Source organism: Myodes glareolus, chromosome 16 (assembly GCF_982192425.1).
Source record: "Myodes glareolus chromosome 16, mMyoGla1.1, whole genome shotgun sequence".
Lineage (NCBI taxonomy): Eukaryota > Metazoa > Chordata > Mammalia > Rodentia > Cricetidae > Myodes > Myodes glareolus.
The window spans coordinates 30,950,942-31,095,120 of NC_142041.1; the positions used below are offsets into that span (position 1 = coordinate 30,950,942).

General features: G+C 43.6%; 1 protein-coding gene across 3 annotated transcripts; it reads right to left on the reverse strand.

Moving 5' to 3' along the window:
• Positions 1 to 16,540: 16,540 nt before the first annotated feature.
• Positions 16,541 to 83,215, reverse strand: Melk (maternal embryonic leucine zipper kinase). 3 transcript variants are annotated; one of them, XM_048420187.3, is made up of 18 exons: positions 83,050 to 83,214; positions 79,303 to 79,398; positions 77,265 to 77,350; positions 74,776 to 74,892; positions 72,776 to 72,919; positions 71,331 to 71,399; positions 69,290 to 69,382; positions 64,237 to 64,335; positions 52,759 to 52,827; positions 51,304 to 51,402; positions 43,216 to 43,302; positions 34,929 to 35,036; positions 30,189 to 30,299; positions 27,126 to 27,357; positions 23,694 to 23,790; positions 22,361 to 22,529; positions 18,972 to 19,075; positions 16,541 to 17,099 (listed from the first exon to the last, which is right to left on the reverse strand). In XM_048420187.3, exons 2-18 carry the CDS (start codon positions 79,358 to 79,360, stop codon positions 16,922 to 16,924), a joined length of 1,920 nt encoding a protein of 639 aa, XP_048276144.2. In that variant the 5' UTR covers positions 79,361 to 79,398; positions 83,050 to 83,214; the 3' UTR covers positions 16,541 to 16,921. The 3 variants fall into 3 exon arrangements, with proteins under 3 accessions (XP_048276144.2, XP_085533332.2, XP_048276145.2); XM_085677206.2 differs by lacking the exon at positions 51,304 to 51,402 and having other exon boundaries at positions 83,050 to 83,215; XM_048420188.3 differs by lacking the exon at positions 43,216 to 43,302 and having other exon boundaries at positions 83,050 to 83,215.
• Positions 83,216 to 144,179: the final 60,964 nt, after the last annotated feature.

Below are 144,179 nucleotides of genomic sequence, written 5' to 3' on the forward strand. Positions count from 1 at the left end.
GTGTTTATTTCTCTTGGGCATTTGTTTTGTTTTGTTTTGTTTTTAGACAGCGTCTCACCACGTAGCACAAACTTCAGCCTCCTGCATGCTGGGATTGCGGACCTGTAACACCGCAGCTGACATTTACAGGGACTGTCTTGAGCCCGCAGATCACGGACTCTAGACTCCAGAAGAAGCAGGGTCACCATTCCCAAACTCCTTCACGGGTCTGAAGGGCGGGTGAGCAGTTCCACCAGGGAGATGACAGGATTCTGCCGCAGGTCTTGTGAGAAGGGACACTCCTCCTCGAGAGAGACTGGCAGGCCTTCTCTTCCTGCTCCTGAAGGCAGAGGTGATGCTCTGAGCTGCTGCAGCCACTCTGTGACCATGGGAAAACACATCACCAACACCGTGAGAGAGGTGAATGAAGCAGAAAGCGGGTGAGAATGAGGAAAACCTGTGCTAGACCAGCTCTGAGCATCCTCACCGGACCTCCTCCCACAGCCAACAAGTCCCTACCAGTTCCCTTCTCACTCCACACCCCTCTCGGGCTCTTTTCTTTTTTTTTCTTTTTAATTGTATTTACTTAGAAGCATTCAGAATGTCAACAAAACAGCTGCAATTTTTTTCCTTTTGCAATTGCAGAGTGGTATTCAGTTAACAGAACAATTATCTTCAAATAAGCTGCATCAGAAACAACTGAATATAAAAAAAATCAAAATTAAAAGGAAAACTACTGTGCCCATACATAACTGATCTGCGTCGTGCACCAACAAAAACCTGCTTTAGATTTCCATGTGAATTTACATCTCCAGGCTGTACCAGGAACAAACACAGGCTGAAAAGACCACCAGGACAGACACATTTGGCAGTGTATTAACTGTACAGAAACAACAGAAACGGCAAGATACGGCTTCAAAACAAATCTTACACAGCCCTACATCTCCATTTTTTTCTCATTAAAAGGAGTGAGTTGTGTACATGGGTATTAAACGCTTTATAGATGAGAAAAAAATCTTAACTAGAACCAACTTATTTCGTCGTCATCTTCCTCCTCATCTTCCTCTTCCTTCTTTTTCTTGCTCTTTTCAGCCCTGACCACCCTGTTTTCTGCGGCGTTGGGTTTTCCTTTAGGTCTGGAGGCAGCAATATCGGCTTCATGTTTTTTCTTCAGCTTGGCAGCCTTCTTTCCTTCGGGCTGCTCGTCAATTCCAGCAGTGCCGCTCCACATGGCTCCCAGTTTCGTCGCGAATGGGTGCTCCAGGGGGCTCTCCTTTGATTTGGGGCGACTCTCAGAACGGCGCACTGGGGTTCTTGAACTTTTTTCTGGTCTCCCGTTTGGGCGGATGTAGGTTTTCATTTCTCTTTCATAACGAGTCTTGGGAGCCTTTGCCGAGTCTTCATAGCCGCTTTTCTTCAGCAGTCACAGTCCCTGCCTCGATCTCCGAGACTTCTTAGAGAACCCTGAGGAGTTGGCAGAAGCGTCCATCGGGGCTTCTGTGCTCGCTCCGGCAAGCTTGCACAAATAAGGCGTGTGAGCTCCCCAGGCTCTCCTTGCCCACATTTAGTTGATTTTCCTCTGTGAGGCAGGGCTGCTCAGGGTCTGTCAGCTCTCTCATTGTCCCTCCTATCTTGGGCTAGTAATGCCTTCCTGTTTAACATCTTCCTGGTGGGATGCCTTAGTTTGAAGACTCAGATTTCAAAGAACTTGTTTATCTTCTAATCCATCATTTCAGCCACTATCATGAAGGAAACTTTGTGTGTACATCAGTTCAAAAACTCTCTGTGACATTATGAACAAAGTAATACATGAGAAAAGTCTCCATTAAATCCAAACTCCAATTGTTTGGATGTCTAAATCATATGCAAATTTTGAAAAGTGTATATGGGAACCCAGCAGTGCTGTTCAGATGGGGCCAGCAGCAAAAGGATTCTGGTACTGCCCACAAGGGCTGAAGGGATGGGGTCATTTCACATCTTTTTAATTTTGTTTCTGTTTTTTTTTTTAATTTTTGTTGTTGTTGTTGTTGTTGTTAATTTTGTTGTTTTGTTTTGCTTTGGTTTTTTTTTTTGTATTTTTTGTATTTTTGAGACAGGGTTTTCCAGTAGGTATGGAGCCTGTCCTGGAACTCTCCCTGTAGACCAGGCTGGCCTTGAACTCATAGAGGTCCACTTGCCTCTGCCTCCAGAGTGTTGGGATTAAAGGTGTGTGCCATCACCGGCCAGTCCTTAACTTTTTTTAATATTTGATTTTTTTAAATATTTCTAATTGTGTGTGTGAGTGTGTGTGTAAAATATCACTATAGGGGTGCGCACATGCAGGAGCATGCATGTGGGTATATGCACACAAGTACAGGTGCCGTCAGAGGCCAGAGGTATTGGGTCCCCTGAAAGAAGCTACAAATGGTTGTGAGCCACCCAACATGAGTGCTAGGAGCCAAACTCAGGTCCTCTGGAAGAGCACTTAACAGCAGAGCCATCTCCCCAGCTCATGTTTTCTATTAATTTTTAAAGGATTTATGTTGTAGAATATTATTTTAAGATGTGTTACATTTGTTTATACCATGGAATATTTGTTTAATGATATAAAGATGTGTTGCATACTTTTATGGTGCATTTGTTTAACTCTGTGAAACTATGCTACTTTGCCTGTCTAAAACACGGGATTGGTCTAATAAAGAGCTGAACGACCAATGGCAAGGCAGGAGAAGGGATGGGTGGGGCTGGCAGGCAGAGAGAATAACTATGAGAAGAATTCTGGGGAGAGGGAACTTGAGGAGCGGGATAAGGAGGAGGACTCCAGGGGTCTACCACTCAGCAAGCCATGGAGAAAGATGGAAAGAAAAAAATACAGAAATAAAGAAAGGTAAAAGCCCAGAGGAGAAAGGTAAATGGGCTAATTTCAGTTAAGAAACGCTGGCTAGAAGTAAGAATAAGCCAAACTAAGACCGTGCATTTGTAAGAAAGAATAAGATTCTATGTGGTTTATTTGGCAGCTGGGTAGTCTCCCAAAAGAGCAAAATAAATAAACAAAACAGATTTATTTTATTTTTAATTGTGTGTGTGTGTGTGTGTGTGTGTGTGTACATGCTGGCATCTACAGAGGCCCGAGGTCTCAGATGCCCCAGAGCTGGAGTTACAGATGTTTATGAGCCACCTGGTGTGGTGCTGGGAAGTGAACTTGGGTCCTCTGCAAGTGTAGCAAGCACTCAACCCACTAAGCCGTGTGTACAAATTTGTTTTCTACTTATTCATTCATATTTTTGTCTGAGACAAGTTCTCAATATGCTACCCTTGCTGGCCTAAAACTCACTATGTAGACCAGGCTGGCCTCAAACTCATTGAGTTCAGTCTGCCTCTTCTTCCTGAGTACTGGGATTAAAGGCATGCACCACCTTGTCTGGCCTATTTTCTATTATTTTTAAATGGAATAAAAATACAACTTATTATATGTCAACCCAAAACCATACACAAATTTCCCCTAAAATCTTAGCTGCAGTGTAAAGGAATGCCTTTACTTACCCACGGGCTAAGATAATAAGATGGGGGTTCCTTTCCCAGGACATTCTCACCCTCTTCTGGCCGGCTCTGGCACTGCACACACATGGTACACAGACACACAAGCAAACACCTATGCACATACAATTAAAAAACATTTTTTTTCAAGACAAGGTTTCTCTGTGTATACCTGGCTGTCCTGGAATTTGGTCTGTAGACCAGGCTGGCCTCAAACTCAGAGATTTGCCTGCCTCTGCCTCCTGAGTGCTGGGATTAAAGGTGTGTACCACACTACCTGACCTTTTTTTTTTAAGTTCAAAAGTAAACAGTCTCCCAGACAGCATTTCTGTGTGAAATGTGTGATCTTTCAAGGACAAATCACTGAAAATGCAGGTGTCTGTAGTGTCTTGTCAAAGAAAACCTGAAGTCGCGTTGTTTTGGCAATGTCTTCATGAAATTCTTCTCGGTTGCCCTCTTGTACTGAGAATGGTTTCAGCTGGGTACTGCGGTGTGTGCCTGTGAGCCCAGGACCTGTGGGACCAGGGCAGGAAGGTTTCAAATTTGAGGCCAATCTGAGCGATGCACTGAACCCTGTCCCAAAAGGAAAAAGAAAATCAGTATGGTAACTGGCTCTTTTAAGAAGTTTGTGTCTTGAGGCTGAGAGTGATCTGATTAAAAGCACGGGCTGTTCCTGCAGAGGACTTGACAGATTCCCAGAACCTTCGGCCAACTACCAACACCTGTAACTCCAGTTCAGGGGATCCAGCACTTCCGGCCTCCTCAGTACCTGCATGCATGTTCATATTTTACACACACACACACACACTCTTAAACTTTAAAAAACAGAATTTAAACATTTTAAAAGGATTTCTGTGTCTTCTACTGAACAGTGAATATTAGTTTGTCTGTCTTAAGCCACTGACAGTAAGTGTGCCTGGCCCCCAGGCCACTGAGAGGTGTTTTAAGAACACACATGTGCGTGTCCTGCCCTCCTTGGCTGAGCCAGACAGACTGGCTAGGGTGGGGCTCCCCGTCGACTTTATCCCCGCACATCGCTGATGTGTATTCATAGCCGAGGATCATTGCTCCAGGCGCTCATAAGCATGAAAGCCTCCTGAAAATCATAATTACAAAATCCCCTAATCTCTGTTTCATCTGGCGACCAGGAGGCTCAGCCAAATTTAGTTCCAGTAAATCTCTTACTCCTGGCTGTGACTTTCCCTTCTTTCTCCAGGCTTCCAAATGGTCTTTGGTCTTAACTCACTTAAAATCCAATAAAGTCCCAAATCATTTGTGTCCAGTCACTGGGCCTTCCTCCAGCCTGACCAACTACTCCAAAACACACACACACACACACACACACACACACACACACACACATACACACACAGCTACATGACTGCATTTGATGACCTCTCTCCTTTAGAAGCCGGATTGCGGTGAGTATGCTCTACGGTGGTTAAAACCTAGACTGATTCGTTGCTCTAATCAGAAATATCAAACATTCCTATCCCCTCGCTTTCTGTGGTTAAAAACATACTTTACTTTGTAACAAAATACGTGGCCACACTTGAGCCTGTCTATCAAGCCATTCAAATGTTTTGTGTTCTTCCCGTCAGTTCTGACAAAGTGAGATGGAGTTGGACACCCTGTGAACTGTCTCTGTGCTCTAATGTGTGAGCTGCGCTTCACTAGAGGGGATAAGATAATCCGCTGTCATTTCTGTTTTGATCATATTCATTTTGGGCTGAGAATTTATTCTCCCTGCACCGTATCGCTATTTATGGGCTGCAGCCTCCCGCTTCTGCATTCCCCAGAGAACGCACCATTAAAACTCTTAATGTGACACCTCATATTTTAGTAGACTAGAAAATAGTTACAATTTTAATTTAAATTGAAATGACTATGTAATGGCTGGACAAATCAGCTTGAGCTCCCCAGAGCTCTTAATTGTGATTCTCCATTGTTTTGTAAGCATAAATGTCTTCTCCGAGCTCGCTCTGAAACACTCTCTCATGTTTATCAGCTGCTCCAGCCCATTCCAAACTCACTTATTTAATAATTTTCTATGGTGAACAACTTCATGATTAAGCTTTAATGTTAAATATAAATGGTTGGAATAATACGCTTTATCAGAGAATTCAGGGGGGCAAAGCAGATCCGACATGTAAGCGATGGTGAGCTGAAGAATCGAGCGCATGAAGAGGAGACGGCATTCAGCCGAGAACAAAGCGGATTTTGATAGCTCAAATACGTGCACATATAGGATGTAAATGGCTGACACAAATGTCTAGATTTCCTCATGCAATGAGACGTGGCACTCGCTGACAGAGCGGCAGTGACTGTATCTGGTGTAACCTCATTTATGAATGAGGGATGCAAGGCTCAGAAAGGAGAAGTGATTTTCCCCCCCCCAAATCAAGTGACTTATTAGCCAAGATCAGGCTCAGAGCACAATCAGCAACGAGAATTCTGCAGGACCGTCACACAGGTATTTCCCAGAGTCCTCTTGTCCCCCGGTACTCAGGTGCCAGACTGAGCGGCAAAGTGCATCGTTGCCTCCCACGAAGCTGGGCTATGCTGAGGCATTTCATGCGATCTCATGCTAAGCTTCAAAACTAGGGCTGGTCTCCATAGCTCGGTGGATAGTGCTTGCCCAGCATGCACAAAACCCTGGGTTCAGTCCCCAGCACCACAGAAACCGAGTGTGGCGGGGCACGTGGTCAAACAAAGCACTCGGGTGACTGGAGAGAGATGCTCAGCAGACCAAGATCAGCTCAGGCTACACGGTGAGTCGAGGCTAGCTTGGATACACAAGACCCCGTTCAAAAATTATTCAACAAAGCCCGCGATACAAGAGATGAGACGTGATTTTTTAATCTTGCCAGGCAGTGTCAAGATGTGCTTGGTACACACACGAAAGCTGGAGGGATACAGGCATGCTAATCCACGAAGCATTCCATGTTGAGGACCAGGAGAAAGAGGCCTCCTAGAGAAATTTGGCAGCGTGCCTATCAAATATCAACTCAGCTCCCTTGAATCGTGTTGGAGGTTTGAGGCGATGGCTTAGAGGCTAAAGCCCTTGCTGCACAGACGGAAAGACCTGATTCAGATCTCCACAGTGCACAGAAAAAGTTGGGCAGGCACATATCTCGGCACTCAGAAGCCAGAGAAGGAGATCCCACAGGTAAGCTGCCTCACTAGACTATCCGGAACTGGGGAGTCGTGGCTTCAAGAGACCTGCCTGAGTAAGTAGGGTGGAAAGTGATCAAGGAAAGTGATTGACGTCCAGTGTCAATCGTGGCCATCCACACGTGAATGCACACACACACACACACGCATCTGTGGACACATGAATGTGCACACACACTCATCTGTGGACACAGACATGTACCCACACATGTATGAACACACACAATTCCTAATACTGTGTAAGGTATGCGTGAGATACCACGGAACCCCTTAGCACAGCACACTTTCGTGGGAGGCTACGAGGAACTTTGCTGCTAAATTCAAACCCAAGACAGAAAGGTGGATCAGTAGTGAAGAGCGCCGGCTGCTCTTCCCTAGGATCCAGGTGCTTGACTCCGAGCTCCCACGTGGCAGCTCACAGCTGTGTGTAACACCAGTTCTAGGGGCTCTGATGCCTTCTTCCGGTCCTGTAGGGGCCAGCATGTGGTGCACACATGCACACACAGGAAAAACACCCATACACATGAAATAAAATAAAAATCTTTTAAAATTTTTTTTTAACTAAAGAACCATAATTGCTGACTCTTGGGGTTCAGAGGAAACTTCAAGGGATTTAAGTCATCACTGGACGCTTAAGTCTCCTGTCAAGAGTCCCAGGGGACCCACTCCTACCTAAGGACCCAGGACAGGGAGTTTGACATTTTCAGGACAAGCATGTTTTTTTTTTTTTCCTTCCAGAAGCTAAAGATAAAATACCACTTCAGATGGAGCCAAACCCGGCTCCTTACCACCATGTATTTGATTCTCTTTGTACCCCATGGGTTCACCCGGAAAGGGTCAAATCCGTCTTCCACACTTGCTCAGATTTTGCTGGGTGACCTCCATCCCTTGCCCCATTCCTCGTGGCACACAGATCCAAGTCTCTGGACAGCCCACCCCACGTTCCTGAGTGCCACATTGCCAAGAGTGAAGTGCGTGGTCCGTGCACAAAGGGAATCTCTTTTCGTTTTCTTTTAAGTAGTTCATTTTTGCAAACATCAGGGAACAATTTCCTGAGAGGCAGTATGACTTATGGTGGCAAAGGGACAAGGTTATCCAAAGCCCAGCGCATCAGACCTTCCGGGAAACCCTTAAGTGAAGAATGCTTGTCTCCACGAAACCTTTGTCATTTAAAGGGGACAATGACTATCTGCAGCAGTCAAGGTCCCTGTTAAATCTGGCAAGGCTGGGTAACTGGAAGCAAGGGTGTCTCATGCAAGGGGACCCTTTGGTCTTTAGCGACATCATTATCTGTGGGTTATTATCATTACCACAAATACTAATACAGTTTATTAAGAACTGGCAATGACCCAGGGCAAGTGAGTTTAAGTTCATATTAGATCCGTTTTCATTAGCTAAAGGAAAGAAGAGAATGAACAAAGGGCTATAATGTGAAAATCTAAAGCAGGAAAAATGAAAAACGGTTAATTAAAAAAAAAAAAGGGTAAAGAGAAAGGCGCCAACTGTTTGTCGTCAGAAGCCATGATGGATGGAGCATCTTGTCACCCTGGGCTTGTCCCCTATGATTTCTTCCCACCTCACTCTCTCTCTTAAAAACAATTCTCTCGGCTAAGGACATGGCAGGGTCAGGAGAGGGTGAGAAGGGAAATGGAGCTTCATGTGGAGGCCCTGCCCCTGAAATCCTGAGAAAGTTCCCACAGCCCCACACAATACCAAAATTATCATTAAGCACATTTAAAATGTAAAAATAAAATTAGGATATTAAACCCTGGTGGACAGCTCCTTCTCTAAATACCTCCTCCTCTTCTTTTTTCTCTTGTTTAAACCTCAGACACAAGCATATTCAGACATGGCAGACACAAGCATATTCAGACATGGCGGCCCACGGCCTCCTGGCAGCTTGTGCGTCTCAGGACAAACCCAAAAGCTCTACTATCAACAGTCACACTTCTAAGGAAGCCTCCTGGGAAGTTCGCCTTTCTGTTCTGTGACTGTATCTAGTCACTCAGGTGGCTTTCCATGCCAGCTATTTTTCTCCATAAAGGGAATGGCTGGGGTTTCTCAGAGTGTAAAACCCAAAGCAGTAATTCAGAACAGCAAGGAAATCAGCAGAACCGGTACTGAATGGAGGGAATAGACGCCAGGTCTGAGGGTCCTTGGAAGGAGCCCTGCATTTGAGTCTGAACCATGGCACGCAGTGAAGAATGTCAAGATGCCTTAGGGAAGCCACTTGCCTATCTTGGCTGAATCTGTTCTGCCATTCAAAATTACAGAGGCATTCTGGATCTGCAGTGTCTGCTAGGAGGGACCCGAAAATAGGGATGTCTGTGAGGCTTATAGAAACACATCCAGAAATAGACAGTGACTCATTCAAGGCCACAAACCAGAAACAGGTCTGGAGACCCCATTTCCAGGGGTCTTTCTGCCAATGTGCACTTAAGAACTCCACAGTTGGCCTTGGGAATTTTTTCACAGTACCTCAAAGTGGGGATCAGAGTCTCTGTCCAAGCCGTGTTCGGAGGTACATAATGTCTTTAGAACACGGGCTTAGAGTGAGGGCCCTGCAGAGCGGAGACACTCATGTCCCCATGTGCGTGGACATTAGAGTCTACCAGGGTTTCTGTCACCAAGACCTCCTACAAACCTCTAAGTAGAAGAATAGCGTTTCCCACATCACACCAAGTAAAGAGTTCAAATCCAGTAACTACTGGCTAAATACACGAAGTAGTTAATCAAGAATTATATCCAGTTAGAAGTGGTGGCTCACACCCATAATTCTAGCACTTAGGAGGCTGAGACGGGAGGTCAGCCATGAGACTGGCCAGCCTTGGTTACACAGTAAAGGCCAGGCCAGCCAGACTACAGATTGAGAACTTGTCATATCTACCGCACAAAGAATGAATAAATCCACAAAGGGTACGCGGCGAGCTGGCTGATCACCGCAGGGTGCGGACAGCTGGATCTGCTGTAGAGACACTGAGAGCTGGGGTAGGAGCACACTCATGCAGTCAGAGGGCTGGGCTTCCAGCTCTCTGGGCAAACCTCCGGACGTTCTCACTGTGCCTGCAGCCTGCCTTGGAAGAAGACACTGTTTTGTGGGACACCCGGTTACTCCACATCACTCTCTTAGGACATAACAACTTCTAGAGTTACCTGCCACTCCAGACATCTTAAAAATTACAAAAAAAAAAAAAACAAAAAAAACCCTCAAAAGTCACACATTCTCTTAAACTCATGGCATACACCTGGCAGTGTGGGTCCGAGCGTTATTGTACTTTTTATCCATTCCAATATTTCAGGCTTATTTTGTGAATTCTGGCCACGTATATTCACTCATTTATCCAACCAGCCCCGATCCCTTTTATCAGAGAGTTGTATTGGAAACCCAAATCTGTGTTGAGTGTGGTGACATTCACCTGTAATTCATCATTATTGTAATTGCGCTCAGGGGGTGGAAACAGAAGGATCAGGAGTTCAAGGTCAGCCTCATGGGGGCCAGCCTGGGTTATATGAAACCCTGACTCAATAAAAATAAATACATTGCTGGATGTAGTAGAACATGTCTTAATCTAGAGTTCTGTGAGTTCAAGGCCAGCCTAGCAAGTATCATCAGCCAGGGCTACATAGTGAAAACCTAGCCCAAATAAATGGGTAGATAGACAGACAGACAGGCAGGCAGGCAGGCAGGCAGGCAGGCAGGCAGGCAGATATTCCAATATGTAGCCTGCACACGGTCCTACCACACAGTCCATCACCGGGTGGATCATTCTAGCTCCCTGTTCTTGCTCATCAGTACATTTCCCCTCTAGCAGTGAGAAACCTGGCTTTCACCATCTGCCATTCATTTACTTCAGTGTTCAATTCGAGCACACACGATTCTAGTGCGTCAAAATTGCTAACTTGGGTCTCCATGGGAAGTAGCCTTCTCAACTCGCGTGCAGTGTGTGGCTTCTTTTGCCTTGTGTCTCGCAGACTCTCATTTCAAGTCACTCAGGTGAGCATTCTCTCAGCCCGTCCGCGAGGTTGCTTCACAGATTTGTCGGCAGGGAGGAGTCTCTCACCCCAGTATATACCGCTCTCTGGGGTCTCCGAACCTTGTGAGTGGCTTTGAAACATAAAGATCCACTTTCTGTGGTACAGAGTTCTACAGGTTGTTGACAAATCCAAGTGTCCACCCCATAAGGATGGACGGATTCCACATAGGGGTTACCACCTAAACGATCCTGCGCTCGGCTACTCAAGACCATCAGCACTGGCGCCAATGGCCACAGGCATGCCTCTAGTTCCGACATCCTTTCTTCCTGTAGCCTAATCTCTCTGGCCACATCTTCTAGCACAATTTAGAAGTGACCAGTGTGGACCCGCTTGCATTATATTTGGTCTTCAGACAAACAACATCAAGTCTTTCACCACCAAGACCTTATCTCAAAATACAACAAGAACTTTTAACGAGGATATGATTTAGAGGCATGTTTATTAAATTCCCAATACAAAAGAAAGTAATAAAAATGCTCAGGTATTTGTAAATGCTGAAGCTTTATAAGGTTAAAAGCCAAAATAAGTAAGCCAACAGCTACTTAGAAGTAATTCCTACCACCTGATAGGGGATAGAAGGAGAAATGTAGATTTCAGGGTCTGCTTGGAATCTGCGACCTACTGAGCACACTGGGCATGCAGCCGAAAGCTCGGGCTCAGGAGGCCCACAGTGCAGGCTTGAGGGGATGACGGTGACTGCCCTCGACAGTCTTTCTAAGGAGAGAATAATCCTTGTTGAGGAAGGTACCACCTATGGTTCTGACAACCTTTAATATACAATATCTATCATTCAATAAATAATTTCTAAGAAAGATCAAAATAAAGATGGACATGGTGGCGTAAACCTGTAATCCCAGTATTCATTTGACAGGACAATCTGGGTTCAAGTTCGTCCATGGAGTTCAAGCCCAGCCTGGGCTACAGGAAAACTTTGTCTTAGAGAAAAACAACAACAAAAAGAAAAGAAAAAGAAGCACTAGATACATAAAGATACATGTTTTAGTTTTAGTCTTTTTCTTTCTTTTTCTTTTTTTGTTTTGGTTTTTCTCTGTGTAGCTCTGGCTGTCCTGGAACTCGCTTTATAGACCCTGCTGACTTCGAACTCAGAGATCCGCCCGCCTCTGCATCTCAAGTGCTGGGATTAAAGGCATGCACCACCACTGCCTGACTAAAGTACATCTTTTTTTTAAGAGAAAAATAACCAAACCCAGTCATGCAGCCTGAAATCTCAGCTACTCAGGAGGCTGATACAAGAGAATTGCAAATTCCAGGCTAGCCTGGGCTATGAAGTAAGCTTAAGGCCAGCCTGAACAACTTCCTGAAGGCTTCTCTCAGAATGAAAGCAGGCTGCAACTCCAAGGTAGAACGTTTGCCTGGCATATGTTAGGCCTGGGCCTGGTTGCCAGCACTGAAAAGAGGCATTAAAAAGAAGGAGAAAAAAGACTGAAACTGTAGCTTAGAAAGAGAGTGTTGCCTGGCCCTGAATCCTCGCCACCAGAAAAACAAAAGCAAAACTACCCTTCTAAGCAAAGACTTTAGATTTAAATCATGTTTTTTAAATAAATAAGTTTAAAAGTTAAAAAATACGATTTCTACATTGAAGAATCAACAGATTGGTACGGCTGCAAATTAGACATAAGGGAAGACAAGTGAATGAATACGAAGACAAGCCAGCAAAGTGGGGTACACAGAGAAACCACAGAGGGTGCAAGAGTATGGGAGACACAGTAAAGGTATGAGTCACGTGTGCCTGGAGTCCAGAGGGGGGCGCTGGGCTCAGATAGGGCGCTCGCCTAGCACACACAAGGCCTGGCTTCCATCCTGACTGAAAAGGGGCAGGGGAAGAGAAGCAAAACCAGTATATTAAAAAGTAACATCTAAAAAAAAATTTAAGATAATAAAATATAACAGAAAGGTCTCAACAGAGTTCAGACAACATAAGTTTCAAGGGAAAACAAAATCAAATAATTACATCATCAACCTGGAAAAAAAAGACAAGAAATATTTCAGCAGGCAGAGAAACACAGCAAGCAACACCTCCAAAGGAGAATTCAGCTAATGTCCCTCAAAATTCCAGAGTCCAGGTGACACGGGAGCACATGCTGACAACAGGAATTCTGTACCCGTGGGAAAAGCTTAAAAATGAAAATACAGTAAATACATATTCTGACAGACAGACAGACAAACAAATTTATCCCGGAAGAGCTGCGCTAAAATCAATAAAAAGGGTTCTTTATGCAAAGGTCAGAAGCCGAAATGACTGTAGCCAAAAACATGAAGTGCGGGAAAGGACAACAGAAAGGGCAAATGTGTAGGTACGCATAACTCTAGAAAACACAGTAACAGGCAGGCATTCTAAACTGCAAACGCTGGCAGCACTGAGGTAAGGGGCAAGAGGGGTAACTTAACTAAACAATTAGGTTTTCATTGCTCACAAAGTCCTGCGGGGACTGCAGCACACTAATATGGTATGCTCACTAAGGAGTCAACAGAGCCGGAGTGGCGCTTCAGTGGGTAAGAGCACTGGCAGCACTGGGTTCAGCTCTCAGCACCCACAGAGCAGCTCACAAACACCTGCAACTCCAGTTCCAGAGGATCTGAGGGCTACTCTGGCCTCACAGGGCACACGGTATGCACGTGATGCACAGATATACGGGCAGGCCAAACACCCCCACGTCGAAAATAAATCTTAAAAAGGAGAACTAGTAAGTGCACAGCAACAGGTAGTGAATAACACAACGGGCAGATGAGACGGAAGTGCATATAAAAGGGGGAAGAGTCAATAGTGAAGAAATGGCTGCAGGTCAACCATGTCAGTGATTGCATATAAAAGGGGGAGGAGTCAAAAGCGAAGCAATAACGCAAGTCCTTGGCGGCTGTGTGGCACAAGCCTCTAACCCCAGCACTCCTGAGACAGAGGCTGGATACTGATCTACAAAGTGAAATCTAGGCCAGCTAAGGCTGCATCCTGTGAGACTCAGTCTGGGAGGGAAGGAGAAAATTCTTAAGGCTGGGGATATAGCTCTGGCAGAGTGCTTGTTTAGCAATGGGAGACCCTAGGGTGAGTTTCAAAAGAGGCTGCCAGAAGTACTTTTATTACTGCCACTGTTTAGGTAAAATTGTTTTAATTCACATGCTCAAATCTAAGAGAAACCCATACAACTCCCTCAGTTCATGCAGAAGGAAATCTTCTAAGTCTTTTTTAGTCACAACATTATCCTGGTGTCTGGGTTTCATTTCCTGTCAACGTGACAGAACACAGAGGGGAGGAAGGGTTTCTTCTGGCCGAGGTGACAGTCTGTCACTGCAGGGAAGTCACAGCAGCAGAGCTCGAGGTATCTGACCACACAGCATCCAGTCACAGCGGCAGAGCTCGAGGTATCTGACCACACAGCATCCACAGTCACAAAGCAGAGAGCAAATTCAGCTCACCCTCATTTTCACTCAATCCAGGACCCATTCCAAGAAACGGTGCCACCCAGTTAGGGTGGGTCTTTCCACAACAATCAGCACAATGAAAACATTACCATAAGCCTGTCCAATCTCCTGCCAATTCTAGATTCTGTCAAGCTAACATCACAAATGGAGGTCCTAGCCTTTAAAATTATGGTAAGAAATGAAAAAGGGGGAATACAGATTGAAAAGGCAGAGAGCGGATGTATTCACAAACAGACAGACAGCTACATACACTAAAAACACGTAAGAATCTACCCAATGCTGAGTGGTGGTGGTGCTTACTTTTAATCCCAGTACTCGGGAGGAAGAGGCAGGAGGATCTCTGAATTTGAGGCCAGCCCAGTCTACTGAGTGACTTCCAGGGTAGCTGGGGCTACACAGAGAAACCCTATCTCAAAAAAACAAAACAAAACAAAACAAAAAACTACCCAAAACTACTGGAATATGTAAGTTTAGAAAAGTCACACACTGTTGTTTCAGAGGATCCAAGATCAATTCCAGCACCCACAGTGGGTGGCTCACAACTGCCCTTAAGCCCACCTCTGAGGAATCCAATACCCTCTGACCTCCAAGAGTTCCTGTGTTAACATCCACAAGCCCACACACATAGTAACAACCTGTTTTAATGTTTAAGACAGGTAAAAATGGGTCTGCGAAGAGCCAGCAAGCAGCATTTCCCCCACGGTTTCTGTCTTTGAGTCCCTGCCCTGATTTCCCTCCATGATGAATTGTGACCTGGAAGTGTAACCCAAATCAACCCTTTCCTTCCTTAAGTTGCTTGTTGGTCATGGTATTTATCAGAGCAACCAAGTGAAACTGGTGTAGAATTGCATGAATTGTGCAGAATCGTCAATCTGTACAGACAGAAAGCAGATGTGTCCATCAGGGCTATGGGGTGAGGCGCTGGAGAGTCAGTCTTTCCAGAGACAGCTTGTCCCAATGAAAATCTTACAAAATTAGATTGGGGTGATGAATGCATAACGACCAATTAGCTTTATTTTTCCCCATTTTCAAGTGTGCATGTGTGCACAGGTGTGGGTGCATTTATGCACATTCCATGCAGAGTCCGAGGTTGGTGCCAGCAATCACCCTGCATTACTCTGCAACCATATTCACTGAGCAAGGTCTCTCCACCAAACACAGAGCTGGCAGCTTGCTCTGGGGATCCCACCTCCACCTTTGGAGGCTGGAATTCCAGGCGGGCATATGCAAGGGTTCTAGAAATCCTATCTACGGTTCTCATACTTGGATGGCACATGCTTTTACCACAGAGCCACCCCCAGCCCTTATTTATTTAATAAAAAAACCTTACACTTATTACATGGAAGAGAGGAGGGGGAAGGGGAGCATGCGCATAGAAGCCAGGGGACAGTTTTCTCCACCACGTGGCAGGGGTGGGGTGGGGCAGTGTGGCAGGAAACACCTTTACCTGCCGAGTCACGTCACTGTCCCAAAAGGGGGACGCTGTAAGATGTAACTTACGCTGTAAGATGTAACTTACGTGTCAACAAAGCTGTCACTAAACTGTAAAATCCTGCAGCAGTCGTTTTCCTTGCCCAGGCCACTCTCTCCAGCTGGGCACTCACGTTCCTTCAGGCCTTAGTCTTGGCTAAATCTCCAACTCATCTATTGTCTCTTAATAGTTGACGTCACTTCCTTTTCCCTTTAAAATCTCTACTCAGCACCACCTGAAAAGGCTTTGCTTTTGCACACACTCTGTTCAGAACACCATACTTCCCACTCTGTCTAGTGTATCCCTGTTGGTTTGTCAAGAATAAATGCTGTTTTTTTTTCCCCCAAGACATCATTTCTACCTTCGATCATGTGTCAACACTGAAAACATCTGGCCCTCGTGGCAGATTCTGAACTCCCTGGTTTGCTAGGCAGCACCAGCTTCAGCTCCAGGAGCACGGGCTGGGAAGCCCTCAGTAAATGTTTATTGAATAAATGAATGACAAAACACTCCCTCTCTACTGACCAGAAATAGTGCTATTTTTTTCTCCAACTAGTTTAATTGGTAAAATCCATACAAATGTAACTTGAGTTCTGGTCTTTAGAGACCAATAAAATGAAATAAAAATACAAATTTGGGGCCAATGTTGAGTCTTAGGGAGATTACCATAAAGTAACATTTCATGGGGCCTGCAGTTTGGATACTTATCATTGTTGACTGGACATACTTACTGAAGTCAATACGCTTTTACACCACATATTAAATGTGTTGTTTAACTCTGGTAACCACAGCTGTGACATAGTTAACGATCTCAATAAATCCTACTTAAATCAGAGACAGGAAAAAATTATGCAAATGAATTCTTATCTGTTTTTCTGCCCAAGGCATATTTGATAACAGATAAAACACACTCCAAATAGTCTCTACTTAACAGTCAGCAAGCCATTTGAGGTTTTATTCCAATCAAAATTAGATACAAAGAGAAGCCTGGTATATTTACAAATGGTTTTAGTGCAGAAAGAAATTGTACAGAACAAGTCACAGGAAGAGCTGGCATCCCTATGGAAGTGAACAGAGAACAATCAAGTTACGAACACACCAAGTCGCATGATTTAGAAAGAGTAATAAAGAATGACAGAAGGGTTGGCTGCCTCAAATTCAGTCACAAAATAACATTTTTTGTTGAAAAGGCAAAAAGGTCTTGGTCTTGAAGACAGCTATTTAGAAATGAGCTTGCAGTTCCAACCAATCACAGGGTCTTCTTGTGCGCAGCATGACATCCACGTTCATCCAGGCAGGATCCATTATTTACATCTTGCAGCTAGACAGGATATCTTCCACCAATCTCTTGTAAACCCAAGCATCACCCTTAAGCCGCTGCCTCCTGATGCCCACCACGTCCGGTTTCTGGAGCTGGCACACTTCTAATTCAAACTGCATTGTCACTTTGCCAAAATCAGACTGCGTTTGACACTTTAGTGTGTAACTGAAAAACATTAAGATAGCAGGGAGTCAGCAAGAGGATAGTGTTCTGGATAATGCAAGAGGTTTCTAGACTTCTAAGAGCTGGTGGGAAGTGAACCATTATTTCACTCGAAGCAACAAATTCTCCATACAGTTTCCAACTGGCCGAGCTATACTGTAGGGATGAGGTGTGACGTGTCTTCTCAGAAGAGCGATGATCCGAAGAGTAGTGTGAGAACGTGACCAGCTTCTCCCTCAGCCACAGAAAAGCCCTTCTTAAATAGCTGTACAGAGCATGCGTACCTGGGAAATCTGGCATTTTTTATGTGGCCTTTTTCAACAGGAATGTGAGGTAGTTTCCACAATATTCCCAACAAAGGAAAACAAGGGAGATTTAGAACATTCTTACCTCTGAAACTTGTGACTCTCACTTAAATAAAAGCTGAAGCAATTAACCCTCTAGAAAGAGATCTACCTTATCCAGGTGGTAGAGGCACTTGACTTTAATCCCAACACCTGCAGAGGCAGGTGGATCTCTATGAGTTCAAGGCCAGCCTAGTCTACAAGAGTTAGTTCCAGGACAGGCTCCAAAGAAAAACCCTACGGAGAAACCCTATCTCAAAAGGTGAAAAAAAATCTGCCTTGAAGACTTTTCTTATACAAGTTTAGAAAATATGACCGCTAGCTATAACACTTTCCAGTAAAAACAAAAGCAGGAAAACAGTGTGCCACCATGCTGGAAGCATAGGGCATATGCAGTCAAAAGATCACATAATCCAATAAAAAAAAAATGGAGTACAGACCTAAACAGAGAACTCTCAACAGAGGAATCTAAAATGGCTGAAAGACACTTAGGGAAATATCCAACATCCTAAGTCATCAGAGAAATGCAAATCAAAACAACTCTGAGATTCCATCTTACACCTGAAAGAATGGCCAAGATAAAAAACACTGATGACAACTTATGCTGAAGAGGTTGTGGGGTAAAGGGAACACTCCTGTATTGCTGGTGGGAATGGAAGCTGGTACAACCCCTTTGAATGTCAGTGTGGCAATTTCTCAGAAAATTAGGAAACAGCCTTCCTCAAGACCCAGTAATACCACTTCTGGGTATATATCCAAAGGATGCTCAATCGTGCCACAAGGTCATGTGCTCAACTATGTTCATAGCAGCTTTGTTTGTCATAGCCAGAACCTGGAAACAACCTAAACGCCCCTTGATCGAAGAATGGATAAGGAAAATGTGGTACATTTACACAATGGAGTACTACACAGCAGAAAAAAAATAATGACAGCTTGAATTTTGCAGGCAAATGAATGGAGCTAGAAAACATTATTTTGAGTGAGGTAACCCAGACACAGAAAGACAATTATCACCTGTACTCACTCATAGGTGGTTTTTAAACATAAAGCAAAGAAAACCAGCCTACAAACCACAATCCCAGAGAACTTAGACAACAATGCAGACACTAAGAGAGACATACATAGATATAATCTACCTGGGAAGTAGAAAGTATAGAATGACAAGATCTCCTGAGTAAATTGGGAGCATGGGGACCTTGGGGGAGGATTGAAGGGAGAAGGAGAGAGGTAGGGAGGGGAGCAGAGAAAAATATCAGTTAAAAAAAAAAAAAACACCACTGGTAAATGCTATAACAAAGCAGAAAAATTAAAGGACCTAGAGGATTGTCCTAAAATAAATGGAAGTCCAGAGTTCCCAGTTCTGAGATGAAAACCTAATCTTGAAAGTGGTGACCATGAGTGCTTTCAGCTCGAAAGAAAATCAACCCCGCGCAGTGGCACTAGCACCGCAGCTCTCTGGAGAGGGACGCGGTGGGAGGCGGGAACAAAGTGCACGGCAGGGAAATGAACAACGGTGCAGCGAACGACTCACCCTTTCTGGACGAAGTCCACGTGCTTCTGGGGAAGCACAGCCATTATTTCATTCAGGAGCTGGTCAGGGTTCAGCAGTTTGGTTGTCGTCACATTATAGTGCAGCTGAGAGAGGAGAGAAGGGGTGGAGTCAAACCACGCTGACACAAAAGCCCAATGCCAACTCCTTTGCAAATGGGAACTCTCCAAGAAAACGCTGCAAGAACAGGCCGCCGAGCCAGCTGCTTCACTACAGCAGCGGCGACTCAGGGGAAACTGTCTTCACCAGAAACTATTGTATTATCCCCATTAAAAAAAAAAAAATTGTGCCAGGCATGGTGATGTAGCCTTTAATAACAGCATGTAGGAGGCAGAGACAGAGCTCTTTGAGTTCAAGACAGCCTGATCTAAAAAGCAAGTTCCAGGACAGCCAAGACTACATAGAGAAACACTGTCTCAAAAAAAAAAAAAAGTGGTGAGTGGTGTGTGTATAGATACGATGTGTGTGGCGAATGTGTAGATACTGTGTGTGTGAATTCAGAGCAGGCCTGCATGAAGATGTTTCTCTTCTTTCCCCTTTACGTAAGTTCAGGGATTGAACTCGGATCATCAGCTTCCATAGTGACACCTGTACCCACTAAGCCAATCTCATCAGTCTCATGTCAATTTTATATGCTCATTTTCCTTTCTTACCACTTTTTAAATTGCATGTCAGTGTGTGTGTGTGTGTTTGTACGTGTCCATGTGTACACACAGTTCTGGCTTTAGAGTCAACAATACAGGAAAGGTGTTGTTGAATCTCTCCATGGCCAAGGAAAGCTGCCGAGGTCAGGCGTGTCAGGGGTGTCCCTGCATGGAGGTCCAGAGAGGCCACTGTGTGAAGCTGTGCAGGTGAAGCCTGGCTTGTGTTGGAGACCCCAAGATGCTGGAGATGCCAGACTGGTAGGATGCCTGCCCAGGAGAGGTGCTAACAGGGAGTGAACCAGCCCAGGAGAGATGTGCGCTGAAGCTAGCAAGGCCAGAAGGAACTGAGTTCTAAGAGCGCTCTGACATCAGACGTGGAGATGCAGAATTTGGAATTTGCCTTGCTGGTTTTTGGTCTTTGGTGTAGAATTTCCTCACTATGTTCCCTTTCCTCCCTACAATAGTACATTCTGTGCCACTGTATATTGGAAGTATGTGATCTGCTTTTAATTTTGATTTTACATGGGGTAACAGTTAAGAGCTTGCATGGGTCTCAGAAGAGGCTTTGAACTTTGGATTTTTACACAATATTGAGACTGTGATAGACCATGGAGACTGTTGAATATGGACTAAATACATTTTTTCATTATGAAATGGCTACAAGCCTCTGGGTGTCTAAAAAAGAATGGGCCCCCAGAGGCTCTTATATTTGAATGCTTAGTCACCAGGAGTGGAACTATTTGAAAAGATTATAAGGTTTGGGAGGAGGTGTGGCCTTGATGGACAATGTGTGTCACGAAGGAGAGTCCTTGAGGTTTCAAAAGCCCATGCCAGGTCCAGTAGCTCTTTTTTCCTGGACCTGCAGATCAGGATGTAACTCACAGCTACTGCTCCAGCATCTGCCTGCTATGCCTGCTGCCATGCTCCTCACCGTGATGATAATAGACTAAACCTCTGAAACTGTAAGCCAGCCCCCAGTTAAACACTTCCTTTTATAGGAGGTGCTTGGTCATGGTGTTTCTTCACAACAGTGACTGAGACACTGCTAACAGCTTGTTTCTTTTCCTTCCCCCATCAAGTATATTGTCTACACCAATATATTATACTCTTTAAAAGTGTAACAGGGTTATTAAACAAGATGCAGACCTCTTAGTCAGACTGTTAACGGACTTCCAGCGTGTCTCCCCAACCTGTCACTCACCATTTTCCTTACACATACTACAACTCAAAGTTCAAACTAGGGCTGCCAAGCTGAATGAGCTGAACTCAATCCCCAGGACCCATATGGTGGAAGAGAGACCAGACTGGCCTCCACATGGTATGCATGTGCACACACAATAAACAAATGTTTTTTAAAATTTCAATTAATTTCCCATGCATGCAAATATTTCATGAGAACCTATAAAAGTATCTATGTGTCAGGGACTGCTCTTTATTGTACCAGAAACAGGATGACTAAGCTCAAGTCTCCAACCTGAAAGCAGCACTTAATTTCTCTCAGGATATATATATGCCTTCCATATTTCCCTACTTCTATGCTGTCCTGTGATCAATCTCTGTGATTCTGAATTATATGAAATATATGTTCTCTGAAGAGGGTGACTAAATCACCTTTGCATTCTTTAAAAAATTTATTTATAGGTTATTATGTTATGTGTATGACTGCTTTGCCTGCATGTCTATACACCACATGTGTGCCTAGTGTCTACAGAGGCCACAAGAGGGCAACCTATCTTCTGAAACTGGAATTATGGATGTTTGTGAGCCACCACATGGGTGCTGGGAACTGAACTCAAGTCCTCTACAAGACAACAAATGCTCTTAACCACTGTGCCTCTCCAGGCCACCTCTGCATTCCTAAAGCCCACCACATAAAAACATGCATGTATTAACTATTCAAAAATGTGTATAAATGAATAGGCAATTTAAAATAGGTAATTTAAAACAAAAGCAGTAAATTTATTTGATACTCTTCTCTCTATTTTCTCCTATCTATCTAGATATCTATCTATCCATCTATCCATCCATCTAGGTTTTTCCTTTATTTTTGAAGATTTATTTACTTATTATGTATATAGTGTTCTGTCTGCATGCATGCCTGCAGGCCTGAAGACACCAGATCTCATTACAGATGGTTGTGAGCCACCATGTGGTTGCTGGGACTTGGACTCAGGACCTCTGGAAGAGCAGCCAGTGCTCTTAACCACTGAGCCATCTCTCCAGCCCCACATCTAGGCTTTTCAAGAAACAGTTTCTCTGTGTAGCCCTGGCTGAGACCAGGTTGGCCTCAAACTCAGAGATCCACCTGCCTCTGTCTCCTGAGTGCTGGGACTTAAGGTGTGCACCACTACTGCCCAGCAATACATTTTCTTTTTAAAAATCAAAAGGATGAACTGGCAAGATGGCTCAGTTGGTAAAAGCTCCTGACATGCAAACCCGACAACATCTTGTGTTAATCCCTGGATCCCACACTGGATGGATGAGCAGACACACACACACACACACACACACACACACACACGGAGAGAAAAAAATGCATGAGTGCAACCAGGTGAGGGAGTGGTAGTTGCACATGCCTGTAACCCCAGTAGTTAGGAGGCTGAGGAAAGAAGATTGCCCTGGTTTAAGACCAGCCCGTGTTAGAGGCCCTGCCAAAGAGCTTGGGGTTAAAGAGACATCTAGTTAAGAGTCAGCTTCCAAACTTTTAAAAGACTCTGGACCACTTACCTTGCGCCTTCTTGGACCATCTTTGGCAGAGCCCCTCTTCTTGCTTCTAGTAAGTGCAGTAAGAACCTTATCCAGTCCTCTCTCAAGGCTTCCAAACACATTGGTTCCTTTCCTTTTAGGGGTATCCTCCATATGCGCCTGGTTAAGATCCACATCCATTGAGCGGCACCTTAAAAACAAACGGAGCACTAGTGCCACTGTCCTGCCGCTCTCGCGGCTCCTGCGCCTGTCCCTCTACAAGCCCCAGGGCTGGCTGCAATAGGTGAGACACAGCCAGAGCACCTCAGTTCTCTTTGGGGAGGGGGAATAAAGCCATCTCCCATAGAAAGAAGTTTCCCCTCCCACCAAACTACTTATCCTTTCACTTTTGTTATTTATTTGGAAGATAGCAGGGACTGAACCTACGTCTTTATTTATACTAGAAAAGCATTCTACCATAAGTTCTATCCCCATCCTTCTTTTTACCCTTTATTTTTGTGACAGGTTCTTCACTAAGGTACCCAGGCTGGCCTTGAACTTGCAATCCTTCTACCTCAGTCTCCCAAGTAGCTGGGATTCCAAGTTTATGCCAAGGCTCAGCTCTTCTACTTTTTTATTTAACTCAAGCATAGGAACATGCAATATCAATACAATGAACACTCACATGTCCTCCTAGAGTCAACAACTACTAATATTTGGCCAATGGCTTTCTCTGTGTACACAGACAATACATAGATTCAGTCCCTGTGCACGCCTGCCCAGCTACCTGAAGGAATAATACTTTACTCTGAAACACTTCTGTGTACACCTCCAATGAGTGAGACTATCTTCTTACCCAGCCATAATATCAAAGACATTAAAAATAAAAAGATAATAACCGCAGCATCATCTAATAGTTTATATTCTATTTCCCCCAAATAAATCATGCATCTAAAAACAACTGAAATGCAATAAAGGCTCACTTATGCCTTGGGGTTTTTCACCTAAGAGAAGTGAGTGGTTTTCTCTGTAAGCCAAATTAGTGTGTTTACCACCCTGGGGAGTGTGACTGCTAGTGCACACCTACGCTCTACCAGCAGAGTCGCACAAGCAAGTGGGCCTTGAGGAAGGAAGGCCCGGCCATAGGCAGGGAGTCTGTCTTCCAGCTTCTGGTGCTTTAACTGAAGGGGTCAGTCCCATAGCTTATCAGTTCATTACCCCGCCCCAGGAAGGAGCAACAGCCGCAGCCCGTCAACTAGCAACAGGTGTGCAGCTCCAGCAGCATCGTCTCCACTCCCTGTCGGGATTTCCTCATTGGTGAAGAGCAGTCCCATGACCTACACTAAAAAATGGGAGTTTGAAAAGCAATACTCACCGCCTCTCAGGGCTAATGACACCCGTTGTTAATGTGTCTGCCCCTGCGGAATTCCCTGGTGTTCTGACTGGGGCTTCTCTCAGGCACTGGTTTCTAGCTATTAAAAAAAATAGCAAACACAAACCATGTGTAGCTGACAACACCTCAATCAATAATACATCCATCACTTTTCTCATTGACTCCAAAATATTGGTACCACTTGGCCAGTAAAATTGCTGGCTCTAATTATGTAAGGAAAATGTTTCCAGATGATCGATGTTAAGAACGAAATCACCTTGTGCTGTAAAGCATACCTTTAATCTCAATGCTCAAGAGGTGGAGTCAGGATGCTCCACAGTTCAAGGCCAGCCTAAGGTGTATAACACCCTGTCTCTAAACAAAACATCCTCAAAAAAAAAATTTGCCTTACATGTAAAGATTTAAAACAAGACTTGAATCTTACTGCAAACTGAAGCATACTGAAAAGTGTTAATTCAATTCACAACCCCATTTAATTCCTATTAGGTAGAGAAACTGATCCCCTCCTAAATTTGAAAAAAATTAGCATGAGTTTTGTTAATGTGACTGTATCTTTATTCCAGAACTTTGTGCCTTACCCTCAGGCACAAAGTCTGATTTCATGTCTGCTGGGGATGAGCAGAGCGGCAGAGCACCCGCCTAGCACGCCCAAGGCCGTGTTCAATCCCCGGAGAAATACAGACACACAGGTTTTATCTATTTTAGTGGTAACAATGATAATAAACTTTTAAGGAAGGGTTGTTTTGCTTTTAACTACTAAAATCTATTCTCTTGAGTTTCACAAGAACAACAGTATTTTTTTTAAAAAAAAAAAAAAGCTGTTTTTAAAAAGTCTTTGTATCCTAAGAGAATGTGCTACAAATATAGCAGCAGACCTGTGACAACTACCACTGCCTGGACTACATAGGAACTACCATTCGTGTCAAAACAAAAACAAGAAAACACAAGAGCCAGGTGGTGGTGGTGTGTGCCTTTAATCCCAGCACTCGGGAGGCAGAGGCAGGCAGATCTCTGCGAGTTCGAGACCAGCCTAAGTCTACAAGAGCTAGTTCCAGGACAGGCTCCAAAGCTACAGAGAAACCCTGTCTCAAAAAACCTAAATAAATAAATAAATAAAATAACACAAGTAAGATGCGCTAGTGGAAGCTACCAAGTACACTGTCACCCCTTGCACTCTGTGGAGGCTTTCTGTTTAAAGACAAACAGCCAAACAATATTAAGCTTTTCACTAACACACTCTTGCAGGGACAAGATGTGAAAACTACATTTCAAACTACCTGCATTTCAAAACCTTTAGAATCACATTAAAAGCATCAACAATAAAAAGTATAATAAGAAAAGATTATGTTGCCAAAAGGTTTTTTGTTGTTCTGCTTGTTTCTTTTTAGTTTCTGTATGAGGCTAGGGAAACCCTGAGTTGGTAAAGCACTGACTACAGAAACATGGAGACTGGAGTTAAAGTCCTTAAAACCCTGCTGGAAAGAAAACTCAGTCTGGGTTGGACTGGCATGAACTTCTAATCCCAGCACCGGGGAGACAGAGACAGACGGGTCCCTCAAATCTGCTGGCCAGCTCAGCCCAACTGGCAAGCCTCAGGACCCACTAAGATTCTGTCTCGGTAGTGTAGGGGGCTCCTTAAGAATGACACTCAAGACTGATCCCCTGCTCTACACATGCGCTCTCGCTCTCTCGCTCTCTTGCTCTGTCTGTCTTCACCAGGAAGTAGGAGGATAAGAATACAAGGTCAGCAGGCTAGAGAGACGGCTCAGTGGTTAAGAACATGGCGGCTCACCATTCTGATACTCTCATACAAACACACATGCAGGCAAACACCAATGCAAACAAAATAAAGTTAAATAAATTATTTTTAAAAAGAAAAAGAATTCAAGGCCAGCTGGGCAGTGATGGCACACTTTGATCCCAGGCAGAGGCAGGTGGATCTCTGTGAGTTCAAAGCCAGCCTGGTCTACAGAGCAAGTTCCAGGACTGTCAGGGCTACACAGAGAAACCCTGTCTCAGAGGGACAAAAAAAAGAATTCAAGGTCATTTTCACCACATCCTCACAATGAGTCTAAGGTTGGTCTATGCTACATGAGACAGTCTTAAAAAAGCAAGGATACATAAAATTAAAAGACAACACAATTATAGTAAGAGGGGTAACAAAAGAGGAATCTTTGCTGGGGGAAGATGAAATGGCAACCACCTGAGGACTCATGTTTGGAGAAGACTGAGCTGATGAAATGAAAAATTCCATTAACACAATAATGGAACTCTAGCAAATATTTAAGCAAAATCTTCCACAATGTCTTCACGTATAATATGATGACCTCTTGAAGTGGCTGTCAACCCTACTAGCAAACTAGAAGCACGAAGGGAGAAGGGGCTCAACAGAAGTTCATTCACATGGCAACCTCAGAGCTGAGTCCAATAGGATCTCAGTACAGCACAAGAGAAGGACACGATTGCTGCAGGAATGATACATTAGCTGCTGTTGTTAAACTGACACAGACAATAGATCAAGGTCAGTAAAATTGCTTCCAGCTCTAGTTTCTGTCTTCGCTCAGCTACGACCCTACCACACACACACAAAGTCTGCAGGAAACATGACAGAGCTCGGCTGCATACATGAACCGCTTGTCTTAGGGGGACCTAATCCCAGCAAAGTGGCCTTGACCTGACACAGCAGAACGTGTCCAGATGACACCATGTGTCCTGAAAGGTTAGTTTAAATAACTGGTGGAGAGTCCACTGAAGAGGAAGCCAAGGAAAAGAAGTGTCGTGTTGCCTTCTGGACTCTGGTGGTCCTGCTGCAGGCAGGACAGGACCAGGTTACCATGAAAGGACCAGATGGTAAGAAGGGCTCAGAGAAACTCCAGCCTGCGTCGTCCTCAGGGGGAGTGAAGAGGCTGAGGCTGCACACACAACCTCAGCACAGCGCTCCACTCCTGAGTCTCAGGCCCCACACTGTGGAGACATGACAAGCTCTAAGTTGCTATCCTGTGATGCTGTGATTCAATCACAGATGGGAGAGAGGGGCTGGAGAGATGGCTGAGCAGCTCAGGATACTTGTGCTTCCAGAGAGGACCAGAGTTCGGTTCCCAGCACCTACATCAGGTGGCTGACAAAACCTGTAACTCCAGTTCCGGGGGACCCACCACCTTCTTTAAGCCTCCTCAGGTAACATCCTTCTGCCCCAGCCACACACACAAAGCTTATACACACAGACATAAATGTAAATTATTACAAGTTACACACTACCTCCAGTCCGGCCGATGCCAGTACATATGATGGCAGCTGACCCGCCCTGGAAGCCAGAGTACAAGGCTGGTTACCTCCAGAAGTCCGTGTGTTCATTACAACAGTAAGAATCACATTTGAACCTTGAGGTCTCTGCACAGTTCTCTTAGTAAATACCTTTTGTAGGCGTCGTGTAACGGTTTGGCGAAGTGAGCATTTCTCTCTTATACTGGTTCTTACTAACTGGAGTTCTTGGCTCAGGGCACACAAAGTGCTCTTCATCCTTCACAGCAGACTTGGGAGTGTACACATTCTCTTTGTCTTTTAATTTATTTGCCAATGCTCTGCATACTGCAGGAGTTGGTGACTGAGATGCCTTATCATTTGACTCTGCCCAGTGCTTGGTAACCTGGAGGGAAAGGTACTAAATAAAGCAGATGTCGGAAGAAAAGCCAATTCTTTACTTTATTCTTTAATAAGCAGCAAGTCAACTTGCACTGCTCTTATTAAAATAAAATGCCATCAAGAGGACTTTGCGGGACAGCGGGACACATGACAGTGTCTTTAGGTCTCCCGAGCACAGGCAGATCAACATTTTAAAATGGGAGTCTTAACACACTTAAGATTCCAGACAATGCTGAGAAGAATCACACATAGCCTTCAAGTAATGGTTCTTATGCCCACTTTGTATTGGTTTTGACTCTAATATACACCAAAATAAGTTTTCTCAGTGATTAGATCCAAAAAAAAAAAAAAAAAAAAAGGAGGAGGAGGGAAGAGAAAGGAAGGAAGGACAGACAACTGACTGAGTTAGGGAAAGTGACTGCTGTGACCAGAGAGCCTGCACTCTGACCCCGACACCCATGGAAAAGCTGTGTGTGACAAGTGTGTCTAAACCCTCATACTGGGGCATGGGAGGATGGAGACACAGAGAGCCTGCACTCTGACCCCGACACCCACGGAAAAGCTGGGCATGACAGGTGTGTCTGTGGATCCCTGAGACACAACAGATCCCTAAAGCGCAGTGGCCAGCCATTCCAGTCAACTGGTGAGCTCAGGACTCAATGAGAGACCTGGTCTCACAAAATAAGGTGGAGAATAACAGAGGAAGATACAAGATATATACCTCTGTCCTACAGACACATGCGTGTGCATGCATACACACATGCACGCACATACTTTAACAGAAATGACATGATTATAAACAGTTTTTAAAATTTAGGTTGGATGGTGAACACTTTAATCCCAACACTCAGGAGGCAGAGGCAGGCGGATCTCTGAGTTTGAGGCCAGCCTGGTCTACAGAGTGAGTTCCAGGACAGTCAAGGCTACCCAGAGAAATCCTGCCTCCAAAATTTAAAAAAAAAAAAAGCACAAAGATTTAATTATTTTATGTTATGAGCGTGGGTGTGTGTGTCCATGCACCACATGTGTGCAGTGCACATGAGAACAGAAGGCAGCACTGGGCCCTGGAGCTGGAGTCACGCCAGTTGTCATCTACGCTTACACATTTCCAGCCAGACATGGTGATATTGGTGGTATACCTTTATAATCACAGCTATTCAAGAGACTGAGGGAAGAGGATCACTTGAGTCTAAAGTCTGAGGCTAATTTGGATAATATAGTAAGATCCTATCAACCAACCAATCAAAATAAACCCAAAATATAAAAGCAACTTGAGCCGGGTGGTGGTGCCACAAGCCTTTAATCCCAGCACTCAGGAGGCAGAGGCAAGCGGATCTCTGTGAGTTCAGAGGCCAGCCTGTTCTACAGAGCAGGACAGCCAGGACTACACAGAGAAGAAATCCTGTATCAAAACAAACAAACAAAAGAACAAGTCTAGAAAATACTCTGATAGATTATGAAGGGTATTAGTCCCAGAAATTAAAAAAGGATAAAAATAAAAAGCTCAAACAGGAAGATAAGTGTAAGGAAATAATTACCCATAACACAGCTTATCACAGCAAGCCTCAAATCTGAGCCAAGGCGTTTCAAGCAATATTCATGGCCTCCTGTGTAGTGCCTGCTGCATTTGTGGCGCACAATGCACATGCTGACTGCTCAGGATGCAGGCTACAGTGAAATCACATGATACAATACAGGCGAATACAACCAGGAAGACCTTAAGCTCATGACATGCTAATGTTAAATTAATCTTTGATCTTTTTATACTCATAAACATTTTGCTGTTGCCAAATTTTTCTCAACTCCAATATTCACATCAACACGACCGCATGAGGCTAGGACTCTAAAGAACTATAGTGTAAGCATAACACCACAATTGACAGAGAATCAACAGAGATAAAATTATTTACAAGAACTATACAGAAATTCTAGAATTGAGAAGTATAGTAATTTTAATTAGTTGGGCATGGTAGTGTATCCTTTCAATTCAAACCTCAGCAGGCAGAGGAATGAGGGAATCACCGCTGTCTGGGAGCTGCACTGCACGTTCTAGGGGAGCCAGCACTGCACAGTGATAGTGAGGCCCTGTCAAGAGACAGACAGACAGACAGACAGACACAGAGAAAGACGGGGGCTGAGGGGTGACGGGATGAACACAGAGAGAACGGAGGGGAGAGGTGACTGACTCATCAGAATAATCCAGTGCTCTCAGGAGCCTTTAGAAAGGGAGGCAGCAAACTGGAAGCAGGTGGATCAAATTACTCTGAAGAGCAGAAAAAAAGAATAAAGACACGATGATAATGGAGCAAAAAAAAATGTGAAAAAATGGTCCTAAAGTCCCACATTTAGTGGAAAACTTTGAACCACACACCTAAAAAGTCCAACAAACTTAAAGGAGGATTAAAACAAAAAGTCATCAGAAAAGGAGAAAAACATATCTTTTGCTGCCCTAAATTAAGAGAAAGAATTCATATAAAGGGGCATGAGGGACTGGGAGAAAGGCAATGGAATTACTGTGTCACAGTTTCTGACGGCTCTACGTTGTCAAACACATAGAGCTAAACACTGAAAAGGGTGAACTTCAACTATTCGACTATATGCAAATTATACTTCATTTAAAGGGGGGAGGGGCAATAAAGAGTTCCAAAATGGAATCTTGGTTTTCTTTTAAATCACTGACTTCTCTTTCATTACTATTCCAATAATCTCTCATTAATGTCTTCAGTGGCTTAGAGATTCAACAAATTTATAAGCACAGAACTTGATCTCCTGTAGACTAGATGTGTTTATAATTAAGATACGCATTCTGCGTTAAGTAGTAATAAAACTACCCACCTGTGGTGTCTGGGGAGCTGATAAATTATCTTCACACAGTTCAAAGTCTATTAATCCAGCCACACAGTTATCAGCACTTGTGGTCATATCTTCCAGGCTCAGATTCTTTGACTATTCATTTAAAAGGCAAAAGAAGTTAGCAAAAACAACATCACGATCCAAATTTTACAACAGCTCATACCAGGCCCAGGGAGGAACCCTGGAAGCAGGAACAAAGCGACAACCTAGGCGTTCTATGGAATATAATTTACTTAGCTTATCACCACTACACAGCAATAGTCAACAGCTCATTTGCAGACTTACAAATAAAGTCCCAATGAAGCAGAAGCTGGGAAGGACGTACCTCCTAACACTGAGCTTCACTTGTAAGAACAAGTCACAGGACCAGTGCGAGGGTTCAGTAAGTAAAATCACATGCCCTGCAGTTCTGGCGACCTGCGTCTGGTCCCTAGACCTCACACAGGTGGAAGAGAACCAAGTACACACAGTTGTCCCGTCCTCCAAATTCATGCCATGACATGTATACCCACCCCTACACTCTGAATCAAAATTTTATTTTTTAACTTTTATTTTATGTATATGTGTATTTTGTCTGCAGGTATGTCCATTTACCACATACGTATATGGTGCCTGCAGAGGCTAAGAGGGTATCAGATACTCTGGAACCGGAGTTACAGACGGTTGTGAGACACCATGAGGCGCTGGGAATCAAACCTGGCTCCTCTAAAAAAGCAGCCAGTGCTCTTAACCACTGAGTCATCTCTCCAGCCCCATAAATAAGTGAATTTTAAAAGCACACAGCATAGCTCATCATTTTGGCCAGGAGTATTTACTTTATGGAAGATTGTTCACAAAAAGGACACTTGGGGCCTATGCTGACACTACCACCAGAATCCCTTCATCCTTGCCCTACACAAACTAAGAGTACACTAGACACAGCCTCACCATCTCGTTAACCTGAGCAGGCAAGTTTACTTGAATTTTTAAAACCTACATCCCTATACCCAGACTTAGAGCTAATACAGTTCAAGGCCAAATCTTCTCATATCTACATTACTCAAGCAGGCAAGCCTTTTGCCTTCTCTGTCTACTGTGAGAGTTCTCCAGGGCTGCCAATTACTATCAATGAGAACTCTTTGCATAGAGTGCCAGACTGAGAAAAATGCTGATGTTAAGTTAGGCCCAGTGGGGAAAGTTCAGTGTTGTATAAATGATGGCTGGGATGGCACTACCTACAGTAGGCAAGAACTATGCACAGCATCTCTGACTGAACAATTCTATACACAATTTTTTTTCTAATTTCACATTTATTTGTGTGTGTGTCTTTCTGTGTGAGCTCAAACATGGAGTAAGAGGACAACCTGACCGGTACCAGTTCTACCCTGACATGTAGGACCTGGCCCTCAAACTCAGGTGCCAGGTTTGCCATGTCCTTTACCCACTGAGCCATCTCCAGCCTCACTGGATACATTTTTCAAAAATCATTGTTTTGCCTCTCTCTTGGTCAAGTCAATGGTTCCCCATGACCTACTCCAAAGTCAATCACTGTGATACAGCATTTCAAAGTTCCTCAGAGTTTAGCTCTTCCCCATCAGACAAGTCTGGCCACGGTCACCAGCATACATCAAGCACAATTTGGTACCTGAGCTCTGCCATCATATTTATTTTACCCCAGTCACATCACTATGCTCTCTCTTTTCCATTTTTTTAAACTCGATCTGATCCAGTTTGGATCTCCCAATGGTGGCCATTCCTATTTTCCAAAGTCCCCACAAACACCACTTAATCTGGAACCCACTGACTGAGGTATAGAGTCCCTGTGTTCCTGTGCATGTGTACTTTGTCTCTGCCTCCACATGACTACTCAAGAGCAAGTACCACACTCAAAGAGATCTGCTCCCCAAACCCACGGTTCCTGAGCCACTACTGCTGTGACCCCTGAGTCACACTGTACCACAATGGTACACAGAAGTACCATCAATTGACTGGTAAGTCAGAATTACTTATTGTCTGTCTGCAGCCGGGCGATGGTGGTGCACGCCTTTAACCCCAGCACCCGGGAGGAAGAGGAAGGCAGATCTCTGAGTTCAAGGCCAGTCTGGTCCACAAGAGCTAGTTCCAGGACAGGCACCAAAACTACAGAGAACCCTGTCTCGAAAAACTAAAAGAGGAAAAAAAAAGAAGACACATATTGCCTATCTGCTAAAAAACTGGTTCACTAGAATGACTGTCCATTATTAAGAAAATATTCACTATTTAGTAGATGGAAGATAAGAATAAATATCCTAAGATCTTCCCACATTGATACTTTATAGATCAAAGAAGCCATCCACTGAGACCACGCCAACTCAAATACAAGAAAATCCAATGGCTCAGGAGAATGTCCCAAGTATCTTAACTGTGGTGAGTAAATTAAAATGTTTAGCTAAAGTAACTATTTTAACTGTAGAGGTAAATAATACCTTTCTGTAATAACCTTGATCAAAAAGCCCATACTTTAATGTCCCAAATGGCCCTGAAGGGCCAAAGGATTCAACCAAATTAATAAGAAAGGGAACGGGTTGACTTACTAAGTCAAAAGACATGGGGTGTTTGCCAGCCTATCAAAACCCTCCAAACTTAGACAGAGCACCAGCCTGGGAGTGAGACTACCTCACTTCACAGATGTCACACGGGGCCCAAATGCACCGACACTCTAGTCCTGAGCTTGGTCAAGAGATCAAGAAAGGAGAAAAGATAGAAGATACATAAGGTCTAGCAAGATCCTAACTAACATACCCTCAGACCCACAGCTCACGACTGACAGGCAATAAAACACAAGCGCTAAAGTAGTTAAAGGAAGTTGCAGACGAAAGATTCAGTTAGATCAAGAAAGCAGTAGTTTTAACTTATTTAAAAACAGTTTCGAGATCTAAAAGAAAAAAAAATTCAGGTCCATTTGAATTATGTTAAATCTAAAAAGAGGGTCAACTGTGGCTCTTTGAGGATAACAAAGAAACATTTTCTGAATTCTTTTTTTCCCCACCCTGTGATTCTAGGGATCAAACCTAGGGCCTCAGGCACGCATGCCAAATGAACACTCCACCACGGAGCAACAGCTGCTGCCCTAAGGGATGTTTTTCTAATATTGGAGTATTAAACTGCAATCTGAATTGAGGGAAGGTTATATTACAAAGTTCACACCCAGATTTAACAAAGTATTCAGACAGTTGTGGTTGCTCGTTTTACAGATAGGGTCTCTTTGTAGCCACAGGCTGGCCCGAATTCATATATGTAGCCTATGCAGGCTACGGACAGCAATTCTGCTGCTTCAGTCTACCAAGAGCACAGTTAAATATTAAGCAATGGGAGGATGGGGAGCAGACGCAGAGAAATAGTTTACTGGGTAAAGGTGCTTGTCCTTAAGCCTGAGGACTGAATTCAATGCTCAGAGAAAATCAATTGTCAAAATTCTCTAACCACCAGCATGCTGTCTGTCTGTCTCTGTGTATGTATGTCTCTCTCCCTCTCTCTCTCTCTCTCTCTCTCTCTCTTTCTCTCTCTCTCTCTCTCTCTCTCTCTCTCTCTCTCTCTCTCTCACACACACACACACACACACACACACACGTAACATAAAATAAATGTCAACTATGGAAGAGAGAATCAAATGAAAACAAATGTGAGCATCTAAAAGGATGGAGATGTTGCTTGCATCTCTGTAAATGTTCACAACAGAGCAAACAAAAAAAGAATCACAACTTGTTTAAAGCCAGCTCTCATGGAGTGAACTTACATGGCACAAGCTATAATAACTGCAGAAACCTAGATCCCAACGGTAACATAAACATGAAAGTGTTAATATTAGAAGACATCATGTCACATGAGACATAATGTATCATGTATTCACAGGCCTGACCCACTTAAAGGCCTGTATTTACAAGGGCAAGCAGAGACAGGACAGACACAATAAAGATTAAATCTGGGGCTCCGGAGGTGGCTCAGTGATTAACACTGGCTGCTCTTGCAGAGACCCAGGTTCAACTCCCAGTACCCACAAGGTGACTGACAACTGTCTGTAACTCCAGTTCCAGTGGATCTGATACCCTCTTCTGGCCTCCTCCAGCCCCAGGCACAGATAATGGTGTACACACACACACACACACACACACACACACACACAGAAAGACAATCACTCATTCACATAAAAAAGTACATCTTTGTATTTAAAAATTAACTATATCATCTATAGCTAGTAGGTTTATAGTAAATCCTACACTTTCTTTTAGTTTATCTATTTCTATAATAATCAGGATGTGATTTTGTGGAGAAAAAGAAGGGCAGAGTAAGAGAGGAAGTGACTTTTTAGTTTTGTTTGTTTGTTTTCCATGACAGGATTTCTCTATGTCGTTCTGGCTGTCCTGAAACTTGCTCTGTAGACCAAGCAAGCCTCAAACTCAGAGATCCACCTGCCTCTGCCTTCCAAGTGCTGGGATTAAAGGTGTATGCCACCGCCACCAGGCTAGAGGAACTTCCAACTTTGAAAGCTCAGAACTCCCATGTTTCTCTTCCAGAGTGTTTACAACAGTTGAAAAGAGCCCAGTGGTGGAGTGTTTGCCTCAAGTGGACAAGGCCCAGGGCTCAATCCCAGGTCTTGTGTCTGGCTTGCTGATTGATACCCATGGCATGATACCCGTGACGCATCGCTCATGCACAGGACTGCTGGTGAGTGAGCAGTGTTCACACAGGGGCTCAAGAACTTGCCTTTGGAGTGGCGCTGGAGAAAGAGGGAAGCTGTAAACGAGCTGGCCTCCCTCGAGACTTCTTGGCTAGAAGCAGAAGGTAGGTGGCTGTGAGGTGATCATACTGCCACTGAAGGAAAAAGAAATCAGGCAGTTAAGACACTTGCAGTACATGAGGAAATAGTATTCTATTTTATTTTTTTTTTAATCCAATAGGCATTCAGAATTTGAAGTCAATAGCTTTGCAGAGACGTGGTATTTAACATACCTTTATATCTAAACAGTCCTGCACAGAAAGAATTCTGAACACCTTAAAAGCTATTCTGTTACCAATTTCATATCAGTTAATTTCCTTTGCAGTTCTAATTATTTTATCTTCAGGTACTTTCTTACTATGAAAAAAAGAATTCTGCTCTGTTATAACATCTTACCTACACACATCTAACTTCTCCTCCTCTGGTAATTTTTAAACAAATCATTTCAAATTTGCATCATTACAAGTTTATAAGTAATTTTCACAACTAAACAGAGACAATGTTCTAAATATTTCATTGCTATGTTGATACAACCATTCAAAATAGAGAGCAAGAGGTGGCCAAGGCAGTACTGGGGCCCTGCCACACCAACAGTTAACTGTTTAATTGTGAGATGTAGGGCTTAGAAAGTAGTTCAATTAATCTAGCACGTACAAGACCCTAGTTCAATCCCCAGTAGCACAAAATAAAAGTAGACAAGATGTACGGGAAGTGGTACCCAGGGTATCTGGGACAGGAACAGTGAAGCAACCAGAACACTGGCTATTTACTAAGTATTACATACATATTTTAACATCTTACTAACAGTCATACTGACTGGTTATAAGTCCAGCAGCCAAACCAAAAAGAGTAAAAGACAAAAAGATGCAGAGACAGAGTGTAATGGAGTGTCCTGTCCCTTTATGAGACAAGCCCCACCTACTCTCTCCCCTTCCATGGCTGAGGCAGGCAGATCTTTCTTCCTGCCTGTAGCCCAAGCCCTCCCTTTCTATCTCTATCTCTATCTCTCTCTCAGAGGCAGTTTCTGCCTCTCTCCCTTCTCCCCCCCTTCTCTCTCTGTTCTTCTCCCTTCTCTTCCATAACCCACTAAATAAATATCCAGCTTCACTCTGCATGGTGTGCCTATCCATCTCGGACCCACTGGCCCACATGGCCTGTGGGCCACTCCAGGGTTCCCTGCCTGAGACCTGGCTGCCTTCGTGACCCACTATGGTCTCACGCCTGCTGCCCACTGCCGCCAGTCGGGGACCTGTGGGGGCCTGCAGCATTTTATTTTTACCATTACACAGAGGAGTAAGAAAGATTCGGCATTCTTGTTTCCTTTTTGTTGCTGAACTGCGTCGTTCCTAAAATTAATTTATTTAAGCTCATCATTTATAATTCCCCCACAAATTCTAGTATCTCATCTCTCAACATTCACGGTACATCAGCTAACCTACCTTCTCCCTTCTCCTAGAGACATTCTGACATGTGCCACCTGTCTAGCAACTTTTTCTCCTCCACTCTACACGTACCCTTACTTCCCTAGATTCAAGCATTCTTTCTTGATTGACACTCTTGTGGTAGAAATCATCCTCCAGTAACTTCCTGAGGGTTGACAGGAGGTAAGTGTTTTAAAAAACCTCGCCTGTCTGATATATGACAGCATTCTAGCCCTATCCTTGATTCTGGTTTGGTCAAGTAAAGTTACAGACCAACAATAATTTTCATAGTTTAGGAGGCACTATTTCTCTTGATTGTGATGCAGCTATTTTTAAAGGTCTCCCTAACTCCCATGACTTTGACTATAGTCTCTGAAAACATTCATGGTCCTTCCCAGCTTTCTGAAATTCCACTGGAAGAGGCATTAATTGGTACACGTTTTTATCCTGTGTGCTAACTCCTGTTTAATGTGTCGTTTTCTTTAGTGGTTCTTCCCCCTTCACTATTTAACCTTCCTCAGCATTCTATTACTATTAATAGTAATGAATATGGTATAGCTTCTATTACTATTAATAGTAATGTATATGGTATGTCTTTCTTACCTCTTTGTCTCTCGGTTCTACTTTTGAAAACATCACCTTAACTTTATTTTCAAACATTTCTACTAAGCTTTTCATTTCTAGAAAGTTTAGAGTTACTAGGGCTAATGCTTATAATGTTGTTTATGAGCCAGGCAGTGGTGGTACACCTTTAATCCCAGCAGGCAGATCTGAGTTCAAGGCCAGCCTGGTCTACTGAGTGAGTTCCAGGACAGCCAGGGCTACAGAGACACCTGCTTTGAAAAAAACAAACAAACAAAAAGAAGAAAAGTTCTTTATGAATGCATCTTATTTCTGAGAATATTATTCTTGACTCATCTCCCCATTTCCTGTATTATCTATTTTATTTTATCTTTACATTTTCTTCCTTCTTCCTTGTTAGATGTCTGCAATCTTCTGCTGGGATCAGGGAACAGCTGCAGAAAGCATGAAGTAGAAAGAGTGACCTGGCATCCTCACTGCAGATTTCCAATCAGCCTCAGACTTTAGCACTCTTGGTCCCCACAGCTTTAGAGGTTGCTGGTACCACTGAATCCTGACCCTACTGGGGAATTCTAAGGTACATATCAATTTCCTTTGTTACCACTTCCCATGACAAACACTTAACCCTCAGCTTTCTCCAAAGCTGTTTTGTCAGCTACAATATTGACATCTGTTTCTTTTATATATATATATCCTGGGGAGCTTTTGACTTTTAAATCCCTTTTTGTTGTTTTAATGAGACTTCAGAAAATGTTAGCTGATTCAACATAATAAAATCAGACTATGAGCCTCTGTTCCTACAAGAAATGCTAAATCTTAATAATGATGTAATATTTACTATTATGAAGTACTCTCAAGAAGGGCATGACACAAAGAGGGTCCCCATCAACACTAGTTTTGTCAATATTGTCTGTTAATATTTTACAAAGGCTCACATGTAATTATGACTTAAAGTTTCATGCCGGCCCTATCTGTCTAGAAAGGGAACAGAACACTGCATGTTGTGATAGCTGTGGTGGACTTCTACCTTTACTGCAGACACCACAGAGGAAAGGAGCACAGAGAAGACTTTAGAGAAGGAGCTGCAGATCTAAGAGAGGGAGGTAATCACAAGCATCCGTCATTTTCCCTGGCTTATAGTAAAGATCCCACACACACCTATTGTGCCACTTTTGAGAACATACTAAAAACTGTGTAAGAAACAAGCTACACTTCAGTGGAGGAGCACGCGCCTAGCAAAGCTGAGGTCCTGGGTTTAGTCCCAGCACCTCCAGAACAAAGGGAGTGGGATGTCACTAACCAGTCTAAGCGCTGTGAATAGTGCTGAGTTTTAGACGTGGTGTAAACAGACTTCTGTTCAGCTCAAAGAGTGTCCCTGTGTCCTCTTGTGAAATAACCTCACAACAGCTTGTGCATCTTTCTAAACCTGCCATACCTCCCTCTTTCCCTTGGGCGGGGGGGGGGGGGACATCATTTTTATAACTTTTGGGCACTAGGGACTTTCTACTTCTTTTGATAGGATGCCCAGGGAGGGGGAGCAGGAGAGAAGCCAACACAACTACTGCCTCCTGACCTAAGTCACTGTCTTTTGAAAGCAAATGTCTGATAATGACAGGTGTGCCTGTTAGAGAGAAGCTTCTATCTCTAGAAAACGAAAATCACTTTTAAGTTTTTTAAAGTTTATTAAAGGTTTACCTGGAAGGGGGCTAAACATCTGGAGGTCAGAGAATCCATAGTCTCCTTCTAATATGTAGGTCCCAGGCGCAAACTCAGGTTGTCAGGCTCACAGCAAGTGCCGTTACCCACTGAGCTATCCTGACAACTACCCTCCCTCCCTCGTTTTTTTGAGAGGGTTTCTATATAGCCATGGCTGTCCTGGAGCTTGCTATATAGACCCAACTGGCTGTGAACTCATAGAGATTTGCCTGCCTCTGCCTCCTGAGAGCAAGAAACAAAGAGGCATACCACTACATGGGGGGGGCTCTACAACCCTTTCTAAACTCTCAGTTAAATGTTAAGATCAGCCGGGTAGTAGAGATACACCCCTTTAATCCCAGCACTTGGGAGGCAGAGTCAGGCGGATATCTGTAAATTCGAGGCCAACCTGGTCTACAAAGCAAGTTTCAGGACAGCCAGGGCTATACAGAGAAACCCTGACTCGGGAGGGAAAATATGTTAAGCCCACAGGCACCTGAGCTAAAGAGAGATAGCACATGCAATCCTAAGTGAAATTCCCAGATGTGTGGCTGTTCCCACAATCCAGAGCCACTCAAGCCTGAGAACGGGGAGAGGTACAAGAATAAAAAGCTAAAAGCTTGAGCACACTATTAGGAATCTTAGGAGAGACATAATGAAATTGCTCAAATTGTAAGACATTGGAGAATGACTATTTCATATAAAAATTTAGTCATTAAAAAAAAGTTTAGAAGCCATATATGCAGGCTCAAATGTATAAATGTATGAATCCCAGCACTTAAGATGCTGAGGCTGGAAAGCTGAAGCCAGTCTGGGCCAGGCACAAATTCTAGACTAGTCTGGATTACAGAACAAAATCTTGTCTTAAAAGAACCAAGAAAAGAGACAAAGTACTTTAGTGTGTTTGCAGAGCTTGAGTCTGAGAGTAATACAGTTTCTTCTCTCTCTTCACAAAGATCATGCCACACTGGCATGAGCTGCATGAACTAATTTGTCGACGCCAACATAAAGGCAGCTCCACAATGCCAGTGATGGGTAGCCTAAGTCAACTCGACATGCTAACCAGAGCCATCTGAAAGGAAGGAGCCTCAATTGAGAAGACGTCTCCATAAGATCCAGCTGTAAGGCATCTTCTTAATTAGTGATTGATGGGGGAGAGCTCAGCCCATTGTGAGTGGTGACATCTCTGGGTTGATAGTCCTGGGCTTTATAAGAAAGCAGTCTGAGCAAGCCGTGAGGAGCAAAGCCAAAAAGCAACGCCTCCATGGCCTCTGCATCAGTTCCTGCCTCTAGGTTCCTACCCTGTTTGAGTTGCTGTCCTGACATCCTTTGATGTTGAATGATATAGAAGTATAAGCCAAAAAAAAAAAAAAAAAACAACTTTCCTCCCCAACTTGCTTTTTGGTCATAGAAACCCTAAGACAATATTTAACAATTATAACAACCTTAGTTGATCTCCAATTTGGGTTTTCCAAAGCTCTTTAAATTGGAAAGTAAAAGTTCAGTGTGGTAGCACAAGCCTTTAATCCCAGCACTGGAGACAAATGCAGGAGGATCTTTAAATTCAAGGCTAGCCTGGTCTACAGAGCGAGTTCCAGGATAGCCAAGGCTACGCAGAAAAACTGTGTCTTGAAAAACAAAAAAGAAAGGGGGAGGGGGTGCCTCCAGACATTGTCAAGTCCTCTGAAGGGAAAAACCATTTCTAATGAAGAGCTGACCAAGACTAATACTTGTCATGCTCAAATGTACAATGAATCAATCACTTGGGGAATTTATCTTAGATTCTGATTCAGTAGGTCTTTGGCAGACCTAAACTTCTCAGTTTCTAATAAGCATCTAAGGAAGGGCAAGGCTTGACCTGGACTGTATTTTTGATTACAAGAACCTAAAACAATACTTTTCAACTCCTAGCAGTACAATGCAACCACTCGGGAAGCTTCCAAAAGGTTTTATGCTTAGGCAATACCACAGACCAAATAAATCATAATCTCTGGAGGTAGGATTTAGGCATTAGGATTACTCTGAAAGTTCATGGTTATTCCAAGACATATGTACAGCTGAAAAATTCTTCTAAAATGAGGAGACTCAGGGGATAAAGGCATCTGTAGTCAATCAAATCTGGAACCCACATGGTAGGAAGAAAAACCACCAAGCTGTCCATGGACCTCTACCTGTGCCCACGTGCCCTCTCCCTCCCCCACCTCCCAACACACACACAATAAATGGAAAGCAGTACTAAAGAAGAAGGCTGTGAGACAGGCATGATGGCTCAGACCTGCAATCCTTGTACCTGGGAGTTGGTGGCAGGAGGAGCAGGAGTTCAAGGTCATCCTCAGCCCGGCCCAACCTCAGAGTCTGCAACACAAAATTATATTCCTTGGCAAAGTCCTAAGGATGATCATGCTTATCTTTCAGAATAACTGACAGAAACTTTAAAGAAATTAACAGCAGAAAATAAGTTCTAAAATGCCTTAACATCTCTATTTTCTGCATCAGAAGGAATGGAATTAGCTCAAATTTCACTTTTAAGTTTGAAAACTACAGAGAGAATTTTGAGAGGATACCATTTGAAAGACTTTTTCCAATGATGGTGAAACTGATTAAATGTTGCTTTTAAGAGGCAGGTTTTAAACAAGTGTCATATTCATTCAAACAACTTTTTTTTCTAGCTAAGATGGCCTGGTATCTGATATCTTCTGAAATATCCCAGCTGGCAAAAGGAGACATGTGCTGAGATATGGTCAAAACTGGTTTTCTTTTCCCGCCTGTGGTACCAGATCTGATCCCAGGGCTTCACTCATGGGAGGTGAGAACTCTACATTAAGCTATATTCTGCATTAACTGCCTCTCCCATGCAATAAAAAGCTTCTCTGAAGTCAAGTGCAGCACTAATCTTAGACGGTGGCCAGGAGCTGGGCTTTCATTCATTTTTGAGATAGGGTCTCAGAATGCAGCACAGGCTTGCCCAAGTTAGCATCAAATTCCTTGTCTCAACTCCCCCAGTACTGGAATTACAGGTGTGAGCTACCATTCGCAGTGGTTGGATGGTTCGTTTTTGAGATGCTCACACTGACGTAGCACTCTTCCTGCCTCAGCCTTCGGAGGACTGGGATTACAGGTGTGAACCACCAGGCCTGGCATTAAATATAATTTTTAATTAAAGGTCATCCCAAAGCAAAAGCATGTAAAAATTTCCAATCTGTACTCTTAAAGACTAAGGAGCTGCCCCGTTCTGTACACATACTCCAGAGCCACTGCACTGCAGCACTCTCAAGAGCTCCTTTACTTCTCATCGCAAAGCAGCAAGGCTCTGCTTCAAAACAAACTGTTTAAGGTTTCACCTGCACAATGGAAAACAGAAAACAAATTCAAAGAACAGGTGACGAAGGATACAGTGTTGAACCAGGAGCAAGGAGAGGTGTAGTCTTGCCATCGTCTCAAGATGAGACTCCAAGCAGTGAACGCCTCTATCTCTAGAAAAAGACCGCGGGTTTAGCCTAGATATCAAGGGCCCAAAACAGCAAAAGCCATCTAATATCAGAAATCTTGCCAATGACTTCATAGCATCCGTCTCACACGCTGATGACCAGCACGCTGCTACAGGACTGCTGAAGGAGGAAACTGCTATGAGCTGGACAGTAGCAGATGGCTGCAGTACCAACACTGGGAAGGCAGAAGCTGGAGACTGAGTAGAACAGCCTGAGTGACACACAGCTCCAGATAAAGGCCAGCCGGAGGCACACAACAAAACTGTGTGCGTGTGCGTGCACGCACATGAGAGAGACACACAGACAGAAAGACTGACAAAAAAAGACTGCGTGGGGCATATTATGAGGCCTGCTACCCGGACTACATCCAAGCCCTTGCTCAAAAACAGAACTTTTGCTCTTGTTTTGTTCTAGTGCTAGAAATAGAACCCGGAACTTCAAACACACTTCTACCACTGACCAGAGGCTCAGCCCTTGAAAAGAAATGTGTAAATATGGGGTTGGTTTTTTTTTCATGTTTATAGCAGAACCAGATTTCTGTTTGTGAACTTTAAAACAGTGAAAGGCAGAAATACCAATTCTCTGCAGAGAACTACCAATTCATCTGCTCAGATCCTCAATTATTTGTTCACTACATTTCTCTAATCAATATCCAAAGTGCAGTGTTCACAGTTAAAGAGGACATCCAGGGTTGGCGAGAGAGCTCAGTGGGTAAAGGCACTGTCATCAAGCCTGACAACCTGAATTCAATCCTTGGAACCCAATGGCAGAAAGGGGAAACCAATCTACAAGCTGTCCTCTGAGTCCTACACATTTACTGTAGCACGTGCTCACCACGAACACACACATAGAGTAAGCAATAGATAAACGTAGAGACTGTTGTAAGAGACACAGAGGACACAAGCAAAAGCAAAGAAGTGCATCGTACATAATATAGTCAGCGCCTTGCTGAAGTTCAGGGTGCTCCCATGGGTTTTAAACACTCTATCACTATCAATGTACTAACAAAATACAAGGAGGACGATAAAACAAAAGCTACCACCTTTAAGTTCATGCTGTACCAGAACTTACCAATAAATATTTCTTACCAATGAAATTAAATCCTCCATTGTTTGCCTGTTATTGCGGTGATGTACAGAAAGTTCTGTTATGCAATCGTCGTCAAGGTGAATCAACTACAAAACACGGTTTCATAAATAGTTAAGCTTACAAATAATTTCCATTGAAACTAAAATCAACATAATCACTTCAAAAAAATCCAACAGCAACATGTGGAAAGAACATGAGTTTGTCAAACTTTTGGACACCTATCAACATGCGTGATTTGTTTCTTTTTGCAGTGCTCAGACTGGAAGCCACAGTCTCACGTCAGTTAGGCAGGTGTTCTACTGATGAGCTGCACCCACTCGTCCTCGTCTGTCCACAGGCAGTCAGAGCCTGACAACCATCCCAAGATCTCTGCTGGCTTCCATACCCCAGCACCTGACTGTTAGTGCTTCCACGCTGCAAAGGATCACAGTCCTCCCCATGTCTACTGCAAGCCCTGCCAGGCATTATCTTCAGAGCAGCCATGTTTAAAACTCAGCGTGGACACAAATAGTCAACGGGTGGCTCTGACTTGTATCCTGTTGCACTCTGGGTCATGTTTAGGTCTCCACAATCCCAGGAGGTCTTGTGATAGATGTGACAAACACAACACAACACCCATCACACTCAAGTGAGCACAGCATAATGCTGAAACACACTGAAATTCTCTCGGCTTAAATCCCAACTTGCCGTAAGGACAACAATTACAAGTCTCAGATCCCTGAAAGGTGGCACCTCACTAAGAACAAAATGACAGGAATGACCCTTTCTGAGCTGGAAAATACTCAGAAGACGGAATGTGAAGAGAATCACAGGAGCAAAGTAAGACATTCTCTTTTCAACAGCTCAGGAAGTAATGCCTTACTTTCTGCTTCAAGTCTGCAGGGAAGCTGAAACAGCTGGGGCGCTCAGCCTCACCCTGTCACCTAAGTCTGTCCCCATGGGATCTCCAGCCACTGAGTCAGTGCAGCCTGACAGCTCACAGGCTTTGAGATTAGACACATCTTGGTTTTAACTGTGACATTACTCTATAGCCGTGTGACCTTAAGTATGCCACTCCACCTTCATGAGCTTGTTTTATATCGGTAAAAGAGAGATGGTGCATGCCTTGCCACTGACGTAACACATGGGAATACTCAAGTATAGCATCTAAACAAACAAAGCCTCCCAAAAAATGGTTAACTATTTTTATTAATATACACAATCCTTTTTCCTCTTTACCTTGAAAACCTTTCAGAAATTGAAATATTCTTGTTAGGCCACTTTCCCCTCTAAATGAACTACTTGGACTCAGATACAGCAGTATCTCATGCAGAACACCACACGAGTAGCAGTGAGTTCAAGAGAAACGTATCCCACCATCGTGAATGGAAGAGAAACAGAAAATACGATGACCTTTCTGTGGTCCAGTGATTCTGTTCCTTAAAAACTGGATGCTGAATCCTAATGACCAACGTGATAGTGTTAGGTTTCGATTTTGGAAAGTGATTAGATATGAGTGGGATCCATCCTCCCAAACAGAAAGAAGCCCCAAAGGCATCCATCCTTGACTCCTTCCACTATGGAAAGATGATACAATGTGAAGAATTACCAACTACAAACAGAAAAGCAAGTCATCACCAGATACTACATAGGCCTTGATATTCTGTTCTAAGAGGTTTAACACACTGAACAGACCAAGTCAAACTTGCACTATTGGCTGGACAAGAACAAACTCAAGGGTTATATATATTTAAAAAACAAAGTACAGACCACACAGATTTATACCAGTGGCCCTGGAGAGCTCCAAAGTGCTAAGACATGTATTCAATGTGATACTTTAACCTTTGTGACTCTCTGATCACAGATTCTTCATTTAGAATGATTTCAACCTCAACCCTAAACACTTCAACACTCAGGTGGGCATCTTCTTAGGGATATCACAGCTCAAGTAAGAAGAGATTTACTGAGTTCTTTTCAGATCCTAGCTGTCCCCTAAACAGAAATACTTCTTCGCCAGGTATGGTATCACCTGTAATTCTAACACACTGGAAGTTAAGACAGCAGGATCAGCAAGGTGGTGATGGCACACACCTTTAGTCCCAGCACTCAGGAGACAGAGGCCAGAGGATCTCTATGTTGCAGGCCAGCCTGTCCTATGGGGCTGGAGCTCCAGGACAGTCAGGGTTCCAGAGAAAAACCCTGCTGAGAAAAACAAAAAGCAAACGAAGAAAGAGAAGAGATCAAGAGTTCAAGGCCAGACTGGGCTATATAGCAAATTCAAGGCCAGCGTAAAATACTTAGAAAGACCATATTTTCATTTTCTATTTTAGATATTTATTTATTTTAACTTTATATGCATCCGTGTGCCCGAGTGTATGTATGTATACCTGCATCCTAGAGTACAAAGAAATCAGATCCTTTGGAACTGGAGTTAAAGATGGTTGTGAGTCACTACATGAGTGCTGGGAACTAAACCCAGTCCTCCACAAAAGCAGTAAGTATTCTTAACTGCTGAGCCATCTCTCAAGCTTTGGGAAACCCTAATTTTTAAAAGAAAAAAAGAAAAGGAAAGAGAGAGAGGGAGGAAAGAAGAAAAAAAAAATCAACCAGACCTGGCATGACGGCATAGTAAGTAAAGGCCTCTGTCACCAATCTCAATGGCCTGGGATTGATTGCAGGGCCCCACACAGGAGGAGGAAGAGCCAATTCCTCTGGCCTATTCTCTGTCTCTCTGTCTCTGTCTCTCTCTCTCTCACACACACACACACACGCAAACACACAAATAAATGACAAAAACCACGCAAAACCTTTAAAAAGACAACCAGCCCATCTCTCCCTACCTCCCTATCCTGCACATCCATGCACAGGAGAAGCAGGACAAGTATGAAGGAGGCATTTTATTTTCTGCTGGCCTCCTGAACTAGAATAAAAAGGATGGGGTGAAAAAGACCCAGTCTGAGAAAGACCCTCATTTTAAACTGAGTCTTCCAAAGAGACTCAGTACTTTGATGATGCTTTAAATTCACAGCTATGCATACTCAGGTTAGGGACAAAAAAAAAATGCATGTCCAAAAGTAGACAATTATTTTGGATTATCCGTGCCTGCTACATTTCCTGTTCACTAGGGCAGAAAATGGAACTGAATATAACTTCTATTTGATACAATACTTGGGTACTAGAGCTGTGCATGAAAATGGCATGAGATCATGTGTAGAATTATTACAGCATCTATGCCTTAAATATCCAAATAAATCAGAATTATTTTTATAGTTCATTCTTGATAACCCACTACTGAAAGAAAAAAGCAAATACTTCAAAAGGCGACAACAATCCTTAGACCTCTTCTATTTACAACTCACTTTACCCCGCCACAGCTCAGTAAGGAGGCAGAGCAGTGAGTAAGCTGATGGGTAAAAGTACTCTAGACAGACAGGACACTGACTAAAATACCCAGATTCGGGGTGATGAAATGAAGAGTAAGAAAAGTCAGTTATCTGCCACCCAAGACTGGCACTTTTGATTCCTGGCCCAGACTTTTCAACCTCACTATGCTACCTATCTTTGTTTCTGTTCCTGGCCCAAACTTTTCTAATATGCCATGATGCTTCTTATCTATGATTCTGTTCCAGCAGACACCAGACAAGGAATGTTTGCCACAAGGTTGCAGACAGGCAGGATACAGGCACCAAGCTGTAGCACGAATAATAAAAACCCAGAGACAGATATTGAGGTTCAATTTGAAGATCAAAAAAGCAAAGCAGCCAGTTTATGTGGGATTCCCCTTCGTATGCTGTGATTACCACTGGTTAATAAAGAAACTGTCTTAGCCTGTGATAGGGCAAAAGATTAGAGCTAGGCAGGGAAAACTAAACTAAATGCTGGGAAAAGGAAGACGGAGTCAAAAGAAGCCATTAAGCCGCCACAGGAGACAGATGCAAGTCGCCAGGCAGAATCTTGCCAGTAGGCCACGAGCCTCGTGGTAAAATATAAAATAATAGAAATGGGTTAATTTAATATGTAAAAGCTTCCTAGGAATATGCTAGAGTAATGAGCCAACCAGTGATTTAATGGGCCATACAGTTTCTGTGTGGTTATTTAGGGACTGAGCATCCAAGAACAAACAAGTGGCCTTCCTACAACAGCCAGCCACTGGCTCTTACTGAAAATGGATGAGATCCTCTCTCCATGAATTCTAACACCCCACTGACTTCCTCCTGTCTCTTCCCTTTTATATTCATCTCTCCACCCAGCCATATCACACTTGTCTCCACCTCCCTAGTACTGGAATTAAAGGTCTGTGATCCCAAATGCTGTGATCACCTTTGTGTGAGCCCTTTTTCTCCTTTAGACAGATTCAATTTTGTGCAGCCCAGGGTGGCCTTGAACTCACAGAGATCCACCTGCCTGGTCTCCTGAGATTAAAGGTGTGTGCCACCACTCCCTGGCCTGTATAGCTGACTAGTATGTCTGCTTTGCACTCTGATCTTCAGGCAAGCTTTATTTATTAAACACAAATAATATACCACTATACCAAGCTTAATCCAGTTGACCTCCAGGTCCTTTCCATGCTGCAGCCCTCCTGTCTTGATTCAAATTTCTATACATACTAGCCATTCAACTATAGACACGTTACTTCAAGATCATGTATATCCTTTGCTCAGTCTACAAAACAGCCCCTGCTCCAGAAAGCTAGTACAAAGCCTGAATGAGTTAGCAAAGCCTATGGAATAATAATGCTTGGCCCTAAAGTACTATCCAAAGAGTTCGACCCATATCATTCTGTAGTAAAACATAAAGCCTGAATCTTCTAATAACATACTAGTGTAGTGCTCAACAAATACTAGAAATGTTTAAAGATTTGTTTTGATTGTTGTGTATGTATGTGTCTAGGTGCCTGAGGGGACCAGGTACCAAGATCCCCTGGAGCTGTAGTTACAGGAGGTTGTGAGCCACCACCTGCTAGGCATGCTGGGATGCAAACTTGGGTCCTCTGCAATAATAGTAAACACGGGCTCTTAACCTCTGAGCCATAGTTTTGTTTGTTTGTTTTTAAGACAGAGTCTCACACTGCAGCTATGGCTAGCCTACAACTCATTAGATAGCCCAGACTGACCTCAAATTCATGTCAGTCTCCCTGCTTTGGTTTCCCAAGATCTAGGATTACAAGTATGTGCCACCACATCCAGACTAGCAGTTAAATGTTTTCCTTTCTTTTTCCCAAGACACAGTCTCACTATGTTTCCAAGATCAGCCTCAGATTTGTCATCCTCCTGCCCAGCCTCCCAAGGAGCTTAGATTATAGGTGTGTGCTACCACAGTTGACTAGCAATTATATTAATATGTAAATAAAACTGTATACCCTGGAACACTCAAAATTATGTTTACCTTATACCACGCCCCAAATTTTTTAAAAAAAAATAGAAAACAAACATACAAAACCTCTGATGTTTAAACCAGAGACTCCTCAAGCACAGTTAGGATCTGAAGTTCCAATCCAGCCTTGGATTCTCAAATTCAAACAAGCGTACCTTTTCTTACATGAACAGCAGTATATTCTATCCCATTAGAATCACGGCTCAAAAGACATGCAATGCCTTCTACACATGGAGAAATGATGACCCCCAATGGTTGAACACAGGCATTTGCACCCCCCAATCTCTACCTCACAAAGGGCAAATCAGATTCCCTGTTATTTCTGCTGAACTGCTCGGATACTCACACTCTTGGGCTCTCAGCATTGGTAATCTCTAGATTAAGCTGCATTTACTCAATTGATAGCCACTACATCATGGTTGGCCAGGGAGACTATGGATAAGAGGTACAGTAAGAGTTAACCATCAAAGCATAATTAGGAGGAGTATGAGTTCACCCTGTATGGCCCTAACAATGGGAAGAGTAGAGGCTTGAAGTCAAGTTCACTTTTCTAAGATTGGCTAGCTACTGGGAAGAGTAATTATATTCACTGATGTGATTATTCCAGAAAGCGAATGCCCCATTTGTCTACATGTGACATGTCTGAGACATACCCCCTAAACTATTCCATTCCATATATATGCATGTCATACACCACTGCAGAAGTGGAGAAAAGTCTCAATTATCGGCAAAGGTTACAAAAACACTCCTCCCTTTTCTAACTACATATAAGATAAGGCTGTGTGTGTGTATGCAAATGGTGCATATATGGTATAAGCATGTGTGTGTGTATTGTATGTACCTGTAACAACTCAGAGGGCAGGAATTTGAGACCAGTTTTCAAGTGTGACCTACAGTCTCCTGGGGACCTCCAGGGGCAGCACTACTTCTATAATAGTTCTATTTCTGACATTTTACAGTGCTGACATTTGAACTGATGGCACAAAACCATGACGGAAGCTGGAGTTCCTGGAGAAATCAACTGTTCTCCAGTTTTGTCATGCACTCACAATTCCCCCAGTAAGCCAAAGCTATTAAGTCCTTGATGAAGCAAAGAAAAGAATTCTATTACAATTCCACACTGAACATGTGTGTTTCTAGTATAAGATGGGAGTGTCGAGTACAAAACCATTGCTGTCTGGAGCAAAGCACCTATGTGAGTCGGGTAAAGCCTCAGTGAGCCACTGCAGTCATGGAATACCACTTCACTGGTTATTCAGATTGGGATATTTGGGAAATACTTTGTCAAAGTCAAACAAAGTAAATTAGCTGATGGCATTTGTTGCCAACAATGCAATTTTATCTTTCAAGCAAAATTTAAGAATTTTAGAAAACGTGTCTGTCACACAAGCTTGACACATTCCGACACTGAAAATGTTTTCTCCAATGAGATTGGTAGTGACTTTAGGGACTGCGGGTCTTTTTAATGCTGTGTTGGAAAAGGTGTCAGCATTAGAAAATTTGCACCATTCGGCACCCAAATATTTTCCAAATGACCAGTATAGAATGGTACATGGAGAAAAGAGCCCATGAAAAGACCAGTAGGTTTTATGGAAGAGTCCAAAGTGCTCGCTGCTGTGACTTCATATTCCACCTACTAAACTGAGGGTTAGAGAGGGAAGGTCCTTGGTACTCTTGCTTAGGACCAGGGTTCGGTTCCCAGCACCTGTACGGTGGCTCACAACCATCTGCAACTCCAGTTCCAGATCCCATCTTCCTTTTTGTCCTTCTTGGTCACATGGTGCACACACATATGTACAGGTATGCAAGCACCCATACACATAAACTAAAATAAATACTTTTAAAAAAAGAAAGAACTACACTTTAAGGAATGATCAGAAACTATCTGAAAGGGCTATTAAAGGACTCCCCCTGTTCCCTCTCTGTCTGGGTGAGGCTGCATTTTCTAAATGCAGAAAAGGAAACTATACAGGTGTCTGATATTATGCCAGACCTCACAGAAGCTTGTAAAGACATCAATATGACACTCCTTTGTCTATTTTTCAGTATTTTTTTCTTCACAAAAATATTTACTCATGATATGTAATGGATTTATTGACTGCTTTTTTTCTTTTGAGACAGTCTCAGTATATAGGCCAGGCTGTCCTCAAACTTGCAATCCTCCTGACTCAACTTCTCAAGTGCTGGGACAAGCATGTGTCACTGCATTCAACTGTTACTGTTACTTTTGAATGAATTAATAAATATAAAGGGTACAAAAAATTCCTCAAACTCAGATGTCTGAAAATTGATGTGATTTCATTACTACTCTGGGAATCAGGGCTGGTTGAACCTATTTCTACGGATGAATAAACAGGTTAAGCAGAGTTAAATAACTTATTCAAGACTCCCAGAGCACTGTTCACAATCCTGACTGCACATGGCAAAAACCTGGGAGCTTTTAAAAGCACTAATTAAGTATTTTAGGATGAAAAGCGGGGCCTGCTGGTGATGTGGATGCTCTTATCTCCTACCTACTGGAACCAGAGGCACGTGTCACTACTCCAGGTTCTGGGTGATTCTCATGTGTAGTGCAGGCTAAGCAAACGCTCACTGGCACAGAGAGTGAGTGGCAGGTAAGATAGGACTGGGCTGGAAGCCTCTCAGCAGCAATCCAGGTAATATATCTTCTCTCATATTCAGAGGAGATCATTGCAGGTCCTGAAGTCACACAAACTTCTGGGTTTTATACTTACAGGCGTCTTGCTTTGCCACTCAACAGGACAGTTGTAATCTTGCATGATCCAGGGATGGTTCAAGAGATTTTTCATAGAAATCCGTTTCTTTGGGTCCACCTAGTGGCCATTGAAGCACATTTCAAACAGAGACTACAAGGCTCCTGGGAGCTCAGAATGCACCAGAACAGATGTAAACGTTATCATCACAAACAACGCTGTCAAAGACCTTAAAATGGCCTTGGAATGAATCCTTTAAAAAGGCAATTGAGGCAAGAAAACTATAGCAACCAACACAGGCCTACAAGATAAATGTTTAACAAACACGAACTTCATTGGTATGGACATTATTCATGAAGTTCAGTCAATCTATTGTATGATGTAATAGTCTTTTTGCTGGAAAACCTATTCATGGGAAATATTCACCAGTTTAGTATTCAAGCAAGCGTAGTACAGGGCATTCACACTGAATATGCAATCTCTACTTCCGATTCACTCACAATCACAGAGAACAAGCTGAAAAGCACACCTTTCGTTTCCATTTGTGAAGTTCAAATGTGAGGAGAGAAAAATTAATCAACAAAGATTAAGTTTTGGGGACTAGAAGAAAGGCTGAGGCATTTTTCAATCTCACTATGGAGATTTGGTGGTCTGGTTCTACTTAATCAAAGTGGGTGAGCCTGAGGTACATTTTAAATTAAAGGTAGAGATGACTTAATCGATGAAAAACTAGAAGATGTTCAGGGAACATAATAAATAAAATAATTCACTATTTTCCAAGTATTTCCAATTCATTATATCCAAACTACACAACAGAGCAGTGCAGTAGGCTCAGACTCAGCCCTCCATTTTACAGACCACAGTTTAGAAGATGGACTCACTGACTGACTAACAGGGTGAATCCCTAGACTTCAGCACTCTGCCTTTCCCCATCAGCCCATCAAACAGTCATTCTCAACGTGGCCCCAAACCATCAGCATCAGCACCATTCAGGAGCCTTTTGGAAATGGGAGTGCTTAGTCCCTGCCTGAGATCTGTTATATCAGACAATGTGTTTTAACAGGCCCACCTGGCAATTCAGATGCACAATGAGGTTTGAAAAGCGCACTAGCTCACGAGTCAACAGAGCACACATCCGTCCATCCAAGCGTTTGTTCAGTAGTTTCTACATGCCCAATGTGCAAGAATAGAAATAAGAAAACGGAGAGGAGAGCAAAAAGCTCAAGAAAACAGAATGATTATTAAATAAACAAATAAAGGTTTAAGAAAGTACACCATCAAAGACAGGCAAAGTCTAAAGCAACTGTGCTTACAACATAATTACAGAGGTACTCAGAGCGGATATTTACAAGATACATGATAAATGCAATCCTTTTTAAGCTAACAATGATAAATGCAGCAGTCCCACAGATATATTAAAAGTTAAATCAAACGACTACAGTGGGATTCTATTATTTAAAAATAAACAAACTTTACCTGCAGCATCTGTTGGAGAAGCAGAATGCTACTGGGAGAGAGCCACTTAGGAACATCGTATTTCCCTCTCTACAAAAAAAGGAAAGAAAACATTGAAGACAATTTTGCTCCAACCTGCCTTGCTAATATTCTACTGTAGTTAAATGCTACATTTTGCTTCTGTAACTGTCAATATTTTGCCAACTACAAGATTCGGTGAACATTGTCAATAAAAACAACTCCCAGTTCTGGACAGGAAAACAAATCCAGTAAATTAAATACTATCAGCATCTCTAAATTATTCACATGTCATAAAAGGACTACAGTACTGAGACTATAACTACAATTAACAGTGAAACACACACACACCAGGCTTAGAAATCCACATTGATTACAGGAACAGCAGAAAGAATACATTTATTTTATATTACCAGAGCAAACAGGAGTTGATCACCTTAGAGCAATCATCAGCTGACATACAAGCAACAACAAAACGTACTTGATAGCAGGACATGTGTGTAAAAATAGGTCACAGTGAGCCGGGTGGTGGTGATGAACACCTTTAATCCCATCACATGGGAGGCAGAGACAGAAGGATCTCTGTGATTTTGAGGCCTACCTGGTCTACAGAGTGAGTTCCAGGACAGGCTCAAAAGCTACCGAGAAACCATGTTTCGAAATCCCCCCTCAAAAAAAAATTAGGTCACAGTGGACAGGGGGTGAACTCGGTGGTAGAGTGTTTGCTGGCCTAGCGAGTGTAAGGCCTTGGTTTGGTATCCCGCCTGAAGACAGAACCAAACAAGTCATTAACACACATGATGTACAACTCCCAATCACTGAACTGTCAATTTCTTATTTAAAACATTACTATTGCATGAATATGTGCGTGTGAATGCAGCACATGTATGGAGAGCAGAAGGTACTGTGGAGCTGGTCCCCTCCATCCCGCTTTGCCGTGGTTCTGGGGACTGAGCTCGGGTCAGGTCTGTGAGGAAAGTGCTGTCACCCATCTCCCAGCCCTCTAAAAGATTCCCTAGGCAAACATCTTCTGAGGGATGGAAGAGACGAGAGAGAGAAATGCTTACAACTTGGCGAACTGGGGCAAAGCCAGGAAACTGTCAAATTTCTTAATGATGCTATAATAACAAGTTAATTACTTGAGAAAACCTAAATAAGTTGAATGTTGCTGGGTGGTGGTGGCACATGCCTTTAATCCCTGCGCTTGGGAGGCAGAGTCAGGCAGATCTCAGTGAGTTTGAGGCCAGCCTGGTCTACAAAGCAAGCTCCAGAAAAGGCTAGGACTGTTACACAGAGAAACATTGTCTCAAAAAACAAACAAAAACAATAAGCTGAAATGTGTAATTCATAGCATGCATGAAAATTAACTTCAACCAAATTAAATGCAAACAGAATATTTTAAGAGTAGTTACAGAAAGCAGGGGAGGTTGTTTTTAGAATTTTTCCCAGACAAAACAGTAAAACCAAAAACTTTAAGACTATCATGACAAAACAAACATGTGACATTTCCAAACAGCAAAACACTAAGAAGAGTAACAGTCATCAGGAAAAAGACTTTGCCGCCTAAATGAGAGATGACAACTTAGTCACATAAAAGGCCTGCAAGTCGCTAAGGTGCCAGCATTACACCTGCTCTTCTGCCCCCCAATGTCAGACCTCTCTTCCACTCACATGCACATTCAACTCATCAGCATCCGAGCTGTGCTCAAAAGACAACACAGCAATCTCATCTACACCATCATGAGCCAGCCTCTTGTGGCACATCCAGACTGCAGCACTGTCCCCTGAAGTCTAGTCTTAGCTCACTCCCACTTAGACTCTAAAAATAGTGGGGCAAGACATGTCGCCTCACTACTCTAACTTCCCTGTGTCCCCCAGCTCGCTCAGGGTGGTCTGCTTCCTCACGTCCACCCCACTTATTGCTACCTCTCAAACTCATCTAATGTCCCACTCTCCCTCACCACACTAGTCACTCATGAAAGCTGTCTGCCTTGGGCCTCAGTTCCCAGGGTTCCCTCTGCCTGCCACACCTGCACCAGATGACAGCAGAGTGTGCTTCAGTGGTGACCACCCTGCCCAGTCCGTGCTCACCACAGCACCTCATCACAGTCATTCCGACTTGCTTTACAGCCCTTATGACCACCATCAGTTTCTATTTTATGCCTCACTACATTCAAAACCAAGCTCCTTACTACACATTTTGCCATTCTGTTGACCTAGAATAGTGTCTGTCTGGCCTTAGTGTGTATAAGGTGCTGAATTAATATTTTTTGACTAAAGGAACGAAGTGGACAAAAAAACATAGACTCTAAAAGAAAACAGGCATAGAATACTAACAGGACATTTAAATGGCTAAAAGCATGAACTTGTGCTCAACTAATATAACAAAAAAATTAAGGGCTGGGAATGTGGCTCAGCTGGCAGAATGACTGCCTAACATGTACAAGACCCTGTTCAGTCCCCAGCACTGTATAAAACTAGGCATAGTGAGACACTCACCATAGGCAGTATTTTCTGTGCCACCAGCCAGTTCCCAAATAACCACACAGAGATTTATTATTAATTATAAATGTCCGGCCAATAGCTTAGGCTTGTTACCAACGCGCTCTTACAACTTAAATTAACCCATATTTCTTATCTATATTTTACCACATGGTTCGGTACCTTTATTCAGTAGAGCATTTTAATCTTGCTTCTCGTCATGTCTCAGACCAACAGACCCTCCTTCATCCCAGAGGGCTCTCTCTCTCTCTCTCTCTCTTTCTCTCCTCAAGTCCCACCTAACCTCTTCCTGCCTAGCTACTGGTCATTTAGCTCTTTATTAAACCAATGAGAGCAACACATCTTCACAGTGTACAAAAAGACTATTCCACCACAACTCACCTGTAATCCTCGTACTTAAGACAGGAGAAGGGGAGTTCAAGGTCTCAAAAAACAAACAGGAGTGGGGGGGGCGGAGGCACAGTGGGTAAAGGCACTAGCCACACAAGTTGGACAACCAGAATTCAATCCCAGAAACCCACATTTTAAAAATCCTTGTGTGGAGCTATAACTGTAATTCCAGCACTACTACTAGGAGACAGTAAGCAGAGACAGAGTCACCCAGAAGCCTACAGAACAGCTAGCCTGAATTACATGGCACAACAGCAGGAACAATGAGAGACCGTCACCAAGGTGGAAAGCACAAACCAAAAGTTGTCCTCTGCCTCCACAGATCTGCCTTCATGTACACACACACACACACACACACACGCCCACCTCAGTTTCTGATCAGAACTTGCTCCCCTGCAAGTCACTCATTGGTCAGACTCTGTGCTAGCTCTGGGTGGCCTTTCCCCACGCTAACAGTTGCAGAGTTGCAGACTGCTGTTTACTCCCTCACTCCTTAATACCGGGCTGGTGCCCACTCCAACTGTGGGAGAGTAAATCAGTTGTGCTAAGCCACTGCCCTTAGGTTTTCCTGCAGCTTCAGTTAGGGTCTCACCTCCCAGCATCCTCCCGAGAAGAGGTCTGGTTCCAGGTTCCCTGCTTTTCTGATACTCCAAAACAGGCTCATAACTACCAAAGTAAAAGAAATATTATGCCCTTAAACTAACATTCAAAAGCAAAAATAAAATAAAATAAAATAAAAATAAAAAAAAGCAAACAAGCAAAAACTTAGCTAAAAGCAGGAATGCTCCAAATGGCATGTACCACACAGCTGGCATGAGGAAATGCCCTGTGCTTTGCAGGAGCATGCAGGGTCAGGGGATACTCTTGACCTCTACTAAGTCAGGCCGGAAACGCTGCTGCACACTGCAGTACTATAGCACTCCACCACCATAGTAAAGAATGATTGCATCCCAAGTATCAACAACAGAGCCAAGGCTGAAAACCAGTTACAGAGCAAAATGTTTTAACTGGCTAGAAAAAGACCGAGAGGCAGGCAGTGCTTCTTCCGCTGTGCTGTGCTATAAAGTCCAAGGAAGCCTACAAGAACAGAGAGGGGTGATTTGAATAGTAAAATATACATCCAAAGAGCAATCGGAAAAGACCTCAGGGAACAATGCCACTGAGGAGGGCACCTCCACAGAAGGCCCTGTGCCAACCAGAGCTGCACCCCTAAACCCTGCTTCTTTATTTAAGAGTGATTACCTTGCAAACGAGAACAGAGCAACAGGAGGTGAAAGCTAAGTGGGAGGAGGAGAAAGATCTATGGGCAAAGAATAATCCTGGGGATTCTAGCAGTCTTGAAATGGTTCATTTTGCACATGGTACTAAGGCAGGCAGGCAGTCTCTCCAATACACAATGACAGCACTATAGTCAACTCTATAAAATTATAAAAATATAATCTCATAAAGAGACAGCTCGTTCATTTCCTTTAAATTTGAAAGTAACAACTGATAAACAGTTTTACCTTTAGGCTATCCAACTCTAACTTCTAAATTACATAGACTAATATGTGTGTACCAAAACTGAGGTATGGTCATGCTTGTCTTCAAATACAGTGATAGCAAATAAACAGATGACTTTACTAAGATTGATATGCAATCCCTAAGTAATCATGCTGAAAATGGAAGCTCAGCATTTTGGTTAACATCACCAACAAATGCGAAAGATAAACAAAGCCCACCTCCTAAGTAAGTTACACAGTATGTCAAATACTGCTGGGCTTTTCAGTCAAGACCTGGGGGCTGTAAGAGTCCCAAGTGAGAATTTTTAGAACATTCTAGGCAGATACATACTGTATGCAAGTGATACAACACCTTAATTAGATTCAACCAGCAGACTGCATTACACTGCGACTCGGAACAATAGTTCTGAGCCAAGATTACAATAAATTTCAAAATCTATAATGTGTGAAATTAAATTCCACAATAATGCATAAAAAAATCCTAATTTGAATCAATTTTCAACTTGCAAATACATGAAAAACTAAAAAATGAAATTCAGAGTAGAAGAAAGAATGCACAGTATTAGTAAATAATATTAATTAGGAAGGCCAAATTCCACCAAATAAGAATTAGACATTTTCTACCTCATTCATGCCGCTGCAAAGGCACTCAACTTGCCAAAAACAAAACCTTGGATTTTACTATTAGGGCAAAACACTTTCATATTATTTTAAGGTAAGTTTCAGCCCCCCAAAAGATTTATTCAAGATCTACTAGTGTACTCAAATAAATAAATAAATAAATATGCTGATTAAACAATAGTAATAATTAATAGTGTTAATGTCACATCTGCCGTGTGAATGTGAATTTGCAAAACAGCAAAGGAAAGCAAACAGCATAGTGGTCTAAGATCCAGTCAAGTCAGTAAATTAAGAACATGATGGACCTAATGTAACTTGGTTTCCACAGACTATGAACCATCACTTTTACAAAAATCTTGGTAGTCTGAATAGGGTTCAACCTACAGCTGAATAGGCAAACACTCTGGTGAGCCTGTACTGCCCAGTGCACTTTTCCTGCTATCATGCGTTTGTGTTAACTACAAATAAGTGTGCACACAGCCATTTGTCTGTTTCACCACACAGCCTGGCACCAGGACAGTCGATTCTGATGGCCCACTGAACTGTTCTTCCTGCAATGGATTTGGGGTTCCTGGAGGAAAACTGAGTAATCTCAACCCAGTTAAGATTCTGTTCCCTCAAGCCACCGACCAGGTACATCTGGAAACCACTGGATAGCATGTGCTTTGTTTTCTCTTCTCTCCAATAACCAACACCAAAAGCACCAAGATGCAGACCTTGGACCTGTTGCCAGTGCTGCTAGGTTTCCACCATGTGTGCTGAACTTCATCACTGCAGTGCAAATGGTGCCAGATGGACATTTGGATCCTTCTTTTGACAATCTTGGGCTTCACAAGAGGTCTGAGGACAGCCATGATGCAGAGAAGGAGATGGATGGCACCTCCAAAAAAACAATGCCAATAGAGCTCCGTTTTTTTGTGGGGTGGGGAGGAACAGGGTCTCATGTAGCCCAGGATGGCCTTAAATTCACTATGTAGCCAAGAATGACTCTGAATTCCTGATACGCTGCCTCTATCTATCGCGCACTGGGATCACAGGCATATGCCACCACTCCTAATTAATAAAATGCTAAGGATAGCACCCAGGACCTCATGAATGCTAGGCAAGCACTCTACCTAGTGAACTACATCTCCAGTCCTTTTTTGTTTTACTATTTTGTTTTGTTTTGTTTTAAGACAGGGTCTCATGTAGTCACTAAGTAGCTGAGGATGGCCTTGAACTCCTGGCCCTCGAGTGACCTCCATCTCCTAAGGGCTAGAATTACATGTGCCATCACATGTCCTGCCCATTCAGTTTTTAAACAATTTAGAAATAGTAATGGCACAACGCCAACTGTCAGTGGCAGTTATTATTACATGACAGAAGCAGCAGCATTCAAAACTTCAACCTAACAGTAAGGAAAACACAAAACAAGAGTCAAGGAACTCAGAGCTCCACAGAGTTGGAATGGACTCAGAAAATTACTGGAACGCTGTAACAATACTGATGAACAAAATCAGAACTAGTCAGGATGCAATGCCATCCTGTCAGTGGAAAAGCTGACGCATTCAACACCTAATGGGAACAAGGAAAGTGAACTTGTAACCATGGTAAACCTGATACGAAGGGATGCCTGGGCGCATTCTGGTCAATAGGTGCAAAAATAAGCTTCATGTGGAAGTCATGTCTCCTCTTGGTGCCAGTGATTTTTGTAAACAACTACAGAACTGAGAAATCGTGCTCTGGGCTCGGGCAGTCATAAGACCCTGAGGATGTTATTGAAGTCTCTACCTTTGCTTCCTCCACTACAGAAGGAAACATAACAGACACTGTCTTCTTTAACAAAACCTGGCCAATCAGCACAGCTCCCAGATGTCAAGTGTTATTCTCGTGACAAAGGAGTAAGACACACACAGCAAGCATTTTCTTTCTTTTTGGGCAACCATGTGCCAGCTAAACAAAGACACACAGCCTACATGACAGAAGGCGCAAGCCCTTGGAGAACAGTGACAGAAGGAAAACAAAACTTCACCAAGTAACAAGGAGAACCCTAAGAAAAACATACTACACCTGGAAAGTGGAAACAGACAAGAACACTTGACAAAACCGGGAACATGGGGGTGGGGGGAGTAGGGAGGGCTGACGAGGGTAGAAGGGGAGTGGGGAGGAGAACTTGAGGGAACGGGATAGTCAATATGGGGGTAGGACAGAGATGAGAGCAAGAAAAGAGATATTTTGATTGAGGGAGCCATTATGGGGCTAGCAAGAAACCTGGCACTAGAGAAATTCACAGAAATCCACAAGGATGACCCCAGCTAAGACCCTAAGCAATAGAGGAGAGGGGGCCTGAACTGGTCTTGCCCTGTAGTCAGAGTGATGAATATCTTAAATATCACCATAGAACCTTCATTTAGCAACTGATGTAAACAGAGGCAGAGATCGCAGCAGAACACTGGACTGAGCTCCCAAAGTCCAGTTGAAGAGTGGGAGGAGTGAGAATATGAGCAAAGAGGTCAAGACCAAAATGGGTACACCCACTGAAACAGTTTACCTGAGCTAATGGGAGCTCACCAATGCCAGCTGTGGTGTAGAAGGTCCTTCTGCTTATGTGTTGCTTTTATTGGTTAATGAATAAAGAACTGTTTTGAGCCTATGGCAGGGAAGAACAGAACTAGGCAGGGAAAGCTAGGCAGAGGTAAAGAGATGTCATGTAGCCCCACTGAAGACAGACACCAGAACTTTACCCAGTAAGTCACAGCCATGTGGCGATATATAGATTAATAGAAATGGGTTTATTTAATATATGAGCAAGCCAATAAGAAGCTAGAGCTAATGGGCCAAGTAGTGATTTAAATAATACAGTTTCTGTGTGATTATTTTAGGGCTAAGCAGCTGGAAACCAGCAAGTGGCCCCTTCTCCAACACAGCTGGACAGGGAAGGAACCAGCATAGGTCCAAACTAGTCCTTCTGAATGTGGGTGACAGTTTATGGGTGGGACAGACTGTGGGATGGCACCAGGATTTATCCCTACTGCTTGTACTGACTTTTTGGAACCCATTCTCTTTGGATGGACACCTTGCTCAACTAAATGTATTAGGGAGGGCCCTGGACCTTCCCCAAAGCAATGTGCCTTACCCTCACTGAGGAGTGGATGGGGGTGGTATGGGGGGAATAGCTGGAGGGAAGGGGAGGAGAGGAGGGAGTAGGAACTAGGATTGGTATGTAAAATAAAAAAATGGTTGTTTTATTTTTTAGAAAATAGATAGATGAATGATAGATAGATTAAAAAAAATTTTAAAAGATAAAACAAAAACTTCAACAAAAAGTCTAAAGTGCATGCCATAGGCATAAAAATTTCAGCGCAGCTCCAAAACAGAGAGCCCTTTTTCTGTATACCTACAGACTCACAGCTGGCTGGTACAGTTACCTCCCCACTCTCCACAACGGCTCACTAAAAATGTACCATCCTATCTATAAAGTACCAATTCTCGCAAAACAAGTTTAACAACACATTAAAGGGATTATATACACCAGGACCATACAGTCTCTATTACAAGGTCTGAGGACTGCTCAACAGACCAAATCAAATTAAAAAACTATACAAAAGGGAGAAAAACACATTTTCATCTAAATTGATATAGAAAAGCATATGGCAAAATTTAACACCACTCCATAACAGCACCTGACAAAAAAGGAATAGACAAGAACTACCTCAATTCAACATAATGAAAACCTAGGGTTACCATCACATGCCATAGGAAAACCCTGAAAGCTTTCCCTCTAAGACTAAGAGCTGAGTGTATAATCTCAGCACTCAGAACAGAGTGTGGCAGAAGGACTGCAAGGATTAAGGCCAACGTGGGCTACAGAATGAACTCCAGGACAACCTGGGATACAGTATGAGACGTCACCTCAAAATTACAAACCTTAGCTGGATATGGTGGTGTCTGCCTTTAAGCCCAGTACACCAGTGTGAGAGGCAGGCAAACAGAGCTCTGTAAATTTGAGGCAAGCCTGGTCTATATAGCAAGCTAGCCAAGGCTACATAGTGAAACCCTTTCCCAAAAATAAAAAACCATGAAGCACACACACAAACAAACAAACAAACCAACCTGGGGCCGGTGAGATGGCTAAGCAAGTAGGGACTTGGTGCTTGCCAAGTCTGACAACTCAAGTTCAGTCGCCAGGATTGACACCTTAGAAAATAATTCCACAAATTGTTTTCTGACCTCCACACTTACACAGTGACATTGCCCCCAAACAAGTATATAACTGAAATTTAAAAATAAAACTTTGAGATCAGTCTAGGCTATATAAAACCATGTATTTATACATATACATATACATACATACATACATATACACATATGTATGGGGGGCGCTGGTGAGATAGTTCAGCTGTTAAGAGCACTGGATGCTTTTCCAAAGAATCTGGGTTCAATTCCCAGCACCCACATGGGAGCTTCACAACTGTCTGTAACTCCAGTTCCAGAGGATCTGACACCCTCACACAGGTGAAACATAATAAAAAAAAATTAAAACATTTATTCAAAAAGAAACTCAACAGTTGCTAAGTTTCACCACTTCTATTAACACAGTACAGGAAGTACTAGCCAGAGCAAGTAGGGAACCAAGAAGTAAAACCTTTACATGATTCAAACTGAAGAGATACATAAAGCAAAGCCCCCTCCCCTCCTGGTTTTCTTCCACAGACTACAGCAGCCATCAGCTTCTAGTATTTCCTGCCACGGGAAAAAAAATAAAGACGCTGGGCTTTGCTCTGTTTTCAGACTGACGATATGCTTTTTCAATTAGCACTGTATTGTTTTAAGTTTTTATTTTATTTATTATTAGTGAAGTGGGGGGAGCACTTGCCACGGTGTTTAAGTATGAGTCAGAAGACAACTCTGACAACTTTCAGGGGTCAGTTCTCTGCTTCCCTCAGAGGCTCCAGGAAGCACTTCTTCCTGCCCAATCATGCTGCCAGTCCACTTAACAACACAGCTTAAATACTATTTTATTATCAATATTTGACGAGGTCCTTCATTCTCCCCCTCCACTCACCCCCAGACAGGGTTTCTCTGTGTAGCCCTAGCTGTCCTGGAACTCACTTTGTAGACCAGGCTGGCCTCGAATTCACAGAGATCTGCCTGCCTCTGCCTCCTGAGTGCTAGGATTAAAGACATGTGCCACTACCACCCAGCTCTTTTTTAAATCTATAGGTGGTCTACTATTAATATCTACTGTAATTTAACAAGAATGTTTTTCAAAAAAAAAAAGAAAGAAAGAAAAGAAAGAAAGAAAAAGGAAAGAGTCTTTTACAACTTAGGAGAGAAGAAAAATTATTGATTAAAAGAAAAAGAAGAAGAAAATTAAACCCAGTACCCTTAGATTTGACATTCCAGTGACTTACAAGCCAACTAGGACTGGCATTTCAATTCTGTTGACTTGGGGTCTCTCCTTACAGAAAGGCTGGACTCCATGGTCCATCCAAAAACTTCTCAACATTCCTCCCCACATTTTTCCCATCACTATGCACTTGCTATACTGACCACTCTATCAGAAAAGCACTTTTTATAAACACCCTGTCCAATTCTTACTTCTAGGATTTCTACCAAATTCTTTCTCAGCTGCTGCTTTTACCCATATCCCATTCTTCTACAGCATTCTTTGCCCTTTCCTTTATTAAACAGCCTTGTGGTTGACTCCAACAAGAAAAGACCCTAGCAGACAGTCACCAAGTTTCATCCTCCGTCTATATCTTGTCTCCATACGCAGACACGTGCATGAGTGCAAATACGAACATACACATGTATTCACATACACATAGACACACATAACGATCATACACATGTATTCACATACACATAGACACACATAACACTTACCAGGAAAAGAATCTTATATATTTCTTTCATTTTGCAGCAGCCTAAACATGGAACACTTTTAGCTTGTGTTAAATGTTTCAGTTAATGTGTGCAGGATAGATATATATGTATGCATGCATGTATTAAACACGTACCTTGGTAAGTTTTCAAACACTGAATATCAAAAGAGTGATTGGCATCCAGAATAAGAAAAAGCAGCCATTCAGGCTATGGTGATGCACACCTTTAATCACAGTACTCGGGAGAGGCAAAGGCAGGAGGATGAGGTCAGTCTGGTCTACAGAATGAGTTTCAGGACAGTCAGGGATATCCAGAGAAAGCCTATCTCAGAAAAATTACAAAAAAAGGAAGGAAAGAAGGAAGGAAGGAAGGAAGGAAGGAAGGAAGGAAGGAAGGAAGGAAGGAAGGAAGGAAGGAAGGAGAAAAATGGAAAAAGCAATCTCCAACTCCATTCCTTTTAACCATGGCCAAATAACACCTCAGTCTTAACTTCTAGCAGCCTGGAATATATCTGTCTTTTGGTACTTTTATCCGTGGAAACATACAATAAGCAGCACAGACAACTTTTATTCTGAAATTCTGTACCCACACTACTCACCATAATCTTCTTGTACAAAGCCATGACATTATCATCATCAAACGGTAGAAATCCACACATAAGCACATACAAGAGAATACCCATGCTCCAAACATCTGCCTAAGAGGGAGAAAAATAGCATTAAAATACATTTCAAAAAGAAAGAACATAAAAAGAATCACAGAATCTTCACAAAGCTGGAAAAGAACTAAGAACCGGCCAATTCAACTTGCTCATTCTACAGAGAGTGAACACGAAGCCCAGAAAGTCCAAAGTCACTGACTCAGTGGAAGACCTCCTGGTTTTGAATTCAGTATAGTCCTCTAGGCACATGCTAGTATTGAATAGAAAATAACTCCTAACTGGTTGGAAACTGAGCCATGACAAACAAACGAAGCCAGGTCTCTAATTCTCAGACAGTTTTAAGGCTACCAGGGGCTTAAGGTTACATATGAAGATTATGTAAACATGTAGAGAGATGGTAAAAAACAGTCTGAAAACTTCCTAGCCATCTGCAAATGTAATTAAGCTGTGCTGTAAAATCCTTTGTACATAGAGAGATCTTAAGAAAACTCAGTGGTTGACTTTTCAAACATGTAGGCTAGCACCACAGTACTACAAATCCTAAACTCCAAAGGAAGTTTACATCGTTCCGAGACACCCTTGAGTCTCAGGAGTCCTGAGCTGTAACTATATATTCAAGCAGCACTTGGCTTTGACCAACAATAATGCCACATTATTAGTCACGGCTCCTATGTTGGCTGATTTTGGTTGTCAACTTGACTACATCTGGAATCACTAAAACCAAGGTGCAGCTGTGTGATCAGATATCTGAGGTGGGGAGACCCAGCCTAAGTCTGGAGCACACCTACTAGTTGCAGCCTACACAGAAGGGCGTGGGAGAAGGAAGCTTTTGCTTTTGGCTGCTCAGCCTCACTCTCACTGACAAAGGTGTCTATCCTGCTGCTGTGACTGTTATTCTAGCCAGTATCGTCAGAATCCCAACACAGCTCTCCTCAGACTCTAGCACCCGCCAGACTGAGACTGCAAAGACACCCAGCCTCATGGACCAGACAACTACTACATTCTTGGCCTTTCTGTTGAGAGACAGCCGTTATTGGATTACAAAAATTATAATCTATAACTCAATCTAGTAAGTTCTGTTCCTTTAGAGAATTCTACCGCTGTTCACTTGCTGGGGAAGTGGTCCAGTGACAGAGTGGCTAAATGTGAGTCATCGCTTTCCCCCTCATTCGATCCTTAGAAAGCTGTAAGAAATAAGGACTGTAAGTAAAACCAACCTAGGCAGCATCTAGGTGGTACACATGCACTAGATAACCGGTAACCTAGACCTGTCCACTGAATCACAGCAGACAGGACTCAGTGACAATGCTGATGTGAACAGTCTGCCTGTCAAGTCAACTAGTGATCTGTGTTGCAAGCTGTGGCGACCAGAAGTTAGCATGTATGCCTGAGAGGTGTCAGATATTTCGTTTATTCAGTTGAGGCAATACAGAAAATGAACACAGCCTTTTCAAATACCAGGAGCGATCAAAACAGATTATGTCTGAAACTAAAAGATGAAAAAAAAGTATAGGAATGTGTCCATAAAAATCTACCATAGCACACTGGAAACTAGACTTTCCAGTTAACTCAATCAGGCATCTCCTGTTTCAAATTAGGTAAGAGAACACACTAATTAACTAAAATCATATGTGAAAGCAAATGTAAATAAGTCTATCAATTGACAAGTAAAATAAAAATAATTGGGTGAAGAAAAAACTCTGAAACATTTCCCATGAGAAACTTGTAAAAAGCCTTTAGAAATCCTACCATGGAACATCCTAGGCAGGACAAACATCAGAATTACCTCAATTGTTTACTTTAAAATGAAGCACTATGCCAGGCGGTGGTGGTGCACACCTTTAATCCCTGCACTCTGGAGGCAAAGGCAGGTGGATCTGTGAGTTCAAGGCCAGCCTGGTCTACAAGAGCTAGTTCCCAGCACCACATAAACTGACTCTGGTGGCACACATCAGCCATCCCAACACTTGGGAATAAAGACAAGATCAAAAGTTCAAGGTCATCCTTGGCTACTAGCAAGATCACAGCCTGAGCTATATGATACCCTGTTTCACAAACAAGCTGGGCATTGTGGCGCACACCTTTAATCACAGCATTCAGGAGGCAGAAGCAGGGGATCTCTGTGAGACCAGTTTGATTTACATAGTGAGTTCCAAGTCAACTAGAACTACATTGTGATATCCTGTGTGTGTATGTGATGTGATGTGTGTGTGTCTGTGTGTGTGTTGTGGGGTGGGGTGGGGCTTAAGGAAAAGGAAGAAAGCCTAAACATTTTCCAGATTTCAAAAGAGTTCAAGACAGCCAGCAAGATGAATTTATGATGCAGCAGGTAAAGAAGCAAGCATGCTGTCAAGCTAACATCATAAATTCAATCTCTGGGACCCTTATAGTGGAAGGAGAAAGAGAAAACCAACTCCCATAAACTGTCCTCTGGCCTTCATCTGCATGCACAATATGTACACACATACACACATCCATGTAAACAGAATAAAGCTATAAAGAGCATCCCTGGGACAAGCACACACTTTACAGGGGTCTGCAGCATAATGACTCACATCTGTACTCCCAGCACTGGTGAGGGGAGGATGAAGCAAGAACACCCAAAAATTCAAGGCTAACCTGAGCTACATATGAGTTCCAGACCAGCATAGGAGACAAAATGGGTTTGGCTCTGTGAATAATTACCTTCCAGACAGGCATGAGAATGAGAGTTTAGATTCCCAAAGCCACATAAAAGCCAGGTAGTGTAACTTCCAAGCCTAGCACCTGAAAGTCAGAGACAAGGAATTCCCTTGTCACGCTGGCTACCAAAACTAGTTGGAATTAGCCAACTAGAGTCCAGTAAGAGAACCTGCCTCAGTAATGTAGAAACTATGAACCTGACATCCACTTCAGATTTATGCACACAAATGCATGTACAGCTATAAACACACATGTGAATATATACATACATACACCAAAAAGAAAAAGTTCTTCTCAGGAAGCTGAGGCAGGAAGACCTCAGGTTGGACAATTCAGCTTTCCAACTGAAAATACAAGACCTTGTCTCAAAATTTAAAAACAAACAAACAACAAAAGCTAAAGGGGTTGGGACTCAGGTCAGTGGTAGTGTTAACATATTCAATCTCCAGTACACTATAAAAAGAAAAGATCCCCCCTGACCTTCAGGAAATACACATATATAAAGCTACAGGCAGTACTCCAGTTACTGCCCAGGCTGCTGCTTTCTTGCATCAGATTCAATAAACTATCCTCCCAAAATAAATACACATTTTCTCTGCAGCTTCCTAAACAAATAAATGGATGAACGAATAAGTAAATAAATAAGTATTTTCCCTGCCACTGCCAAGTCTCCCAGTGGCAGGGACTCAGGTGCACTCAAGATTCAGCTTCACCTCACCCCACCGCCATGGCCAAACGGCACTGCTGCTGAAGGTGTGATGGACAGCTTTACAAGAAATGTTCAGGACCACACTCATCCATGAAAGCCCTGCACGTGAATTCACATAACTGCCAAAGCCTTAGACAAGCTCGAAGCTCATCTCTGTGTCTGCTTCCAATGTGATATGCCTGTGTATGTCAAGACGACGAAGGCTCTTTATGCTGAGCACCGAATCAACCTAAGTTACTGAAAGCAAGAAACTAAATGAATGCAACTATGATACCCCATAAAGCTATATAATGGGTAAGGACTACAGCAAAGAATCTCAGGCCAAGAGGCCATGGAAGAGCACTTCAAATGCAAGAAATGAACAAATTAAAAATTTGGCCCATTTAAAATAAAAGAGCAAACAAAACAGGGCTGGCAGATGACTTTACAGGTAAAGGCACTGCTCCCAAGGCTGACAAGCTGAGTTCAATGCCTGAAGCCCAAATGGTGAGAGGGCAGAACTAGCCGCTGAAAGTTATCCTCCAGCCTCCACATGTACACTGTGGCATTCGCTGCCCAATATACACACAAAATAGATAAAGGATGTTTTTTAAAAGAGACAATATATTAAAAATAATAAAATGGTCGGGCGGTGGTGGAGGTGGTGGCGCACGCCTTTAATCCCAGCACTCGGGAGGCAGAGGCAGGCAGATTTCTGTGAGTTCGAGAACAGCCTTGTCTATAAAAGCTAGTGCCAGGACAGGCTCCAAAGCTAGAGAAACCCTGTCTCAAAAAACCCAAAAAAAAAAAAAGAAAAAAAAATATATAGAGATATATATACACACATACACACAAATAGTTATAAAGATATGATGCTTGATTTACATTCATATGGTTTTAAAAAAGGATCTGCATAAAATGTATGTTCTAAGAAAAAAGTAAATAGAGGAAAATGTAAATAAATACAAATTTAAATAAAAATATGCCAAAGTTCTTAATTCTATTTTTATACAATACTTTAAATTTGAGATGAAAATGAATCCACTAAAAATATACAAAATCCCATCTACCCCTGTTCCAAATTAAGCAAGCTGGTATTTCCAAAGTCCTCCCACACAGCACTTCTCCCCAGAGATGTTTCACAGGAAGGTAGATTCTGCAGGTAAAGAAAGCTGGGACCAGCTCGCACCTGTGCTGTTTCCCCTCCAAAGGTCCCTGCTATACAAGAGTGTATGCAAGAGAGGAGACGTTCAGCCCAGCAACTCCTAAACTTCTGAAAAGTCATGCTTTATTTCTTTACAACACTAATGCCAGCAACACCTGAGCTCCAGAGAATAAGACAGGCTGCCTACAACTTGAAGGATCAAGTGCAAACGAGGCAAAGCCAGGCTTTCTGAGCAAGGACGCGGACAGGACCGCTGGCCTGGGGTGTCAGCTACACTTGAAGGACAGTTTTGTTTTTCTTCTGTGGTAATGAACGTCTTTGAAAACTGGGTGTGCCACCATAGAGTTCGGCCACACCTAGCTTACCCTGCCTCACACACTACAGCACACTTTATACAAAAAGCAACTGTAACAAGGATGACAGAAAAAAAAACCCAAACTCATCAGGACAATTACCTCTGATCCAAGATACGATTTGCCTTGTATTAGTTCAGGTGCTGCATAAGCAAGACTCCCACAGCATGTCTGTAGATGGTAGTCCTTGTTGCCCTACCATAAAATAAAAATGAAACTTTTTAGTTATGGCCACGAAGAATAGTAAGTCTCTAGTTAGGCACAATGTATACATTTGTAAGCAGAGGACCAGAATCAACTACGTAGAAAGTTTGAGACCAGTCTGGGTTAGACAAGACCCTGTCTAACAAAAAACAAAAATAAACATTAAATTTTGACAAAATCTCCCTTTTGAATTCAAAAAAAGGCTAGATGAAGAACCATCCCATGCCAGGTGTGGTGGCACACATCTTCAATACCAGCACTTAGGAGGCAGAGGCAGGCAGATCTCTTGAGTCTGAAGCCATCCTGGGCCTGGTCTACAGAAGAAGTTCCAGGACAGTCAAGGTTACAAAGAGAATTCTTGTCACAAAAAACAAAACAAACAAATAAACAAAAAACTCTTCCAAATAATCAAGAGATTTCTGCAAATGCTCTTTGTGTATATGCACACGCACATATGCCAACTGTGAGTCTCTGGATTTCAATACCACTCGACCTCACATGAACAAGTCCTTTTTCCCCTTAGTTAAGTCAAATCAAGTCCATACTTCCCCTAGATATTTATTTGCATAGTAACAAACCTCACATCCATCCAAGCACCCAATATTTCCCACCCCCAAGTATTCAAGAAATACCCACCAAATTCAAGTCCCTATCTTTAACATCTAATCTTTACAAATGCACAACAACTTCCTTTTTGTTCACAGGAAGAAAAAGGTACAGGTAAGTAGGAGGCTCTGTGTAAGGCAAATCCCCGCCTTAACTGGTGATCTGAGGACCTCCTCTGCTCTCCCAGAGGCACAGGCCTTATGAAAATGAAGCTGCTGCTGTACTCCTGTGCTGAGCCCTACAGGGGGCAACGACCTAGAAACCTTAAGATTTTGTTTACAAATGAAACATAGCCAGAAGTGAGAGCCCCACGGAGGCTGAGGCCATCCTTCCCACCACCCCCATTTTCTTAGATGGTGTCTTTGTGAGTTGGATCTGTAGCAGTCATTAAAAAAAAAAAAAAAAGCTAATGAAGTCTTCCACAAACATCTCCACCCACCTCCTACGGAGAATGCAACTTATCTGTCAAAGGATGATCTTTATATGCTTTATGTCTGTTAAAAAAAAAAACAGAGAGAAACTGCCTCCTGAATCATCTGCTTCCCAGACACAAGCCTCCACTGGTAATCTCAGAATAGACATCAGTGGGAGAAGAAAGAATCAGACATTCAAAACTGAGGAGGCAAAATCTGCTTCCCCGTGCTAATGCTGAGGGGCAGGAAATCATCATGGGACTACAAGGCCTGAGAGGAGCCTGCAATTTCAACATTCTTAATGAGTGTAGACAGCTCATTTTAGCAATGGAGTACCATCATTAGAGAACCCGGAAGGAAGCCTCCAACAAGCAGCCACACAGGAGACCTGCTACAGACAGCAGAGCGGAGAAGTTCAAAGTCACCTCAGAGAAGTTATGCTAGAGAACACCAGGACTTGTCTATGGAATGCAAATTAGGGGCATTTCAAGTGGAATAAATATAGAAGCCCATGGCCATCCATTCCCCCTCTTCCTTCACCTCAGAGTGTAACCAATCCTTAATTATATAACTATCTGTGTAATAAAAACTAGACACACACCAAATACCCAGCTTCTACACAAATGATCAAGGCAGCACCTAGCGGCAACATACTCAACTGCAAACACATGACTTAGTATTCATAGTATAATGGCTTCATGTTACCTGGCATTACAATTGACCCCTGTGGGGACAAATCCTAGACCTATAGTGGTGGCTCACAATCTTGATTTCACCTCAGAATTATCTAGCAAACTTATAAAACTACCAGTGCTAAGGATAAAATTTTCAAAATGGATATAACTAAGTTCAATAAAGATTAAGTGAAAGTTAGTGCAATATAACACCAACAGATACGTGTATTTTATTTTCACACTTACCTTGGGTTTTGCACAGAGACCAAAGTCAATCAGCTTTAATTTATGATATTCATCAAACAATAAATTTTCCTGGGAAAACAAAGATATTTTGATAACTGTATTCTGATTTCCTTATATCACATGCCACCTTTATTTCTAAAACTGATTTAGTTGTTTTAATTTGAAGCTGAGATCCAATGTAAGTTAAATCACTGAAACCTAATGAAAAGATTAGAAAAAAAATAGAGCTGGGAATAAGCACACACCTTTGACCCTCATACTCAGGAGGCAGAGCAAGCGGATCTGTTTGAGGTCAGTCTGGTCTATGTAGTGAGTTCCAGGCCAGCCAGGGCACATAGTGAGACCCTGTTTCCACCACCACCATTACCACCACTGAAAGAGAGAAAGAGAGAGGAGAGAGGGGGGGAGGGGGAGAGGGGGGAGAGGGGAGAGGGGAGAGGGGAGAGGGGAGAGGGGAGAGGGGAGAGGGAAGAGAAGACAAGACAGGGAACTGCAGATGGTGCTCAGAGAAAGAGCACTTTCCCAGCATGCCTGAGGTCCTAGAACCACAAAAAGAATGAAAAAGAGAGAGGCCTAGGGAGATGGCCTAGGTAAAGTGCTTACTCTGCAAACATGAGGGAGCTAAATTCAGACACCCAGCATCCATGTAAAAAGCCAGGCATGACAACACACACCTCTCTAATCCCAGCACTGGGGAGGCAAAGAGAGGAGTATCCTGAGCCTTACTGTCCAGACAGTCTAGCCAAAATAGCAAGCTCTGGGCTCAGTAAGAGATGGCTTCAAAGAATAAGATCAAGGAGGAAAAACTATTCCTCCTTAGTATGCTGAGGCCAACTACAAGTGAAGACAATTTCTGCCAAAGGCAAGTTTAAGACTAAACAGAGCTCAGACTGAAGACTGAGGTGTTAAACACATGAAAAGGTGGTAACACCGCCACAGACCTACTCTAGGCCCCTGACCCTGTTCGATGAGCTACATTAAATACATACTCAGTTATGTCACCCACATTAGAGCATAAAGACCAGAAGACTGCTCGCTCACATTTTTCTTCAGTCCTTTAAAATTAGAATCTGTCAATCCTACTGAACTGCTCCCTTCTGAGAGAAATGGTTTGAAATTAAAGGAATATAATCTCAGCATTTTAGGTGGCTAAAACAGGAGTATCTCAGCCTGGGCTATATAGACAGATGTTGTCTCAAACAAAAACAGAACACTGAACAGAAAATGCCCAATGGCACATTGTTCCGAGGGATAAAATCTTAATTCCAAGGGCATCCCATGTCACATACAACTGACAGGTGAGAGAATGTTAAGAAAGAAAAAGAAAAGACAGATTCTGATCAAAACAAAACGACTAAGGAGCAACACTGGTGGGTTTCTAACAGAACACACGGACACCTGGCACGCTCGACTCTCAGGTGAGCATTTGTGACAGGGCCACTTACTGGTTTGAGGTCCCTGTGGGCATAGCCCTGGCTGTGCACATAAGCAACTGCAGACAGTATCTGACGGAAGACGACTCGGGTCTCCTCTTCTGACAGGCGATCCTGGGAGATGATGTAGTCGAACAGCTCTCCTCCCGGACAGTACTTCAACAGCAAGATCACACAGTTACAGCTGACAGAATCACTTCCCAGAATGGAAAGTAAAACCACACTGAAGTCAGTATTAGCTCAACTTTAAGGCAAGGGAACTGAGTGAGCATATCTAAAACTACACTCTCAGGATCCAACAATTCAGTAATTGTTCCAGGAAGGAGAACAATAATTCTTCCCTTGAGCAATTTTATTAGCAATAAACAGAAGTCAAACCAACTACCAATGTGATTTTTCAAAAGCTCACTCAGGGCTTTATATTTTTATAACAAAGTACTAAAACTCATTCTCAAGTTAACGTACTCGCATTTAGTACAGTCATCTAAAATCAAAATTGAAAAGCAGCAGTAATTATTGTTTCTTCAGTAATTACTGCTGGTCACTGTCCAAAGACGAGCGATTTTCAGTCTCTCACAAAGAGCCCGTTAGGGGCCAAGAGGACGGCTCTGTGGGCAGCGCATGCTGAACAAGTATAAGGGCTGAGTTCAGATCCCTGAGCACCCACATAAAAGCCTGCAGTTGGCAACACACATCTGAAGCCCCAGCACCAAGGAGGTAATGACCAGCAGATCCTAGGGCTCCCGGCCAGCCAGCCTACCCTAAACAGTAAGCTCCAGGTTCAGTGAGAGGCTCTGTCTTAACAAGGGAAAGAACAATATAAAAAGACACTCTTGAGTTTCCACATGCACATATGCAAGCACACATACTCACAAACACAGGTGTCTGCCACATATGCATACATACCACACCACAAAACACACACATGTAGGAGGCATACAACAAGTAATTAAGAGGAAGGGCTTACAAAGTCCCCTCTCCAGGATTTATACAGTTAATGATTGATAAGGGAAGAGAAACATTTTCTTCAGTGATGTAGCCACTGGTAAGGCACCCACAATCTTATATGCAACCCTCAGAAAATTCACTGGGTTATCAAAAGGAAAAAAAAGACATGGAAGTAGAAGCGGGGATAGTTAAGAAGAGGAAGGGGACCAGTGATAACAGAGAGAAGGTAACTGAGGATTAATATGATCAAAAAACATTATATAAGGGGCTGGACAGATGGCTGAGATGTTAAAAGCACTGGCTGCTCTTGCAGACGACCTAAGTTCATTTCTCAGTATCTACATGGCAGCTCAAAGCTATTTATAACTCTAGCCCCAGGGGATCCAACACAGTTTGTAGCCTCTATAGGCAACAGATACACACATGGCACATACACAGACATGCAGGCAAAATATTCAAACATAAATACATTTTATATACATAAACATATATGCATTAAATGTCACAGTGAAACATATGTATAGTAATATATACTAATAAGAGGCACAAAAAGAACCATTGAGATGGCCTTGATCCCAGGAACCTACAGGAAGGTGAAAGAACCATTAAGTCATTTAAGGAATAGCTTTATCAACTTAAGCAGCCTAGAGTCACCTGGGAGGAGTCTCAGTGAGGACTGTCTATACCAGGTTGGCCTGTGGCTATGTCCGTGGCAGATCATCTCTATTAAGTTCATTGATGTGAGAAGTCCACTCTGGGTGGCACTACTCTCTAGTCAGGGGTCTTGAGCTGTAGGAAACTTCGGAAAGCAAGCTGAGCACAAGCAGACAAGCAATCATTTCCTTCTGCTCTGTTAAGTCTGTGCTGCACTGACTTCCCGGGACCCTGGACTGTGGCTCACCCGTCTCCTCTGAGCTACTTCTTATGAGGACTATTTTATCATGGCAAAGGAAATGAAACAAGAGCAAACATTGTTCTAATTTTTCAGGTAAGAAGATGTAATTCTCTCTCAACTACTGAAAAAGCGAGAAAACATTTTTGGCTGCCTGGGACCCACCACTAACCTCAAGAACCATGAATATTTTGTTTTTTGTCTCCAGCACATGGTAGAGCTGACATATATGCTGATGTCTCAGATTCTTCAGGGCATCGATCTCAGTTTTGACTCGGGGTAAATCACTCTGACAAAACAGCAGTTCAGATAAGCAACAAATTTCTTGGCAAGTGTTCCAAGCATCAATATCAACAGTTTTTAATAAGAAGAAGGAAAAGCTATCAATAGCTAAAACACGCTGCTCAAAAATACAGAAAAACATTACAAAATTAGTGCTCTGAGGATTTTATGAAGGCAAGCTCAATGTGAGTGGCAATTTGTCAGTCTGAGTGAGTGGAGATTAGCAAAGCCCACACTTAGGAGTGCCTGAGGACACAAAGAGGACCCCCACTGAGCACTGTGGCACCACTCAATAAGCCGAGGCGAGGATGGGACAGAGGAGACGTCCATTAGTAGAGGCATGCTCTCTGTTTCCTGGCCTCCACTGAGGCACATGCTCAAACCATCACAATAGCCAACCTCACTCCCGGGCCAAAGCAGTGGATCCTGGACAGAACTCAGTCTTGCCCCCTTTTACATTTTTCCCCTCACGGATTTGTCACAGTGACAAAAAGCAAACTAATGGAGTAGGTCAAGAGCACAATGCCCACAATCCTGAAAGAGTCTGGACTACCGTAGAAGGTGGCCATGCCAAACAAACCAAGTACAGAAACACCCACTAGCAAGGCCTGAATACAATCCTAGCAGGCTTGGGGGAGGACTGAAAACCTGAGGCCAAGCTGGGTTACAAAATGAGCTATAGGTCAGTCTGGATTAAAGAACAAGAAAGGAGTCTCAAGTAAAGAAAAGGAATTAAACCAGGCAGTGGTGGCACAGGTCTTTTATCCCAGCACCTGGGAGGCTGAGACAGGTAGATGCAAGTTCCAGGACAGCCAGGACTGTTACACAGAGAAACCATCTTGGAAAATAAAACAAACAAAAAGAATTATAAAAGTACTTTTCATATGGCCTTGACTAGCCTTGAACTTGCTACGTGGACCAAACTGACCTTGCACTTAGAACTCCTGCTTCTGACTCATGAGTCCTAGGATTACAAGTGTGTACCGCCATGCCTGGATCCAGATTACTTTAAAAATACAGGTCTTTACTTTATAAATGTGGTGTATATGTGTGTGCACATGTGTGCAGATGCATGTAGAGACCAGAGGTCAACATTTTAGATGTCTTCCTTAATCACTACCCATTTATTTTTCTGTGACAGGGTCTTTGAACCTGGTGCCCCCAATCAGCCTAGATGGCATACACCTTGCCAGCACTAGGATTACAGATATATAAAGCAACCACGCTCCCACTCAGCTTTTTATACGGGTGCTTGGGATCCAAATTCATGTTCTCATTTTTTTTGGTGGTGGGGGGGAATAGTCAAAACAGGGTTTCTCTGCATGTAGTCCTGGCTGTCCAGAACTCACTGTGTAGAGCAGGCTGGCCTCGAACTGAGAGACTCACCTGCCTCTGCCTCCCAAGTGCTGGGACTATAGGTGTGTGCCATCACCACCAGGCAATGTTCTCATTCTAATATAGCAAATACTTTACCAGCAGAACCATCTCTTGCTTTTTAAAAGAATTTTATTACTATTTTTAATTATGTGTAAGTTTGTGTGTGCATGTGGGTATGTGCACATAATTATACATGTCTCCGGAAGTCAAAAGAGTGGGATCCCCTAAAACTGGAGCTAGACATGGTTGTGAATGCTGGACATGGGTGATGGGAATTGAGCTTGCATCCTCTAAAAGTGCAGCAAGTGTTCTTAACTGCTGGGCCATCTCTTGAGTCTCCAGATCTTTACATTTTGTTATGCAAGCAAGAGGGCTAGAATTTGGAGTCCCAAAAATCACATAAATGTCAGCTAGGTATGGCACCTCGGCTCGCTTAGAATTTCAGCTTCAGAATAGAGATGGGATCCCCACAGGAGGCTGTCTAGCAGGACTAGCCACATCAGCAAGCTCTGGGTTTGACTGAGAGACCTTGCCTCAAAAAAGAATAAAGTGGAAAGCAATCAAGAAAGATTTCCAATATCAACCTCAGGCCTCTGTGCACGGGCATATACATGCATGCATACCTACACATGTACCCACACATATGCCACGTATATATACATATGAAAAGATATATACAGCATACCTTCACATGTGCCCACACACATGCCATGCATATATACATATGAAAAGATATATGCATTTCTTGGCAGGGTGTGATGACACACACTGGCAATCCTAACACTTATGAGGCTGAGGCAGAAAGATCACAAGTTGAAGGACAATCTTGACAAAAAGTAAGTTCAAGACCAGGGCTATATATAGTGAAACCTTGACTCAAAGTAACTTTTTCAATGTCATGAAGGATAAAAGATCAATGGACTATAACTCCCATATATAAAAGTATCACAGTGGCGTTCATCATTTTGTGTAATTAAGGAAAAGAAATAATTTCAAACTTACCCCTAGTGCATTTTTATCCATGATTTTTATAGCTACCATTTCTCCAGTGAGGATATGACAGGCAAGTTTGACCTTTGCAAAGCCACCTAGATATAAAAAAATGGATAAGCACAGATTTCTTAAAAGGCTCTTTCAAGTCATATTTTCCTAGATTTGTCTTTCTTCTGTCATTTCCAACAGGTTAGCTATGACTCCAGATTCTTTTCAGTCAATGTTTCTAGATCAGCAATCAGCAATTCTAAACAGTCAATGTTTCTCAACCTGTGGGTCAAAAGACCCTTTCAAAGGGGTTGCCTAAGATAATCAGAAAACACAGATGTTGATATTATAATTCATAAAGCTACCAAAATTACAGTTATGAAATAGCAATGAAATAATTTTATGGTTGGGGTCACCACATGAGGAACTGTAGTAAAGGGTCACAGCATAGGAGGGTTGAGAACCACTGCTCGAGATGGAGGTTTTTCCCACATGAACAGTAAATAAAGAATAAATGATAAAAACGTAGGGGAAAAAGAAACCTCACTCTTTAGAAATATGCTCTATGGGAGTTAGAGAGATGGCTAGCAAGTTAAAGTGTGCTTGCCACTCTTACAGATGACCAGAGTTTAGCTACCAGCACCTACATCAGGCAGCTCAAAACTGTTACTCCAGCTCCAGAGGATCCAACACCTTCTTCTGGGCTCTTCAGCCACACACACACACACACACACACACACACACACACACACACTACTCACACACAGATCACACACACACATAAATATAGTAAATCTTTTCTAAAAAGAAGAAATAGACTTTATAGTTAACACTGCAATTACACTTTATTAACATACTAGAATACAATATAAAGTTACTGAGACTGAAGACAAATTATATAAAACTGCACTGAGCTTAAAAACTATGAAGGTAGCCAGGCAGTGGTGGTGCACACCTTTAATCCCAGCACTTGGAAAGGCAGAGGCAGGAGGATCTCTATGAGTGCAAGGCCAGTGTGGTCTACAGAGCAAGTGCCAGGACAGGCTCCAAAGTTACAGAGAAACTCTGTCTCAAAAAACATTAAAAAAAAAAAAAAAAAAAAAAAAACTATGAAGGCAAGCAATTATGTTTTAAAACTGGGTCAGTGCTAATTAAACAGCTCTAGTTATCTGAAAGATGTTAATACATTCAAAAAGAAGTTTCTGATAGTCTCTTCCACGGTCTCCCCCACTGTTTTCCCCGGTTTCTCTAGCATTCCAGATACAACTCATCAGCAAATCCTACCTGCTTATCTTGGGGAAAACATACCAACAACTTCCCTGCGGGAAAGAAACAGTACTGACTAGAAATTACGGTGTCTTCTCTGAGCAGGTAATGCATGACTGTGTCTGCATGTTCTCATGAACATCTGTGCACTTTGCCTGTTTTATCGTATGTTGTAACTGCCATTCTAACCACGCTGCCATCATCTCCAGGGTCACTCTCCTCACGGCAATTGCTTCCCCACAGCAGTTCACCTCTGTCCTTGCCCTCTCCCATCCAATGCCTTCACCCTCAAGCAGCCAAGACCAGGAGGTCAGACCATGCCTTAGCTCAAGCGCTACCCCTCCACCCCTATGGCTTTTGTTTACACTAGAAGTCAAAGTTCCTTTGCAATGACCTATGAGGCTTTCTCTAATAGTCCACCCTTGTTCTGTTCTGCTTATTAAAGTAGGTAGAGGATCAGGTGAGATGGCTCATCAGGCAAAGGCACTTGTCACACAGGCCTGGCAACCTCAGTTCCAGACCCCAGAATCTATATAAAGGTGGAAGAAGAGACCCTACTCCACAAAGTTGTCCTCTTACCTCCACATGCATGCTGTGGCACGTGTGCCCCACACACATCATACACACAGACACACACACAACAATAACGATAAAATAAATTGAAATTTTTTAATTCTAGGTAGAAAAAATTTAAGCTACATGAATTATAATAAAAAGCTCATAAAAACCCAAATAGACCATAATCCAATTATTTTATCTGTATTCTGCCTCCAAGAAAAAAATTAACAATTACCTGTCCCAATAGTTTCATATAATTCATAGTATTTGAGAAGTTCATCATAATCTTTCATAGTCCACCTGAAAGTTTCTTCAAAATGACCAAAAGAATCTGTAAAACAGGAAAAAATTTTACATCAACAATAAACAATAAAAGAAATATCACCAGATCATCTCCCCGCCCCCCAATTTTTTGAAACAGGTTTCTCTGTGTAGCCTTGACTCCTGGAACTCACTCTGTACACCAGGCTGGCCTTGAACTCAGAGATCTGCCTGCCCACGCCCCCCAGCACTGGGATTAAAACTGTGCTCCACCACCACCAAGCACCACCTCCTATATTTGCAACTAGAAATAAAAATAAATCTTAGGCATATAAATGACAGTGAAGCACTAATTAGTCATATTAAAAACAAACAAACAAAAGCCCCTGCATTGCTGCCTCTCACCAACCATACAAATCAAATCCAGATAAAGACTTAAATATACCCGGGGGTGGAAATCCCTACAATCCCAGGACTTGAAAGACGGAGGCAGGAGCACAAGGTCATCCTAGACCACAGAGCAAGTTCACTACCTGGGCTACAGGAGACTACCTTAAACAACTACAAAATCCACTTAATACCAAAGACAAATTAGCTCAATGGGTAAAGCCGCTTGCCACCAAGCCTGACCCCGGGGTCCTCCGTGACAGAAGAGAGACCAACTCCCACAGTTGTCTTCCACAACACACATCCAAGCATACACCAAGGAAGTAAATAAACGAAGCTAAAAAAAAAATTCAAAAAACTACCTTTCCTCAAAAAACAAAACAAGACTGAGTTCAGGGGCATACACCTGTAATCCCAGCACTTGGGAGACAGACAGGAGGATTATTCTGAGTCTGAGGCCAGCCTGGTGTACACAGTTTCAGATCAACTGGGAAAAAAACTAAAGTGTGGTGTGTGTGTGTGTGTGTGTGTGTGTGTGTGTTCAGAATTCCTATACAATCAAAGACACCACCAAAAAAGAAAGCAGAACCATGTATGCTGATACCTGCCTACTATCCCAGGACTGGGGACACCAGAGAGGAGGATCTGAAGTTCCAGACCAGCGTGGGTTACACATAAAACACTATATTACAATGGAGGGAAGCAGGAAGGACTGAAAAGGCCCTTGGCAGCTAAGCGTGCTTACTGCTCTCCCAAGTTAAGTTCCTAGCCCCCATGTTGGACTGCTTAGAACTACCTGTAACTCCATGTTCAGAGGATCCAACACCCTCCTCTGGCCTCTGCAGGTACCAGCATGCTATATACTCATGCAGACACATACATACACATACATGTTTTTTTAACTTTCAAATCTATACTTACTGTGTGCATCTGATAAATATGTACATGGGTGTGCACATGCCATAGCATGCACGTGGAGGTGAGAGGACAGAGCAGCTTTGTTCTCTGCTGCCCACAACCACATCTCACCCGGCCAGACTTTAAGGGAATATGTTTAATTGCCTCATTAACCCAGAAATCTCTTAATGGCCATTTGCTGATAGAACAAATTGGGGAATAAAATAAAACAACATCCTCCAAAGAAATGGAAACCCAGAATTAAGGAATTCCAAGACAAGAAATACTAGCAGTTTAGAGGTCAAGACGTGGGTCAGTAATTCCTGGGATCCTGTTCAAAGGGGGGGGGGCAAGAGAAAGGAAATGGGGGGTTGGGGAGATATAAATCTGACTGAAGAGCTGTCTGCTACAAAGTAGGGTAGCAAACCCTGCATGGAGACTTGGGTCTGCAATCCCAAAAGTCTTATATTTTCTCCATAGCCCAGGCAGCTTTGACCTTCCACACTTCCTGCCTAATCCCACCACACACACACAGGATTACGCAATGTACCACCAGGCTTGGCTCGTAATTAACTTCTTCACGGATTTCTCCCAAAGGCGTTTTAAACTTTCAGCTCCTAGGAAGAGATTGACTTGTACAAATACTAAAACCTTTTTTTTCCTGCCTACTTTCATCCCTCAAATCCTATGTCTTTAAGTAACACCATTGTGGGGCTGGATTATATCTATTAAATCCAGGGAAGGACACTTTTGTTACTATTAAGAAAACTAGTGATGCTGGGTGGTGTTGGCACATACCTTTAATCCCAGTACTCAGGAGGCAGAGGCAGGAGGATCTCTGTGAGTTTTAGGCTAGCCTGATCTGATCTACAAAGGTAGTTCCAGGACAGCCAGAGCTATTTGAAAAACCCTGTCTCAAAAAAAAAAAAAAAGAAAGGAAAGGAAAGAAAGAAGAAAACTAGTGATTATATCTACTATATTTTACCTCTACATGTTGAGGGTATAAAGCTGATATGTATCTTCTAGAAACTGGAATATCAAAAAGAAATTCTTGTGATTGGAGATGCCTGACTGTCCATTAGTGTGAAAGGAAACCCGACCTTCAGCCCGGTATCTGAATGCCCCTCCGGATGTGGTGAAATAGAAGAAATGGGGTATATATAATAAACTTCTGAGGAAACAAGGCACCCGCTAGATTATGAGAGATTTGTGATGAAACTATAAAACACTGTGGGCATGTCTTTATACCAGCACTTGGGAGGCAGAGGCAGATGCATCTCTGTGAGTTCCAGGTCAGGATGGACTACACTGAGGGTGTTTTGCTACTAATACTGTGTAATTTGGGCCATGCTATCACTTACTACACAATACATGAACTTGCCTCATGTGAGACACTGATCTGATCATTTCAAATGGGAGTGCAGAAGGGCTTATAGTTTGACCTTAGAATACAGCTGAGTAGTCTCCTTCCTTCTTTGTAGAAGCTTCTGGGAGAACAGCCACAGAGGGATTCATTCTGGAAAGCATTTAGGGACTAATCCGTCCATTTAGTTGGTTCACAAGAGATTGGCAGGAAAGACCCACTGTTTCCATGAAGGTGCAATCAGGAGCTGTTTTGATTTCTCTCACACCAATCGTGAACAAAAACAGGGACTCTTAAACCTCTAAACATTAGAGGTCATTTGGAAGCCCCGCCCTTCCTCCTAGTTAGATTTCCACTAACTACAGAAATCTACCGAAGGCGAGACTAGAACACCCACTCACCTCACCCTAGTGTGAGTCTGCTGCCTGGGACGCCTTCTCTGAGAAGGTTCCCTGTTTCTCTCCACAGCCTCGTTGACAGGAGCCATCTTGCTGCTCCGGCTACTGCTACAGCCTCGGAGCACCCTTACAATATGTGCGTCTCCGGCCACTTGCTTAATTGAGGAGGTGCAAGATGAGGAAGGATTTGGACTCTGAAAACGGGGATCACGCGCTTCCCTTTTAACTGGAGCACCCCTGGAAACTTAGTTGATCGACGGTAAAGTATCCCAAACTGAACCGCTTTTGCAGACAGTCAGGAGCACTGAAACAAATGTAACTCCCATCTACAGCAGACTCCTGGGTGTCAAACGCTCTGCCAACTTCATCAAAAACTCCGGGAGCCGAGAATGGTGGTGGCTATATTCCCCAGCTCTCGGGAAACTGAGGCGGCAGGATCCAGAATTCAGGGACCGCTTTGGCTACAGTGAGATCGAGACGAGCCTGGACTACACAAGGCTACGTCTCAGAACGACAGAAAGAAAAAAAGCAGCAACCACCACCACCTGTGAAAACCCTGGGTCGAAAAGTCTAGAAGTTCTCAGAGACCAGCAGTGGTGGGCGGAACCCCGGGAAAGCTCCGTCTCCCGGCTGCGCCCCATAGCTCAGAGCCCGGTTCGCGGACCGTAGAACTGACCTGAAGGGCGTCAGGCTCGGCGGGACCGAACCGGACAGAAGGTCGAAGCAGCCGCCGCAGAACCCAGCAAAGCTGAAACAGAAAACAGTCGGTGGGAATCTTTACGGGATTCAAGTTCCAGCAGCTTCCGCCCGCCAAGGGAATCAAACCTCGCGGGCCGGAAGAGGCGGGGCCCACGGGGACCGGAGGTCCGTTCCCAGGGAGGCGGGGCGGGGCCACGAGACCACGGGGCGGGGCAAGATAGGCTTAAACTTCTTAGGGCTACTGGACTCGCGCTCAGGATCAGAGGCGGCGTGATGCTCCCTTGAAATCCTGGCTAAAGACTTAAGACCTTACCTCTTCTTTTTTTAAAGGATATTTTTATTTATTCTTCGACAACAGCATACATGTAAAAATTGTATGTTGATCACATCCGCCTAAATCTCCCTTCTTGTTCCCCACACCACACAGAAAAACCCTCTTATCTTTCTGTTCTTTCTTTTTCTCTTTTTATCTTTTTTGTTTTGTTGGGTTTTTTTTTCTAGCTTGCTTCTACTAACTGCAGCGTGCACGAAAAACTTTCCAGAAGACAACAACCTGTTAAACTTTCACATAATCAACTTTCGTGTGTTCTTAGGTTTTTATTGTATTCATTTATTCGTGTGTGTGTGTGTGTGTGTGTGTGTGTGTGTGTGTGTGTGACACTTCACACGTGTGGAGGTCAGAAGACAACTTTCAAGAGTCGGTTCTCTCCTTCCACCGTGTGGGTCTGAGTAATCAATCAGGTTGTCAGCTTGTCAGCAATCTCCATCAGCCACTGGGCCATCTTTCTCCTTTTTTAATCCTTTCTGATTCATGGGGACCCAAACGCTCCATGTCCTTGATTATTCTAAGCAATAATTCTAACCTTGAGCTACTTTTTCCCAGACCACCCATTTCCTGATTCTTTCTAAAATCTGTTGCTATGCGTTAGAAAACCTTAGGAGCTAGGAGCTGGATTAACTATCCATGAAGATGCTAGCAATAAGGCTCAGCAGATAAAAGTGCCGCCAGTCCTGATCACCTGAGTTCAATCCCCAGAACCTCTGACTTCCTCTTCAGCCCTCCACCAAAAATAAAGAATAATTTAAAAGAAAAGAAAAGCCGGGTGGTGGTGGCAAACACCTTTAATCCCAGCACTTGAGAGGCAGAGGCAGGTGGATTTCTGTGAGTTCGAGGCCAGCTTGGTCTACAGAGCTAGTTCCAGCACAGCCAGAGCTACACAAAGAAACCCTGTCTCAAAAAAAAAAAAAAAAAAAGAAAGAAAGAAAGAAAGAAAGAAAAAGAAAAAGAAAAATTTAATGTACAATAAATATCCAGTATCCCAATAAAAGTATTTCTTATCATGTCATTCCCTATTATACCCAGCCATGAGCTCAGAAGTTTTCTGTTTCCTGTTTGGTCATTATAAAACTTTGATAGTTATATAAGAGGAAACTTCAGCGAAGAAAATGCTTCCATCAGAATGGCCTGTGGGCAAGTCTGCAGTGCATTTTCTTGACTACTAATAGATGTAGGAGAGTCCAGCCCACTGTGGGTAGTGCTACCCTGGGCAGGAATGCCAAATTGTATTTAAAAAAAAAAAAAAGCAAGATGCGCAATTCAATTCGCAGAATTCCTCCATGGCCTCTGCATCAACTTCTCCCTACAGGTTCCTGCCTTGAGTTCCTGTTCTGACTTCCCTTCAGGCTGGGCTCCAAGCTATAAGCTAAAATAAACTATTTCCCCACAAGGTTCTTTTGGCCATGGTGGTTTTTCACAGCAATAGAAACTAACTAGTACACCTTTGAACAAATGATGCTATGACTTGATTTTAAAATATTTACAATTGAGGGCTGGAGAGATGGTTCTGCCATTAAGAGCACTGACTGCTCTTCCAGAGATCCTGAGCTCAATTCCCAGGAACCACATGGTGGCTCACAGCCATCTGTAATGAGATCTGATACCCTTTTCTGGCATGCATGCATACATGAAGGCAGAACACTGCATACATAATGAACAAATATATCTGTAAGAAAAACATTTTCAATTGAACCAGGTGGTGGTGGCACACAGCTTTAATCCCAGCACTCCGCGAGCCTCTGTGAGTTCAAGGCCAGCCTAGTCTACAGAGCAAGTTCCAGGGCAGGCTCCAAAGCTACACAGAGAAACTATATCTCGAAAAACAAAACAAACAAAAACAAAATATACTTAGAATTATATTTCTTCATCTTAATTTGCGTTGAGGATAGCATAACTACCTGCTGGCTGCAAGTAATAAATCTTTCTCCACTCCAGCTTGAGAGATGGCTCATAGGGTGAAGGTACTTGTTGCCAAGACTGATGACCTGAGATTCCTGGAACCCACATGGGAGAAAAAGAGAACAAACTCCCACAAACTAACCTCTGACCTCCATATATGCGCCAAGTGTATATTCTCCATCCCTCAAAAAAAGTAATAAAAACTAATAAATCTTTCTCCACTCTTTAAAAAAAAGTATATTGATGGGGGGAGGCATAGGCATGCCTGTAATCCCAACATCTCAGAGGTGGAGGCAAGAAGATCAGGAGTTCAAAGCTAGCCTCACAACGTAGAAAGTTTAAGCCCAGTCTGGGCCGCATGAAACCCTGTCTTTAAAAAGAACAACCAAAAATGGTTATTATACATAAAGCGTTTCCTTTGTAACTATTCAAGATTATAATGAAAAGTTCAATGCCTAACTTAAAATTCCAATATGATTTTCAGTGAACATGTTCAAAATAGTTTGAATATCAGTGCATGAGAAGCAATAATTAGCCAGGTTGCGGTGATAAAAGCCTTTAATCCCAGCCCTCAGAAGGCAGAGGCAGGTGGATCTCTCTGAATTTGAGGCCAGTCTGGTCTACAGAGCTAGTTCCAGTACAGCCAAAGCTACACAAAGAATCCCTATCTAAAAAAATAATAATAAATAAATAAATAAATACCAGAAAAGAAAGAAAGAAATAATAAGTGTACAGCAGAGAAAAACAGCCCAGTCCAAGAGGGCAGGAGCCATGAACCTCTGTGCCAGAAAATCAAAGCCTGACCTTTTGTGGGCCTGTTTCCTTGTTTGGGCAATGAGAAGACTGGATTCCTATTCTGCTACTTCCTGTTCCCAGAGTGTCTAACCGAGTGTGGGTCAGGCCATTTGGAACGGAACCCATCTACCAATAACACTACCACTAATGGCAGTAATAAAACCCACTACAGTTTCCAAACAGCTAATGTACATGTACATGCATCATTCCTAAACAAAAGTCCCTGTATCTGTCACACAGGATAATTTGTGTTCTTCATTCTCTTCTCAGTCACCAGCACGTACCCTTTGCCAGGCCCTTTTCAAGGCACTGCCAGAGAAAAGAAGAAAAGAGATGTGGTTTCTGCCCAAGGGAGCTCAAAGACAGAGTGCGAGACTCATAAACAAGCAATTCGCATAAAGAACCAACTAGAAGTACTATTGTGAGTGTATGCAGCCAGCCACGCAGGGTAGAGCTCAATCAGGAGCAATTAATTCTGATCAGAATTGAAACATTCTAGCACTAGATCTTGAAAAGAAAATGAAGAGAGAGAGAGAGAGAGAGAGAGAGAGAGAGAGAGAGAGAGAGAATATTCTCGAGATAGGTGGAGTGATAAGTTTGCAGAAGCACAAAGCAAAACACGGGCTGGTAAGGAAAAGCAATTTGGACAGAGCACAGGACGCAGGGAGGGGTTGGTGAGAAAGAAGAATCTTTCCAGCAGAAGACACAGAGGATGTACAAGACAGAAGAGCTGACCCACAGGGCCCCAGTCTGAAGGGTTTTGATGTTAGCCTACACTCGGGGGATGCTGGCCTGGAAACAGAGCTATGTGGATATGCATTTCAGAGAAAGCCAGAGCAGTCACTCAAACAACAGAAGAGTGGGTCTGGCCTCCTAAGGCAGAGGGCGTAGGGGCTGTCTCATGGTAAATGGATGCCTTGAATCCTTGTGCCCAAGTGTGGCTGCATCATGGGTAGGACAGGAAAGAGCTGCAGTGCCCACTCTGAAGGGAGTGTTTATAGCGAGACTCTCTGCCTTCTGAGGTCAGACTGACCAACCTCAGGCTGCCAACCACACCCTGAACTTCATAGCCAACCCAATTACAAGTGAAAAACCACACAAAATTAAGATTTGGGTCATAGTTCTGTTGGGAAAAAAAAAAAGATGGCATATACACCTACGCACATGTGTTTTGTGGGCGCAGGTGTGATGCAGATGTGTTTGCAGGCACCAGATATCTTCTGCAACTGCTCTCCACGTTAATGAAATCAATTCTTTTCTAAAGCTGCTTTACAAAATAAAAAAAAAAAAAATCTGGGTTTAGGGCTGTGGAGAAGCCTCAGCAGGTGAAAGTACTTGCTACCAATGACCTGAATTCAACATCCAGAATCAACATTGTTGAAAGAGAGAAATCATCCCCATAAACTACCACACACACATCCCTAATTGTTGGTAAGCAAATCAGTAATATTTGCAAGCTGGCAGTGGTGGCACGCGCCTTTAATCCCCACATTTTGGAGGCACAGACAGTTGGGTATCTAAGTCCAAGTTTACCCTGGTCTACAGGACAGTCAGGGCTACACAGAGAAACCCTATCTCAAAAAGCAAGCAAACAAACAAAATATTATATGGGCAGCCTTCAACTCATCCCAATCAATATTTGATAATCACTCTTAAGGAATACTTGTTATACAAGACCATTTCATTGTCAGAATTTTATAGTATTTGTATATTAAGTTATTTTGCATTTCTCTCTGCGTGTGTATGTGTGTGTGATAATAAATGAATAATAAATGATAATAAATAAATGAAATAAAGAGCTATTTCAGGGCATGGCTGAGCATGGTAGCACACGACTACAGTCCCAGCACTCAGGAGACCAAGGAAAAGAGACTACGGTGGTGAGTTTGGGACAGCTCAGGCTATGTAGCAAGATCCTATCTCAAAAAGAAAAATATTTAGGAATTTCATTTAGAAACAACTTCAGGAATTTGCAAACTTTTCTAATTCTGGCCACTGACTATAATAAACAAGAGTAAATGTCCTAATTTGGGACCTTTAGAAATCTGACATGTTTGTAGGTACCCTACATTCGGATGGGTCACAGTGTGTCCTCTAGTGCATCTCTGAGCATCACCCTTCATCCTTATCACAGTAACTACTTACAAGACAACCTCTGACGTTGGGCCTTCTCTCCTCTGCCTCCAAACCCTCTGCATTTCATTCTACCCTCATGGCATGAAGACTCGTGCTAGAATAGAATGAGTCTGGGGGGTAAACCGAAGGAGAGGAGACCCTATCTAGGAAGCTGTAGGGAAGTCCTCCTGCATGCTGGAGTGTTAATTTCCAGTGGTTCAGTGCTTCGGGTTCACCCGCGCTCTTTAAGTGACCCCTCACCTATACTCTGCAAACCATATAACTCATTGGTTCCCCAAGTCAGACTTTGGTGGAATCCTAATCTGATCTGTCATTGGTGCTTTATGAGGAGAGTAGATGTTTATGTCTCTCCAGGGAGCAAGTTCTCAAAACAGAATAAAAAGTAAACATCTAGAGATGCTGCTCATGGCTAAGGTATCTGCCTGGCCCGTGTGAAAACCTGAGGTATCGTTAGCCCTGGAAAAAAATAATTAAAGAAGCCGGGCAGTGGTGGTGCATGCCTTTAATCCCAGCACTTGAGAGGCAGAGGCATGTGAATCCCTCTAAGTTTGAGGCGAGCCTGGTCTACAGAGTGAGTTTCAGGACAGCTAAGGCTACACCGAGAACCCCTGTATTGAAAAACAAAAACAAACAAAAATTAGTTAATGGTGGTACATGCATGTAATCCCAGCACTCAGTAAGCTGAGACAGGAGGAACATGGGCTCCAGGCCTGCACAGAGTGTGATCAAATCTAACCTTTCTCAAGAAAAAAAATAATTTAAACAATTCCCACTTTGGGGCAGAGAATTGGCTTCCTTCACAGGTAGTTTGTACAAAAGCAGTAAGAAAAATGTCCAGTTGCACCTCTAATAGAAATGCAAACTGAAACTTTGATAATGAACCATGTTTTATTAATGAGTTATTACATATTGGTTTAATAATATTCTGTGTTAACAAGAATGCATAAGGAATAGTGTATACAGTGTTAATAAGAGTCTGGCAATTGGCAGTGTGACTCTTGACTAGTCTGATATCTACCAAACTTGAAAAAGCAAGGGACTTTGGTGCAGGGATTTCAATTCTAGTTATTTATTAAATAGATATTTTTCTTCACATATGCTGTGGGACAATGATCTTTTACCCTGTAAAGATTTGTCAGTTGTATTGCTTTAATAGAATACCGATTGGCCAGTAGCCAGGCAGGAAATATAGGCAGGGCAACAAGAACAGGAGAATTCTGGGAAGAGGAAAAGTTCATTCTGCAGTCATCACCCAGACACAGAGGAAGCAAGATGAGAATGCCTCACTGATAAAAGGTATCACGTGGCTGACACAGACAAGAATTATGGATTAATGTAGGATGTAAGAGTTAATAAGAAGCCTGAGCTAATAGGCCAACCAATTTATGATTAATGTAGACCTCTGTGTGTATCTTTGGGACTGAATGGCTGCTGGACCAGGTGGACAGAAGCTTCTGTCAACACACATAGACAAAGCTAATCAGCATACCACTGTCTTTGTTTTGAAAACAATTCATGTAACCATCACTAAAGAGATGGTTTGGTTTCATCTGGTTTCATTATAGAGCCCAGGCTAGCCAAAAGTTTGCTATGTAGCCAAGGCTGGAATCACAGGTGTATGCCGCCATGTCTAGGTAAGGGAACAGTTTCAACTAAATTATAGTGAATATATCAAAAAGTTTAGAAAAAGTAAGGAAAGGTGTCTGGAGTCAGGGTGATGGATCTATGGTTAGAAGTGTTTGCCAAGCAAGCCTCATCACCTGGGTTTGATAGTCAGAACTCAAATCAAAAGCCAGATGCCAAGGCACATATCTGTGATCTCAACATCCTACAGTCATATGAGAGAGAGAGATGGAAGAATAACCCAGAAGCTATGGTTCTGCTAATATGAAGTAAGTAACAGGGGCAGAAACAGGAAAGACTCAGCCTCAAAACAAAGGTGAAAGGTAAGAACTGACTCCCTAAAGTCACCATCTGACCTCCACAACCGTCAGGCACAGAGGACCTCTAATATGGGTAAGGGTAGCACACGGACCAACTTCAGTCTCCTCCAGAGGGTTGTTGGGAGAACAAAATGAGTTCTCAGATACCCTGAGACTCATGCCTGACAAATGCTAAATGCTATGAAATAGTTTTATTCTATTTATTTTAATTTATGTGTATGATTGTTTTGCCTGCTTGTGCAATGTATGCCTGCCTTTTGCCTGTGAAGGTCAGAAGAGGGCACTGGATTTCCTGTAACAGAAGTTACAGATGGAAGTGAGCCACCACACAGACACAGTGATGTGGTATCCCTGGATAGCCGTTTGGTTTGGCTGGGTTTGTTTTGTTTTTTTTTTTTTTCCTTAAAACAGGGTCTTGCTATGCAGCTCTGGCTGCCCTTGTACTCACTATTTATCAAAGACTGGCCTCAAACTTTCAGCAACCCGTCTGCTTCAGCTCCTCAACTGAGAAGATTATAGACATGTGCTGACATACTTGGTTTCAATAATCCTGGATGTTGTAAGGCATGAGGTTCTTGGGCTCAGTGTCTTCTAGCTATTATAATGTGCCACAGAGTCCCAGCATTGGTTTACTCTAAAAAGTAGCTTGTTATGTTCTGTGCAGCTGAGTTGATGGAGTTCTTGCCTAGCACGTGTGAATCCTAGGTTCTCTCCCAGAGACTGCATAAGACTGAGTGCCTAAAATTCCAGCAGTCTGGATGTGGAAACAGGAGGATAAGAAGTTCAAGGTCATCTTTGGGCTTCACAGTGAGCTAAAGCCCCGTCTGGGAGACACAAGACCCTATATTCGAAACAAAACAAAACAAAACAAAACATAGCTTGTAAATGTTATGTTAAAGAAACATCGTGGTACCAGGCATGGTAGCACATACGTGTAAACCAATCCAAGCACTTTGAAGACTGAGGCAGGAAGATTGCCACAAGTTTGCAGCCAGCCTGTTTTGCACGGCAGGTTCCAGACCAGCCCCAGGTACATGATGAGACCCCATCATCTATCTACCTACCCATCTAAGTAGTGGTATGGGCTGGATAGCTTAAGGAATATAGCTCACTGGTAAAGTCCTTGCCTAATATACAAGGTCCCGGGTTCCATGTCCAGCACCGCAATGTGTTAGGGAGTGGGGTTTATAATGAGTCGTAGGAAATTCCTAGGATTGTAGGAGATTCCTAGACTGTCAGAGAGGTTTCTTTCGTGGCTATAGTTCACTGTTACCACTTGGTGGCAGCATACTCTAACCACCAATTCCTTAGAAAGCTGACTACCTTAAAAATGATTATGGGCAGGAAGACGACCATCATTATGTAACTCCCGGTGAACGTGTACACCGCAGCAGCATCCAGGAAGCAACCTTGTCGTGAAAAAAGAAAGCCAAACCTGAGATCTGGGAAAGAGCATGTGCTTATCATGAGTAAGGCCATGGGTTCAAAGGCTCTGGATCCAGATAAGAATTTACAAACACACACATGACATATCATACATGAGCAGGTCATAGGACAACCGTAAGAGTAGGTTCTTGCTTTCCACCTTATTTGCTTTGACAAGTCAAAGTCACTCTCTCTCTCTCTCTCTCTCTCTCTCTCTTCCTCACTCCCCCTCTCCGCTCTCTTCCTCTCTCTCTCTCTCTCTCTCTCTCTCTCTTTCTCTCTCTTCCTCACTCCCCCTCCCTGCTCTCTTCCTCTCTCTCTCTCTCTCTCTCTCTCTCATATATGTTTTGCATGCATGTATGTCTGTATACCATGTTCATACTTGGTGCCGGAAGCTAGAAAATGGTGTCAAATCCCCAGAACAGGAATTACAGATGGTAGTGAGCCAGCACGTGGGTGCCAGGCATAATATCTTGGTCCTCTGGAAAAGCAGCCAGTGTTCTTAACTATTGAACCGTCTCTCCAGTCCCTTTCTTTTGTTGTTTACCACTTGCCTACCCCAAGCTACATGTCTTCAGAGCATCCAAGGATTATCCTCCCATCCAAGGGCTCCGCCTCCCATCTCTTTGTAGCAGCCCCCGAGAACCCTGGTAAAGATAAAAGGACAGAAAAGACTCCAGAAAGTCTTCCCCTGACCTCCACACTCGTGCCGTGCCATCCACGCCCCTCCCCCATCTCACCTTCACTCTTGTGCTGTGATATCCACGCCCCTCCTCGATTGTTTTTTTTGTACATGGTTTTGCTACATTGCTTTGACCGGCCTGGAACTTGATATGTAGACCAGGCTGGCCCTCAGACCCTAGCTATCTACCTGCCTCTGCCTCTTAAGTGCTGAGATTAAAAGCAACACCCAGCTCCCCACAACTTTTTTAAAACGGAGTTAAACCTGTGTGGTAAATAACCACCTGTACCTTAATACTCGGTGACAGAGGCAAGAAGAGCGTTACTCCAAAGGCTATATATTGAAACCCATTTTAAAAGAGGAACAAAACAAATTAACTAAATTTGTTTTAGCTGGGTGCGATCGGCCTGTATTCCAGCACTCAGGAAGTAAAGGAAGATCTTCACAACGTCAAGGCAAGCCACGACAATGCCGTGAAAACCTGTCTCACTGTTGTGAGGGGCTGCGGGCAGGCCTGCTTTTCATCCCACACGGCTCCTGCATGGCTAGCTTCGCCCCAAAAATAACAACACACAAACTGTATTCATTTAAATACTGCCTGGCCCATTATCTCTAGAAAGTTAGTTACTGGATAACTCTCACATCTTGACTAACCCATTTCTAAAAATCTGTGTAGCACCATGAGGTGGTGGCTTACCGGAAAAGATTCAGCATGTCTGACTTGGTGGCTGGCTTCATGGCGTCTGTCTCATTGTCCTCTTCCCAGCATTTTGTTCTGTTTACCCCGCCTACCTAATTTTCTGTCCTATCAAAGGGCCAAGGCAGTTTCTTTATTGACCAATGAAAATAACACAATAGACAGATAACCCTCCTCCATCAAAAGCAAAGAATAGTGACCGGTGGTGATGCACACCTTTAATCCCAACACTCAGGAGGCAGAGGTAGGCGTATCTCTGTGAGTTTGAGGCCTGCCTGGTCTACAGAGTAAGTTCCAGAAAAACCAAAGCTACACAGAGAAACCCTCTCAAAAAAAGAAAAAAAAAAGAACATAAAGCAAGAAAAAGGGCCAGGGGTAATGCTCAGAGGTAGAGTACTGGCTTTACAAACATGAACCCAGTCCCCCATGAGCCAGGAATGGTGGGGTGCCTGTGACCTCCACATTTGGGAGAGAGGATCAAGATATTCCTTGGCTATCCAGCAACTTTGGGGTGAGCCTAGGCTACATTTGACTGTAAAAAAAAAAAAAAAAAAAAGACAGTACATCTGAGATTAACTTTAAGATAATTCAGAAAGAGGCCAACCAGATAAGAAGGGAGAAGCAACATTGGCTAAGTGCTGTGGGAACTCCTTCAGCCAGTGGCCTTTAAGATACAGGCTCATTTTGGGTGTGGTCTCATGTATTATAAATGCAAACGAAAAGCGTGTGCAGCTCTCTTGGCTGCTGGGTTTGGTTCCAGTTCCCAGCGCACACAGAGGACTGCAGATCACTACTCTTTCTGTGAGTTTATCCCCAGATAAATAAACCTTTGTTATATTCCATTCCGGGGTATTGTGGAAGTCTTTTCTATGCCAGCAGGCTAAGAGTTAACAATCGTGGAGGATAAATTTTGACACTTGCAAGCTTGTTATCCTCGCTACACAAGACGCCATCTGAGAACTTGTGGGAGATGCAGAGCCCGGGGGCCGTCTTCTGATCTGCTGCACAGAATCTGCGCTGACCGACTCCCGGGCTCTATAGGCACACTGAAGCGTTGAAAGCCCTCAGGTGTTCTTTTTCTCTTTTGGGTGTGTTTGAAATTTCCACAATAAAACATATAAACCGTGGACTGGCGGGATAGCCCAGTGGAAAGGCGCTGGCTGCCAAGCCAGGGCACCTGAGTTCAAGCTCCGGAATCCACTCGGTATATGTCAGGACCGGCCCAGACATAAATCATTTCTCGTATCAGAGTGGAGGTGTGGGAATAAATGAAGACACAATCCACATGACAGTATGGTGAGGGAATTTCGGTGATCATTCAAATCCTGAAACCACCCGCATTTATTTTTCAAACAGCTTTTATATCAAGGTAAACTGAGGTGGAAGGTAACAGACTTCATTAGCACTGTTTCCTAGGTAACGAGGAATGACTTAGGTCATGTCTTGTCTATACCTATTTTGTCATGTCGACTGAAAATACCTCTTCCCCGGGCAACCTTCTAATTTACAATAGAAGGAGCAGAACAGCATTAACATATCATGACCACTTGTTAGGAGGGTGTCAGGTTGTTTTACTATCAAAGAGCCAGGTGACCACCTCCTGTATGGAAGGTGCAAATTGCCTTGTAGGTCCCTTGAAATTCTCTGACCACCAGACAATGTAGGAATGAGCCCGCATCAGGCCCAGTCTGGCTCTGCCTAGTGCCTATGGATCAGGTGTAAACACTCAGTTACTCCTCCAGCACCATGTCTTCCTGTCTGCCACCACTCTCCCTGCTTTGATGGTCATGTACCAACCCTCTGTCACCATAAGCACCAGATTAAGTGGTTTTGCTTTGTTTTGTTTTATATGTGTCTTGGTTCATGGTCTCTTCACAGCGATGGAAAACAGGCTAAGATCTAGTCCAAAGCCAGCATGGACTACACAGTGAGAACCTGTCTCAGGAAGAAAGGGAGGGGGGGGGAGGGAGGGAGAGAGAAGAGAAGAGAAGAGAAGAGAAGAGAAGAGAAGAGAAGAGAAGAGAAGAGAAGAGAAGAGAAAAAAGAAAAAGCCAGGCTTCTAACTCCCAATCCCATTCTTTTTCTGTCACTCCACCATATTTCTGGAAATTGAAATGTGGCCCAAGCATCTGTGGTTTGCTTTTATAGAATTTGGTTTTCTTTGTACTTTTTTTATATATCTATATGGTTTTGTTTTTTTTTTTAAAGACAGGATCTCCCTATGTAACCCTGACTGCTCTGGAGTTGGCGTGGTAGTGAATATTTGCCTCCAACTTGGAGTGATCCTCCTGCCTCTGATATCTCGGTCTCAGGATCACAGATGCATACCCACAATCCTGGATACAGTTAAGTTGTTATTACTTTGCTTTTAAAAATTGTTTTTTAGTGTGTGTGTGTGTGTGTGTGTGTAGAGGCACATATGGAGGAGGCAGTTGGTTCTCTCTTTCCTCCCAGGATCCTGGAAATTGAACTCAGGTCATCAGGGCTTTTATCTGCTGAGCAATCTAAGTGGCTCTATTATTTCCTTAAGCTATAGAGTTTCTCTGTGGTTTACAAAAAAAAAAAAAAAAAAAAAACAGCCATTTTCTGAATGTCTAGAGCATTTTCCCTGTAAGAAAGCAAACACTGTTACCCTTGATTAGAGACCAGTTCTAGGTGCTGAAGAGGTGGCCTGGTGGTGAGGTTATGAGCACAGGTTCCTCCAGAAGACCCACATTTCATTCCCAGCACCTATCTGCTGGCTTGTAACCCCCTGTAACTCCAGTTCCAGGGGATCTGATGTCCTCTTTGAGCCTCCGCAAATACCGGGCACCAAAACCACCCATAACATGGAGGAATACAAGCCAGCTTGGGCTACATTTTAAGTGAGATTCTGTCTCAAGAAGAGGAGGGAGGAAAGGAGAAGAGAGAGAGAGAGAGAGAGAGAGAGAGAGAGAGAGAGAGAGAGAGAGAATATAATTCCTCTCTGGGAAATTTGATGTGGATTAGACCAAGGCTGTTGTTTAAACTTTCCAACATATTGTAAGAATTTAAATATCAAACTTCATACTCTATGTCATGCCCAAAACTCTGGCGAAAGGACTTCAAAGCAGGGACTGAGTAAATTTAGGCAACAAGACCTTAACAGCCGACCACTTCCGGGCTACGACAGGTTGGCTGCCGCTCAGAGTACCATGAGTCTCTGCAACTTTCAGGCCAGGACGGCACTGTGCACCATCACATCCACCCCAACAGGAGAGATTCTGAAGAAAAAACTGTCAAGTCCGTTTGTTCAGCCCTGGGAAATTCTTCTGAGCCTCCATGCATGAAACCACACCTCGGGACAGAAAGGGGCTACTCTTCTGCATTGGGGGTATCAGAGCAAATTGGACATGCTTTCCCACCCCTCCCCCATCCCACCTGCCCCCCCTCCCCCGTGAGCACAAGCCTGCTTAGTTTGTGGGCTAGACCTTGTGCATGCTGAACACATGCTTTGTTGCTGAATGACACCGCAAATGCCCAGTAATGACATTCTTCCCTGTCACCAGCAGTCTGTGCTTCTAAACTGACAGAATCTCCCATTACACTCCATTTCCATCATTCTGTACCTACTCAGCCTGCTTCTCCAAACCGTTTCTGAATCCTTCCCACAAATAAGTCTAAAAATTTCTGAACCATGTGTACAGGTATAGTCATGGCAAACATATTATTGTTTCTTTCCTTCCTTCCTTCCTTCCTTCCTTCCTTCCTTCCTTCCTTCCTTCCTTCCTTTCTTTCTTTCTTTCTTTCTTTCTTTCTTTCTTTCTTCCTTTCTAAGCCAGAGTCTTGCTATGTAGCTCTGGGTGTCCCAAAATTGCTATGCAGACCAGGCTAACCTCGAACTCACAGAGCCCTGCCTGTCTGATCCGAGGGCTGGGATTAAGGACGTACACCACCACACCCAGCCATGCATGACCTCACTTCTTGGTGCCAGTTTTCTGTGCTCATCACTTTTTGTCACATAGCAAGACATCTAAGCAAAACAACTCAAAGGAGGAAAGATTTCCTTTAAGTGGAGTGGGGCAGGCATTTGCACGTGAGTGCAGGTGCCGGTGGGGGGCAGAAGAGGGAGTTAATTCCTTTGAAGCTAGAGTTACAGGTAGTTGGAAGTCACACAGCGTGGGTGCTGGGAGCCTAACTCAGGCGCTCAGCATGAACAGTGTGCACTTTTAAAAAATACTTTTACTTTGCATGTTTACCTGCATGTATGTATGTGTACCACATGAATGCCTGGTGCCTCCAGGAGGCCAAAAGAGGAAATTAGATTTTCTGCAGCTGGAGTTAGAGGCAACTGTGAGCTGCTATGTAAGTGCTTGGAATCAAACCTTGATTCTCTGTAAGAACCACTGAGCAGTTCTGCAGCCCCGGGGAAGATTTGGGCTCATGGTTTCAAAGGTGACCATGGACACGTGACTCCATTGCTTCTGAACCCATGAGCCAGGAGACAGAACCCCAGGGCAGGAAACTTGTCAGGGAACAAAGTGACCCACTTTATGGTAGACAGGAACCAGAGAGAGGACGGCATAAAGAAAAAAGTGGAGAGTAGACACACCCTTCAAAACCCTGCTCCCAGTGCCCTTCAAAACCGTGCTCCCAGTACCCTTCAAAACCGTGCTCCCAGTGAGCCTCATTTTCCCGCTCATTCCATTATGAACTCACAGATGGGTTAGCACACTGGTGAGCTTAACGACCTCACAGTTCAGTCCCCATACAATGGCATCACCGGGCTTTCAACAGATGCCTTTGGGGTGGATGTTCCAATCCAAACCCTAATATTATTATTTACTCCGTATCCCACAAGGAGTGGCCTAGAAGCAGAATAGGGAAACAGAGATGAAAGAAAAGGTTTGATTCCTGGGCAGATGCAAATTAAAAAGATCTTGAGATGGAATTTTACACCAAAAGATTAACAGTTCCAAACACTGGCAAAGGTGGGGTAACCAGAACTCCCATATACTGTTGGGAAGAGCACAAAATGAGACAATTTCTCAGATAAACTGTCCAGTATTTCCTATGAACTTAAACATCTACTTACTCGGTGATTTAGCAACCACCCTCTCAGGAGATAAGAATATGTCCCTCACAATGTTGAATGATGCTTATGTTACTTTACCATACTTCAAACTTGGAACAAATCGAAGGACACGGATAAACATATCCACACAATGAAATACTACTCACCCCGAGGAGAAACTATGATTTCACACAAAAACATATAAATCAAAAAGCCTCGTTGAGTGAGGGCAGCACGACACATACTAGATCATGTGGGATTCCGTGTTCATGACGTTCAAAGGGGCAAGACTGATCAGAAATCAGAACATTGCTTTCTGGGAAGCAGAGAGGATGGGTATGTAAGTACTAACTCAAAAGAGGTAGGGGTGAGGGAACTTTTTGCTCTGTGTAGATGTGATATGTGCATGTGAATGTATATGGAAGGGTGTGTGCATGTTCATATACGTGTGTGTGTGTGTGTGTGTGTGTGTGTGTGCCTGCCTCTGGAAACTGGAGGTCAAACTTGTGTATCATTCCTCAGGAGTACTCTATGTTGGGTTTTTGTTTTGTTTTGTTTCTTAATTTTTATTACATTTATTTATGTATTGCAGAGGTACTGATAACCCCAAGTGTTGGGATTACTGGTGTTTGCCACCACACCCAATTTTATGAAGCTGGGGATTGAACCCAGGGCCTGACTCATGGTGCTAAGCAAGCAAGTGGAGCTATGTTCCCAGCCCTCCACTTCTCTTAAGACAGTTTAATGTAGAATACCCAGTGTATTAATTAAAGTTCGGTTTTGGTTCATTTATTGCTGTGGAAAAAATTGCTCCCGAAAGTGAGTTGCATTAAAACAATCACTGGTATTTATTTTCTTCCATAACTCCTGTAGACTGGCATATCAGACAGGTCACACAGCTTGCCTCTGCTCCATGCTGTGTGGGATTTTGCCTGGAGTACTTGAAGGCTGTGAACTGGACTCACCCCAAGGCTCCTTCTCTTATGTCTTGTGACTTATTCTGGCTGTCAGCTGAGACCTTACCTGGGGCTCTTAGTTACCACGCCTGTATGTGCCCTCCTCAAATGCAGTTTCCTGACACAAAGCAGTGGAGTTTCCAAAACAAGGGTTAAGGAATAGGAGAGTGATAGAACCTGGGCCTTGTTGTGCCTTAGCCTCTGAAGTCTCAGGCAGCAATCATGAGCCTGACCTACACAAGAGGTGTGAGCACAAAATCCATCTATTTCTAAGAAAGGCATACAGGCCAGGCAGTGGTGGTGCATGCTTTTAATCCTAGCACTCAATAGGCAGAGGCAAGTGGGTCTCTGTGAGTTCAAGTCCAGCATGGTCTACAAAGTGGGATATACACTGAGAAACCCTGTCTCAGGAAGGAGGGAAGAAAGGAAGGAAGGAAGGAAGGAAGGAAGGAAGGAAGGAAGGAAGGAAGGAAGGAAAAGAGAAAAGAAAGGCCTGCGGTATGGTAGTTAAATGGGTAGAGCCACCTTTGAAAAGCACGAGAAACTGCAGATCCTTGCCAGTTCAGGTTACAGAGAATCCAAACCTAAACCAGCTTCAGCAGAGGGAATGTGTTGGCTCACATGCATAAAACCCCAGTGGTAGTGCCCACTCCAGACCAGGCTCAAATGACCCAGAGGATGCCACTAGAACTGTTTCCTTCCATCTCTGGGTCCAGCTTTCTCTAAGCTGGCTGGAGCCCTGGATTCTCCTCAGGGAGGCAAGAGGCTGCCCGAGCTCCAGCCATACGCCTTGTCTTGTTCAGTTACTGCAGAGAAAGAGACTTCTGCCTCTCTTCACAGGGCATAATTCACGCAGATGTCTTGCAAAGTGAATCTTTTCTCTTCTTTTCTTTTCTCCTATTCTTTTCTTGTTTTGCTTTGTTTGTTTGTTTGTTTCGGTTTCTTGAGACAGGGTTTCTCAGTAGCTAAGGAGTCTATCCTGGAACTAGCTCTGTACGCAAGGCTGGCCTTGAACTCACAGAGATCTGCCAGCTTCTGCCTCTCAGGGACTGGGATTAAAGGCATTAAAGGCATATGCCACCACCACCTGGCCAGAGTGGATTTCTTTAGCTCAAATTGTCCTGACTTGGCTACCGGGCCCATTGTCGAATGGCTCGCTGTCCTTACTGGAATATTCTGTGTGAACTGGGTTTAGGCACTTGTCACATGCCCACCTCTGAAGCTAGAGACGAGGTTAATCAGCATCACTGTAAGCCACAAGTCTTCTGCAACAGAGATGAATTCAGCTATGGACACCAGGAGGGGTAGCAGGAGATCATTTTTCTCACGTGTTTAGATCCACACAATCCCCGGTGTTGAGATCCACACAATCCCCAGTGTCAATCGGCGTCTGAGAAACTGTGACTCTCTTGATCTTCTCACCTTTCTCACAGATGGGTGCCCACGTCTAGTCACGGTGTCTACCTAGCTGCCGCTTTGTGTCCCTTGTGCCATGTAACACTTTGCCACTGCATGTTTTAGGGTGGCTAGAATAGTAAGGGTGGGTGGGGCAGGCAAACGGGACTGTGAGCTGGAGGTCCAGCCCGCATCAGTAACTGCACATGGAGATGCATCAGCTTCACCTGAACCGTGCATTGGCAATGTCTCTTTCATTGCAAAACAGGGTGGGGGCACTTACCATAAGGAGGTCACTACCCTAATCTCTTTTCATTCTCAAAGTTTTTTTTTTCTCCCTGCAGGAAGTCAGAGCAAAAAGAAACCAAACCCTACTGTCTTCTTAGTAATAATCAAGTTCTGTAGACATTTAACTATTTCTTTTTTGAGGGTATCACGTAGCCCATGCTGGCCTTGAACTCCTGATCTTCCTTCTCCTAACTCCCAAGTGCTGACTTCACAGGTATGGACGACAACATCAGACTTTTTCTTGTTGGGTTTGTGCTTTGTTTTCGCAGTGTTGATCTTTGTCTCCCTTCTTTGCCTCTCCAGTTATTCCAACTCTATTTCCTTAGTCTTTGTGATTCGGAGCCCTCTTGCATGTTTTACATGTCTCTGATCCTGCCATCTGAGCATTTGAGAAGCCTCATTTTTTTAAATAATAAGAAAATGTAAGGCCGGGCAGTGGTGGTGCAAGCCTTTAATCCCTGCACTTGGGAGACAGGCGGGAGGATCTTTGGGAGTTTGAAGCCAATCTGGTCTACAAAGAGAAAGTTCCAGGACAGCTAGGGCTGTTACACAGAGAAACCCTATCCTGAAAAATAAAATAATAATAATAATAATAAAATTTTAAAAAAGAAATAAAGAAAGAAAAAATGAAAATGTAAGAGTCAAGCTGGGCGGTGGTAGCACAAGCGCACGCCTTTAATCCCAGCACTCATGAGACAGAGACAGGTGGAGCCTGTGAGTTTGAGGCCATCCTGGTCTACAAAGTGAGTTCCAGGACAGGTTCCAAAGCTACAGAGAAACCCTGTCTTTAAAAAAAAAAAAAGGGGGGGGGTAGTGTCAATGTATAGTTGTACACGCCTCAACCCAGTGCTTGGAATGTGGAAGCAGAAGGAAGAGGAATTCAGGAACAGCCTGGACTATGCGGTGATTTTGAGGTCAGCATGGGCTACATGAGCTCCGAAAAGAAGAGGAAGAAAAGGAGGAGGAGAAGCAGAAAAGGAAGGGGAAAGAAAGAGAGAAAGAAAATCAGACACTTTTCTTGTAAATTTAGCCCATCCCTGCAAGCATTGTTCAGTAGCAGCTTTCTCTAGGTAAATGGCTAAATAGACATTTCTTGCCTTGGATTTGTTTTGCAGTATGAATAATGCATGTTCTGTTTTCTTGTGGCTTGCACTTGCCTGTTGTCTTTTCCTAAAGGTTATGTTTGCTGTTTCGGCTCACTCATATGTTGTATACACTTGACTCAAACATACACACTTGACTTCTGTCTAGAACACATATGGACTCTCCTGATTCGCCATGTTTATTAGTTTAAATGCCACTGGCTGCGCAGCCTGGGATTTCTAAGCTGGTGGCCCATGACAAAAAGCATTCTAGAGGTCCTCGAGATGCATCATGAAGGAGATAAAGAGAAGCTACGCTGTGACAACTGAATTCAGGCTCAAAGTGCCCACCACGTACAAGGTAGTACACAGTTCTTTAAACAGCACCTAGCGTCTTTCACTCTTTCTCCTAAGCGGGACACCATTCTAAGAACTGGAAAATCATTAGCTGCTTGATAAATATGACTTTTTATTTTAAGAATCACATGCTAGTATTGATCTAGACTTGGCTTACTGTTTCAGGCGGAGTTTTCCTTTGGAACCATCAGTCACCTCTGTCCTGCCAGCCTGCTCCCAAATAAACACACAGAGACTTATTATTCATTTTAAAATCTCAGCCGATAGCTTAGGCTTCTTATTAAGTAGCTCTTACATCTTAAATTAACCCATGTTTCTTTTCTGCAGTCTATGATGTGGCAGTAACTTTTTTAGTACATGGATATTCATCTGCTTCTTCTGCATCTGACTAGAGACTCTGCATCCTTCTTCCTTGAACTCTTCTTGTTGGCAAGTCCACCTAACCTCTACCTGCCTAGCTATTGGGCAGTCAGCTCTTAACAATGAGGGCAATACATTTTCACCGTACACAGAAAGATTACTCCACAGCACACCACCTTCCTTTTCTGCCGCTCTCTAGCATGCACCCCAACCCTTCTACCATGTATTTGCCTGGTTCATCAGACTCTCTAATGTCTACTTAACCTTAATTATGCTCATTTCTCTTAACTCTTTTCTGAAATGTTTTCTCTGTCTTGAAGTCTGGTGTGTGTATTTTGTGTGAGGGGGAGTTGTTTATTTGTTTTCTCTCCAGGTCCTCAATCATTAGAGATAAGCACTCTATCATTGAACTGTATCCACAATTATAATGCTTTCTCTATCCAAAGCACAAGATAGCTCTTGACAACACATCCCTGACCCTCACGTGAGTCCAGTTGTTGATCTCACACAACACAGTTTAAAGGAACACACTAGAATATTCATTATATGCACATAGGCTTGCACCAGAGAAAAAGAGAAAGAGGAACATTGCAAACCCCGTATGTGCCATGTCTCCTTCCAGACCCAACAGTTAAGCCACTGTGCCGCTAGAGGAGGTACCTCCATATAAATACATGAACCCTGGGTAATAAGGTTCTGTCCTCATCAATGCCTCTGAGATGCCTTGCCTCTGCTCTCATTGCAGTCAGGAATTCCTCTGAATTACAATGTGCATTCCCATGTTAGAAGCACGTCTGTGCTGGAGGGACAACATCTGTCCAAAATTCTGCAGGACTGAGAAAGGATGCCCTGAGACTCTTGTCCATGCCAGATGGGGCTGGCAGCAGAGCGAGAGAGAGGTTCTCAGAAACTGGCAGGATGTCAGGGATGGAGTCAGGGCCGACTGAAACTGGCCTTCTGTGCCAGTTTCTTACTACAACTTTTACTCTGACAGTCCTTGTGGAGTTGTTGCTGTTGTTTTGTGAATGTTTTGATTTTGTTGTTGTTTTGTGAGGTTTATTTTATGTATGTATTTATGTGCATGGGTATTGGTGGGGGTAGTGCACTTACACATGGAAGGTAGAGGATAATTTCCGGAATCATTCTTCAAGCACCATCCACCTTACCAACTCTTACCAATTAGACCGGACTGGCTGGCTGGCATGCTCCAGAGATCGGCCCGTCTGCACGTTCCCAGCACGAAGATTACAATTGCACACCATAGCACCCAGCGAAGATTACAATTGAGAACCCTAGCACCCGGCTTTTGGACTTGGGTATAGTGATAAAACTCAAGTCCTGTGCTTACAATACACACTTTATTTACTGTGGTGTGTGTGTGTGTGTGTGTGTGTGTGTGTATACATGCCACAATGTTCATGTGGAAGTCACATGATCCTCATGGAAGTCACCATGGTCCTCAGGTGAGCTTCAGGGATCAAACTCAGGTCATCCAGCTTGGTAACAAGCACCTTTACCTGCTGAGCCATCTCAGGGGAGATGTTTTGTTTTGTCTGTTTATGTAGTTCAAGCTGATCTCAAATGTGTGGTCTTCTTACCTCTGCCTCCTGAGTGTGGGATTATAGGCGTGCTACCACACCTGGTTTCTGTGGTCCTAGGAACTGAACCTAGGACGTCACAAATACCAGGTACACACTTTACCAACTGAACTACATCCTCAGTCCATGGTGACGCTTCTTATTGCTATAAAGGAAACAAAACAAATAAACAAAAACCCGACAAAAGCGACTTAGAAAAGATAAAGGGCAAGATGGCTCAGTGGGTACAGGTGACTGCCACAAAGCCCGAGAGCCCGAGTTCGATCCTCAGTGAAGAGAGGATCTGACTCCAGAAAGTTGTTCTCCAGCCTCCCCAGGAGTGTGCGGCATCTCACACCCTGTCTTGCACACACACAGAGCTGCTAAATAAATAAATAAAGTCAAAATAAATGAATGTTTTTTAAAAAAGGAAGAATAAAGGAAAAACTAGCTGGACAGTGGTGCTGCACGCCTTTAATCCCAGCACTCAGGAGGCAGAGGCAGGCGGATCTCTGTGAGTTCAAGGCCAGCCTTGAACTAGCTCCAGGGCAGGCTCCAAAGCTACAGAGAAACCCACCCTGTCTCGAAAACACACACACACAAAGAAAAAGAAAAAAAAGAAAGGAAGGAAGGAAGGAAGGAAGAAAGGAAGGAAGGATTGATTTTGGCTCATGGTTTAAAGGTACAGCCCATCAGGGCGGCAAAGTCACGGTGGCGTGGCAGAAGAATGAGGTGTTTGGTTCCAAAGCACCCACTGTCAGGAAGATGACAGAGAGATGGATGCCAGCACTCAGGTCCTTCCTCAGTAAGGGAGCCCAGCCCATGGCAATGATGCCAACCACATTCAGGGTGGGGCTTCCCTTCTTGGGAAATACCCTCACTGCCAACTAGAACTCACTGCGTATCTGAAGAATAGCATTGAATGCCTAACCCTTCTACCTCTACCTCCAAATCCTGAGGTTCTAGGTCTGAGCCACCATGCCTGGCTGCCTGGCTGCTGGGCTCTAAGGAGCTTTGTAGGCTTTGATCAACCAACCTCAAATGATATGAACTCTCCTCTGGAATACCTGACAACGATCAAAGGATTCCTGTGTTTTCTCAGAACTCATTCTGCAAATATTAATGATTGAGATAAGGATAAGAGAAGAAAACATTGAGCGTTAGCATTTCAAATCCTCCTTTCTGCTTCCTGCACCTGCTCTCTACCCAGGAAAATTAAAAATTAAGAGTAGAAGCTGGGTGTGGTGCTACAGGCCTGGAATCCCAGCACTTGGGAGGTGGAGGCAGGAGGATCAGAAGTTCAAGGTCATCCTTGACTAGTAATGGTGAGAGTTCAAGGCTAGCCTGGACTGCAGGAGACCTTGTCTCAGAAAATAAACAGAAGGTTCTGGGGAAATGGCTTCAGTATATAAAGGGCTTGCTTCTCAATCATGAAGCTTCAGTTTAGTTACCTCAGCTCCCATGCAAAAGTCAGGCATGGCCTTGTGTTCATGTTCTTCAGCATTGGGGGACAGAGGCATGAAGATCCTGGGCTAGTCGATCTAGCCAAAGTGGAGATCCCCTGGTTCAGTGAGAGACCCTATCTCAAAAAATAAGGCAAGGAAATGATCGAGGAAGATATCCAAATGTCAGCCTCTGGCCTCTACACACGTGTGCATGGGTGAACTCACCTACACACATGCAAAGACACACGTCACACAGACTTACACAAGCTGAAATTGCGAGTAGGCCTGAAGTATTTCATGGGGAGGGGAGTGGTGGGGGAAGCAGGGGAGCAGGTAGGAGATGGGGAATGCAGGGGGAGATGGTGTGAGGAGTGTAGCAGTGCACACTCGTAGGCTCGGCACTCAGGAGACAGGCAGGGTGAGCCTGAGTTGAAGGCTAGCCTGGACTACGCAGGAAACCTTGTCTTAAAATATGGTAGTAAGTGTCAGGGGGTGAAGGATCTAGGGAGTTGGAGCGGGGGAGTGAAAGAAATAGCTTTGCCCTGAGACCTCCCATGAAGCCGTTGTAGTTCTTTGCTTTTATATAGTGACGGTTGGAGTGTGAGACAGGGTCTCTATATTTAGCCTTGGCTGTCCTGGAACTCTATGTAGACCAGTTTGGCCTTGAGCTTGCCGAGACCCTTCTGTCCCTACTTCCCAGGTGCTGGAATTAAGGGCTTGTGCCACCAAACCCTGCTCTCTTTATTCTCCTTCCCTCCAGGCAGCATAGGTTTAGTGTTGAGCTCCAGACCAATGCGTGAAACTGAAGAAACAGCCCCACTATGGTCATTTTTCTATTGAATAAATAAGACACCATGAGCAAGGCAGATTATTGGAGAAATCCTTTAACTTGGCACTCACAGATTCAGAGGGTGAGAACACTTGACCATGCAGCAGGCAGGCAGGCATGGTGCTGGAGCAGTAGGGGAGACCTTATATCTTGAAATAATTGCAAGACAGGCTGAACTCACTGGAATGGTGTGTGTTGGTTTGAATGAGAATGGCCTCCATAGGCTTAAATATTTGGATACTTAGTCATTAGTGGGTGGTGCTACTGGACAGGGATTAGGAAATGTGGCCTCCTTGGAGGAAATGTGTTGCTAGGGTTGAGCATTGGGATTTCAAATTCTCAAGGCTTAGTGTCTCTCTCTTCCTACCAGTCCAGATATAGAACTCTTCCCCGACTCCCCACCCCCCAAGACAGGGGTTCTCTGTGTAGCCCTGGCTATCCTGGAACTCCTGCTGTAGACCAGGCTGACCTCAACCTGACAGAGATCTGCCTGCTTCTGCCTCTCAAGCTGGGACTAAAGGTGTGCGCCATCACACCCACCCAGATATAGACTTCTTGGCTCTTTCTCCAGCACCATGTCTGCCTGCAGACCATCATGCTTCCCACCATGATGATAATGGACTAACTCTTGGAACTGTAAGCCAGCCCCAATGAAATTTTTTTCTTTAAAAAAGTTGCCGTGGTCTTGGTGTCTCTTCTCAGAAATAGAACACTGACTAAGATAGTGTGGGCTTTTGGAACCTCCAAGCCCACCCTCAGTGACACACTTCCTCCTCCCCCTGCAAGCCCACACATTTCAGTCTTTGCCAAGCTTTCCATCAGTTGGGGACCAAGCGTTCAAACACATGAACTTGTGGGGACCATTCTCATCCAAGCCACCTCAGGCTCCAAAGGTTGACCTCTGGCCTTCACACAAGTGCACACACTTATCCATTCATGTGCACCTGAACATATACACAGACAGACAGACAGACAGACACACACACACACACACACACACACACACACACAAAGCCCTGAGGAAACAGAGGAAGAAGGACCAAGAGTTTGAGGCCAACTAGAGAAGTAAAGCAAAACCCTATTTCAGAAAACTAAAACAAAAATTATGTTCTGAGCCAGGTGGTGGTGGTGTGTGCCTTTAATCCCAGAACTAGAGAGGCAGAGGCACGCAGATCTCTGTGAGTTCAAGGCCAACCTGGTCTACAGAATGAGTTCCAGGACAGCCAAGGCTACATAGAAAAACCTTGTCTTGAAAAATAGAAACAAAAACAAAAACAAAGAGTAGGTTCTGGATATGAACTACTATAAAGGAAAGTTCTGGACTCTGGAATAGTACCTCAGCTGATGGAATGCTTGCCTAGGCACTGGGTTTGATGCCCAACACCACATAAACCAGGTGGGTGGCTCGTGCCTGTAATCTTAGCATCTGGGAGACAGAGAAGTGAGAGTCAGTTCAGGGTCATTCGTGGTTCCTTAGTGAGTGTAAGCTTGCCTGGGCTACAAGAGACTAAATCGAAAAACAAAACTCTTCAAAATCTCTCTGTCTCTCTGTCTCTGTCTCTGTCTCTGTCTCTCTCTCTCTCTTCAGGGTCTCACTATGTAGTTCTGTCTGTCCTGGAATTTATTATAATAGACCAGACTGACTGTGAATTCACAGAGATCTGTTTGCCTCTCTCTCTCGCCAGTGCTGAGATTAAAGGTGTACACCTCCACTCCCAGCTCTTTTATTTCTTAACGTTACAAATGATATACTCTTGGAAATGGGTACAATAATAGAAAGTAGACTTTCTTCTCCAGTCTTCATTTGCAAATGGGAAAACAAGATCCTAAGGACAGTACATGCACTGCCCCGCCCCAGTGGGAGGGGTGGCCTCAGGGAAAGAGCCCACCCAGCTATGCTCTCACTTGTGGAATAGAGCCTAAGGGTTCTTCTACTGCTAGAAAACGTGAACATACTAAAGTTTCTGCTAATGGTCAAATAGGGTGAGGTCTGATCCCAGGCTGGCAGTTGAACAGGGCTGTGTCATCTGTAGAGGCCTAACTTGACGTTAGTGCACCCAGGACAGGCAGCAAACTAACAATACCCGGACAGGCTGCAAACTAACAATACCTGGACTAGGCCTCATCCTTTCAATAACCAGAAAAAAAAACATAAACTGTACCCTGTGGGAGACCAATCAGAATTGAGACGAGTACTAGGTGCTCCAGATGTTAAGAATAGCTTACCTAACTTCTGTGGGACAATGGTCTTCTATCCTGTCACTTGTATTACTTTTAATAAAATGCTTATTGGCCAGTAGCCAAACAGGAAGTATAGGCAGGGTGACAGCAACCAGGCAGGAAGTAGAGGTGTACCAACAAGAATTATGGGAGGAAGGAAGTTTCAGTCTGCAGTTGTGACCCAGACGCAGAGGAAGCAAGATGTGACTGCCTCACCGAATAAGGTACCAAGCCACATGGCTAATTCAGACAAGAATTATGAGCTAATGTAAGTTATAAGAATTAGTTAATAAGAAGCCTGAGCTAATGGGCCAATCAGTTTACAACTAATGTAGATCTCTGTGTGATTCTTTGGAACTTAACGGCTGCAGGACTGGGCAGGACAGAAAACCTCAGTCAACACCTAACTTGTACATAGGTTGCCAATCTCCTTGCAGCAACTCCAGTGCCAGTTCCTGTTTGACAAGACGCGTGCTGCCCCACTCATGTCCTATCAGAAGTTCAACCCCCATCTGAGTCCGGAATTCCCCCATCCCCATTCTTTACTCCTTAAAAACCCTGCCTCAACTGAGTTCAAGGCTCTCCCTAATCCAACTACTGTGTCGGAATGGGCAGAGAGCCCAAGCTTGAGCTCACAATACAGGCTCTTTGCTTTTGCAAGCGAACTCAGACTGCTGGTGGTTTCTGGGGGGCTCCTAATGCATAACATCATCCACGTGTTTACGGTCTTAGGACCATGGAAGCTGCAAGCGTGAGGGGGTAACAGAGTCTTCCCGTGTGTTTTCAGAGGTGCTGGACCGGTGCTGGAGTTGTGGAATCCAGAAGGCCCTGAGAAGCCACTGCTTAAAGTCGTGAAAGTGAAGCTTGGATTATGGTGAAGACCTTAATATGTAAGAGATATCCGAACCATAAGACGTCATCTGCTAAAGAGAGCTGTACCCAGGAAATGAGCCAGCCCAAGACAAAGATGCAGGCTGCAGGCAGCATCACTGGAGGGGCTGAGCCATCTAAGCCCTCGTTCTTTTTTGTTTCTTTCTTGTTGTTTTTGAGACAAGGTTTCTCCGTGTAGCCCTGGCTGTCCTAGAACTAACTCTGTAGACCAGACTGACTTTGAACTCATAGAGATCCACCTGCCTCTGCCTCCCAAGTGCTAGGATTAATGTCATGCTCCACTACCGCCTGGCTAAGCTCTCATTCTCTGACATCAGGCACGGAGCTTCAAGGTTTGGAGTTTGTTGTGCTGTGTTTCCATCTTGCTTTACAGTGTTTCCTCACTCTGCCCCGAACACCTCCCTTCTGGAATGCTAATGTAGATTTTCTGTCATTGAAGGCTGGAAGTAGGTAATTTACTTTTTTAAATTTTACAGGGGGTGACACTCAAGAGATTACTTTGAGTCCTAGAAGAAACTTTGGGCTTTTGAACAATGTTGAGACTGTTAAAGACTGTGGAGATTTTTGAGGCTGAACTCAATGCTGAAAGAGACCAGGAAGTGATCTGGTGGTTTGAATGAGAATGCCCCCCACAGGCTCAGGCATTGGAACACTGGTGCTTGGGGAGGTTGTGGGATGTGCAGCCTGGCTGGAGGAAATAGAGCTCTGAGGTGGGCTTTGAGACTTCCCAGCCTTGCCCCACTTTTAGCTCACTCTCTGTGTTTGTGGTTGAAGATGTGATCCCTCTGTTTCCTCAGCCATCAGCTGCCATGCCTTCTGGCCTGTTATGGACTCTCCCTCTGGAACCATAAACCCACATAAACTCTTCCTTCCCCTCAACGGTCATGGCTCCAAATCCTAGATTCAGGCTCCTGCACCCTACAGCTATGTCCTGCAGGTAGGTTCTGTGGAAGGAATTGGGAATAAAATGGCTGGAACCCAGTGCTTGCACTCCAGAGTAGTCACCTGCTGGCAACGACGGATAAACCAAGAAGTTTATCCAGCGTTACAGCAGTTCCATGAGAAGGTACATGGACATCACGGGGGTCCAACAAGGAGACGCGGTTCCACCCAGGAGACCGTAGGGGAACTGAGTAGGAGCGCAGGACTCGTCTCCCGGCGCCCAAGCAGTGACTTCATTCGGGGATTTTACCTCCTTCTGCCTTCTTTTCTTGGCATTTCTCTGACACATCCTGTTGGAGAGTTATGTTTCAGGAAAAAAATTTAAATATATTCATCTGCCACCTTAGATATGTTTTCGTAAGAGAACCTAGCAGCTTGCAGAAGGAGCCACCGTTTCAGTTCGCGAAGCCTGAAGTCATTTCGCCAACCCCATTCTCCTTATAGCCCCTCCCACCTGGCTCCCTCTCTTGTCCTCTTTCTCTTCTCCCCCACTGTCCCTCTCAAAGCCTCTTGACAGTCCCATGATGATGCTGCAAACCCAAGTTGTTTCATGAGCTCAGAGGGGCTAACTGACTCAGCAGAGGCCGTAGCTTCTTGACAGGAGCAGGATTCAAACCCAGATCTTTTGATCGCCGCATGTGATTATAGGAAAAGAGGTCACAGGGTTGCTCCATGACCCTTTGCTGATCCAAGAGTAAATCTTGTGTGTGATGATTCCCATCACGCACCCAAACACATCCTGACCCCTATCCAGCAGCCTTCTCCTACTCAAAAAGAGACCACCTCTGACTGCATGTAGCCCAGGCTACCGGACAAGCCAAAGCCGCTGTCTCCTCACAAGGTCCTGGGCAGCTATATTGGTTAAAGTCCTTCATCTTGTCTTGGAAGGACAACTATAACAAACATGGTGTGTTTGGGACTCACATACTAACTTCTAAATAATTATTCTATTATTGCCATCCATGTGTGCATGAGGTGTGTGTGTAAGCGTGGGCACATGCCTGTGTGAGAGGACATATTCAGGACTTGACTCTCTCCTCCCACCACAGATTCTGGGGACTGAACTCAGGACAGGCTATCTCAGCAGCTCCCTTTAGTTTTACTTTAAAACTTATTTATTTATTTATTTATTCTCTCTCTCTCTCTTTCTCTCTCTCTCTCTCTCTTTCTCTGTGTGTGTGTGTGTGTGTGTGTGTGTGTGTATGTGTGTGTGTGTACAACCCGCAGAAGTTGGTTCTCTACTTTCATCAAGGGGCTCCAGGAATTGAGTTAAGGATTCAGTTCATCAGACTTGGCAATAAACATCGTAATTTGATGACCTGCCTCACTGGCCCCTTTTCCCACCCTCTTTCTTTCTTTCTTTCTTTCTTTCTTTCTTTCTTTCTTTCTTTCTTCCTTCCTTCCTTCCTTCCTCCCTCCCTTTCTTCCTTCCTTTCTTCCTTCCTTCCTTCGTTCCTTCCTTCCTTTCTTTCTTTCACTTTTCTTTTTTTTAAAGATGTATTTCTCTCTTATGCATACAGTGTTCTGTCTGCATGTATGCTTGCACTCAGGTCAGAAGAGGGCAACAGAACGTATTATAGACGGCTGTGAGTCACCATGTGGTTGCTGAGATTTGAACTCAGGACCTCTGGAAGAGCAGCCAGTGTTCTTAAACTCTGAGTCATGTCTCTAGCTCCTCTTTTCTTTCTTTCTTTTTTTAAAAAATGGTTCGTGGAACTCAGTCTAACCTTCAACTTGCTATAATAGAGGAGGACTTCTTGATCCTCCTGTATCATCTCTCAGGTTATAGGATTCCAGGCTTACACCACTATGCTCAGTTCGGGATCAAACCCAAGGCTTGATGCATGCTAAGCAAGCACTCTACCAACTGAGCTATATTCACAGGCCTAAAGGACACTTGATTTACTTAATTAATTTAATGTGTAGGTGTATGTATGCTATATATGTGTTCATTGTGGGGGTGTGTGCCAGTATGTGGGTGTAAGCACACAAATGTGGTCCTAAACGTGGAAGCCGAAAGTTAATACTGGGTGTCCTCCTAAATAATTGCCTACCTTGGTTTTGAGACAGGGCCGCTTCACCGAACTTGGACATTTGGATTGGCTAGACTGGCTGGCCAGTGAACTCTGCAAGACCTGTCCTACCCCAGCACTGGGGTTATAAATAACTGTGTACCACCTTGCCATACCCTACTGGGAATCAGCACTCACGTGTTCATACTTCAACAGCAAACACTTTATTCACTGAGCCACCTCCTCACCCCCGGAACGGGAATCCTGCATGAAACCACTGCATCAGTGGGGCTGATGGTTAAAATAGCCTCTTCGTGTCTCACTATGCAACTCGCTGGCCTCGAATTGATTATATAGACCAGACTGGACTCAAACTCACATAGTTCCATCTGCCTCTGCCTCCTGAGCACTGGGATTCAAGGTATGTGCCTGACCAACACTTCTCTTTTAACAATTTATTTATTTTTATTTTATATATATGTGCAGGTGCTTACATGTATGTATGTGCATTCATGCATGCCTAGTGCCCAAGGAGGTCAGAAGAGGGTATCAGACTCTGTAGGACACCAGTTACAGGCAGTTGTGAGCTACTGAACATTGAAATCAAGCCCAGGTCCTCTGCAAGAACAGCCAGTGCTCTTAACCTCTCCAAAAACAAGGGAAAGGGAAATTATTGATCACTCTTTGGTATCCTCCTCTACAAAATCAGTTTAGTATGCTGTGATGGCTCAGTGGGTGGGGCAATTTACCACCAAGTCTGACGACTTAAGTTTGATTTGCCAAGACCTATCTGGTGGAAGAATAGAAAGATTTCCTTTAGTTGGGCAGTAGTGGCACACACCTTTAATCCTAGCACTCGAGAGGCAGAGGCAGGAGGATCTCTGTGAGTTCGAGATCAGCCTGGCCTACAGAGCGAGTTCAAGGACAGGTTCCAAAAACTAGAGAGAAACTCGGTCTCACAAAACTAAAAAAAAAAAAAGAAAAAGTTTTTCTTTGACTTCCACACACATACAAGTGTACCCACACACATACACATAAAGTAAATTAAGATGTAAAAGAAATTTTTTCCAAAAAAAATCAAAGCTTAATGTGCTTTTTATATATTCTTAAATTTAATTTAATTTAATTTTATGTGTATGGGTGCTTTGCCTGCAGATTATATATATATATATATATATATATATATATATATATATATATAAGATCTGTGGTGTACCGTGTGTTCCTGGTGCTGGAGGAGCCAGAAGAGAGCACCAGATTCCAAGGCAATGGAGTTACAGAAAGCTGTGAGCCATTATGTCGATTCTGGGAATAGAATATGGGTCTCCTGGAAGAGCAACAAGTACTCTTAACTGCTCAACCATTTCTCTAGCCCCTATATATTTTAAGCATTAAGATGAATAAGGATAATTTCTGTCACTCAGCTGGGGATGCAGCTCCATTGGGAGGTGATAGCTTTGCCTGAGTTCCATCCCTAGCACTTCAGAAACCAAGTGTTGTGGGTGCACCTGTAATCCCAGCACCTGGGAGGCAGAGACAGGTGGAGCGGCAGTTTAAGTTTATCTTCCCATACATAGCGAATTTGAGGCAGCCTGCTCTACCCGAGTCCCAAGCTTTAAAAAAAAGTCGGGGGCTGGAGAAATGACTCAGGGGTTAAAAGCACCTTCTGTTCTTCCAAAGTCCTGAGTCCAATTCCCAACAACAACACGGTGCTTTACAACCATCTATAATGAGATCTGATGCCCTCTTCTGGCCTGCAGGCATATATGCAGACAGAGCACTCATACACTAAAAATAAATAAATAAACAAAATTTTTTAAAAAGTTGGAAACTGGGCAGTGGTGGCACATGCATTTAATCCCAGCAGTTGGGGTTCAGTGACAGTTGTGAGTTCAAGGCCATGGTCTACAGAACAAGGTCCAGGATGGCCAAGTATCTTATATAGGGATTCTATTGCTGTGAAGACACATGACCATGGCAACTCTTGTAAAGAAGACCTTTAATTGAGGGTGGCTCACTTACAGTTCAGAGGTTCATTCAGCCCATTATGATCACGAAGGGGAGGGAGCATGGCTGTGTGCAGGCAGATGTGTTGCTGGAGCTGAGCTGCAGGCACCAGGAAGTCAACTGACTGTCACACTTAGGGAAGCTAGAGACAAAGAGACCTCACAGCCAGCACCCACAGTGATACACTTCCTTTAGCAAGGCCACACCTCCAATACTGCCACTTTGGGGGTCATTTTCTTCCAAACCACCACACCAAGGCTACACAGAGAAACTCTGTTGCCAAAAACAAAAGAAAAAAAGTTGGGAACTGGAGTTGCCAGCACCCATGGTGAATGGCTGTTAATTGCCCATAACTTCAATTCTAGAAGATTCAGCATCCTTGTGTGGCCTCTGTGGGCACCTGTATGCCAAGTATATACGTGTGTGCACTTGTACACACACACACACACACACACACACATTGTATGTGTGTATATGTGTGTATAAACATGTATTTACATGTGTGTATACACATGTAAAGTTTTTAAAAATGGTTTCTGTCCTAGAAGCTTACCCCAGTTCTGTACTTAGATACATGCTCATAATTCCACCATTCAAGAGGCTGAAGCAAGGAAGATGGCCGTGAATTCAAGGCCAGCCTGGGGATACATAGCAAAACTTTGTCTGAAATAAACTGTCAGGGTCCTGGAGAAGTCTCACAAAAGACCACCCCTCACATATGCAATCAGCCAGAGCATTTCTTATCTGAAGAAGGTACCAGCATGGTGAATGGCGTCACCAAGCAAAGCTTTCAAAGGACTCTAAAAGCACTGAGCTCATTCTGTCTAGGATTGGTTTACACAAGTGACAATTGTATTGTGATGTTTCTCATTGGTTAGGGCTAGCAGGGGTGGGCTAAGGTTATAGCTTTTTCATTCTTGGGCAAGTGTGAACAAGTCTCAGGGTTTGTTCTTATTTGGGTTTGCCTTGAGGTACCTGGAGGGGGGTGCTGTTCCTGTTCTTGGTGTAGTGTGTGCAGTTCCCTAGTCCTTACTGTGTTGGGGGTGCTGATAATTGATTGCCCTTTGTTCCTGTCTTCCTCAGAAACTGACTTGTTTCAGGAGGTTGGAACTGAGGCCTAATTTCATTTTTTTTTATTTGTTTTGTTTCGTTTTTGTTTTTCACGACAGTGTTTTCTCTTGAGCCTGTCCTGGAACTAGTTCTTGTAGACCAGGCTGGCTTCAAACTCACAGAGATCCGCTTGCCTCTGCCTCCTAAATACTGGGATTACCACCTCCTGGCGAGGTCTAATTCTTAACTGAGTTATTCGGGGCCTGACATGATATTTACTTGGTCCTCTCATAAACAAATAAACAAAAGTTCATCCTGCACTATGTAGAAAAAGCTAACAATCCCAGGATTGCAGGCTTCTGTGTCCCATGCTCATGTTGCCCGCACTGCTCTGGTCCCAGCCTCAGGTCTTGCCCATCCGTGGGAAGAAGCATCAGGAACTGAGAAGTAACAGAAAAGAGGGGAGGCTGGGAGCCTGTGCTTGGGCGCTAACAAGGAACAGCCGTGTGTCTGTGGGAGTACCCAATGTCAGCATCCAGGCACACCTTGGCCCTGGCACAGTGTATCACCCTGCAGCACACCTACGCGCATGGCCGAGAGAACTCTGTTCCTTTAAGGGACAAGCCCTGCCTACTCCCGCTCTCTTCCTGCTCTCTTCCTTTTCTGTCATTTTCTCTCTTGTCCCTCTCCTCTTTCTCTTCCCCTCTGTCTATCTGTCTGTCTGTCTCCTGTTCTCTCTTCCCTTCCCCATTCCCTTTATCTCAGTAAACTCTGCACTCAAGCTGTGTCTGCATGGCCCATTTGTCTTCCACCTGGGGTCTTCACCCAAGGGTCCCTCTCACACCGAAATCATAACACCCTCTATGTACCTTTCTGACCTCTGGCATCCAGATCCAGCAAACAAGGCCCCTGGGTTGGAGGTTCTAGAGTTCCTTTTCTGAGTTGCTTTCACGTGATTTTGAGGCCACCCCGTTTCTGTGTTCAGAGGACGACAGAAACGGCTATTGCTGGGGTTTGCCAGCGACTGCAGGTGCTTACAGCCTGGGGAGGGAGGAGGGCTTTTTTGCTTCTGTGTTTAGAAAACAAGATCTTGCAAGCCACAGGGCGTTGGCAAATATTTGTTTACACTGTGAAGATATATCTTTGCCAAGGCGCCTTCTGACTGGTTTAATAAAGAGCTGACTAGCCAGTAGCTAGGCAGGAAGAGGTTAGGCAGGACTTTCAGGCAGAGAGGACTCTGGGAAGGAGAAAGGCGAAGTCAGTAGCCAGACAGGGGAAGCAGGATAGGCAGTATGGAGAGATGAGGAAATGAGCCATGTGACAGAATGTAGATTAAAATAATTGGGTAAATATAAGTTATAAGAACTAGTTAGGAACAAGCCTAAGCTAAAGCCAAGCTTTCATAATAAGAAGTCTCTGTGTTGTTAATTGTGAGCTGGTGGCCCAGAGAAAAATCCGTCTACAGTGGGGTGCATGAGGGCAAGAAGGCAGCTCAGAGTGAAGTCGTGGTTTTGAGATCATCATAGAACTTAGCAGCTTCTAGGGTCATGACCTTTGACTAGAGCCTGTGAAGGAAAGCACCAGGAAAGAAGCCACACTTACACTGAATTGCTGCAAGACTGAGTGCGGAGAGGTTGGAATGTTGCAGATCCAGAGCCCAGTGCAATCTATTTGAAGCAATCTCTAGCCTCTCCCCCATTTTGAGATAGGGTCTCTACGTGGCTCTGGTTGCTCTGGAGCTTTCTATGTTAACCAGGCTGGTCTTAGGCCTACAGACGTCTGCCTGCCTCTAACTCCCAGTGCTGGGATGAAAGGTGTGTGCCACCACACCCAGCTCTACTCAGTTACTAGCCATTCCTTGTCCACCTTTGTGGCTGATCTAATATCCTTGTGACTAGCAGGTGAAACCTTTTGGAATGTATTAACAGACTGGGAACTCCCAACAATCAAAATGCTAAAAATGTCCTCAGATAGCATCTGAGGCCTTAGCAGGGACCGCCTGACTTTGCTGTGACCTGACCCAGATGTCCGCAACAATGTACTGAAAAGTGTCTTGGTTGTGACTTTCTTTGTTCTGTAGCTGTAAGACTTCGGATCCCTGCTAGCACGCTGGAACATGAACTTGGGGTAGTTTGAATCTGTGTTCTCAGGCCATGGTCGTTCATATTTGGCTCTAACATAAACTGTTCTGTGTCCCTTTTGAGGCGAGACTTGTGTCTTTGCTTCAATAAGAGTAAATTCTTTGAAAGCTGAGTCTGAAACCTTCATAAGCCTCAACACAGAGGATCTCCACAATTATTTGGGACCAAAGAAAGAAGAGGAAGAAGAATGGAACAGAAGGAAGGCTATAAAACTGGAGCCCTCCCCCACACTTTAATCTTCAGCTAATGAGTTTTGGTTTATGTAAGGGGGTTTATGCCACTATTTTTGTTCTCTATCCTTAATTGAAAATTAAAAGTGCATTTTGTGAGGCTAGGCATAGCAGCACATACCTGCAAACCCAGTGCTCGTGGGAGGAGGCAGGAGTCTGGTGCAGACTGGAGGCCAGCCTGGCCTGTAAAGGGAGCAGTTTTTCTTCTTTCGGACATTGTGTAGAGACCTTTCTCTAACCTTTTCACTTCAGTTAAGAGAGTTTACCCTTCTGTTATCTTTGCTCTATTATGTATAAATGTAGCAATTTAAATTATTTAAATATAATGCTAATTATTGTTCATTTCTGTTAATTCATTTATTCAAAAATAGTTTTGAGACCCTACTATGTGTTAGGAACCACACTAGGTAATGTTGAGAATTTACTGATGAACAAGATGTGTCTTATGACTTCAAATATTCAAAGGCTATTCTGGGAGACAGGTGGATATGAATAGACCCTTGACATTTTTTAATCACTATTCATTGTCTCAGCTATTCACAAACAGCCTCAAAGATCCAGGACATGAATTTAATTGTAATGAGAGCAATTACAATGATATGGTGGGCTGTTTGGAGGATTAACTGAGATAATGCAGTTTTAAGCACCTACCATGAATTTGAAATAAGAGCTATGTAAGAGTCTTTTGCTGGAGGGAGTCACTGGTTTGGAGAGGCGAGCAAGGGGAATTAGGAGAAAAACCACTCTACCCTCCAAATTTCAGAGAGCGAGAGAAACCCTTGTCCCCAGTGCAGATGCAGAAGTCAGTTTAAATGCCTGAAGTTACCCTTGAAACAGATGTCGCTGTGCAAATCCTTCCCTGGAAGAATTGTTAAACTTTGTGTGTTTGTGTATGTGTGCTCACGCATGTGTATTACTGGTGAATGAGTCAAGATCTTTGTGCGTGCTAGGTAAATCCTGCACCACTGAACAGCAGCCCTGCCTCCTGAAACACATGTTTAATTAATAATTAATTTAGCCATTTCTTGGCCTTTTGATTAAAATCAAGAGTGAGTTTGTATTTTTTATTTATTGATCTAGGGTCTTGTGTTTTTCTGACTGAATTTCAGCACATTGAAGAGCCAACGAGGACCTTGAATTCTATTGATCTTGCCTCAATTTCCAGAGTGCTGGGGTTGCAGGCAAATGCCACACAGAGTTCATGTAGTGCTGGGGATGTATCCCAGGGCTTTGACTTGCTGAGTAAGCACGCTCCAAGCTGCAGCTCCAGCCCTCTATACATTTGTTTCAAAACTCATCAAATGCAATCAAGATGGAAAAGCAAACACACAGAGATTTGAGTGTGAGCAAGATCACGTCTCCCCCCATCTCCATCCATAGGACATGTTCCTTCCCCATCTGCACACAGTTATTCATATCAACATTTGCACAACTTTGTTTCACTTAGAACACAAACTTATGACACATCTTTAAACATCTGTCGGCACAAAATACAGCTCTCACCTCAAAAGGAGATAAGAGTTTACTCTGGAGCCAAGTATGAGTTAGTATGACTGGGGTGTTATGATTCTAGCCAACCAGCATGGCTGGCACTTCCGGGTTCCAGGGCTATGCATGTGCGGACAAGTCCTCAGACAAAAAGACCTAACTGCCCTGGGGACCTTAAAAGGCCCTGCATGACCCACGTGTGGCATGGTTGCATCACCTACGTATGATGTAGCTACTTAAGCCCTTGTGTGCATGCGTAAACTCTGTCATCTGTGTATGATGTAGTCACGTCATTCCCTTGTGCGCATGCGCTAGGCAGGCTTTAAAAGCTGGACTCGTCCTCTTCAGCCCTCTCTTTCTGCACACCTACTTCACCTACGTCTCCTCTAATAAACCCGTAAGTGGGTTTGTTGCGTGTTTCGTGCTTCCTTCTCACTCACACCAGACAGTTTCACTGGAGAACATAGATTCGTGTTGCCTCAAATGACACATTCCAACATGAAAAAAATATGTGTGTTTATACTTAGAGAACAGAAGACATAAATCAAGTCATTTAAAAAAAACACAGTAGAGGAGGGCTGATGAGATGGCTCGATGTGTAGGAGGAAGGTTTGGTCCCACCCAGTTCCCAAATAACCAACACAGAGGTTTAATATTAATTGTAAACACTCAACTGATAGCACATGCTGATACTAATTCTTACAACTTAGTCCATTTCTATTCATCTGTATGTTGCCCCGAGGTTCATGGCTTTTAACTCTATCATTTTGCACGTCCGAGTTGTTCTGTGTCTGGCTGGTGACTTCTCTGACTCAGCCCTTCTTCATTCCAGCCTCTGTCTACCTCAGGCAGTCTCACCCAATCTCTTCCTGCCCAGCTACTGGCCAATCATCTTTTTATTAACAATAAGAGCAACACATATTTACAGTGTACAAAAGGATTATCCCACAGCATCAGTGGGCATCTTTTGTGGCACTTTCTGCCAAGTCTTAGGACCTGAGTTTGATCCCCAGGTCCTCTGACCTCTACATATATGTCCACATACATAAACACATGCACAAACTGTTAGGTCTCAAACCCAGGACAAACAGCTGAGGTGCCATCTTAACATATCAAAGCAGACCTTGCTGCCAGGTTCACCCAGCATTCCTCAGTCCCTGCTTATTACAGGGTATGTATGACTGGCAGACCCTCCCCCTACCCTGTTGCAAGGAAGGCTGCTTGTGGGTTCCCGGCTGCTTAGCCCCCAAATAATCACATAGAAACTATATTATTTAAATCACTGCTTGGCCCATTAGCTGTAGCTTCTTATTTGCTAACTGTTACATTTTAATTTAACCCATTTCTAGTAATCAGTGTATCGCCACGTGGCTGTAGCTTACTAGGTAAAGCTCCAGCAGGGCTACATGGCTTCTCCCTGACTCTGCCTCCTTTCTCCTAGCATTCAATTTAGGTCACCCTCCCACCCCCCGCCCCCCACATACCTAAGTTTTGCCCTATCAACAGGTCAAGGCAGTTTCTTTATTCACCAAGGGTATTCACAGCATACAGAGGGGAACCCCAGATCACTACCCTGACTCTCCAGCCCAGGAATGGCACACCCTACCCTGCCTCCAGAGACTCTTCCCTATATAATCCAGACATTTTGATTACCCACCCTGTTGGACCTTTGGCTTCCTGGCTACTACACCTGGTTCCTCTTTGCCCTTTCTCCCTCCTCCCTGTCTCCTAAAGGTCCAGCTCAGTCTGGTCGTGCCCACTCTGGACTCCGGCCCTGCCCCTACCCACACTCTCCCTTTAATCTACAATAAACTTTCTCCTCCACCACACCTGGAAGCAGTCGTGTCCTTTCCTTTCCTTTTTCTTTTTCTTTTTTTTCCATTCATAGACAAATAAATACAATATAATAAAAACACATTGGTGAAAACATCAGGGAATAGCAAAGTGGGGGAGTCTCTGCAGAGGTTTCCAATGCTGTCTGATGATATTCTTTGCTCCTCAGTTGGTGGAAGCTAGTGCTCCGTTAATCCTTTTCAAAAGATTTTACCTGATAATAATAAAGGTGTTAAGTCATACACAGATGTGAGCACACTAAAGATAGTCCCAGATAATTTAGTCCCCGATTAGTAACATTCCGACCTTTCACTATTAGCTAACAAAGAAACCCAGGACAAAGGCTAACTGACGAGCTTATTAACGTAGCCAAGCAGACACTGGCTCCCGCTCCCAGCAACTCTCTTTACCTGGGACTCCTCCCATCGCTTCTTACCCTGCCTCCTACCGCAAACCTCTGACTTCTTGGGGCTTGGCGTCCTCTTCCCTTCCCCCAGCTTCTCTCCCCTTTATAACCTCAGCCATTTTGGACAGTCGGTTTTTTGACCAATGACTGGCCTTTTATTCCTCCCCTTACTCTGGTGCCCCCTCATGTCCTGCTTCAATCTGGGGCCATGTTCAGTCTTGACCTTTCCAGGAGCCTCTGGCTGCATTCTCCCTCATAGCTACCATAACCCTTCTCCACCCGACACCTGGGAGCAGCCATGTCCTCATGGTCTTATTTATTCACAATCACAAAGTTCTAGCCACTTAGCCTGGCAAAGTCTTCAATCTAGTTGCTGCTTTTTTCTGGGCTCTTGACTTCACATATCTATTATTATTATTGTTAAGAGAAAATCTTAAGAAGAGCTTCTCCGCCGACACAAAATAACTCCAATTAAACCAGATTATACCAAATTTAAAAATGCCTGCGTTATGATAAATGCAATGCTCTTGAGTGGCTGGGAGGATGGCAGTGGTGGTGGTGGTGGTGGTGGTTGGCGGGGGAGACAAAGAGGAAAAGCACACGCAAACTCTGAAACCGCGTGTTCATTTTTCTGGGGCGAGTCTAAATAACCTGTGGAAGTGTTCCTGACCCTTCCTGGGGAGGGGTCAGCGCTTGGCAGGCTGGGAGTTGGAGTCCGGGCCAAGGCAACTCCCAGGTCATGGGCTGGGGTGAAACTTCCAGCTCAATGTTACATTCCAGACTCTTTGGATATAGGGGTGTTAGAGGGCTGGGGTCTCATTTTTGGCCAAACATCCCAAAGTCCTTGGATATAGGGGCATCAGCTCAAGTTTGGCTACTTTCTCTGGGCATAGGATGACGTGGGAGAGGGGAGAACTGGGAGTTGGTGCGCTCACACTCAGCGAGAGGTGTGGTTGGAGCAGCATCTGGTTTGCTGTCATCCTGGAGTCCTCAGGAAGCTGCTTTTTGAGGGAGACGAGAAAGCAGGTAGCTAGGAGAAAAATATTGTATTATTGGCCTTATGAAATGGGGCTAGCCATGTGATGGGACACAACAGCAGATAAAGCCAAATTTTAGTTGGCAGGTGTCCTTAATTTAGGAGAGTTGGTACCAATTGTGAAGTCCCAGGAGCTGATGTAGATGTTGGTGTTGTCTGGAGAGCACTTTATAAGTTGGTCTTCGCCCAGGCAGCAGGAGTGACCTGTAAAATATGCTTGAAACTGGCTGGGGTTAGTGTAACAGAGCTTTTCCCCAGAACCTGTAAGAGAACTGAAACAGATTTACATCTTAGTGTCATAGCAAAAGGCTATTGCTTTGGTTAAGACAATTAAAGGAATTGGGAACCCTGGATTCTTTAAGATACACCTGAAACCTGTTAGGCACACTTGTTTGTCTTTTAGCAGGAAACTTCACTAAATGTCATGGATAAGTATTAAGTTAACAGTACCTTAAGTTGTCAAATGCCATTAGACAGATCTGGGAGGGATAAATATGCAAAAAACGAGACAGCTTTTTAGCAATCCCAAATCCTCTCCTTTGTCCTTGGAGAACACCGGTCTTAGAAGCAGTGCTTGCCGTTAGCTGCTGAGTATGAGAGGCCCAAAGATTTTTCCTGTGGGGGGGGGAAGATTTAGCCTACCTGTCTTGGCAGGATGAGCAGATCAGTTCCCCAAGTGAAGCATCCAGGAAACTGAAGAGGTGGAAAGTCGCTTTTTGCTGTGTGGGTGGCTCTGCCAAACTCAAAGGCAAAGCCAGAGGCAGAAGGAACCATGCATCTTCTTGGATGAGCTAAAGAGTGCTACAAAAGCTGGCGAGTCTCTGTGTTAGAGGCTCTTTTTGTTAAATGTCATACCCTCAGATCTGTAAAGACACTTGGGAGTCGGGGTATCATTACCTGTTATTTTAAACTGGACATATAAGCTAAATTTAGATGTGTATTTTGTCCAATTAGTTACAGTTTATCATTGCTAGTAGATGCATGAAGATTGAAAGGAATATTTCAATAAATCAAAGAACACTAAGATATGTGGGTACCCTTACCAAAGATGGCGGTGAGGTTAAAATGGCAGCTACCCACATGTTTGTATTTTTCCGGAGCTGCTATAATCTGGAGATATAAGTTTTACTGGTCTTAAACACAGAAACATTTATAAAGTTACACAATCATACTGTGACCACACTATTCTAACAGAGAGACAAATAAAGCACTTTTGGAAACCTGTGTCAGCTGACCAACCCAAAATTCTGGCATAGGCGGGCAGCAAAAGCCAGAAAAGCACAGAGGTGATCCCATTAAGGGCCAGACTAGCAGTCGCTGCAAGAGGGAACAGAAACGTAAGGACAAGACATCCATGCAGTTTTAAAGTGAAAGGACAGGGGAAAAACAGAGTGAGACAAACAACACACAGCATGAGTCGGGGAGGGGACCAGAGTGATCACAGCATAGGTGGCAGAGGCCAGGGAAGCATAGCAAACAGTTGATGGATGAGTGCATCTTCCAGGCCAGGGGCTGGGGTGACATTTCCAACTCAATATTATCATTGTTATTATTATTATTATTATTTAGTTTTTATCATCATCTATTACTCATACATAATGCTTTTCTTTATAAAAATTTCATGCTTGTCCTTCTTCTCAAGCAGTCCTCTGCCTTTTTGATGCTCTGTACACGTCTGTGTGTGCACCAATGAGTTTGTATAAGGTCACTTACAGCAGCACAGACAACTTATCAGTGGCTACACCACTGAAGCAAATGTCTCTCCCTCTCTCCAAAACCATCATCCGCCAGTAGAACCCCAAGGAGGTGTGAGCATTGTAAGCCAACTCCTCTTCCTGCTTCCTCCTCCTCCCCCTCCTCTTCTTCCTTCTGTTCCTTCCCCTTTTTCTCCTCCCTCCTCTTCCTCTTCTATCCTCCCCCCTCCCTCCTCCAGTTTGGCCTCAGTTTCCCTGTGTAGCCAAGGATGAACTCAGAACCTCCTGCCTCTCCTTTCTAAATGCTGGAATTACATGTATGCACCACCACACCTGGCTAGCTGTCCATCTTTCTTGACTCTTAGGACATTCTTTGAAAAACATTCTTATTTGTTGTTCTTCCCTGGCTTCCTTTCAATGGCTCTGTTCTGGCAGCCTCTCATTTTTTTTTTTTTTTTTTTTTTTTTTTTTTTTAGCATATGTTTACCTCTCCCTTACCTGCTCAGGAGTCTTTAGTGAGGTTGGATGAGTGTAATTAACATCTCTGTGATAAGAAAACGGTACATCTCCAACTGCTTTGAAAGTTCAGGACCGCGGACAGCAACACAGCCCTCCCCCTTCGAATGCTCTCTTTGTGCTGGCCACGCCCATGCTGCAAATGAGCACCGGAATTACAAACAAGGGTCAGAGACCTGGCAAAAACTCAAGTGTGATTTATCCCAACGGAGTGAACAGACTGTTGTGGAATAACCAAGGATCTCCAGAGAGACTGGATCCTCCTAATATGTCTGGGGGAAGTTGCAAGCAGAAGATAACTTCACCCACAAGATAATAGGAACTCTCCAGGTATTTCCAATAAAGATCCTAGATGCCATTTTACATTGCAAATTTTTTTCCTTAATAACAAACAATTTTTTTTCTTAGTGTATCATATCTGGATTGATTGTAAATAAATAACGAACACAAACTTGAATTTTGTTTCTGTCTAGAGATAGCTATGAGATTGGCCCAGTGATAGAGCACTTACTCAGCACATGCAAAGCCTTGGTTTGATTCCCAGAACCACACAAAAGGGAGAGTGTGGCGCTTGGATATTGTCAACTAAGAGCTGATGCAAAATGTCGTGGGGACATCAGAGTTACTAGAAACCCAAGGCCTTTAGATCATCAGAGGCCTTCATTGTGAAAGAAATTTCACTGTACAACTGACAGCTGAACTTTAGTCATTGTGGCCAAGGAGATAGCTCAGTAGGTCAGAGAGCTTCCTATGTAAGCAGGAGAACTTGAGTTCTGATTCCCTGCTCTTAAAAAGTCATGGATGGAGCTGAAGAAATGGTTCAATGTGCCCACTGCTTTTGCAGAGGACCCAGGTTCATATCTAAGCATCCACATTTGGAGGCTCACAATTGCCTGTAACTCCAGCTCCAGGGGATCTGATGCCTTTTTCTAGCCTCTGAGAACACCTGCACTCATGTACATAGCCTCTCTCTCTCTCTCTCTCTCTCTCTCTCTCTCTCTCTCTCTCTCTTTCACACACACACACAGTCGCAAATAAAAACAAAATCTTTTTAAACAGCCAAGCAAGGTCATATGTACCCACAAACCCAACGTTGCAGGTGGAGACAGGCAGATTTTAGGAACTTGATGACCAGCTAGCCTAACAAAGCTTTGGGTCAATGAGAAACACTCTTATTCTCAAGGGAATAAGGCAGAGAGCAATAAAGATGTGATGTCGTCCTCTGGCCTCCATGTGTGCACACAGACGCATGCACACACACACACACAGGCACACAAAAACACAACACAAGTTTAAAATTCTAGTCATTGCTTTTCTGGGTAGTAGTCTTAACTGAGGTGGGTTTTTTGTTTGTTTGTTTGTTGGGCTTTTTTTTTTTTGGTTTTTCAAGACAGGGTTTCTCTGTGTAAAACCCCTAGTTGTCCTGAGACTAGCTTTGTAGACCAGGCTGGCCTAAAGCTCACAAAGATCCACCTGCCTCTGCCTCCCAAGTGCTGGGATTAAAGGTTTGCACCAGCATTGCCCAGCATCTGAGCACTGGCCTTAACAGTGAGAGAGGCCTGGGATCAGACTCTCATTCTGTATCCTGAAGTTCAGCACAGGGAATACGTAATAACTCGATGCACACGGGTCGTAGTGTGTTAGGAAAGTCATGAGGTCTCTGAAGCTTTATGAAAGATTCTCCTTATATTCTAGTTCCCCAAGTTTCTACTCAGTAGTCATTGTCCTTTCTGGACTCATCTTGAACAATTTAGATGTTTTGTTTTTTTTTTATATTTTTTTTTCTCAGTACATGCTAGGCGAGTTCCCTATTACTGGTCTCCAACCCCAGCCTGAATCTGCCTTTTCCATGAAACCCCAGCTGTGGTAATTTAGGTTGACTTCAGACTCAAAAACCTACAGCAATCCTCCCGTTCTAGCATTTCAAGTGCCAGAATTACAGGGATGCACTGCCAGACCTGGTATTCTGGCATTTGAATTGAGATTTTTTGTTTATATGTTTTCGAGAAAGGGTCTCATATAGTTCAGGTTTTTCACAACTTTTATGTAGTCAAGTATGTACTTGAACATTTGATCCTCCTGTTTCTACCTCCTAGGTGCTGGGAGTATGCGTCAACTCTATGCCAAAATGCTATTTGGTGCCAGAGAACCAAACCCAAGGCTTTGTACATGTTAAACAAGAGATCTACCAACTGAGCTATATCCCATTCTGATTTGTCATTTTTGTTTAGTTTGTTTTGTTTTTGTTTTTGTTTTTCAAGACAAGGTTTCAAGAGTAGCTTTGGAGCCTGTCCTAGAACTTGCTCTGTAGACCAGCCTGGTCTCTAATTTATAGAGATCTGCCTGCCTCTGCTTCCCAAGTGTTGGGATTAAAGGTGTGTGCCACCACTGCCTGGCGTGATTTATTTTTAAGAAAGTTGTTTTGCAATAGTGGTGCAGCCCTTTAATGAAGAAAGATGTTTTGGGAGCTGGAGAAATGGTTCAGTGGTCAAGAATACTTGCTGCTCTTATAGAAGACTTGTGTTCAGTTCCTGGCACCTATGCCAAATGGTTCAGAAACCACCTGTATCTTCAGCTTGTGGGGACATGGTGCCCTCTTCTGCTCTCCAAGAATACTGCACTCATGTGTGCATAAACCCCCATACAGACATATGCATATACAAATAATTAAAAATAAAATGTAAGTTGGACAGTCATGGCACACACCTTTAATCCCAGCACTCGGGAGACAAAGGTAGGATCTCTGTGAGTTCGAGGCCAGCCTGTTATACAAGAGCTAGTTCCAGGACAGGTACCAAAGCTACACAGAGAAACCCTGTCTCAAAAACCAAAACCAAAACCAAAACAAAACAAAACAAAAAGTTGTTTTAGTCCATCCTCAATATTCTGACAAGAGCAACAGTCAATCTTAGGTGCTTTTGGGATTCTAAACTGACTAAAATAAGACAATGAATCTTGTATTTATTCAATTATCCTGCTTGTTCATTTTTTGAGATAGGGTTTTGCTATGTAGCACTGACTGACCTAGAACTTCCTGTCTGCCTGCTTTAGCCATTGAGGGATGAGATTCCCAGCATGCATCACTCTACATGCTTTCCTGCATTTAAGTTTCATATCGGGGCTAAGAAAATGGTTCAGTGGATAGAGTGCTTACTGCACAAGTGTGAGACCTAGAGTTCAGACCCCCAAAATCTACATCAAAGCTGAGCAGGTGTGGGGACTACCTGTAATGACAACATTTGAGGTAGAGACAGGGATTCCCAGGGCAAGGTGGCAGGTTTAGTGATTTTCCTATTGCTGTGCTAAAACACCACAGTCAAGGAAGTTTAGAGAGAATAGGACCTATTTTGATTAGGGTTTCAAAAGCATTAATAGCCCATGATGGCAGAGAAGAGGCAGCAGAAGGCAGGAGACTGGCAGAGTGTCAAACTGCAAGCAGGAAGCAGAGAGAGGCTACTGGAAATAGTGTGTGGTTTTTGAAATCTCAAAGCCCATTCTCAGTGTAAGCTTCCACTGGCAAGGCTAAACCACTTAAACCTACCCAAACAGCACCACCAACTAGGGACCAAGTATCCAGATGCATGAGAATCAACCCACCATACTGGCTGACTAGCAGGAATGGGCTCATTGTCTCTACTCTGAAGGTCAGTATGAGATTTTCATCAAAGTGTGGCCTGTAGTTCAAGAGTTCAAGACCTCAAAGTTCAACTAAGCACCTAATCCATCTTTATTGTCATTGTGTGTTCAAACTGACTGGATGATGTTTCTTTTCTTTTTTTTTTTTTTTTTTTGTTATTTGAAACAGGGTTTCTCTGTACCTTTGAATCTTGTCCTGGAACCAGGTCTTGTAGACCAGGCTGGCCTCGAACTTACAGAGATCTGCCTGTCTCTGCCTTCCAAATGTTAGGATTAAAGGCAAACACCACCACAGCCTGACCGATATGTGTGTGTGTGTGTGTGTGTGTGTGTGTGTGTGTGTGTGTGTGTGTATATATACATATATTCTATGTAGCTGTAAATCTTAAAATTTTTCTTTGGACAGAATCACTGCTCAGGCTGGCCTCACACTGATTACAGGCCAAGGAGGAAGAGTTGAACTTGAATTTCTTTCTTTAATTTTCTGTTCTTTTCCTTTGTATGGATGCACATGGTTTGTTTTTTTAAAAATTTGTTTTCTTTTTGGTTGGTTTCTGATATGAGATGTTCTTGTGTATCTGTGTTACTCTTATTGGCTAATGAATAAAGCTGCTTTGGCTGATGGCAGGGCAGAATATAGCCAGGATGAAAGAGATATATAGAGAGAGCAGAGTCAAAGAGATGCTATGTAGTTGCCAAAGAAGACAGACACCCAGAACCTTTGCCAGTAACCCACAGCCTCATGGCAATACACAGATTAATAGCCATGGGTTAATTTAAGATGTAAGAGCTAGCTAGAAATATGCCTGTGTCATTGATCAAACAGTGTTATAATTGATATAGTTTCAGTGTGATTATTTGGGTCTGAGCGGCTGAGAAACAAATGAGCAGCCTCCATCTATAAAATGGTGCCTCAAGGCGAGATAACTAAATCCACATAAAACCTGAGAGAGCTTGAGAAAGAATTCTGGACACAAAAAAGCAGAGTTAAGCATGACTTCTTGATAGCAGCATTCTTGTGTGATAGCACATTTCTTGTGTGGTCTCTGTTTGTTGGCAGCAAGCAGAGGTGTGACTCCTTTTAAGGGAAGGCTTCCTGACTCAGCATTAGCAGCAAAAAATGCACGGCTTCTTTAAGAGCCAACTTTCTGGTTTGTGCCAGTATGAATGGTTCTGGCCTTTTCAAGAGGTATTGCTATAGAAAAATTGGGGTTTGTGAGCAGTGTGCTACAACTTGCTTAATGGCAACATAGACTCACTGTGTCCCTGGAGCTGGGGCGGTGAACTTGACTTCCAGAGCTGGTAGTGAACATACCTTCGCCATGTTGGACTGGGTGGAGACAAAAGGCAAAGCTGCCTTAGTTCTAGCCATGCCTGCTTAGCATAAAAAAAAAAAGAAGCTCTCCTGGTTAGAAAATGATTACAGATACACAATAGGATAGATTCAGACATAAAAGACTTCTAAATGAGTCACAGTGTGTTTAAAAAATGTCCATAGGCTTGGAAGAAAGAAGAAAATGAATAGAGTGGAAGCAGTTATAAAAAAGAAATAGTTTTAAATAATAAAACAATGTCTTTAAAGAGACAGTAAAAGTAATATAAAAGAGTATAGACAGTCATAGATTAAAGGAGTAAAAAAATAAGCCATATAAAGATAAAATATACACAGAGCCTCTGGATTATGCATATTATTGTGTATTTTTAAAAAATGTTTTTGACTGCAGAGAGAATCCATTTGATTCTGGGAGCTGCTAAGTTAAGCCAACATAAAGGTTTCTTGACTTCAAAATTTGAGTCTAAGGATATGTTACTTTGGAGAAGAGGTTCTTCTATCGTTTCCGCAGAAGATAGGAACAATGGATCCCTTCCAGGCTAATGTGGTTTGATGAAACAAGACCCCTAAAAATACTTCAAATAATAAAAAACAGGATGCAGTTTGGAAAAAAATAATGACCAAATTCCCAAAATGATTGTTTGTAAGTGATTTTTTTTCATTTAAAGGGAGTTGATTACAAATGATTAATGGTCACAGTCAATTTCTAAGAAACGGGGGGGGGGGAGATATGATATAGAGATAGAGATGAATATTTTGCATTGGTATGGATCTTGGTCTATTGATACAAATTTAAGGTCAATTTTATTATACATATATTTCTACTCTTGTTTAAGGTATTAATGTTTATGTAGCTTATTTAAAATATTATGTATAATTAAAAATTACAGATTAATAAGTAGTCATTTATAATAGTCAAACTTGTAGTCATTTTAGTTAGGTTTCCTACATATATCATGATATGTTTCGGCTAGATAAATAATCTTCAACACTTCAAAGATCTAAAGAATATGGCATTTAAAATTTTTTTAAGAATGTAGACTTTTCACAACAGTGAGACATGTCTCTTGGCAGCATCAATTACTTCAGATAGGTTGATGGGCATTGAAGAAACTTATTATGGAATTTACCTTCAATGTGACAAGGCTAGTCATTTGGGCAAGAAACTGCTCTTACCTGGACTTCTTGATGGCCTGCTGTGTAAACTGGATATGCAGGACCCGCAGAAAAATGCCTGCTGAACATCCCAAAAGATGGAATGATCCTTCAGGTTTCCTGCTTCACAGAAGAATACAGAAGGATACAGAAAAAAGTGACTGACAAACTGCCAAGATAGGTGAAACAACCTTTCAAATTTCCTGCTTCATGGAAAAGTCTGCCAGATACTATGGGCCTGTAGGCTAAAGATGGATGCCCCAATGTTACAAAAGAACTTTTGATGACTGTACTTGTAGCAAGACGTCTCTGTCAATTCAAAAGTTTTGGAAGTTGCTTACAATGTACTTCCTGTTTACTTAGGTAATATTACATCCTTCTGGGGTCTTTGAAGAGTTGAAGACAGATAGTTATAGTTTTCCTTAGTTATGATAAAAGATAAATTAGATATGAAACTTTAGACTTACAAAGATAAAATAGATGGTAGTATATTTTCTTTAATTTTGCCACATACAAATAGATTAAATATTGTAACTCTAATTCTTGCTTGAACCTGTTTTGTTATATGTAATTTTACAACATTGAAGTTAAAGCCTTCCTTTTTAATTAGACAGAAAAAGGGAGATGATGTGGGATGTCCTTCTGTATATGTGTTGCTTTTTATTGGTTGATGAATAAAGCTGCTTTGGTCAATGACTTAGCAGAGCAAAGCTAGGTGGGAAATCTGAACAGAGAAAGAGAAAGAGTCATAGAGACGTCATGTTGCTGCCTAAGGAGACAGATGCTGGAGAATCTTACCCGGTAAGCCACAGCTTTGTGGTGATACACACATTAATAGAAATGGGTTAATTTAAGATATAAGAGTTAGACAGGAATATGCCTAAGCTACTGGCCAAGTATTGTTGCAATTTATATAGTTTCTGTGTGATTATTCAGGTCTGGCTGGCCAGGAATGAACACACAGTCTCCACTTACAGGTTTTGTTTTGTTTTCATTTTTTAAAAATATTTATTTTATTTATTATGTATACCGTATTCTGACTGTGTGTATGCCTGAAGGCCAGAAGAGGGCACCAGACCCCATTACAGATGGTTGTGAGCTACCATGTGGTTGCTGGGAATTGAACTCTGGACCTTTGGAGGAGCAGGCAATACTCTTAACCTCTGAGCCATCTCTCCAGCCCTTGTTTTCATTTTTTAGAGACAGGGTCTCTCTATATATCCCTGTCTGTCCTGAAACTCACCTTGTAGACCAGACTGGCCTCAAACTCACAAAGATCTGCCTGCCTCTATCTCCTGAGTGCTGGGGTTGAAGGTGTGTACCACCATGCCAGGCCAAACTTCTAATCCCCCTGAGTCTACTTCCTGGGTGCTATACTTATAGCCTAGCCACAATGCCCATTTTATGTGTGTGGGGATCTTTAAATCCAGACCTTTGTGCATTAACCAAGTATTGCACCATTAAACTGTATCTTCAATTCACACACAGAATATTTCCAGCTTCCTTGTAGGACTCCTTTCTGCCTTCAGGAGAGCCACTATTTGGCTTAGTTTTGCTGTGTTTGGAGCTTAGATAAGTGGACTTATTCAGTTTGTATTCTTTTGTGTCCAGCTTCTGTCCTTCATTACTGTTTGAGAGATTCATCTACGCTTTCTGTAGTACGTGTTCTTTTTCATTCATTGCCATGCCTCTTGCTACAAATGATTCAATATCATTTCAGTGTCAGACCAATATTGGGCTAGTACTGAGAACCATGACTCTAGGGTTCGGCATGGAAGGGCTGGAATCCCACCTTCAATTCCACTTGATCAGGATTGTCACTGAAATTCACTATTGAGTTGTCTTTAAATTCAACTAGACATTTAACCTCACTCAAATGTCATCAGCCTTGGCAGGCACCATATTAATTTGAAGGGTCCAGGATGAGAAGCACTGTGCCAGGGAGATGTCGTCTGGAGGTTGTGCTTTGGGAGAGAAACATTCTTGTAGTGATCCAGTGGACTAGGCTTCTTGATGCTCTTAATTGAGTGTGAAGGGACAAGGAGATAGGGTGAGCAAATCCTAATTTAGAGATGCCCTGTTCCAAACAAAAATTTAGATATTGTGTCTTGTGACCACACTTTTCAGAAGCCTCATAGGAGATGAATCCTGCTCTGTGAATCACTGCAGTGTTGCGTGATGTTTTACTCTCTTGGCTCTTTAGTCTTTTTGAGGGGCCTTCCACCCAGCTCCCAGATAAATCATACATAGAGACTTATTCTTACTTATTAATGCCCGGTTTTAGCTTGGTTTATTTCTTGGTAGCTTTTCTTAAATTATCCCGACTACCTTTTGCCTCTGGGCTTTTTCCTTTTCTTCTATACATCTTATTTTCACTCTTACTCCTTGGCTGGGTGGGTGACTGGGCAGCTGGACAGCTGGCCCCTGAGGTCCTCCATTCCTTGTTCTCTCATTTTTTCTCTCTTCTTCAATTCTCCTTCTATTTATTTTCTCTACCTGTCAGCCCCGCCTATCCTTGCTTCTGCCTCGCTATTGGCCATTTAGCTCTTTTTGAGACAGGCAAAGAATCACAGGCTTCTCAGAGCTAAACAAACGCAAAAGTAACACACCTTAAATTAAAATTCCCCAACACTGGGGAGCTAGGACAGTGGCTCGGCAGCAGAACACTCGCCGGTCAGTCAACTTTCTCTATCGCAGCAAGAACTGGTGGGATGAATACTGGAAGGGGATCTTCTAGAGGGACTCATCATAGTGCGGTCCAGCTAGTTCAAAATGGCTGTGGTCTTTCAGAGAAAACACCAAGAATCATGTGGGTGTTCAGTCCACGAGGCCAAATGTCTCAGCTGATCTTCAACTTATGCTGGAATCTCAAAGGAGTTAAGTTCTATTTTTTTAAGATTTATTTATTGTGTATACAGTGTTTTGCCTGCACACCAGAAGACACCAGATCTCATTATAGATGGCTGTGAGCCACCATGTGGTTGCTGGGAATTGAACTCAGGACCTCTGGAATAGCAGTCAGTGCTCTTAACCTCTGAGCCACCTCTCCAGCCCAGAGTTAAGTTCTAATACCAGTGGTAGGATATATAAACATGCCAGCCAGACTAAGGGCAAGCACAGAAAAGAAAGCAAAAACATCCTTGTTCCACGTCCTTTAATGGGCTGCCACCAGAAGATACGACCCAGATATAGGGTGGATCTTCCCACCCCAAACGATCCAATCAAGAAAATCCCACACAGGCATGCCCAGATGGTTGGGTTATAGTTGACTCCAGATATAGTCCAATTGACAACAAGATCAGCCTTCACCCTTGCTTAGCAATCTCAAGGCCCTGGGTTCATTCTCCAGTACCACAAACTGAAGAACCTGCAAATAAGAGTCACTTTATACCTAAGGAAGCCTAAAGCCACAGCTTCCTTTGGGTACCTATACACCCTGTTCCAGAGGCACCTGAGCAGCCAGGAGTTATTTTTAGCATAAGTGATGCTGTCTGCTATAGGAATCCGAAATGAACCCCACAGGCTCCTGTTCTGAATATTTATTCCTCAGCTGGTGGCACTATTTTAAGAGGCTATGGAAACTTCCAGAGGTGGGACCTACCTGCAGAAGTAGGTCATTAGGGGAAGGCTTTTGAAAGTGATGGCCCACTGGGTGGTGGTGGCGTTGGTGGCAGCAGCGGCAGTACATGCCTTTAGTCCCAGCCCGCCACTCTGGTAGGCAGGTGGATCCTTGTGAGTTTGAGGCCAGCATGGTCTACAGAGTGAGATCCAAGACAACCAGGACTACACAGAGAGAGATTCAGTCTCAAAAACAAAAACAAAAACAAAAAAAGAAAAAGACAGCTCAACTGGAGGCTTGAGCCTCAGGATCTGCTTTCTGGTCCTCTGTCACGTGAACTGCATCAACCGCAGACTGCTGCCACCATGACCTGGGCTGTCCCACCAAAATTTCCCCACCATCATAATGAACTGAAGTCCTCTAGACACATGAGTCACTTTCCTCTTAACTGTTTCTGTCAGGTGCTGTGATTTCAGGGGCAGGACAGTGATAGCCCTCTGCCTGATTCTGCAGTCGGCATCTCTAGACTTCCAGGATAGAGCTAGGAAATTAACCCAAGTTTGTCCTAAGACTAGGAGAAAGGGCAGGTCTGGCAAGATGGCGCAGCGGATGGAGGTACTTGCTGCTGTGCCTGCTGATTTGATCATGGTGGAAAAAGAGAACCAACTCCCAGAAGTCACTCTCTAACCTCCACATGCTTACCTTTACACTCAAGTGCCCTCCCCAACATACAAAATAAATATAATTCAAAACAGAAAAGAAAAAGGGGGGAGCATTGGCCTTCAATGGAGGCACCAACAAAAAGATTACTTTCTTCTTGAGGCACGTAGTATTTTGTACCTAAAGGCAAAGACATAAAAATGCAAAACAAATGACAATATGCAAATCAGAGACAAATACCAACATTGAAGGGTTACATTAAGATTAAAACGAAGCTAAACAAACTTTGTGGTTGTGTGTTAGCTTTGGCGAATGTTTTGTTATTTTTTTAAATTTTTCTGGGTTTTTTTTGAGACAGAGTCTTATTTTGTAGCACTGACTGGTCACGTCTTGAACTTCCTATGCAGACCAGGTTGGCCTTGAACTCTCAGAGATTCACCTGTCTCTGCCTCAGGAGGACTGAACTAAAGGCATGCACCAACGTGCCCGGCACCTTTGACAAATTCTCATCTAAATCCCTGACAGCTAGTCTGTAAATTTGGAGTAATAAAAGTTCTCATCTCATCGGGATCATCATAAAGGTTGAATAAGACTGTATTTAGAAGACCTTCTCACAGAGTACGCTGTATTGCTGTCATTGCAGACTTGGAGGAGACTTAGGGACAAAAGGGGTTAAGAAAGGCCACAGATGGGGCCAGAACTGTCCCAGACTGATACAAATCCCAGGGTCTGACGCTTTCCCACAGGTCACTTGACCGCCTTCTGCAAACTGTTTTGACCACTTAATGTTGATGAATTTGGAAATCTCAATCTCACACTAGCCAGGACTTTTATTCCAGAGAGAAAAAAATATCTATGTCTGTGAAGGCCTGTTTTTCCCTGAGGCTTCCCCAGTCAGCTTCAGAGGCCTGGGCTCTTACCGGGGGGTCACTCCTCCCGGTGTTAAAGAGGAAACCACGCTTTCTCAAGGACGTGCAGAAAAGTGAAAATGACAGTCTCAGCCTGCTGCTGATTAGCAGACAGAACAAACAGAACTGAAGCAATCTTCCTTCTTGAAGGCTCTGAATCTTTTCCCCTTCCCAACAGCCACTGCAGGGGGCAGTGGTGGTAGTGATGTAAACAGCAATATGATCAGAATTTAATGAAGGAACAAATCTCACCAGGAGTCAAACACCGTTGTTTAAAAAAAAAATTAAGACACCATGGACAAAAGTCCCCAAATCAGAGGTTTCCCCTAGCATTCTCGGAATCCATTTCTCAAGCTGTTAAAAACACCCTTAAAATAAACCTGCCATCTTGTGAGGACAGGAGGAAGGTTACTCTCCTTCTCCCACCATCTGCAGGACTAGCTTAGCTCTAGGCTTCCTTGAGACACACACCCCCACTTCCACCCCCAGCCTGTTCCTTATTACACAGCAGAGTGCGGTTGGTTGTAGTTTCTTTCTCTAACTTAAGAAGATTCAGTCACTGTTAACATCTGAGCATCAAGGGGACACTTTTGAGACCGTTGTTTGCTCTATGATGCGTTTTATTTCTGCAGTTTCACCTTTTCTGATCCTTAGGGCAGTGCATTTGGCTCTTCTGTGTCTTCCATGCTGAGTTCAGATCGGGTCAACTTAAATCACCATCTAAGTGGGGAGCAGAGTCTCCTCGGAGTCAGGGACTGGATTGGGGGTGGGGCCACCCTGTGGCTGTGATTAGGGCTCAGTGTGTGGTGGTCTAAGAGGCAGTCTGTGATTCACTTTAGGACTCTGTCTGCTGGAGACAGGATTTGTTTGTGCTGGGATTTGACCCAGGGTTGGGGTCAGGGGAGAATGGAGCTCTATCCCAGGAAGGAAAGAAAGTGCAGGAAGAGTGGTCAGGCATTCAGAGAGTGCACAGGGGTCTGTCAGCACAGAGGACCCAACAGATGGGGACCTTGGAGCCAAGAAGGGGTCACAGCAGAGTTGGCAAACCCTACTACGATGGCTGAAATGAAAGACTGATGGGACGGAGGCTTTGAGGCTGGAAGAAAAGTGGCTCTTTCTTAAAAGCAGACAGTTATTTGACAGGGTCCATACAGTTAAATACCCTCTGACTGTTCTTCCAGTCTGGTAAAGATCAAACAGCTGCTACACACCACAACATGGGGAGGTTACATTAAATAGCTCTGAACAAAAGAAAACAGGCAATGAAGAGAAGGCACTGTGTGTTCCACTTATATGACACCCCCAAAGAGGTGAACATTCGTCTTTAGAGCTAGGAACCCGAATAAAGACTGTAGTCAGAGTGTGGTAAGGGCTAGAGGGGGTGAAGAAGTACCAGCCAGAGAGATGCTGCAGCTATGTTTTGATCTGGGTGTTGCTTACATAGGTAGGACATATATAAAAATTCACTCAAGTGAGAGTTGGCCGGGATGGCGCCAACTCGTAATCTTAGCACTTGAACAGCTGAGACAGGAGGATTGCTTTAAGTTGAGGTCAGCCTGGGGTACATACGAGTGCCAAGCCACTCTGGGCTCTGCAGAGTGACACCTTGCCTCAAAACAACAACAACAGGGGGCAAACACTGAGATAGATGGCTTGCTACCAAGCTTGACAACCTGAGTTCAATCCCTGGGACCCACATGGCAGAGGAGATGACCAACACCTGAAAGTAGTCACACAAGCGTTGTGGCACATGCTTGCATGTGTAAGTATACAGACAGACACACACACACACACACACACACACACACACACGACATCCCAAACAAATAAATGTCAAAATATAAACAACAATCATAGCATAATTCATTGAGCCAAAGGCACTTTTTTTTTCTTTAATGAGTAAGTTATACTTCAAGGAAAAAAGAGCAGAGGGAGAAACAATACAGAATGTGAGCTGAATAGATACAGGGATAAGATACTATCATTAAAAGTAAATTTGTGACCTGACAGTTTTTGGTTCAGTTAAAGATAGGTTGGTGAATTAGTTCCATAATCACAACTTCCTGCCACAGCTTGCTGGTCCTGAAGCTGGGTCTGGGGGACAGTGGGTTTGTGAAGCTGTGCCCCTTGACGTGACACACTGGTGACACAATGGGAAAAGCCACTGACTCAGAGTGAGAAGCCACTGGGCTTGAATGGGAGCACTTGGCTTTGGCATCCAATCCAGTAGGAATAACTGGTGTATTGGGATCAGTCAGAAGGTGGGTTACAAATTATTCACTGGTAATTATAAACCACTGAAGCTTTTAATAATATTCTTTCGACTTATTTGAATTTATAATGCATGCACTTGGTTGAAAACAAATTAAATTTTGTAAAAGAAGATACAGCGAGAAGTCCATTTTCTTCCCGTCCTTGCCTGCAAACAACAGTCCCTCCGACTTTCTCTCTAGAGGCAAGCACTGCCATCAGCTTCTTAAATATCTTTCCAGAGGTAGTCTATACATATTCATGAATGATTTCCTTGAAGAAAATCAGAGCAGACTCAAGGTCTGCCTATAATGTTGCTTGAATACCAAATGCTTTCATGATAAAAATAATACACACTCTTTGAAAAAAAATGGTATAAAAGCCCTCGTCGGCCACCATCCGCCTCTCAGTTTCAGAGTTTAGCACTGTTAACAGTTTCTGTGCAGCCTCGCCGACAACCATACGCACCTGTAAATGTACACGTGCTAAATAAGCAGAGTAATATAGTATTACTATAAATAGTAAACTCGCAGTCTGATTTTTTTAAATCCGCAATGTATCAGAGCTGTTTTCCCCAACAATTATCTGTAACTACTCTTGCTCTGCTAAGGGCCATGTGGCATTAAAGGCTTCCAGTGGTAGGGAAGGATAGCGGGGCAGGGTTGGCACGGGGAGTGCCAGATGAAAGCCTCCTCTGTCGAGGGACACTGATGGAACTCACCTGGCTCTCAGTTTCATGTCTGCAAAACGGAGAAAAAGACTGCCCTCCCTGTCCCATGAGACTGTCATGAAGACGGCAAAGAGACAGGGGAATGGAGGAGCTAGGTCCAGGAAAACCTGGCAAGTGCTCTGCCAGTGTGAGCAATAACTGTTCCTCCAGGAGGGGCGGGGCAGAAGTTCCAGGGTTTGCAGTGTGACAGCTAGCACTGGTGGGGGCTTCTCCTGCTCTCCTTTGCCAAATGAGCCATTTGCTTTTGCATAATAATTGTGACCCTTTACTGAGTTGTCAGGCATTTCGTTTCTGTTTTGTCTGTTTGTGTTGAGCCATGGTTTTACTACTATTTAGACAGCACAGGTTGGCCTGGAATTTTTGATCCTCCTGCCTCTGCTTCCTGAGTGCTGAGACTCCAAACAGATGTCATGTCCAGTTTCTTTGTTCAATCTCTCTCTTTTTCTCCTCCCCCTCCCTCTCTCTGTTTTGCCCTCTCTCTCCCTCTCCTCCCCCTCCCTCTCTCTCTCCTCCCCTCCCTCTCTCATACACACACACACACACACACACAATTCTTTCACAACTCTACAAAATAGATACTCATAGATACCTTATTCAACTGCCAAGGTTGGCACAGTTGATAAATGAGCCGCACTTCTGCACCACCCCAAAATCTGTTTTGTTTGTTCGTTTGCTTGCTTGCTTGTTTGCCATGATGCAGTTACATGGCTGTGCTGTGACTTAGTGACTGGAGAAAGAGCGGCCCCTCCGCCAGCACTGAGATATACAAAGCATCTGGTGACAAACTGAGTCTCACAGGCTGACACACTGCTGTCTGTTCCAGGACCCTTCAAGGGTCTCCTGGACTAAATAACGGCAAAGGAAAGTGTACTGGCATATGCCTGTAACCCCAGGGAGGTAGAGACAGGAAACCCACAAATCACAAACTCAGATTGAGCCTGGGCTATATGAGGCACTGTTTCAATAAACAAACAATCATTAAAATCCTCATCCTCATCCTCATCTAGGTATGAGTATATATACATATATATATATATATACACACACATATATATTTGTAGTATATATGCTCATATATAAATGATATAGAAACGATAGGTGCTGGAATTGAACCCATGTCCTGGGAATTGAACCCAAGTCCTCTGAAAGAACAGTCAGTGCTCTTAACCTCTGCACCATGTCTCCAGCCCCTCACTTAAGACCTTCTTATAGGTTATATCATGCCCTGCTTCAAAGCCCAGCATCTCAGGATGTGACCTTGTTTAAAAACAAAGTCACTGAATTGTAACTAGCTAATAGCACTTGCCTGCAATCCCAGCAATCAGGAGGTGAAAGCAAGATCAGGAGTTCAAGGCCTTCCTCCTCTGCAGAGTGAGTTTAAAGCTACAGTCTCAAAAATATTCACCTCCCAAAAGAAAATAAATAGATGACCTTCTTTGGGGTAAGGTGCGCCCTGGCTTGACTAGTGTCCTTAGCAGAAGGCCTCAAGAACTCAAACAGAGATAATGTCACTAAATCCCAAAGTAGTAACTAGAGTTACGTAGCCACAAGCAAAAGAATGCCAAAGGTTGCCAGCAAACAACAAGGAGTTGGTAAGATGCATAGGAGAATCCCACTTCAGGTTTCAGAGATTTTGGACTTCTGAATCTTAGGACTTAGGCAATAAACTTCTGTTGTGTTAGGCACCCAGTTTATGGTATTTTGTTATGACAGCCCTAAACTAACACTAAGGCTCAGCTTTAAACCTGGGCCTAAAGATCTTAGTCCAAGATGCACGAGATGCCTTCTTTCTCTGTCCCATTTCTATTCCCTTAATTGGTTGCTGGTATCCTTGGCCACTCGCTTGTTCAACACACAGACAATCACATCCATGACATTCCCCCAACCCCCCTCATGGCAGGCAGCGCACCAGCAGTCTGTTTATTTCCCAACATGCTCTGCTCAGGGCCAGTCAGGTCCCCTGCCCCCTGCCTCTTCCTGGCTCTGGGCCAGCCCAGCTCCTCTGGGGAGACAGTAGATTGAAGCCCCCTTCTGGGTTGCCTAGGCGACAGTGCCGACTGAGTGCCCTCGAGCCAAGCAGCTGTGGCTGCAGGGAAGCAAGGGGCCAGGGGAAGCAAAGTTCAGGGAGGAGGATGGGGGAGGACCCTAGAAGAACCCCCAAAAGTGATGCTGACAGAAGCCCAAAAGGAGACACGGACGCCCCAGTCTCACCAGATCCAGTGCTGGAAAACAATACGCGAGACCGACAATGTACTTCCTTGGGTGATGGCGTAAGGAGCACAGCTCTCTGGGTCTTTTCATCCAAACCCTGGTAGAACCTATGCTTTGAGGCCCCTTGACTGCACCTAAGATCAAAAGATGACAAGACTCTGGGACTCAGGCAAATGAAGACTGATGTCCCGCTTGGTAAATTCTTCCGCCATAAAACGCAGTGAGGTGCACAGTGGATGGAGAGGAAAATGCAAATTTCTCGTTGACGCTAAGCCTAAGCAATGTCTGCTCTGTACAGTGATCTATGCTGGGGCTGGGTTACAGAGGGAGAGGGACAGAGAAGAACCTCAGGCTTAGAATCGCCTTCAGGCAGCAGATGGTTCTGCCTTCCCCACCAATCATTACCTCAGGAATGGCCTTCAACAATTGCAGCCTGCGATGCTCCAAGGCAATTCTTTTCAGTCCACTGGGTTAGGTCAGGCCTCAGGGAGGGATGGGGTTCATTCCTAAGGCCATTGGTTTGTCCTGTTGCCCTGGCCACAGGTCAGCACAAGGGCGGTATACACTCATTCTTAGCCGACGGAGAGTAGTGCCAGACTTTGGCTCCGATCACCGAGAGGGAGGGATTCACATTGACTCTTCGGTGTCAGCAGCTGCTGCCACTGTCTTGTCGTCAGGTGGAATCTAACACGATGTCAACTTACGATGGAGAAAGACTAGAGGTGGACATCACATCGTTTACCCCTCGGCTTGTCATTGTACCAGCCAGCAAGCCCTGTGTTTCTTAAGGTAGTTTATGTGACATCCCACCTAGAGGTTCAATAAGCAACACATCAGATTGCTGGCAAGATGGCTCAGGGGGTAAAGGTCCCTGTTTGTGTCCCTTGACATTGAAGTTAAATCCTTTGTATTCTTGTGGTGGAAGGAGAGAATGAATTCCTACACGTTGCCCTCTGACAAAGCGTGCATATGCTTACACACACACAAACACACACTCACACACACCCCACATCATTTTAAAAATGTTTTTTAAGGGACTGGAGAGATGACTCAGTGATTAAAGCTCATGATGCTCTTCTAGAGCACCCAAGTTTTGACTCCTAGCTCCCATGTGGGGCGCTCCTAACTGTTTGAATTCTAGCTTGATATTTTGATACTCTCTTTGTCCTCCTCTTGGACATGTGTCACTCACTCACATGGACATACACACATATGCAGAAACAATATTTTTAAGGTTATTTAGAAACCCACAAAGAATCTGAAAAAAGATATATTAGAAAATTTTAGCTGGGAATGGGATCATATATCTGGATCCCAGAACTTGCATAGCTAAGTTGGGAGAATTTCAAATTCAAGGCCAGCCTGGGCTATAAAAGGAGATCCTGCCTCAAAATATCAAAAAGAAAGACATAAAACCTTCTAATTCTATAACTCTGTAGCTAGATTAACCAAGCCTCTTGATGCTTATGTAAAATGTGCTAACGAACTCCCATGTATATGAACATTCACAGACAGTAAGTTTACTAGTACTTACTGATCTATTGGTTGAGGCAAAATTTTATCCACAAACTTGTTTACAAAGGTTGTATTTATTACTGAAACTCTGTTATTTAAATAAATATTAATTAAGTTTAAAAAATACAAAGGAAAGAGTAGCCAATTACTGGGCCTATAAAAACCAAATTGGATGAACGTGGAGGCTCACACCTTTAATCCCAGGACTCAGGAGATAGAGGAAGACAGATCTCTGTGAGTTCAAGTCCAACCTGATCTACAAAGTGGGTTCCAGAACAGCCAGGGCTATACAGAGAAACCCTGTCTTGGGGGAAAATCAAACCAAACCAAACGCTAAATTGTTTCTGAAAGGCTTGGTGAAAATTTTCAGATTTTCTTTTGAGTTGGATATGGTTTAAATACATCATTAAAAATGAAACAACAATCACGGACGACAGCAAAAACTGAAACAAAAATCTGGGCCTGGTGATGCAGGAATGTAATCGCAATGTCTCAGGTGGCTGAAATGGGGCAATCAAAAGTTCAAGGGCAGCCTGGGCTATGGTGTGAGTTTGAGGCCAGTCTGGAAAATTTAGTGACAGTCACTCTCAAGACAGAAAGAAGGCTGGAAAAGTGGCTGGGAGGTAGAGTTCTTGTATGTGTGAGGCCCTGGATTCAACCCCCTGAGAAAGGAAGAGAGAGAGAGAGAGAAAGTGAAACAAGGAAACCAAAGCATGGTAGCATGGATATTCTAGACTAGAGGCCAAGACAGAAGGATCTCTTGAGATTACGTGTTCAAGACCAGCCTGGGTAACATAGTGAGATTCTGTCTCAAAACATAGATGGGTTTTATATTTAGTGTAGGGTTTTTGGAGACCTTTTCTCCTCTAAAGCAACCAATGTTGGCCAAGCACAGTGGTATATGGCTGTCATCTCAGGAGATAGGAAGATCAGGAGTTCAAGGGTAGCCTTGCCACTTGCTAAGTTTGGGATCAGACTGGAATGTTTGAGAATCTGTCTCAAACAAAAACAACAACAAAACCCAAACCACAGCAAAGAAAAAAGAAACAACTCTGGAATTAGGGGACCATGCACATTTATATATTGAGTGGAAAATTGTCTTATAAGAAGCCTTGTTGCTTGTGCTTGGAACATTTGTTCTGGAAGAAGCTAGGTATATAGGAAGTCTACCTAGGTGCTACAGAGTTGGTTCAGTGATTAAGAGCACTTGTTTTTTTTTTTTTTCCCCGAGACAGGGTTTCTCTGTAGTTTTGGAGCCTGTCCTGGAACTAGCTCTGCACTCTGTAGACCAGGCTAGCCTTGAACTCACAGAGGTCAACCTGCCTCTGCCTCCCGAGTGCTGGGATTAAAGGCATTGTGTGCCATCACCACCGGGCAAGAACACTTGCTCTTTCAAAGGACCTGAATTCAATTCTCAGCACTCACATGGCAGCTCATAACCATCTGTAA

What these genes read in the sequence shown, in the direction of transcription:
- Melk (XM_048420187.3), bottom strand. Translation starts at nt 79,360, where the DNA reads ATGAAAGATTATGATGAACTTCTCAAATACTATGAATTATATGAAACT. An exon ending in CTTTGTACAAGAAGATTATG is followed by an intron (nt 52,828 to 64,236) that starts GTGAGTAGTGTG and finishes CTTTTTTTGTAG; the next exon opens with AGAGGGAAATACGATGTTCC. An exon ending in TCTCCAGCGCCACTCCAAAG is followed by an intron (nt 30,300 to 34,928) that starts GCAAGTTCTTGA and finishes TTAAATGAATAG; the next exon opens with TCAAAGAATCTGAGCCTGGA.